Below are 102500 nucleotides of genomic sequence, written 5' to 3' on the forward strand. Positions count from 1 at the left end.
CCCATTGTTATGTCTTGTTACAGAGCAAAGAACCACACAGCAAGGTCAAGTGTACTTCCTCCACACTCAGACAGGTGTCAGCACGTGGCACGACCCCCGGGTACCCAGGTAGGTCACATGCCCACAACTGAAAGCATTGTCTCTTTATTGTTTTGCCCTTTTTATATAATATATACTGTAAAACATATGAATAAGGAATCAGGGGGACATCTTGCATATTGACACTGACACGACTCTGACTCACATTACCCGTAGCTTGTCTCTTGGCAGTCCCTTAGCCCCGGCTGCCGTGTACTCTGTCGTAAACCTGCAGCCGATTACGAGTCTGACGTGCTGTGAGAAGAGACCCATGTCGTGGGGCCTCCGAGACAGATTCAGACGTCTGGCCCGAGCGTTGAAAGGCATTACTTCAGGACACATGGCCAGCAGGTCCCAGTCAGCCATACCACAGGCTGCTGGGCAATTCCGCAGCAACGAGACACGGTGCACTCCAGACGCTATCAATAAAACATGTCTGTTATAATGATACCTGGCCACCGCTCCCTTGCATTCTATCAGCGAGTGAGTGATAGATGATGTTTTTATGGCTTTTGATAGGAGGCTGTTGGTCACGCCACACCTCACTGAGTGCTCCTCAGACAGCTCCAGCATTAGGAGATGGCTGAGCTGCCAAGCTCTGATCCCTCGTGAGGCCCGGGTCCCTTTGGCTTGAACCATGTGAAACAGAACAGGCAGCGCCAGCAGAGTGAGCCTGCTGCTGTAATGTCTCCGTGGAGTCCAGCTGAAAGGGTTTGCAGGGCAGCAGTAAATAATTTAGATGGGAGGAAGAAGAAAAATAGAATAAAAGTGATTTCTCAGACATCTCGGACTCATGCAAGTCCGTCTGAGTCCAGTTAGTCAGTGCTTTGGTATGTTTTCTATCTTATTCTCTGTGTGTGTGTGTGTGTGTGTGTGTGTGTGTGTGTGTGTGTGTGTGTGCGTTTTGTCTCTCTTTTCCATTTCTTGCTTCTGTTGTTCTTCAGTTCCTCGCTAACGCATTCGTTGTGATCTCTTCTCTTGCACCTCAGAGATCTGAGCAATGTGAACTGTGAGGAGCTGGGTCCTTTACCTCCAGGATGGGAGATCCGCAACACGGCCACCGGGAGAGTTTACTTTGTCGACCACAATAACAGAACCACGCAGTTCACAGACCCACGCCTCTCCGCCAACCTGCACCTCGTCCTAAAGTGAGTTGTACAACATCCTCCAGGTGGAAAACAGGGAAATAATTTAGTCAGGATATAAAAACAGAGAGATTTATTTTCCTGTGTTTGTTCTGTGTCTTGTAGTCCAAGTCCTAATGGTTGTCGAGGAGGCATCGAAAGTCAGATTGTCAGGTAAGGCTCGGGCTTCGTGCCAGTATCCCGACTTCACACAGACAGGAACACACACACACAGACACACACACTCTCAGACATTCACAGACTTGCTCACGTTACCTCCCCCTCAGTCAGTTGTTTTACAGTGGGATCCTGTGCCAAGGTGTGTTCACCACCTGTAGCGGTTCAACACACACTCGCACACACAGAAATACATAAACAGCACACTCCCCCACAGTCTGTCTTTCCACACAAAAATTCAAATTCCTCAGCCCCGCAGAGGTTTTGATCATAAAGGCGTTTTAGCACACAATCCGTCACAAAGCTGGCTTTGGCCAGACATCAGATAGCAGAGTGGAAACCAAGGCTGCTGTGTCTGTAGCTGAGGAGCGTCTAACGTCCAGGAAACGGAGCATAAATTTGATGCCCAAGTCAATGAATGAACTGTGTGTGTGTGTGTCCATCTGTGTAGATTAGTGTGCGTTGCTTTGTGCTCCCGCGCTCGGTACATGCCTGTGTGCATGGATGCACGTGTTGAGTGTTTCTTCCTCTGTGCAGCTGTTCAAACACACGTACTATGCTGCGATAGCCTTAGAATTACCCAAAGGCCTTTGCAGCACAAAGGTGGAGCAGTGTACGGGTGCCTTGGTGGGGCCTCCTCCGCCTGACCTCATTCCTCCTCCGTGCAGCAGGAGACGGAATGCATCGACTGAGAGATCGGGTTTCTCTCCTTTTCCTGTTCTGATGGATCAAAGAACGTGTTTGGGATTTTGTATTCCTTTCACTTTTCTCTGAAACACCATATTAAGATGCAGCCCGGCACGACACATTTGTTTTTAATGTAGGAATTTGTCATGTGCGTGATTATGCCCAGATGTGTGAGAATCTGATTCGTGGAATTTTCTATTGTATATTTATTCTGAGAGGATAATAACTGGTAAGATAATTACTTACACATCAAAACCAGGAAATGTGTATTTATTTTGAAGTAATATCACAGCAACAAATTTATACAGAGCAAAGAAATGAATGTGTAAGTGGCTACTAGGGTTATAAGCATTTTCCTTTTATATTGCTTTTTTTAGTAGGTAAAAAGTTAGATAAAGAATATTCTACATTTATAAATACACATATAAATGCTGTACATCTGTGGGGTTTTTTACCTTGAGATTTGTGAAAAAACTTCTTCATAGCTTCTTTATAAATTGTGTGTGACTGATGTTTAACCTCGATACATGACAAGTGGACTAGAGGATCTACTGCCTCTGGTTCAGTTACCGCTCTAACCCAAGTTGCTCTGCTGCTGCGAGTAGAGCAGTGGGGAAGTTTCGAGCGACTTTTCTCGCTCGTGACAAAACTCTGGAAAAGATATCAGTCGTCATGGATTTCCATCGAGACATCTGCCTTTTATCAAGTCAGGGATCTTTACAAAAAAAAAGTTCATCCCTCATGTGCCGTCATTCAACAAGAATGTTAATACACAGACATGCATTTATATATTAACGTTTTTATACGCGTATAAATAATGCTCTCTTAAAAGTCGCCTGAGCAACAACTGTGATCTCAACGATATCTGTTGCTTCTCGCACAGACGGAAACTGTTGAGCTGTTCCTGAGTCTTTCGGTAACGTGCCCCAGAGTCGTGCTCATCAGGCGACGGCTGTCAGGAGAAGAAAGAACCGAGGATCATGTTTACCTGCAGCCGCGAGAGAAAGAGGCCGAGAGGACATGTTTGATTTATGGGTGAAACTGCAGGAGGAGATGCTAGGTACCTCCTCCCTCCCTGCCTGCCTCCCTCTGAGCTGTCTACAGTGTTTGGGTGCTGTCGGGAGAGTGCCCTTCCTTCCTTCCTTCCTCCTCCCCCTCTCTCTGAGTCTAGTCTGCAGGAAATAAAGGGATTCGTGGGGAGGACTCGAGTGTCCTGTGGGGCCCTGTGGCTTTCTGGGATAGCAGGAAGTGATAGAGTCTGGTTCCTGGTGTCTGCCCCAGCAGAATGCAGCTTGGCCTCTCAGGGTCTTGTTAAGGAGACGTTGTCATTGTGGTGGAGGAAAATGCAAGCTGTTGGGCGGGAACCTCAGTGGAGGCGTCTGGAGCTACATGTCCGACATGAAGCGATCTGACTGATTCCTCCTTAATCTGTTTGCGCTGCTGGTTTGAAGAGAGTCGGATGTGAAGATGTGTATTTGAACCTTCATCCCCTCCAGTGGTGCATCCTTCTCTATAAAGCTCTACCACATGAACACAGACTGACATGCGTATGCCCCCCCCGCCGCCCGCTGTGGTCGGCCCGGGAGTCTGGTGTTTATGACCCTGCTGCCCGCCCCCCCCCACTGAAGTGCAAAAGGCCATTGTGCAAATAATCATTTTAGTGCTGGTCCCATAAAGGCTGTTCTGCCCCCCCTCCCGACTCAGAGGCCGCCTCCCTAAACAGCCGACAGTTCAAAAGTTGTACTCGCTATCCAGTTGCCTCCAAAGGATGATTGTCACATCCGCACTATTATATCACTGTTTGTGTTTTGTGTGGAGAGACGTTGGACATCGCGTGATGAAGGAAACAAATGACTTTGTTGAGCGTCCAACCAGCAGCGACTTGTCATCTGTCTTCTGAGTGGACGGCTCGGGGGAGACGGGAGTCTCAGCTCGGATATCCTCCGTCTACACAGGAAGCCCCGAGATATTTATACTCAGTTATCGTCACAGAATAGCCGAGGGGCTCCAAAGATTGTTATGCTTTAAATGTGAAAAAGTGGATTATTGTATTATAATTTATAGCTAATCATTCACATAAGTTTGTTTAGTGTGTCTGTGGCCGTTTCCCCAGCCAGCTGTCACTTCTCCTGTCGAGTCGTCTGTCTCTGACAACTTGTACAATAAATTATACATTTATATTACATTATTTTTATATAATAACAGATAATAAATCATGTCTTATCAGTTTTCACTTGGCTTTCTGGGTCAGAACATGTTATCTCAGTGTCTGCGATCTTCTCTCTCTCTCGCTCTCTCTCTCTCTCTCTCTCTCTTTAGACAAACTTTAAGACTTGTCAAAATAAACCCGTGTGCCCGAGCGAGTTGGCCTCAGTGACCCAACTTCTCCTCAAGTCTGCAGGATGAATCAAGAGCAACAGAGATTTGCTAAACTTTCTTTCCCTCTGTCACATTCTGCTTCTCCCCTGTTAAAATGTTAAGTCCAGTCATCTCTCTGCCAGGCGGGGAGGGGGGGGAGGTGTGTGTGGGGTGGGGGGTACGTGGGTGAGATGTCTTACCTCCAGTAATCCCAGCTCCACCTCTGTCTGTGTCTGCGAGGGGCCGAGGCAGCTGTTTGCCTTGATGTGCTTCCCAGATGACCTCAGTGTCTTTCCTCCTCGTTCTGTGCAGTCAGCAAAAGGATGGAGAAAAAAACTCTCGCTCTCAGAAAGCTGTATTTTCAGTTCCTTCTCCTTCTCCTCTTGTTGGTTTTGTACAAATGCTTGTTTACAGTAACCGTGTTTGCATTATGCATGGACACATCCCAGACCTAACCATGTTGACCCTCCTCTCTCCTCTCCTCTCCCCTCCAGTCGTCAGAACCAGTTGAAGGAGCAGGCCCAGCAGGCTCTGGTGTCCCCCGCTCAACTCCCAGAGGAGGCCGAGTGCCTCACGGTGCCCAAGTACAAGAGGGACCTTGTTCAGAAGCTCAAGATCCTCCGTCAGGAACTGTCCCAGCAGCAGCCTCAGGCGGGCCACTGCCGCATCGAGGTGTCCCGTGAGGAGATCTTTGAGGTGAGGATAAACAAAAACAACCCGGTCAAGTCATCGTTATCACCTGAAGCTCACGAGGGGGGTTCCAGTTATTAAAGATGCTCACTCACAGTCAGAGGATGCATGGAAGGAATTCAAAAGCAAAACAAACACGACAGTAATGTAATATTTTCTCCATTGAACAACCGCCATTTCCCCAAAACTCCTGCCAACAAAATTTACATTTGGCTCCGCGAGGAAACATTATGCACTCCCCTGTTTCAGTTATTTATAGACTCACCTAAGTTATGTTAAACTTCCTCTGAAGGGTTTTTTCTTCTGGTCTCTCCCCATTAAGATCATCGCCTGTTGCATTCAGCTGTGGGAAGGATTTCACACACACAGTTATCTCTGGTGTGTGAAGGCAGTGTGTTCAAAATCGAAAGCAGACGTCTTGTTCGAGATGTGGATATCTTAAGCACATTTTCTCATTGGGGTGGGGCTGGGGGTGGTGGGGGGGTTCTCCCCTGCATCCAGGAGGTGCTAGGCCTCCATCAGAACAACACCACCTGCAACAGACTGCATGACCCTCATAAAATATGTCCTGGAATGTGCTGGAACAGCCGCGTCAGTTAATCTGGACGAAGACATTTTTTTTGGCTGATCTCAATGTGAGAGGGAGGGTGGGGGGGAGAGAGAGAGAGAAAGGCAGAGGACGTCTTGAGGTTGAGCGAGACAGAACTGCCCAGCTTCTCCAGATCAGCTGAAGCATTCGATTGTGTGTCTGCACCGGCCGATGTTCACAGGCTGAGCTGTCAGAGACGTCTTTGTGAACTTTCCTGTGGAGATAAGATGTTCTCCTACAGCAGCTCCCAGTTCTCTGCTGAATCCAGAGGGCACCGGGGGGAACCTTGCTCCTGGAGAGGACGTATTATCGTAGTCTAATGCCTGTGTTTATTCTAACTGCACCTAATCCACTTTAAATGACCCCCCCCCCCCCCCCCCCCCGTCTGCACAGGGGATGAGCGTTCTCAGCCTCGCCACAGAGAACCTGACACTGCTTCCTTCCTGTTGTTGTGTTGGACGCTCCCAGATACTTCCTCCTTGTGTCGCTCTACATTTGGGATTTGTCTCAACTATTGGCTAAATAGTTCAAAGTGTTTGACAGGTGTCATCATGAAGGGGATGGCGTCTGAATGACAGGATCAAATCCACGTCTCATGAATATTTAAAAACTGATGGATGGTTTTCACTTATTCTGCTTCTCTATTATAAGAGACATGCAGGAGGCAGGACATGATGTAAAACTTCTGCTGCAGAGATTTCCAGTACATTGACACCGGTGTTCAGTGAATCTCCAATATTTCTTTAATCTCGCTGTCTTCCCAAGTTCAGCTCCTCTTTTTCATCCTGAGATATTTATATTCTTGTTATTTTTTTCAGTTTTGGGTCCATCACGTGTTAGAAACCTCATCAAAGTGTCCTATCCTTCACAGAATCCCCTACTGTTTTCTCTCATGGGCTCATTTGGACATTATTATCTTTACTAGGGCCGCGTTGCTGTCTTTAACAAAGTGTGTGCATTTGTGTGTGTGTGTTGCAGGAATCGTATCGACAGGTGATGAAGATGCGGCCCAAGGACTTGTGGAAGAGGCTAATGGTGAAGTTCAGAGGAGAAGAAGGTCTCGACTATGGAGGAGTGGCCCGGTAAGAGAGGAGCCTGGTGGACGGGACACATCCAATTAGGGTTTTTGTAAATCCTGCATGACGTTTCACACAGATGTCTGCCTCCTAGTGGCCGAATGTGAAACCACACCACTTACTCACGGATCTAATTGGTTGTGTTTCCACGTCGGTCTTCTCCTCCCTGTGTGCCGGACAGGGAGTGGCTCTACCTGCTGTCACACGAGATGCTGAACCCGTACTACGGCCTGTTCCAGTACTCCCGTGATGACATCTACACACTGCAGATAAACCCAGACTCCGCTGTCAACCCCGTGAGTCACTGACACTACCCACACCACAGACACTGCCAGCCTGACAACACAGACTCTCGTCACCTTAAGACGTCTCAACCCAGGGTTTCAGGTCACAGTCAAGCAAAGTGTCCAGCCAGGCAGAGACTCAGTTCAGACTCTAATTTGTTGTTGTCACACAGCTTCATCTCTGTTTGTTTGGGTTGGCAGCGATCCATGAAACTGTTGCTCTCCAGTCTTTAGACAGGATCTCATGAGACAGGGGTTCTGCTTGTTTCTCTGTGGCAAGCTCTGATTCAATCCTTCACTTGGGTTTCGTTCTGTCTCTACAATCAGAAACTAAAAGAAGTTCTGTCTCGCTGCAGGAACATCTGTCCTACTTCCACTTCGTGGGCCGTATCATGGGAATGGCCGTGTTCCATGGCCACTACATAGACGGAGGCTTCACTCTGCCCTTCTACAAGCAGCTGCTGGGGAAACCCATCACCCTGGATGACATGGAGTCTGTTGACCCCGACCTGCACAACAGCCTCGTCTGGATCCTGTACGTACAAGACTCACTTTGATAGAACGATACTGACTCCACAGTTTCTGTGCAAATACTTTTTCTAAACTAAGAATTAAACCAAAACATGATATTCAATATTTCTATGCATGTCTTACATGTGCACAAGTAATAGATATATTTTGATCTATTATTAAAATCTCTTCCATACTTTAACGACAGCGCCCTCCAGGGTTGCTGAACATTTCTTACACCCGGGGTCCTCACGCAATTGTTTTCAGACCATAACTATGTAGATATCGTTATTAATTATTACCCTTGATTCTCATGTTCCTCTCTCTTCAGGGACAATGACATCACAGGTGTGCTGGACCACACCTTCTGCGTAGAGCACAACGCTTACGGCGAGATGATCCAGCATGAGCTCAAGCCCAACGGTAAGAGTCTCCCCGTCAGCCAGGACACCAAGAAGGAGTACGTCCGGCTCTACGTCAACTGGCGTTTCCTGCGAGGCATCGAGGCGCAGTTCCTGGCTCTGCAGAAGGGCTTCAACGAGGTCATCCCGCAGCACCTGCTCAAGGCCTTCGACGAGAAGGAGCTCGAGGTATTTGAACGTCTCCATGTGATGAAATTCTTGATTCACCTGCGAGTACATTCAGTTCAACGTATTGAAAACGATCTCTCCATCTGTAGCTGATTGTCTGTGGCCTGGGCAAAATCGACATCCACGACTGGAAGTCCAACACGCGGCTCAAACACTGCACCTCGGACACCAACATCGTGAAGTGGTTCTGGAAAGCTGTGGAGACGTTCGACGAGGAGCGGCGAGCTCGGCTGCTGCAGTTTGTCACCGGCTCCTCTCGAGTTCCTCTGCAGGGCTTCAAGGCCCTTCAAGGTGAGGCCTCGGGTCAAAGGTCAACTTTACTGTCAGTTCTGTTCAGGACGTGGACGGGAGGGGAAGGTTGCTTCTCTCTGACCCCCGCAGTAAAGGGATAAGAGAGAACATATAAGTACACAACATATTAGGTAGATAGGATAAGTAGGGCAAATCGGAATACTGCAAAAATACTTCATGAGAAGTTATGCAACATCCAGGACAAATACTACTACAAATACTTTTTACAGTGTATTAAATGCAAGAACCACTCAGATTTGTCCTCTCTGATTGTGTTTCGATGTGAATCTTCTTTGTATAAATTCATTGGACCAGACTGAGGCAGCTGATTATGAAAGTCGTGTCAAGTTGTGCTCTGTCAACACACTCCGGGTTGTGTGTTTGGGATTCTTTGCCTCTGTATGTGTGTGTGTGTGTGTGTGTGTCTCTGGGTTTGTGCGACCCTGGATGAACCCTGAGTCTGTGCAGAGTGCTGTGGTTCAGCAGGTCCGTGCTGGCAGGCGATGCAGCCCAGAGACAGAGCGCCCGGGCATGAGGAGCACACGCTGATCCACAGGCAGACACACACCCTACACACACCTTTTATATAACATGGTCATCCTGTCTCGGTCAAAACATCAGCAGACGCCCAAAAAACAACTCACTCACCAACCTCTGGTGTCTGTGAGTCTGTGGAAACAAGACCACGCCTGAGGGACACTTACTGTAATTAGCACTGTTAGTTTCCGAACACTGGACAGTTTCACTTTGTCAGGTTCCCTCACATGCAGCCGCTCCAGGAACCTTCAGGCTAATGAGCAGATCTCAGATCAGCTGAAGATTGAAATCATTTCTCTTTTCTTGATTGTGGACTTGAAGCAGAACTAACATCTGTTTGGCAGGAGACTGTTTTCAACTGGTCATAAACTGTGGAAGTGTCTGAATCTACAGGTTTGTGAACATGAGTTTTGTTTCTAAGGTGCTGCTGGTCCACGGCTCTTCACCATCCACCAGATTGATGCCAGCGCCAACAACCTTCCCAAAGCCCACACCTGGTGAGTCAGACCATCATCCTCTGGTCACATGACGCCGGATAATTCATATTCCTATGTGTTGGTTTGAAATCAATTAAATTCAGATTCGCTTGGCGTCCATTGGAAACGCTGGTTCAGGTCATGACCCTCTTTGTGTTCCCGGTGCTTCACCATCATTTCACAACCGGCTCCCTTCTGTTTCCTCCAGTTTCAACCGGATCGACATTCCTCCATACGAGCACTACGACAAACTGTACGACAAGCTGCTCACTGCCATCGAGGAGACGTGCGGCTTCGCTGTGGAGTGAGTCCCCGAAGAAGACGGTGCTCTCAAAGGACATGGAGCTACACGGTTTGGCCACGATCCCCCCCCCCCCCCCCCCCCTTTCGCCTGCCCCCTTCCTCCAGCAAATCAATCCAGCTCCTTCGGGGGGGTCATCCACGGTTGCTTTCCCCCCCCAGGGACACACACACCTCCCGGGCACATGAGGCCAAGCTACTGGAGGGTGGGACGTGAGGACCAGGAAGTGTCACCTGACTGTTGGTTCGAAACCCTCCAGCTCTTCTTCTGTCTCTTTTTTATCGTGGATCTCTTCAGCTGCTAATAACTCGAGACTATTAACTAACTGTGGAACCTGCAAAGATTTGCCGGATCTTCCCTTTTTTTTATTTCTAAGTTCATTTTAGCATTTAAAAAAAATAAATATAGACTGTATCTATGTAGCCTTGCTCCATTTTTACCAAGCGGAACACAAGCTCTCCGGAACAACACTAACAAGACTGGTTTGTTTCCAGAGCGTACAGGGTTATTAATGGTTCCCACAGCCACGTGGAAACACTGCATTTGGACGTGGAGTGTGCACGACTCGGGCTGATCACGCTGGGACAACATGGACGACAAGGCAAAGAGTGGAGACTGAATTAGTTCATCTGTTTACAACCTTCTCCAAAGACAGCGGCTGGGACCTGAGCTCCCGAGACGCTGCCCGACAACAAGCGCTGCTTTCCCACAAACACGACTTCACACGTCTGGACACTAGTTCTGTTTGGAGAATGAATAAATGAATGCGTAGCTTGAATTTTGTTATTTTTATATAACAGGGAAAAAATTGAAAAAGAAAAACAATAAATTTCTATATAATATATATAATTTATTGTTGTTATATTTCAGAAACCCCCCCTTGTTAAATTATAGAAGGCAAGTTGTGAAAACAGAACTAAGCTTGACTGAAGTTCACTAAAGAACTCTTGAATCAATGTCCCCTGAGTGCCATAAACATGTTGAGTGAATGAATCTTTACAAATATTCAGCACGCCCTTTAATATTCTACTGATTTCATCCTGGAGCTACTCATGGCATCGTGTTGTTTCCCCTTTTACCCTTTTATTTAGTTTGTCACTTTTTCTATAAACGTCACGAGCATGAAATCTACCTTTTTCAAATGTGTCCAGAGTCCGTCACAGGCTAGTTTGCGTTGTCATAGATAAAAAAAACAAGAAAACAAAACTACTACCTTTGAGCCATGCGGTGCTAAAGAGCGTTTAGTCTTGTATCGGCGACTTCTACTCACTGACCCACTACTGCTTCAAGTGCACGGTTCACCACTCGTGTCTGAACCCGTTTGTGGCCACGAAGCCTCAGAGAAGTCGAGGGCTCCACCGGGCCGAGTCCTCAGGAGACGTCATCAGACTAGAAACCCAGTTCTGACCGGTTGTCTTGATTTCCTGAACGTCCCGGGGGTTCGAGGACTCGCCACCACCTGCACCGCTTGTCCACTGTTGCATGTCTCCGAATGTGCTTTGGGTTTGAAAGTAAACCTGAATGAGATGAACTCCTGCAGTGTCTTTTTTTTCTAGAGAAAGTGTGTGTGTGTGTGTGTGTATGGGTGGGGGGGGGTTGTTTTCCATGATTAAAAAGGAAAAATTCTTGAATGTTTTCAGAAGATGCTGCCTGTCTAGCCATCTCTACGACCGTGGACTGTTCTGAACGATTGCATACACTAGAAGAAGAAATCAAGAGATAAAAGAGAAAGATGAACGAACTGTTAAGTTTTCATTCTTTTTGTAGACGAGTGTATGCAAAGTGAAAAGTGTCCTCAGCTGGTGCTTTGTACAGTAATAAGATATTGTTCATAAACTGTATGTGGATCAAACAACCTGTAATTTATCTTTAACTTAAGTAGAAAAAAATGATTTTTGGTTTTTAACTGAAAAGAGGAAATTGCACACAAACCGAATGAGGTCACCAGGTGTGTGTGTGTGTTTTGAGTGGTGAGGTCTGCACCAGATATTCATTCACCTTCCTGAGTCCAGTGCACAAGCTCCGATGGTTCGATCCCACACGACACGACCCGGCATCGACCCGCCGACACCGCCTCTCGCTGAAGAACTGAACTTTTATTATTAAAAAGTCAAAAGTGCGGAGACGCAGCTCTTTGGTTTTGTTAAATAGCATGATCCACTTAGCAGGACTATATCTCTCATAGCTGACTGATGCAATTTGATGTATGTTAACACTATCATTTTGTAAGAGTATTTTATTTTTGTGTGTCATTAGTTCTAATTAAACCGGCCTTTGTCTAACAATGTTACGACCTTGTATGAAGATGTATCCTTGTTTTGACTGTCATAAACGAGAAGCTTTTTAATCTGAATTGTTGTTGGACCACTTGATAGAGTAACGTGCTCTCAAACAGCTCCTCTGGAACAGCAGTTATTTACATCAGGGGCTCGTTGATCAGAATAATGAATGTCAAGTAGGGTTCGTTTTACACTTGAATGGTCGATGGCCCCGACCTCCCACTGAGTATTCACGGCTTCCACCCTTAAGACGTCTGGTAGATGGATCCAGGGGGGGGCAGGGAAGCGGGTGGATAATGACACTGAGTGTGGAAATGATATTAAACACATTTTGTGGTTGTTTTGTTGAAGTGAAACTGCAGCGTACGACACAGAGTCTTTCTACACACTGTGACAAAGAGGACACAAGAGAAGCCGTCGTGATTATGTTGATACTGGTTTGTGTTTTTATGCCTGTATTGAAAGTGGCTTGGATTAAATTTAAGATAAGAGGAGTTTTACCTTCTGGAGAGAAACAGAATCTTCACACAGATCTAATGTAATAAAAATAAAAGTAGAACTATTACAATACATATAAGCCTGTTTTTCTAAATGTGCACTTTAAAAAATGGGGATACAGGTTGTGTAATTGCCTAATTGGTCAAATTTGTTTTGTAATACACATTCTACAACATGTCTGTGAGTTATACACTCATAGAACTGGAGTCACGTCCAGGGAACTATTTTTCTTAGACAAATCATATCTGGGTGTCAGTCAGAGAACACATCACAGCTAACAACATTCTACATATTGCATTGTATATGATTAAACTGTTATGGTGTAACTGTGCAGTCCCATCAACACAATTCATTCAGTTAGTGAGTAAAGCATTGTATAAGTTGTTTTAACTCACAATGAGGGAAGATTGTATTTCTTTCTCTACTTCTTTTCTTTTGGAATAAATTTATTTATAGATTTATTAAAGCTCAAAAATAGAATGTAATAAACTTAAGATGAAATAAAAACTGGACTTACTCCCTGGGCAAATGATGCACAATGAAGTACTAGAATACACAATAAAGTACTAAAATATAACAGAACAAAGAATGAACTTTTAAACGAGAGACTAAATACAAGAGATAATAATATATAGTCTTAATAATCAGTTATAGTGAGAATGAATCAGTTTCATCAGAGACAGACGAGAGGAGGAGAAAAGAAATAGTCCCTCACGTGTTTGGGTTGGTCCTGATGACGTCACTTACTGTAAACCACCGACAGCGCAGTGGAGAGCCGCATCACCCGGTTTCTGTCTCGTACATATGCATCCGCCGACACTTGTACGATCAAACACGGCGCGTGACAAAAGACAGACTTTGATTTTGTGTTTTTAGTATTAATGTGTTTTTTATCATATTTATAATCATTCAGATTAAACTACATGTAGCTTCTACATTTACTGCGTTTATTTAATTATTTAAAGTTATCTACCTGTTAACACTTAACTTATTATATACATTAAGTCAGGGTATATTATTGGATATATTCAGTTATTCATATTCAGTCAGGTTCTATTATTATACATAGTTAGTTATTATATATCTTCACTCACGTTGTATTACTGTCTATAGTTAGTTATTACATATATCCCCTCAGGTTATGGTATTATATAAATATATATATTTACTCAGGTTGTGTTATATAAAGATTCAGTTTTCATATATATCACGTTTGGTGTTATATACAAGAGGAACTACTTTCTCACGCAGCACCGCCTCGTGAGATGCTGGAGACTGTACGGCGGATGAACACAGCGGAAGGTGAACTTCCCCCTATCTATAAAGCCCGGGCCTCGTTTTCACATTACCGGCATTCAACTCCACTGCCGGTCGCATTTTTTTTTAGTCGTCGGCAACAAACCTCGCTGAAGCTTAATTTATCTTTATTATTTTATTGAACCCACTTTGACTGAAATGCCTGGATACTCCGACAGAGACCGCGGCCGCGACAGAGACAGAGGGTGAGTGGTTTTCCCGGTTTGCATCCGTGTGGCCGGGAGAAAGAAAAAAAGATGGCGGCCGGGCTTTTAAACCGGAGGGGAAAAAACGAATCAAACAAAACAATGTTTAATTGTGGGATGGTGTTCGGGTCATTAGTGGAACGGGTGGTTGTGTTAGAGGGAGACACGTGTGAATCTGAACCGGCCGAACCGGGGCCTCCGGGGGAGCCGGGCCCGTTATCTCCTGGCTCGGGGCCTTTTCTCTGGCGTTGGCCTCGTGCCCTGGCTCAACGGCTGTTCGTTAGCTTCCTGTTAGCATTAGCCTTCCGCTAGCTCGAGCACGACGCCACGTTTCAAGGCCTCAACGGAATCAAATACACTCAAAATAAAGTGTTTGTCGAGATCGGGTTATTTCCCTCCGTGATGACCGACGCGTGGTGTCGGTTGTGAACTGGACGAGGTACCGACGCCACAGCGGCAGCCAGTCGGCTTTCCACCATGTGGCGGCCTTGAATGCGGATACAAAATGCCGGCCTCCCTTTTGTTCCTCTGCCGGTTGGAAAGTATATGGCAGCTATAGGGTGTCGTATAGTGACGCAGTTAAATGGCAGTTACCAATTTTAACTGTTTTAAGCGACTTGTTTCGAGTCCCAGTCTGACTGAGTGGTTTTGATTCACAGCTATGGCGGTGGCGGAGGACCTCCTCGCTTTGGCGGCGGCGGTGGAGGCCGTGGTGGAGGCGGCGGTGGAGGAGGAAAGTTCGGGAACCCCGGTGAACGTCTCCGTAAGAAACACTGGAACATGGACGAGCTCCCCAAGTTCGAGAAGAACTTCTACCAGCAGCACCCAGACGTCGAGCGCAGGCCACCGGTATGTAGCCGGCGAGCTCCCGCACGTGTTATGCAACCCGACCGATGCACGTGTGTTATGCAACAGGCTCTGACACGTTTTGTTCATGCACGATTCCCTTGCAGCAAGAAGTGGAACTGTACAGAAGGACCAAAATCATCACCGTGAAGGGGAGAGACTGCCCAGACCCGATCGCCAAGTTCCACGAGGCCAGCTTTCCCAGTAAGTCTAAAAATAAACCAGCAAGAATAACGGGTCACTCTGGTCTGTTGAGCAGAATGTAACTTGTTTTTTAATCCCACAGCTTATGTTATGGATGTGATCGCTAAAATGAACTGGACCGACCCGACACCCATCCAGGCCCAGGGGTGGCCTCTGGCTCTTAGTGGCAAGGACATGGTCGGCATTGCTCAGACTGGCTCTGGCAAAACTCTCTCTGTGAGTTCTTAACGACTGGCACCAGTTGCACTTTTATCACATTGCAGGGCCGTTGTGTTAAATTAAATTTGACTGTTTGCGTTTTTTGCAGTATCTGTTGCCTGCCATCGTGCACATCAACCACCAGCCGTTCCTGGAGCGTGGCGATGGGCCCATTGTAAGTAAAATTATATATGACTTAATGAAACACGAACCCCCAGTTTGAATCCTAAACCCTAACCTATGACCCCCCCCTCTCCTCCCAACAGTGCCTGGTGCTGGCCCCCACTCGTGAGTTGGCTCAGCAGGTGCAACAAGTGGCTGCAGAATACGGCAAAGCTTCTCGCCTGAAGACCACCTGTATCTATGGTGGAGCACCGAAAGGGCCACAGATTCGTGACCTGGAGAGAGGTACGTCATCACTTGAAATACTTAAATCTTACCCACCTTTTGACTCGATGGCATAGGTCTCATCTTAACTCTGCTGTTACAGGTGTGGAGATTTGCATCGCCACCCCCGGCCGACTCATTGACTTCCTCGAGGCTGGAAAGACAAATCTCCGTCGCTGCACATATCTGGTGCTGGATGAGGCCGACAGAATGCTGGACATGGGCTTCGAGCCACAGATCCGAAAAATCGTTGACCAGATCAGGGTAAGTTTCTTAATATTTTATTGACATATTTTACTGTCACAAGTGGAACACGTCACAGATGTCTGATTACTTTGAGTAACGTGTTGTGGTGTTTTGCAGCCTGACCGTCAGACTCTGATGTGGAGTGCTACTTGGCCCAAAGAGGTTCGTCAGCTTGCAGAAGACTTCCTGAAGGAATATGTCCAGATCAATGTCGGGGCTCTGCAGCTCAGTGCCAACCACAACATCCTGCAGATAGTCGACGTCTGCAATGACGGGGAGAAGGAGAACAAGTGAGTGACTGGTCCATGATTACAAGTGAAGCCATTTTTTATATGTAAGAGATAATTGTTTACTAACGAGGTTTCCTCTTTAGACTGATCCGTCTGCTTGAGGAGATCATGAGCGAGAAGGAGAACAAAACCATCATCTTTGTTGAGACGAAGAGGCGATGTGATGACCTCACCAGGAGGATGAGACGCGATGGGTAAGCATTGAGATTAATATAAAAAATGTATCTGTGGTCCTGGCCATGTTGTAATGTTACATGAAATAACATTTATACCTTCCTCTCCACTAGGTGGCCAGCTATGGGAATCCATGGAGATAAAAGCCAACAGGAAAGAGACTGGGTTCTCAATGGTGAGTGTGAATAACCAATCAATTAAGTTAATAATCATAATGGGTGAACCCTTAAGCTGTATAGATGCAATGTTCTGTGATTTTAATTCATGTTTTATGTTTTTTTCAGAGTTCAAATACGGAAAGGCTCCAATTCTTATTGCTACAGATGTTGCTTCCAGAGGTCTAGGTCAGTATCCTCCCTGAACTCGTGTGCATTGACATGTTTTTCAAAAAAAGAAAGTGTTTTTGCTTTCTTTAACTTTTCTGCTTCTCTCTGAGTTTCTCCCCTGACCTAAGGAGCAGTCTATATGGCAGGGCCTTGGCATGACAAGCCCAGGTCTCCAGAGGGGGAAGGAGCATTCTTGGAGGTGTCCTGACTGGCGAGGCACGGGTCTCCCAGTCGTGCAGATAAACAGAGGTGACAGGCCCAAGTGCAGCACAACGTGCGGGCCTGCCTAAAAAGGGGGGGAGAGTTGAGGGCTGGCCACAGTTCCTCCCCCCTACGCTCGTCTGTTCTCTGGCAATGGTTTGGACTGCTTCACACACCCAGGCTCCGTAACTGTCCCAGCTCAAAGCCCAGCTTCACTGTCTCATTGTCTTGCATATTGGATTGGGCACGGCATTGCAAGCCATTGGAGTCATTTGGAAGGTGCTTTTTGTTGCATAGACTCGTTGTTGAGCATGGGTGGCGTCACTGTTGCAGTCTCCTAAACTTGTGTCGGGAGAGCAGTCTGTCAGATCGATCATACCATCACCTCTGTAGAGACATGGCTACTGGCGCTTTAGGTGACAGTGGGACATGCTAGTTGGACACGCTCACACTCCTCCCTCGCCTGCGTTTCAAAGTCATGTCGAGACCTGCCAACGAGAGACATTTTGAACACTGGGTCTGGAAAAATCTTGCCATGCCGAGAGTGGGATGCTTTGTTTGTAGGCATCCTGCAAATTGGTTCAGAACTACTTTTTTTTTTTTTTTTTTTTTCTGGGCAAGAGACTCTTCAGTGAGGATTGTAGCGAGCAGCTCATGAGACACTGGTTCAATGCTAGCTTGAGAACTCCAGGAAGCAGTAGGGAGGGTCACTTGACAATATGTGGGAATGAACTAGTGAATGCATACTCCAAAAAATGGTAAGATTTCTGATCCATTCTTTCTGAAGGTGGTTTGGTAGTTTGAGTTTTTTATTCTCAAAGAATTGAAAGCTGATGGAGTGTGCATCTTTTCTACTAGTCTCCCCAAAGTGAATCTCTGTAGCTTTACCTAACTCGTATTTTTTTACAGTTTGTGATTTTACTGGCCACACCCACCTCATGACTGCACTAACTTGGACTCTTTGTTTTTGATCTGGTTGTGGTGGCTCTGGCGCACGTCCTTTGTGCGCTGTCCTCTTCCTTTATGCCACATCGCAACACAATCTTACAGATGTGGAAGACGTCAAATTTGTCATCAACTTTGACTACCCGAACAACTCAGAGGACTATATCCATCGCATTGGCAGAACAGCCCGTAGTCAAAAGACAGGAACCGCTTATACCTTCTTCACTCCCAACAACATGAGGCAGGCCAGCGACCTCATCGCTGTGCTCCGCGAGGCCAACCAGGCGATCAACCCCAAGCTCCTCCAGATGGCAGAAGACAGAGGAGGTAAATCCAATTGGTGAGATACAGAAACTGTGCTGTTAAGTGCAGCCACTCTTTCCCTGCTCCTCTCCCTTTAGTCTTTCTCAGTTCATTGGCTCCCAAGCCAGTTTCTGGTTTAGCAAATTTCCTTTTTTTTAAATACAAGACTAGGGTTTTTTTCTCTTCTAAAAAAACACATCTTCTCTTCCAGGTCGTTCAAGGGGAGGCCGAGGTGGTGATTTCCGGGACCGGGATAGGTATTCCTCTGGAAGGCGTGATTTTGGCAGTTTTAGGGATAGGGATAATGGTAGAGGGTTTGACAACGGACCAAATAAATTTGGCACAAACACACAAACTGGAGGCTATGGGAACAGTACTGGCAACGGCAGTGGCAATGGCTACGGTGGAGGCAGCTTCACTGGTAACGGACAGTCCAACTTTACTAGCAACCCAACCGGGGCCTTCGGAGCCCAGAACAGCTTCCAGGCTCCGCAGTTTGCCCCCGTTAAGGCCGTCGCCCCGAACGGCGCAGGCCACCCCCCGTTCCCCTTCCCCCAGGCACAGGCTCCACCACAGCATCATCCTCCTCCACTGGTGCCGTACGCCATGCCTCCTCAGTTCACTCAGTAAACGCACCACACACTTGAAAAGTAATTTATTGCTTTTTTGTCCTGTTAAATTCTATAGATCCAGATTTTTTTTGTATTTACAGAACAAGGTTAGAAACAACTTGGACCTCTGTCAAGCCTTTTATGATCCGCAGTGCAGCAATAGCGACGCTGCACATTTCTTTTCCTCTTACTATTTAATTTGTTACATTCCTTTAGTAATATGTTATGTTTTGTACTAGGTAATTACGATTGTACCGGTTTTTCACGTGTTTCTTTGAAAGTGATGTTAAGCTCCTACCCTGGAAGTGCACTGCATGATCTTTCAAATAAACATAAAAATAAAAGTGGTCTGGTTATTTCTCAACTGATCTCTTATCATTGTCCTGGTTGGAACCGGAGCAGTACTTGCTCTGTCCAGCAGGTGTCATGTTTATTAAACATACCAACACATTGTTTATATGAAACTGTTAACCTGAGGCCTCGACGTGTCAAGAACAAATAGATCAGATCTGCTCATCCTGTCAGTCTCGTGCCTCCACATGCTGGAGAGGATGAGTTGTCAAGTAGTCATCGTCCCACACAGAAACCTTTAATGACTCAGTACAGCTTTAAGAATCGTCTTGTCTCAGTTACAATAAATCCATAGTCAGCTTCCTGTAAAGTGGAATTGTCTCCACCTTGTGGTAGGAGATCAAACTTTCCATCTTGAAACGTGCTGATGGTTTGAGGTATTCCAGGGCTCTGGTTTGAAGTATCACTAAAAAATAATGGGGATTAAATCTTTATAATCTAAAGTCTTTCTTTTACATTTTTTTTGGGTCTACCTCTCGCTAAATATACAAAGACTTTGATTAGAGAAAGCAAATGTATATTGTGATAGATTCACAATAAAAGTAAACTAATTTCATAAGCCCGACTGGGCCCTGAGATGTAAGGGACTCACCTCCAGGTCTGAGCAGCCTGTGGTGGTCCTGCTTTAGAAGATCTAGTCTTAATATAAAAGCCAAAATAATGTTTCATACTAAGGTACACAATTTATGATATATCTGAAGATTATTCGTGGTTGCTTACACCTGCTAATAATCCCTGACAGTGACAAAAAATATATAAACACTAACTTAGAAGCAACACTGTACAAAGGCTCTGTTCTGGGCCCCTGAACCTCCAGGCTCCTGTAGCCCTCGTGTGTTTGATACCAGTCTTTAGTCATTAGGTTGAATAGAGGAGGTTCCCAGGCTCTACACCTGCTCCACCTCCACCTTGTGTACGATGACAGATGGGTCGGTGGCTCCTGCTCTGATCTGATTACAGATCAGAGCTGCAGGGGAACAGTTAGCGTGGGCGCGGTCGATTCAAACTGCTTTCTACATATTTACAGAGCAGCGGCGTGGAAGTATGCGTGGAACGCTCTGAGTAAATACTCCAGAGCGATCAACATTTCAGGCTTTAGAAGAATTGCTTGTTTCTGCCCTGCCTGACACCCGAGCCACACCCTGCTGCTGATGGCACCATTCTGACAGGTACAGTAGGAAGTGTGTGATAACGTGGACAGTGGATGATCGCACATGTTAATCTTCATTCCTTGTTATAATTCACAACTCTACCTGCACTCAAACATTCTGGTTCAGTATGATTCAACTAGTTCCTGTGTTCCTTTGTGAAACTGCAGAACCACAACATGTTATCAGACGTGCACCTGCCGGGCTTATCTCACACTTATTGCACAACATGGAGTTTAAACAGGGGCAGGACACAACAACACAAACACGTCGAGTTTAACTGCAACACGTCCACGAGCAGCTGAGAGGAGCTGTGGACCCTCAGCCGGTGGATCAGAGCGACACTTCACATCACAGCAGCTCTCAGCGCCGCTGGGAGTCAAAGGTCAAGGCCGAGTGAGAGGTTCATGCCTCCCTCACTTATCACCGCTGTCACTCACTCTGTCAACCCTCCCTCCGCCTGCAGGTATGCGGGTGTGTGGGTTTGAGGCGTATCGGCTGTGGGTGTGTGTCGGGCACACACCCACAGCAAGCATGAGACGGAGCAGCATGCTCGGCCTCTTTCTGCCCATTGAGTGTTAAAAGATGCAGCCCCCCCACCACCACCCACCACCACCACCCACCCACTTCAGTAAGAATAGAGCACATGAGGGTTTTGTCCTAACACAAACCTTCACAACCTCTCATGGAACACTGAACCAGCACTGCACAGTCGATCACTATCTTTTGAGCGACAGCAGGTGAGTTTGCATTCCTCTCGCAGACCTTCACTCCTGGTTACAGCACAGGGTGTGTGTCTGATAGCAACTGGGATTAATCATCTGTCTCCCACTGGCTGCACCAGTTCTTGAGGTTTCAGCTTGATCATAATATTCTAATTAGTGAGACACTGATGGTGTCACTGGCTTTAATCCTATCCCAACCCTCTTAATAAACAATAACATTTACATTCCTCCTCCCTGGTCTGTTTTTGTTTTTGTCTTTGATTTCAGGTGTTTTATACAAACACATACGTGACACACGACACATGAAGTCCTTGACAGACATTGGGTGTCATGTTGAAATGAGCAGGTGATGATCTCTGTCTTGATTTCCAGCCACGAGACAAGTTCTGCTGCATTCCTACACTCAGAAAGCTCTGAGGGCTTTCATGTGGTTCTGTGCGGCATGCGACTGATAACAGAGTTTCACATGTTATTCAAATACAGACAGAAATTAAAGAACACAGATGAGAAAATGCAGCCAAACACATCAAAAGGTCACATCGGGCTCTTTTCTTTCAGGGGTCACGACCTGTACCCGGATCAAAACCCCACATTAAAGAGCTGGAGCTGATCCAGGGAGGACGATCCACAGGAATATCGAGTCAGAGCGAGAGGACGTGAGTGGAACAGGTCCGCCCGGTCTGCTCCTCCAACGACACACCTGCTGGTTCTGGGAGGAGCTGAGGCAGGTGGACGCTCCTTAACTTGACTGGGAGGGGAGACACCGCCAGCGACTGGGAGCAGTGAGAGGAGGAGAGAGTGAGAGAGTGAGTGAGCGAGCGAGTGGGAACATATACAACTCGGATCACAGGGACGGGCCTGGACGCTCAGGATGTCGAAGCCTAAGGAAACCACTCAAGTGAAGATCAGCAAGTGAGTTCGGGACAGCTACCTGTGTGTGTGTTTGTGTGTTTGTGTCTGTGTGTGTGTCTGTGTGTGTGTGTGTGTGTGTGTGTGTGTGTGTGTGTGTGTGTGTGTCAGGTTTCCTCGTCTTAAATTACTCTCTCTTGTCTCCTGCTGTCTCACACTTCGTTGTTTTCAAGCTCCAGGGCTGAATCTACTTCATGCGGGTACTTATCTCCCGAGTCATGTTTGCACAGGACCGGCTGGTTCACCCCCCACCCCCCACCCCCCCTCACAGAAACAATGCACCTCGGGTGTCACATGAAAGCAACACTGCTCCTCCAGTGAGAGAGATTCTGTATTAAACACAGATTTCTGACTCTCACTGGTTCTTTGGAGAGGTGGAGGAGCTGGAGAATGAATGAACCTCCCTCCGGTCTCCTCCTGTTGACTCACTGCTGCCACCTCACCGGCCGACCTGCCTTAACCACATTGCATTCATTTGTATCTTTGTCCAAGGGGTGTTTTCACGGAATTGCACCGACACCCATTTGGCCACTGATGTGACTCATTTAGCCGACAGGTCAACAGTGTGCCTTTATATCTGTGATGCAATGTAACACACAGTGGGTTGTGTGTGCGTGTGTGTGTGTTTGTGTGTGTGTGTTGTCATTGATCTTGTTTTATGAAGTGTCACAGGGTAATAAATGTGTCCTGTCCTGAGATGTTGTACAACCTAAGCCCTCCTTCCTCCTCCTCTTCTTCCTCCTCTTCCTCCTCTTCCTCCACTCGGTATGACTAAGTAGGTGCATGCTGTGGAACATCAGTTCTCTTCCTCCTCCTCTTCCTCCTCTTCCTCCTCTCGGTATGACTAAGTAGGTGCATGCTACGGAACATCAGTTCTCTTCCTCCTCCTCTTCCTCCTCTTCCTCCTCTCGGTATGACTAAGTGGGTGCATGCTATGGAACACCAGTTCTCTTCCTCCTCCTCTTCCTCCTCTTCCTCCTCTCGGTATGACTAAGTGGGTGCATGCTGTGGAACATCAGGTCTCCTTCTCCGTGGGCGCGTCATGAAACCAGAGGCTTGAGATTGTGACTGAGTGACAGAGGCAGGAAGGAGGGAGTGGCAGGGCAGGGTCCTCAAGCTTTGTGTGTTTGTCTTCATCGGTGCTGTGACTCTTGAGCTGGAATAGAAATGTGTGTGTGTGGGGGGGGGGGGGGGGGGGCAACAGAGATAAGGAAGTACTCAGATCCTTTAATTAAGTAGAAGTACTACTTCCCAACATAACTATACTATACCATTACAAGTAAAAGCTCACAGTTAAATGATGCTGAAGTACAAAAGTACAACCAGGGAAAAGTATTTTCCTCAAAGCAGAAACATTTTATCATTAGATTATTACACTTTCATTAATGTGCATGCAGTATTTGAGTGTGAGAGATTTTTAACTATTTTATATATATATACAATTTTAAATGATAAATTAAAGAATATGATGAATGAGGAGACAGTGAGACACAAGATTCTCTGATGAGACTGAACTGTTTGTCCTCAAGTTCAGGACCTCACACCAGGCCAGTGGTTCACTTCCCTACACAATAAGAACTCTGAGTGGTTCCAGCCAGACCCGGGACTTGAACCCAGTGGAACATCTCTGTGGAGACAGTGTGTGCTACCTGGAGCAGCAGAAAATCAAAATGTGTAAAGCTTGTAGAGCCACACTGAAGGAGACTAGAGGCTGAAACCTCTGAGTGAAGGATCTGAACACTGATGTTAATGTGATGTGTCAGATTTGAATCTCTCACTTTGACGTTTTGCATTAACTTTGAGATTGTGTGGCAGATTGATGGAGGAAAAATATATTTATTTCACCATAAGGCTGCAACAAGGTTAAAAAGGAAAGAACCCAAAGTAAAAGTACCTCAGATGTGTTTCAAAACTCAAGTTAATATACTGATGCAATAAAGAAGTCAGTGCAGGAAGAGACCCGCCCCTCCACCCACTATCAGCTGTAATGGCTGATTGCATCTTGATAAGAGCTGGATTCCTCTCAGCAGGAATGTCTGTGTCACATTCTTGGCGGCAGCAGGGAGGCGACACTCCCCCGTCGACTATGTGTCCCTCGGGTCTGGACCAGGGTGTGCCAGGATGAATAGTTGGCTCTCAGATCACATCGCCGGGTTTGACAGAACAAACAGTCATAGAACACAAACAGGTCGGCAGAGAGAGACGAGGAAACCGAGTGTGTGTCTGAGGGTTTAGTGTTCACGACTGACACTCTGACTTTACTGTGCTGTCGTCCCTCCTGTGTCCAAATGTCTCAGGTTGAGTGACACAAATTCTGTGTTTTAATACAAATATCATCACAAACCCAGTGAAAGTAACTCAAGTACTGTAACTTCAAGGTTTTTGTACTTAACATGAAAAAATACATGTGATGCTACTTGATGCTTCTGTCCGACAACAACACAGAGACAAAGACTGTCCTGTTTTATCCAGGACATTTATTTGACTTGTTTTCTACTTGTTGCTTTGAATATTAAGATAGTTCATAGCTTCTAAAATAAGACTAAACTACCTGATAGGATATGTACTAGTTAGAATTCAAATTCTACACATTAATTTCTGCATAAGTATCCTTCCATTCTTGGGCTTGGAAAGTAATTAAGAGCCAGAACACATTAGAAACAGATTTGCACAACATTTCCAAGTGTTCATTTAGGAATTAGTTTTGTGAATCACTCCAGTTTCTGTGCAGAGGTAAATGTTTGACCCTCGTCTGTCTCTCAGGACTCAGGCCAACGACCTGGCTGTGCTGATCTCTCGCATGCAGCAGAATGCCGACCAGGTGGAGAAGAACATCCTGAAATCAGAGGAGCACCTGGCGTTGGTAAGAGTCACAATCAGAAGAAGTTTACGTAAACATCTAATTGGTGTTTGTGCACGGAGCTGATCCGAGGTGAAAGGGTTTCATCAGTGTCATCTTGCTCCTGCTGCTCCTCAGGACGCGGAGCGCGACCGGAAGCACCAGCAGCTCCTCCACCAGAAGGAGAACGCAGAGGACCTGACGCAGGCCGAGCGGCTGCTGAAGGAGCTCTTCATGGACGTGGACAGAGCCAAGAAGCTGCAGCACCCACAGGTCAACGAGATCGAGAGAGAGTGAGTTTCATCGAGCCGGGACTCTGACCCCCACTTTATTCTCCACACGTCCTCTAAGAACCTACTGAACCTCCTGATCCTCCTGTTTTCAGTGTGAAGAATCTGCACGAGCGCTGGGCCAAGGACTGCACCGCCTACCGGGAGCTGTATGACGAGAAGCAGGACCTGGACCTGGCACAGAAGATCAGCTGGGGTCCTGTGCTGGACGAAAAGTTGGTCAGTGGACTCAACATCAGACACGAGAAGATCTGGACCTGATCTTCTGTGTCAGGGACTGAAGAGTTTTCTGCTGTGTCATGTTTTACAGAAACAGCTGAAGTCAGGCCCATATGGCCCCAAACTGTCTGATGTGGAGAAGCAGATTGCTGAACACAACATCCTGAACCAGGAGATCGAAGCCTACGGCGCCCAGCTGCAGCCCGGCACCACCAACTCAAAGGTAACACAACAACATGCGTGTGCGTGCACTCTGCAGAACAACCAGCAGGGTCAGTCACGGTTCTTCTTCTCCTCTGGTTTCAGGAGCAGTACGCCGCCCTCAAAGAGCAATATGCCAAAGTTCTCGTGAGTTCTTTTCTTCCCTTGTTGACTCCAAGGCTTAATGTGTCTGCAGGAGATCATTTGAGTTCATGCCCGTGTGTGCACATACAGGTGTGTGTAGCTGACGTGCATCTTGTGTGTGTTTTACAGGAGAAATCCCAGCAGAGGCGCAGCCACCTGACCTCTCTGTACGACTACATGCAGAGCTGCAGCAAGGAGCTGGTCTACCTGTCGGGGCAGCAGGAGAGGATCCTCCAGAGGGACTGGAGCGACCGCATGGTCGACCCCCGGGGGGTCCGCACCGAGTACGAGGTGAGGGGCCCGAGTGCTGCACCTCTGAAGGGAGAGATTTACACCAGAGGAACATTAAAACTCTGTTTGTACAGTGAGTCTTCAGGCAGAATCCTCCTGGTCCCAGCAGCGCCAGCAAGGGATCAAACTGGTGAAACCAGTAGAGCACAGAGCAACTGCTCAGCTACTTTGAAAAATGTATTTGAATATTTTAAACACCATGTCATGTTTCCTTTGTCCCTCTTTATTCCTTTGCATAGAAATTCAAAAACAATGGTCTGCTCGCTCATGAGAGTGAGATCAACGAGCTGCACGACGTAGGAGATCGTCTGGTTGAGAAGAATCATCCTGGAACCTCAACGATCAAGGTGCGCAGCTCACACAGGAGCATCATCACCACAGAGCAACACGAGCACCTGCACAGGAGCATCATCACCACAGAGCAACACGAGCACCTGCACAGGAGCATCATCACCACAGAGCAACACCAGCACCTGTTAAACTGAACTGAAGTCGTTTGTTTTCTTCAGGCTCACAAAGAAGCTGTGCAGAGCGAGTGGCAATCCTTCCTCAACCTGTGCCTGGCGCAGGAAACCCACCTGGACAACATCGAAGACTACAAGAAGGTAGAGGACCTGCAACAACCCCCCCCCCCGCCTCCGTCTCCCACAACCTTCTTCTGCTAAACCCTTCACATCCTGTCTGTTGTTGCAGTTCCAGCTGGATGCAGAGACGCTCGCCGAGTCCATGGAAAGACTCAACTCCAACATGGACCCTAAGGCTCTGACCAAGAAGAGCAACCATGAAATCCTGCTCGCACTGGAGGTACAAGAGGGATTCACCATGCAGGGTTTCTATGGGGGGGGGCGAGTCTCCAAGGGGTCGGCACACCATGTTTTTAACAGAGGAGGTGGTGGTGGTGGTGGTGGTGGCCTCAAAACAAGTATAGATAATGGATGGATGGTGAAGGTCAGGGGTCAGATGTACATTGTGAAGATTCAGGTTTTCTTCAGACGTTCCACAGTGAATAGAACTCCATGATAAGTCCCACTAAGGAGAACTGAGCAAACCTTTGTGTGAAAAGTGACTTGTTCAGTTCAACTCGTTTTTATAACAACAACCAGGCTCCTCCCCCTTGTGTTGACACACACTGTTTGTTCAGTTTCAGCCGTTTTTATGGGCGACTTGTCTGAAAAGCAGGTTTTCGTCATTTTAACTTTTTCAGGCTGAGTTTGTATGAAAAGTTTAGATGTTGAGATGGTTTGTGGATTAAACCTCAAGTTGAATTTATAAACAAAAGTTAAAGATTCTTCAGTGTAGACATAGTGATTATAAAAGAGAGAGAGAGAGAGAGAGAGAGTACCTGAAATACACACATCTGTGAAACTACACAACCATTAAACACACACCTGTATGTCGGCCCAGGGTCTACGCCACCTCTCACCCAGTAGCACATGGGATCGGCTCCAGCAAGGTGGTAAAGATAAGAGATGGATAAACAAACAGGTCCTCGGGTCACGACCCTGAAGAGCCAGGGACGCTCCTTGTGTGTGTCATGAACTCTTAAACAAATGAAGGATCTGGATTTGTAAGGGCTTTGTGTGTGGTGGGTGGGTGGGGGGGGGGGCACAGTTCAGACCTGGTATCTGGACTTTATGCAAGATCAGCAGAAACACTTCAACCTGCTCAGATAACAATATCTGCTGGTGTTGCTCTAAATGGTAAATATACTGTATTAAAGTACTTTTACTCTTCCTGCACAACCATCAGTGGTGATTTAGTTTTCAGTATCTTGACTAGAGTAGCCTGGGGATTGAACCGCCGACCTGCTGGTTAGTGGCGGGCCCTCTCATTGTAATTCACTGGTACCTTCAGGGAGACGAGCCGGCGGTGAAGAGGAACGAGCAGCGCCTGGCGTCCCTCAGGGAGTCCAGCGGCAAAGTGTGGCCCCTGAAGCTACGACGCACCGCGCCCACCAAACCCATGGCGGTGGTGTCGCTGTGTGACTGGGCCGACGAGGAGGTACGAGAGGATCAACCACACCCGGCCACTTGGGCCCTTCACACATTTCCCCTCTCATCATCTCCTCGTTGTGTGTCTTCTCTGTTGTGTGTCAGGACACCGTGCGTCGTGGGGACCAACTCATCCTGAAGTCCAACTCTGACAACAAGGACTGGAAGCTGCAGACGAGCAGCGGACGCACCAAGACGCTTCCCGGGGCTCTGTTCATGATCCCACCGCCCGACCCAGAGTCCCTGGAGAAATTCAACAGGTAAGAAATGTGGAAACTCAACTTAACTTCACAAATTAATAATCCTGTGACTGACAAGTGTGTGTGTGTGTTTGTGTGCTCAGTCTGGAAAGAGCACTGACGGACCTGAAGAAGCGTAGATCTGGATTAATGAGCTCACTGAGGACTCAACCTGTGGAGGGGATTCGCCCTCAGAAGGCTGGTGAGAGGAAACACACTCACACAGACACACAACCTTAACATATCCTCAAAACCTGTCCTCCCCGTAAAATGTATTGATGTGTGTTATGAGTATTTGCTTTTGTCCCCCCAACATGAGTAATACCTGCAGCACACTCGTCCTTTTCGAACTCTCGGCTGTAGAATTGTTTTGTGCTCGTCCTCAGCCGCCGTGCAAAGTGCTCCAGAAAGTCCCAAAGCTGCGCAGCTCGCCGGAGACTTAGACCGGATCAACAAAGACCTGGACAAGCTCAAGAAGGAAATCCTGAGCCGCCTGAGGGCCCCGCTCGACAACCGCAACCCCACACAAGACCTGGCAAACAGGCTGCAAGAGCATGAGGTGAACAGCGACAACACTACGCTCTTATGACATCGCCTAGGTTTTCAGACCCAGGCGTGTTCAGACGTGTCAGTGACGTCTTCTCTCTTTGCCTTTCAGAAATCCTCTCTGAGCCTCAGGAAGCTGGAGTCGGAGAAGTCGAGGGTCCAGAGAGAGATGGAGCCGGTGCTGGCCACGAAACCCTTGGGACCCGTCTCCTCCACCCTGCCCATTAAATTCACGGCTGTCAATAATAAGATCAACGACATCAACACCCTGATGGGTCTTTATGAGAAGAAGTAAGAGCAGTGTAGAACTAGAACTCAGTAGTACCTCCCATTTGAATTCAATCAATTCACTGATATCGCACACTTAGAAATGAGTTCCTTTATTCTTTCATCAAGATCCAGGAATTATTACTGTTCCCTGATCTACACCAGTGTATAATGGGTTCTTCCCAGACCTAGAACACATCCTTGAAATGTGTCCTTCACTTTGAAATCCTTTTGATTTTATTGTCTCTCTGCTTTCCCCAGAGCTTCAGCCTCCATGTTCCTGGAAAAACAACTACAGAAGGGGGAGGTCACTGTTTCCGGGTTCGAGGACCAGCTGGCTAAAGATGGCGTCCTCATGGATCAACCTAACGTCCTCCCGAGCCGCCAGCAGCAGCTGCAGGTACCAGCGGAGAAACATCTCAGTCACAGGCTCAGAACATTTAATGTCCCATGTGTGTTTTTTTAACTCTATATCTCTGGCTTCTCCTTTGTGTCGTCAAACAGGTTATACGTAAGGATGTGGCCTCGAAGAAACCTGAGTTGGATAAATTAGGAAAAGACTTGGACCTGACGGAGCAGGCGTGCAACTCCCTGCAGAAGAGCTTCAACGAATACTGTCCCGACATCCACCGGCAGGAGAACGAGGTGAAGCGCCTGAAGAACCGTTACACCAACGTCAGTAACCAGCTCCAAGACAGGTGAGGGGGGGAACAGATTCGTTGTCTGTATGGTTTTTTAATTCTTTATTTATCTTTCCTGACGAGTGTTTGTTCTCTGTTTGTTCTTCAGGTCGGCTCTCCTACAGGAGGCAAACAACAAAAACCAAAATTTCCAGAACACCTGTCAGTCGCTGGATTTCTTCCTGGTTAATTTGCCAAATAACGCGATCAAACCCACGGACGACGTGAAGCAGATAACAGCCAAGCAGAACTCTCAGAAGGTGAGTGGGCGTATTTAAATCAACACTTCTTTAAATCAACTCAAACAGACTGTTCAACTGTGACGGATCAAACTGCTTTGTCTCATTAAACTGTGTCCCATGTTCAGAAAGTGATGGAGGACATCAAGAAGAAATCTGGAGATTTGGACCGAGTCAGGGATCTTTCCTTCGATCTGCAGAACGTCTTAAATGTGAGTGTGACCTGTTGCGACCATTACTTCAGAGGTGGACAGCTTCCACGAGTTTTAATGCACCTTTGGTTTTTGTTGAAGTGTGTTTACAGTTACATTTCTGAATGAGTTGCGTTGTGGTACTCAAGGATTTGATGTTATCTCTTTGAAAAACAGTTTGTCAACAAACAAAAAAAATGAATTCTAGGAAAGGTGGGGCCGGGAAGGCATTAACTTCTGCAACCAATGACTCTAAAGACAGAATCTCAAGCTTATCTTTATTCACAAATCCTTCACCATCATATGGTATAAATGACGTCATTATAAATGGGATCATTAACATATAAAACGTTATCGTTGCCTGATTAGAGTGTAAACGGCACACACACACACACAGTGTCCATTACGCCTCTGATGCTTCCATTCACCATTTGCAGCCACATGATTTGAAACATGTTTCCTTTCAGGAGTACGAGATGAGGTCAAACTCTTACCGAAGCACTCTCACTGATGACGATGATGATGACGAGGAGAATGATGATGATGATGAACCGATTGCTAAGAAACGTCCCACCTCCACTATGGCTCAGGCTGTGCAGAGGAAGGTGAGGTGGTGGACACGTCCCCACAGATGAAGCTTAGGTCATCAATTAATGTCTCAACTAATTTTTTCTTGTGCTTCCTCTAAAGGAAAAAGATCTCCTGAACCTTTTCTCTGAGGTGTCGGCAGAGAACAACGAGCGACTCAACCAGCTGGGGATGGCGAAGAGCATAAAAGCCAGGGTATGATGAAGCTGGAGTAAATCTATCAACAAGAGTCATGTCACAGTACAATCATACGATGATCCACCCAAACACTTCCTAGTCAGTGACCTTCTCTTTCCCTTGTTCTTTCAGAATGAAGAGAAGGTCAGTCAGGTCATCAGCAGTCAGCAGATGCAGCTACAGAGCGACAGGCAGGACCTGAAGGAAAGCGATATTCTGAAAAAGGAGCTCAATGAGGAGGTGGCTCGTCGCTTACATGCGGAAAGAGACCTGGAAACATATCGCCTGAGGTTTGTGTCCCTGAGGAACAGGAGAGGAGTGGAGAGGCTGGAGGAGACGGAGGTGGTGCAGTACTATCGTGAGCCCAAACTGGAGATGGAACTTGAATCCCTGAAGAAGCGCATCCAGGAGGAAACTTCTAAGAGATCAAGTACCTACAAAGAGATTGAATTCATGAACGAGAGGGTTATCAGTCTGGAAAGACAGCTGATGAAGATCGAACCTAGACTAGTGACCAGGGTAGTGACTGAGTACGAGAGAGACCCGCAGCTTGATAAAGAGGAAGCCAAGATCAAAGAGGAGATGCAGAGGATAAAGATGGAGGTCCAAACAAGAGATACCGAAAGAGTTCAGGTGAAAACCGAGCTCACACTTCTCTCTCAGCAGCAACAGAAAATCAAGGAGACGATCGTCAAGAAGGAGGTCGTGAGGCTTGAAAAGGATCCGGAGATGCTGAGATCCGTTTACATAATCCAGGGGGATATTGCGGAGGTGGAATCTCGGTGCAAGGCGCTAAACGATGACATTTTTAGCACGAGGAGCCAGATCAACACACTGGAGAGGGTCATTCCCACCATCCAGCCAAAGATAGTCACGAAGGTGGTGAAGCAAATCCAGCAAGACCCCAAACTGCTGGAGGAGTCGAAGAAACTACGAACGGCCTTAGAAGAGGAGAAAGATGAGAATGCGATCTTGATCAAGGACTTGAAAACCCTTCAGCTGCGCTACGGGGAATTGGACAGGCTCAAGCAAAAGGTTGAGGTCAAAGAGATCATCAATGAGATCTACAGAGTCGATCCTGAGACTGAAGTAGAGCTGCTGCGTCTCAGGAAAGAGCTGCAGGACTCTAGCAGAAATCGCACCAATACAGAAATAGAAACCACCACAGTGACGACCGCTCTAACTGCTCAGCGTGCTCAGAAACCCAAAGTGGAGTACAAGGAGGTGACCCAAGAGGTGATCAAGGAAGAGAAAAGCCCAGAGGTCGTGAGGGAATTGCAAAGGCTTGGCAAGCAAGTCTCCCGTCTGCAACTCAACTGCACCACCACCCTGGAGCTGCTAGCCCGCCTACGCAAAGAGAGAGATGAGCTGAAAGCGGAAAAATCCAAAGTGGAGACGAAACTGGTGACTAAAGAGGTCATCAAATACGAGGATGATCCTCTTTTGGAGAAAGAGGCTGACAGACTTCGGAGGAATGTTAGAGAAGAGATTCAGCAGCGTCGCAGTGTGGAGGAGTGTCTCTTTGAACTGCAGAACCAATATATTACTCTGGAAAGGCAGAAGCCAGAGGAGAAGATCCTAATGCAGGAGGTGGTGCGTCTTCAGAAGGACCCCAAGCAGATCCTGGACCACGAAAGGTTGAACAAGAACCTGGATGATGAGTTGAAAGCTCGTAGGAAGCTTGAGTTAGAGGTCAGACAGCTCAGATCCCTGATTCAGGACAAGGAGAATTCTCTGGCTCAGATGGATGATCGCCAGAGGAAGATTCAAGTGGAGTCGGAGCTCAGGCAGATCAGATCTCGCATTCTTGAGCTGGAAAACACTCCCGCGCCCATCGAGGAAAAGATCGTCATCGAGGAGGTGCTGAAAGTGGAGAGGGATCCAAAGCTGGAGAAGCTCACCGATGGTATTCGTGTTGACATGGAGACAGAGGGCAACAACATCAGCCGCCTGGAGAGAGAAATACGCAACCTGAGGGTCAAACTGGAACTCCTGCAAAAGGAAAAGTCATTGGAGAAGGTTGTTTACCGAGAAGTTGTACGTGTAGAGAAAGACCCAGTGCTGGAGGCCGAGAGGGATCATCTCAGAGAGCTGGTAACCCAGGAGAGGAATCTCAGACGGAACCTGGAAGATAATGTTCAGAACATCAACATCAAATTTGTTCATATACAGACGTCAACTTCTGTGACCTCCCAGGAGGAGAAGTCTCTCATCGCCAACAGAGATGCTCTCCAGAGGGAGAAAGAGGATCTTCTCAGGCAGCTCAAAATGCTGGAGTCTCAGAAACAGACCATCAGCATGACCTTCCAGCAGCAAACCAAACTGATGAGTGAGAAAACCCAGTACGCACGGCAAAGGAGCATCAAGTCGTCCTCTGAGGTACAACGGCTGGAGAGAGAGATCCTCAACGAGAAGGACTTGATACACGAGAGGGAGCAGATCATCCTCGAGCTGCTGAGTAGAGCCAAGAACGAGGATCAGAGTGAAACTCACACCCGAGAAACAAACCTCTCCACGAAGATCACCATCCTGGATCCAGAAACCGGCAAAGACATGTCTCCCTATGACGCCTACGTGCAGGGACTGATTGACCGCAAGCAGTACATCCACCTGGCGGAGTTAGAGTGCGACTGGGAGGAGATCACTTCATCTGGTCCGGATGGGGACACAACAATCCTCCAGGATCGAAAGAGCGGGAAGCAGTACTCAGTCAAGGACGCTCTGCGGGACGGTCGCTTGACATCCTACGATGTAGCTCGCTTCAAGGAACGGAAAATGCCCATTTCCGAGTTTGCTCTCCTCGTCGCGGGGGAAACCAAAACGCCTGTCCTTCCTCCGATAATACCCCCCCCAAGATCACCCACTAGAGCCGCTCCACCCTCTCCCTTGAGCACCATGCCAAGCTCTCTGCGGACCTCCTACACCAGCCTCAACAGTCACCTCAGTGGCAGTTCCAACAACCTCTCTGCTTCTCTTCCCGTCGCCTCCGTAGGCGATGAATATTTTCCAATATCCGGTATTTATGACACCACCACCGAGAGCCGCATGTCGGTGAGGAGCGCCCTCACCCGCAATCTCATAGATGTGGATACAGCTCTGAAGTTGCTCGAGGCCCAGGCAGCCACCGGAGGAATTGTAGATCTCACCAAAAAGGACAAGTTGTCCATCCACAAGGCAGTTGAAACTGGTCTCGTTGACCAGGGTCACCTGTATAAGCTTCTGAATGCCCAGAAAGCCTTCACTGGAGTCGAGGATCCTGTCTCTAAAGTCCGGCTCGCGGTAGGACCGGCCGCATTGAAAGGCTACATGCCCAAAGAGAATGCTAGAAGGTACATGGAGGCCCAGTACCTGACCGGCGGACTGGTGGATCCCAGCAGAGCCGGTCGCCTCACTGTCAAAGAAGCTGTCGCCAACAAATTAATCGACAGCAAAACTGCCGGTGAGCTGGAGGACGAGGCTTCGCACACGAAAGAGCTGGTGGACCCCATCACCAAAAAGAAGCTGAGCTACAAGCAGGCGATGGATCGGTGCCGGAAGGACGTCAGCACCGGCCTCCTGCTGCTTCCTGCCGCCTCCACAGACTTCGGGAGCACTCCGTCATACTCAAGCTACAAATTCAACCGATTTTAGACGTGCAGCTTGATTGAGATGTTATAACACCGCTGTTGCCAGAGGCCGAACATCAAAACGTGTACATGTAAAGAAATGGATGAAACATTTTAAAATGGTCTCACACTTTTGAAAACAAAAAAAACATTAAATTTTTGGTGGATCTGCTATTTGTTTGGTTCTTCCTGTTTTGGATTTTCTGTAAAAATGGGGGAAATGTTTTATATGTATTGTTTTCTCAGCTTTGTCAAACTGACTCTTCAGCGAGTTCTTATTAAACTCCACAAAGTTCACACCCATGTTTCTCTCTTCTTATTTCAAATATTTACTCGCTCTCTTTCTATTTACTTATTCAGTGCAAATCCCTTATGTAAATTCTGCACAGCGGCTCAGGGTTGGTGATTCCTGACTGTTCCTCTAGCGCCACCATCAGGTTGACTTCAGTGGTTTTAAGTCAAACAGCTCAACAATTGTTTCAAGGGTACCCATTCATATCACATGCATTCTTCCGGACAAATTATAATTTATAACTTCCCATTTGTCATTATTTTAATTTGTCAACAAAATGATAGCATTCCTGTCAATGCCAGTTATTGTTGTTTATATAAACTGAACTTTTTATAAACTATAAAATGTCCAAATCACAAAATCCTCCATTAGACGGTGATTCACCTGCATGTCTCTAACACCGTACCTCATGTCAACAAAGCTGTTCGATGCGCGTAAACCCCGACGAGTCCAATGCTTGGAAATGATGGATTAAGGAAACAGATTAGATATGACTCACGCACCAGTGTGCTAAGTTTAAGAAGGTCACACTCCTGCGTCTGCATGGACGAGGCACGTGTCCAACAAACGACCACGTGGACGTTGAAAAAACCACTGTAATAACAATAAAAACATTGTTAACATTAATAATAAAGTTTTTATATTACACCTTTCAAACATATACTTTAGGCTTTCAAAACAGCCTTTGGATATAAAATAAGATAACGAACAAAATGATGTGAAAGTGAAAGAGATCATAAAACAGTTGAATAATAATTAGGAAATGTAATAACAATGGCATCAGGACCAGTTCAATCTGGCTCCTTATGTTTATGTGTTATTGTCCCTGATCGTCTTTGAATTTGAAACTTGTTTAACTTCATCGTGTCGAGGAGTCCCTGACAGAAGAGTTATCATAACTGCTGTTTAATAAAGTATAAATAAACAAGTAAAATATACTGTATTGTGAAATGAACACAGTTTAATGTGCTGAGAAAGCCAAGGTGATTGGGATCGGGTCATTGTCTGAAACATCCCACCTGACCCTCACAGCAGGGGGGGTGGGGGGGGGGGGGGGTAGTGGAGGATGTTGATGTGGGGACTTGCTGCCTCTCAGATTGAAGGATACTGACAGATTACCCGGTGACGGAGAGGACTTTGTGGGATTACTGCACATGAGCCTGTCTGGAGGCTGAAGTGGCCGAACTCTGCGTCTGGAGGAGGGAGAAGCATGAAGGATGTTCTCTGGTGTCATCTCACACAAAGGTGCGGTTGGGCTTTTAATGTGGAGGCCAAAGTGAAGGTGATGATGCTGAACAGCCTGGAGAACAACCAGTAAAACATCTGCGCTGGTCACAGAAACACAAACAGCTCCTCTGACTGGAACCGGTGATGTACGTGATAATTGGCGGCTCCTCTTTGTCTCGCCGGATTATTATTATTGTCATTATGCCGGTGGTTGAAAACCTTTTCACAATGAGCACGTGCACATCTCCTCTCTCCATGAATGAGGATGGTGAGGCCTCCTGTGCAACCTGCTCTGCAATCATGTCAACAACTGGTGGTTAAAGTGCCGGTGGTCAGTGGCCCCGCCCCCGTTTCCTCCCTCTTCAAACGACAACACCAGCACCAGGGCCCATCATTCACTGATTTAAGAGAAAAACAATGATCCAGACTTTATCGCTCTCATTAAAAATGTATATATAAATGAGGAGAAGTTGTGTTAACACCATGATAACAAACACAAGACCTATAACCCTAACCCCAACTGAAACCTTAAATCTAGCCCCAGCCCATTTTTTCTACTTATTGTTCACTTTATGGTTTTGTGTAACTTTTCAAATCAGTTTTATCGAACCTCATTTGTCTCGTCCTGTTCTTCATCAGTCCATTTGAAATGTTCTATATCACTGATTAAATCCAGAACGTGATTGAGTGGCAAACATTCATAAGAATATATTAAAACACTGATTCGTTTGTCTCTGACTTCAGCTTCGTACAAACGAAAAACCTGAAATGATATTTTCATTACACTTGATATTTTACTGATAAACTGGAGGGAAAACGATTTAGCACAATATTTCAGATTAAGAACCGGTGCTCATTACGTCCTGATCGGAGTTCTGGGTCATTTTTGAGGGTGACGCCTGATAAATGACCCGTTTGACCTTCAGAGGAGCCGGAGCTGCTCGACCTGGCTCGTTAGTGGATTAGACGCTTGAGTATGTGTCATGGATTAAAGCTCCAGTCAAGAGCGTGAGGCTTCGGCTGCTCTGTGGATACCACACCACAGAAAGGCCTCATATAACAAAGTAATCAGAAGGATGTGAAGTAGCTATGTGATTGGACAAACAGGTGGAATGTCTGAGGGAGGACAAATCAAACACATTCATTGTTTTAAAAAACCCAGTAGAAAACCTTTTATTGAAATCGTGATACTGGAACAGAAACAAACTTAGAAAAATAATTCACAAAACACAAACTGAAACATCATCTAACCAGAAACCTGGGACTGGTTTGAATACGAGGTCAAACTGACTCTGGATCCTCCTCTAAGTACAACAGCTAAAGCTCTAATAGAGCTGGAGGAGCCGGACTGGAGATAAAGCCTCCTGACGTCAGTCCATAAAGGTGCTAAGCAGGAGACGGCTTTACTAAACAAATCCACGCGTCCATCACAAACACTGGAGCTCCTGTAAGTTCAACACACAACTATCACAGAACAGAGTCTAACAAAGGTTACGTTACACATCACATCATTATCATAGTTATTACACAGAAAGAGAATTTCACAGGTGATTAACCGATGAGCCTCAGGTTAGGGGACAAAGAGTCCAACTGAAGACACCCTCACACACACATGTTTCACATCACTGGTTTCACTGGTTTGAAACCATCAGCAGCAGCTGGTCATACACCATCATGCTCATCAGTCTTTGTCAGGGGCAGAGTCAGGGGGTGATTGGGGAAGCGGATTGCTTCAGAGTTGCGGCGCATGTACGCGTGGCCGCTGATCGGGTACAGCATCTCCGTGAAGGTGAGGCTGCCCACGGTGATGGCGCAGCGGCCCAGCGCCTTGAAGCCGGACTTGCGGTAGAAGGGGACCAGGGCGTCCTCGCACATCAGCACCGCCCGGCGCACGCGGGGGAGACAGCGCAGGTACTGCAGGTAGCGCCACAGCAGGATGGGACCTTTGCCCTGCTGCCGGAAGGTGCGGTGGACGGCCAGGATGTGGATGTGGACGGTGGCGCCGCGGGGCTTGTGCAGGGTCAGCGCGTCCTGGAGCAGAGAGGTGAGAGGTCAGTGGGTGGAGTGGATGAGGGTTTTGTATTTTACTGTGGAGAGGTGGAGGACAAGCAGGGGGTCTTACTGTGGTGAGTCTGTCCTGGTCCCAGAGGGAGCCGATGATAAACGCCACCAGCCGACCCTCCTCAATCCAGCCCATGGACAGCTCCGGACACAGCGTGAGGAAGTGACGCACCTCGTCCAGGTGGAGGGGACAATCCCCGGACACTGAGATGAACGCTGAGTGAGAGAGAAAGAGAAAGAAAGAGAGAGACAGGGAGATTGGCTCGTGCTCAAAAATGGTTTGGCACAACTTTTACGCACAGCCGAGGCAGCGCAAATCCCTCAATTAACAAGTTACTGAACGCAGAATCTAAATTAAACACATTCTAACTTACAAGTTCATACAATAAACAAATCTGTAAATGATTAAATTAAGATAAATAAACAGATTTGTCATCGCTTGTCGTGGTTTTTACGCACGAGCTCCATCGCTGCGACACGTCAGATTTGCGGGTTAAGGATTCATCACTCACCTTCTCGCTCGATCTCAAACACGCTGATGGCATCTTGCGTGTTCAAGGGTCGGAACTCGCTCGCGGGGAGCGTGTGTCTCCGCTGGATCCCGGGGGACGCAGACGGTAGCGCCTGCATTGGTTTGATGAAAGGCTGCGCGCCCACAACAGACATCACAACGATCTCACGAGCTTCTCCCTCTCAGAATAAAACCCCCTGTTTGTCCTCGTGTGTGTGACTCCGCAGGGGGTCACCTCCGTCAGGCCCTGCGCGGAGAACAGGACCATGTCAGTCCGTATTTATAGGAAAACTCTCCTCCCTGTGATTCACCAGCTCATTTGCATTTGAATATTGGATGTGAGTGAATGAATGAAGGTCACAACTGCTTCCGGCAATTTCCCCAAACCTGCAATTAACTGTGTCCACTGTCTGGTTCGGTTATTTGTCTCTAGACACAGTTGACAAATGGTTTTCACCTTTTTTAGAGATGCTCAGTAACTCAGGAGCAGCACGAGTGAAGTTTAGGTTAAATAAGATTTTTCTAAATAAACTTTTTCCCCAAGACATTTGTAATTTGAAATTAACTTCATGTGGTAACAGGCAGGGAATTTCTCTCACATGTAGAAATAAGTAAAATAATTTTAAGGGAAGTTAAACAGGATAAATATGAAACACTATAAAATAAGATATAATAAGTAGAGTTATTAAAATGATGTCCACCCGGTGAGACTCACCTGAGGAAGCAGTGTCAGTGTGAAGGTTTGTGGTCGGACTGGTCGGTCGGACTGTCTCTCCTGCTTCTTTATTATTAAGTGATTATTACTATGAGTCACATGATGAAGGATTAGAGAAGTTGTTTCCACAACTCGGCGCATTACAAATTCTTTATCTCCTCAGTGACAGAGAGAACATCACTCAGAGAGAAAGTGACCGTGTGCGTTCGGCCTCATGTTCCTCAGGATCAGACTTTTGGTTCTTAACTCATCTTGGACATCTACTTCTTTGACTATAGCAGCAGCGTCCGAATGGCTGGATGACATTGGTTTCAATGAAGTGTTTAAGATTTTTATAATTCTATGTATCCATCAGTGGTGGAGGAAGTAATCAGATCCCAAAAGATGTAAAAATACAACAAGTAAACAAGCAAAACTGCACTTAAATAAGATAAAAACAAAGAAATGTGACTAGCAAACTGCAGTTTAAGCATCAAAAGTAAAAGTAAGTAATCAAAAACACCCAAGAGACGATAAAAGAAACTATAGAATCTGTAGTTATCAGAAAAATGTGTAAAAAGGTTATTGTGTCGATGCCAAATAACAAAAGAGTGAAGAAACAAAGGGGGTGAATTGGCTCCATAGACTTTAATGCATTATGTCGCTCTAACATCTCAGGAACTGTACACGTCATGACACTGAGCACAGGTTCAGTCGATCGTTGTGCAATACTGAGCATTTTGAAATATGAATGGAGTTTGCACTGTATACAATAGCAGAGATATAAATACAGCTATGGGTTTGTTTTTAAATCTTGATAACTCAACAAGTATAAAAGTTATTAATAAGAAAAGTCGTAGCACCCATCTACAAAGGATCCCCGACGGTTCCACATGTCAATCATCACTGAAACACACAGTCAAAGCTGAAGGACGCAACGAGAGAAATCAAAGAAAAATCAAAAAGGTTTCCCGCAAATATTTCGTTTCATATGCAAAATGTATGAATCTGTTATGAAAATACTTTCACGATATGACGCACGGTTCAATATATGAACGGTATACGTGGCGTTAATGAGCTTCAAGTGAGTGAAAAGGCACAGAAAGAGAAGCAGAAGCAGAAGAAGAGAGCGAGCAGCACTCGTACTGAATAATTACAAGTCAACACTGACCTGCTGTCGAACATGAGAGGAAACACACACTGGTCAGAGTAGCACTGAGGCAGCGAGGCGGCGCACAGCCACGTCTCTAAAGGCAAGCCAACAATCCTGGCAGAGGACTGAGGAAAAAACACTATTCAGCTACAGGTCCACTAACAAAACTAAATTCATACGATGCACAAACAGCGTTGGATCGATGGAAGAAGAGAGTCTGAAGGTCGTCTGCTTTCGTCCACCTCCTTTATCCTTTCAAATAATCACAATCCCGGGAAATTAACATTCGGATAATTATCATCCTGACACTGAATCAGAATCAATCACTTCTAACGTGTGCTCGAAGGGTTAAGGGCTCCTCAAAAGGGGGGGGGGGGGGGTAAGGCAAAGAAGGGAAGCGTTGGAGGTCCAACTGCTGGTGTCTGCCAAAGGTTTAGGGTTTGTAGGGTCAGGAATAGGGGGGGGGGGGGTTCTTGGTGAGATCATGCTGTGTGCGGTGTGGAGAGAGCACGTCTCTCCAGGCGGTGGCTGCAGGGGCCTCTCATTAAGTGCTGGAGCGGCTGAAGGGCGGGGTCCTCATTAAAGCCTGGGAGTTTCTGGGTATTTCTGTGGGAGCTGAGAGGTGACGGGGGGGGGGGGTGAATGGAAGAGCCACAGCGGAGGCCTCGGCTCTTCTACTCCGGCTGGGGGGCAGGAGTCTCGTTGGCGTTGTTGTCGGTCATCTTGTTCTCCAGCTCGTCGTCAGACACGAGGTCCGAGGAGGTGCCCTCCACCTGCAGCTGGCGCCGGCCCGAGCGGCTGGAGGAGAAGCTGATGGGGCCGACGCGCCTGTAGGAGCGGGAGAGAACGAGGTTGTGAACACAGAGCAGAGAGTGGAAGGGATGAATTGTGAATGTCAGCGGAGGTTTCTGGTACCTGAGGCGGTTCTTGAGTGTCTGGACCTCACGGCTCAGCCCCTCGCTGGCCTCCGTGGCGTCGTCCAGCTCCCTCTGCAGCTTCCTGCGGGAGCCGTTGGACCTCGTGGCCTCCTCCTCCGCCTCCTCCAGCTGACGCTTCAGCTGCTTCATCCGGGAGTTAGCCTTCTCCACCTGCACACACACACACAGACACACACACACAGACACACACACAAACGTAAGCGTGTAATCAGAGAATAAGATGAGGTGTAACATGCTCGTTGGAAACTGGAAGGAAAACGTCAGAGATCTGGAGATAAAACTCAAAATCCAATGATAGAATATTTCTATTAACAGTCGTGTGAGAACAGAAAGTGACCTGAGGCTAAAAAGATAAAAACAACAGAGTCGATTTCCTCTCCTTGGACCTACTTGTTCTTTGAACTGGTCGGCATGGCGGCGCTCGTCCTCCACCTGCATGCAGATCTCCTTCAGCTTCTTCTCCGTCCTCCTCACGATCTTGTTGGCGGCTGCTCGCTCCCTTCGATGGAGAGAGGCACCAGAAGAGCTCAGTGTTAAACTTACATCCGTCATTATTCTCATTTGTTCAGAGACGAGTGGACGTGTCTCACTTGGCCTCCTGCTCCAGCTGCTCCTCCAGCTGGCATATCTTGGCCTCCAGGGCGGTGATGGAGGCCTTGAACCGGTTCTTCACAGAACCCTCCAGCTCGCCCAGCTTGGCCCGGAGATCCTTGTTCTGACGCTCCAGCTGCTGGCGAGCGTTCTCGTTTTTCTGGGATGTGCTGCGCTCCGCGCTCAACTCAATGGTCAGAGTGTCCACCTGCGGGGGGGTAAAGGAGGTCAAGGATCCATGAGGCGTTCTCCAACTCTGCCAAACCGTGGTACGGTTATAAAACTTGCACCGTACCTGCATGGTTGTCTTTCTGAAGCGGTCATTGAGCAGCTCCATGTTTCCCTGCTCCTCCTCCAGCTCCTCCTCCAGCTGAGCGATTCGAGCCTCCAGCCTCCTCTTCTCGTCCATCAGAGCCGACCTGAGAGGGTCACACAGGAGGTCACAGATCAGACGAGGAGGTCAGAACACAGGAATAAACATCACTACAGATCTTTAGGTTTCAGAATGTTCCTCTTGACTCCAGCTCAGGATGCTCTTTGGGTAATATTTGCAGATTAAACTATATCTGTATAATGGATTATTCCTGGTTTTACTTCAAGCTGTTCTGACATTTAAAATGATTATTTACAGTTCTTCTGTTGCATCTTATTCACTTGTTGGTTGGTTTGTAACAGAACAGCACAGATTTCTATTTTCTATGGTCATTTTCCCATGAAATAATAAATAGAACTTGATGAAATTCTGTCTGTGTGTAAAATGTGGTGCAGCTTGCAGGTCAAAGGAATTCCTGTTGACAGATTCCATGTCGTGTTCCTGTGGGTGACTTACTTTCCGGAGGTGCTGTTTGAAATCTCATCCTGCAGCTCGTCTCGTTCCTGCTCCGCGTGGCGTCGGCCGCGCTCAGACGCCGCCAGATCCTGCACAGAGAGGTCAGAGGTGAACGACGACAGGGACCTTTCAGAACTTTGAGTTATGAGAATATAGGGTAGCTATATCAGCCGTAAATCAACACAACCCATGTCATGCATATCGAATGTCCCAGTCTGGATCCCAGACTGGTCTTTGAAGAGCAGGACCATCCTGTACCTCGTGCAGCTGCACAATCTCAGCCTCCAGACTTTTGAGTTTCTTCTCGTTTTCCTTGGATAAAGCAAAGATATCGTCTCTGGAAGCTCGGGCGTCTTCCAGCTCCCTCTGGTAGTCCTTCATCTGGGCCTGAGGGAGGGGGGGGGGGAGTGGATGAAGACGAATGAATGGAGAATATGTACGAAGCCACACGGATTCAAACAGACGTGTCCAATCTGTACCTGTAGCTTGCGCAGCTGCTTGATGGCCTCGTCTCGAGCCTTGTTGGCTCCTTCGATGTGACCCTCGATATCCTTCAGATCCATCTCCAGCTTCTTCTTGGCAGCGACAGCCAGAGCTCTCTGCTTCCTCTCATCCTCCAGCTCCGCCTCCATCTCCCGCACCTGGAAGGAGGAGCCAGTAGAAGTCTTTAGTGGGATGGGACTACATTCGTTAACATGTGGTTCATCAGGGTCAAGTGCTGCTCTGCACCTGCTTGACCAGCGCCCTCTTCTTCTCATCGTTCTGGTCGTCCCGGCCCTGGAGGTCCCTCTCGTACTGGGCCTTCATGGCCTGCATGTTGACCTCCAGACGCAGCTTGGCGTCCTCCGTGGCCTGCAGCTCGTCCTCCAGCTCCTCCAGCTGAGTCTTCATCTCCTCCAGCTGCTGCTCCAGAGTGCGCTTGGACTTCTCCAGCTCGTGGACCTGATGGGCAGGAGATGAACAATGGGAAGACTGGTGAAACTACGACTCTATTGTCATGAAAGTATGGATTTTATTGATCCTCTAACACTCACATTCTTTCCCACATCGTCCTTGGAGCTCATCAGATCCTCCATCTCAGCACGGAGCTGCTTGTTGACCCTCTCCAGCTCCTCCTTGGCCTCCAGGGCCTCGTCCAAAGCTCTGGTCATGGACAACGCTTTGGTCTCCTTCTCTCGGGCCTCGGCTTCAGCACGGTCACGTTCTTCAGCGAAGCGAGCTGAGATGCTCTTCTCCTCAGCCAGCAACTGCAGAGGACGATTACAAATTCAGATCAGATCACAAATTGGACGAAAACTTCAAATCTAGAGAAAGAAAAGTTAAAAAAAAGTTAAAATCCTTTCTCACCTGGTCAAACTTCTTCTGTTTCTTCTCCAAGCTGGAGACGATCTGTCTCTGGTGATCCAGGTCGACAGTGAGGTCATCCAGCTCCTGCTGCAGACGCGTCTTTGTCTTCTCCATCTTTTCGAAGGCGATGGTCTTTTCCTCCAGGCGCTGACTGGACAGCTCCAGGTCCTTCTGCAGCTTCTTCTTAGATTCCTCCAGGCCTTCTATTGTTCCCACGTCGTCCTCCAGCTTCTTCTTAGTCTCTGAAAGCTACGCACAGAAGAAACAACAATCAGGATCCAGGATTAAAAACCAGCAGAAAAAAGTTCTTTAAACATTGTCTGCTTGAACCGCATGTCCCACCTGAGCCTGTAGCAGCAACGTCTGCTTCTCCAGATTCTTGCGAGCCTCCTCATCCTCCTCCTGCTGCTCCTGCAAAGCGTTCTTCTCCTCCTCCAGCTGACGTATACGGGTGCTGAGGTTCAGTTTCTGACGGGTCTCCTCCTGGAGCAGCTCCTACAAGATAAACAACATTCGTCCGGTGAGTTGAACCGAGAGAATGAATTCAATCTGGCTGAGGTTTAATGTCCAGAGTCGATCACCTGTGTGTCCTGCAGCTGACTCTCCAGTCCAGAGACTTCTTTGGTCATCTTGATCCCCTTCCTCTCTGCGTCCTCCAGCATGGACGACACGTTGTCTAACTCCGTCTGGATCCAGAGGTTCAAGCCAAGTTATCAGGTTGAGTTGAATATATATACAGAAATATAAAATAACATAATATAAGTGCAAATTAAGGAAGATTGAATCTCACCTGCAGCTTGTGTGAGCGCTCAGCCAACTCTCCCTTGGCTCTCTCACCCTCGGTGGCTCTGGCCATGAACTCCTGCAGCTGAGCCTCCAGCTTCTTCCTCTTGTGTTCGGACTCGGTCTTCGCCTGCTGCAGGACCTTGACCTCGCTGACCAGCTCCTTGTTGGCGCTCTCCTGGCTCTGCTTGGTCTTCTCCAGGTTGGCCTTGAACTAGAAAAATAACCAGCAGTAAACAGTGATGTCCCTTTTCTGTTTGGTGGATTTGAAGATCTGCTGGTGGAAAGGAGTCGTTACCCTCTTGGCCTGTTCCAGCTGCTCGGACAGCTCTTCCAGAGTCGAGCCGTGCCTCTGTCGCATCTCCTGGATCTGGGCCTCGTGGTTTTTGGTCTCCTCGTCAATGGCCTTCTTCAGCTCGGCCACTTCCTGTTCACGTTTGGTCCTAGAGAGACCAGAGAAATGGTTGCTTGAGGAAACACTGTCTGTGATGTAAATGTATAATCAGTGAGATTAGAAAGCAGCACAGCACAGTACCTGAGCTCCTGCTGGGCAGCTGTGGTATCGAGGGTGTCTTCTAGCTCAGTCTTCAGGGCCTCAAGCTCCTCACTCAAGTCCCTCTTGAGTTTCTCCGCCTTGCTCCTCGCCAGTTTCTCCGACTCGAGGTCCTCCTGCAGCTCGGCCAGCTGGGCCTGCTGCTCCCTCAGCTGCTTCAGGGCGTTGTTCTTGTGGCTGACCTCGTCCTCAGTCCTGATAAACACGGAGAACAATGAAGATGCGATAATTTTATTTTTTTAATCCGTGAGAATTAATGAATCACATAAAATTCAAGTGAACCCTTCGGATGTGTGAAGTTTCCACTAGGTGGCGGCAGAGACATCGATACAGGAGCTGAAGCTTCCAGTCATTGACAAACATCTCACTACACATTCCACTGCAGTGACAATCAATGAATAAATACAGCATCATGTCACAAAGGGAAACAACAGCTATTTTTACAAGATGATCAAATCCCTGCTGTGTATTTGTGTCACTGTCAAATAGCGTGGAGGTTTCCTTGTTGTGATGATTATTCTGTTCTGTTATGTCGCACTCACCTCAGAGTGATTCACATCACGACGCAGCATCTCAGTGAGTCAAAATGAAAACCCATATTTAGTCAGTTATGTTGGAGAACTAAACTTTCACTTGTTACTTTGGAAGAGGTGATGTTGTCTGTGTTTGTTTGTTTGTTATTTACCAAGATTACAGAAAAACTACTGGACGGATTCCCATGAAACCTAGTGGAAGAATAGAACCCATTCAAATTTGATGTGGATCCCGATCAGGGGTCGGATCCAGGAATTTATGTAGATCAAGTAAATTGAATATGGGGACTAATGGGCCTTGGTGGAGGTATGATATCTCCCTCTAGTACTGAATAGGTTGTTTCCATTCTCCCCTGTGTGGTGGTCCCTGTATCTCCTACCTCGACTGCATCGACTGCTGCTCGTCCTCCTTCTTGCCCAGTAGTGCCTTCAGCTCCTCGGTCTGAGCCTGAAGCTCGGCTATCTGGTCCTGGAAGTCGGACGTCTCCCCATCCAGCTTCCTCTTCGCCTTCTCCAGCTCCTGACGGGTCTTCTCCTCCTTCTTCAGCCTCTCTGATTTAACGTGGATAAGACAAAGAGTTACTGGTTTAATGAAACTCAAAGAAAGATCTTCAATCATAGATTAATTATTAATATTCTACAAGTTAATTATTGCACTTTATTAATCTAAGCGCTCTGTATTTGACGTTAATCTTTTACCCTCTAGATCGACCATCATCATCTCCTGCTTGTTCTTGATCTTGCCCAGGTTCTTGGCCTTCTCCTCCTCTTCAGCTAGCAGTGAGGTCATCTCATTGATTCGATCCTCCGTCAACTTCTTCTCCTACACCGAGGAGATAATGACACAGAGGAAAGTTGAAAAGCTCCTGAGGGCCTGTGAGATCCTCCATCTCCTTTTTAAAACCACCATTCACAATTTTTCTTCCCGTTCCAAACCCTGAGCCGTCTCCCTTCCGAGTCCTCTCTCCTCTCTCTCACCTTCTGAAACTTGGAGTTCTGGTCCTCCAGAAGCAAAATGCTTTCTTCGTATTTCTTCATCTTGGCCTCAGCCGTCACTTTCTCCAGCTGCAGCTTCTGTCTGGAGCCCTCCTCCTCATCCAACTGTTCTTCCAGGTCCTGAGCAAACACAAAAGCAAACAGATTAGAGTAATTTCAAATAGGAATATTTTTAAATATCCAACGGTATAAAAACATCTTAGTAACCAGTGCTTAGATGTTGCTTGAGTAGTTCCACACCTGAATGTGGGACTGCATCTTCTTCTTCTCGCTCTGCATGCTCTGGGTCCTCTCCTCCTCTTCCTCCAGCCTGGACTCCAGGTCATGGAGGATCTCCTCCAGCTCTTGCTTTTTGGACGCCAGACGAGCTCTCATCTCCTCTGCCTCTGCAAACAGCTCCGTCTCCGCCTGCAGCTGCTCCGCCAGGATGTTCTTCTCCTCTATGGTCTGCACATAAATAACGTAAGTGCCTTCAGCTAATCCTCACAGAGAAAGAATAAGGGTTCTATAACCAACCTGCTGGTGTTTCCTCTCCATCTCCACCAGCTCTCCCTCCACCTTGGTCTGCTTCTCCTTCACTTTGACCAGCTCCTCGTCCTTAGCCTGCATCTCCTCCTCCTGCCTGGTCACCTGCAGCAGAGGCTTCACCTGCATGTGCACATGATCAGAGACGCTTCAGAGGATGACACACATCGTGGCAGGTGACATGGGCAACAACATGTACACACACACACACACACACCTTGGTGAAGAGCCTCCACCACTGCCAGTGACGCAGCTTTAAATAGGCGGCGCAGTTTCTCTGGAGAACTTTCAAACAGCTGAGCTGCTGCTGCTTTTTAGCAAAAGCCCTGAGACGAGAAAGGAAGTCACCAAAGTAAAATACATATAATTGATTTGCAGAATTTACTCGGGGGGGGGGGGGCTCTCAAACAGAGACAGGAGAGGCAGAGCGGCACTTACTTTCGTGCCAGATATCCTCGGCAGACCGCCTGGAAGTAAATGATGATGTCGGTGATCTTCAGGTCCCTCTCCTCCTCCAGATGAGCCAGGACTCCGGCCCGGAAGAAGATTTTACTCTGACCGATACGGAACAAGTTGCTGTCCAACTCCAGAGCTCGGATCTACCAAAGACAGAGAAAGATAGAGATAGAGGGAGAATAGATTTATTATTTAAAGTTATAAATTGTCTTCTCTGCTATAAACTCAGGCTGCACAACACTTATGTCCCATCTATCAACAATTGAATTGAGGTGCGGGTCTGGATAATTATTTTGAAGCATTAGGTATTAAGATGAAGTTGAAGTTGTTATTAAACCGAAGAGTTTAATAACAAAGTGAAACCTTGTTCCTTATTCAGACTCTATATCCCAATGATAAACATATTGATACTCTCATCTAACTTCCTTCTTTATAAAACAAAGATAAGTGAGTAAGTGAGATCCTTACCATTCTCTCGCAGGCCTGCTTTCCATCCATGAAGCCTTTGGGAATGGCGTTAGGAGTGAGGATCTCATACCTGGACAAATACAAAGACAGAAACAGTCACCATACTAATCTATGTATCTCCACAACTGTAAAAACTAACAGTGAAGATCTCTAACAAAAGGGGATAGATAAGGGAATATCTTGAAATATAAAGAGGGACTTTAGAGAAAGAATTTCACAAAGAGGGAAGAACATCAGAAAGCAGCAGATCAGTCTTTTTTAATCTGAGCTTTTGTTTATTTGTGTTTTTGGACGTGTGTTCTGTGTTTAATCGTCAGTTCCTGTTTCCTGTTCTGTGCTCCTAGTTTCACCTTTGCTCATCTTCGTTACTCTACTTCCGCCTTTTGGAGTTTTGGATCTTGAACTTTCCTTCCTGCCGTTCAGAGCCTGTCTGCATTTTTAATCAAACATTTTTTCTTTGCTGCACTTCCTGCTAAATCCATAATCTGCATTTTGAGTCCTGCAAACGTTAAACCCTAAACAGAAAGTGTCCTGCTGGGCTCCTGAGAGCCATTCTGCAAAACCAGGTGTGTATGACAAAGCAATGAAATACTGCTATTTGATCAGATATACTGCATTGTGGTGTTTTATAAAGAAGGAGTGACGTTATATGCTTCAAGTTTAAGCTGGAACTTTACCTCTGTCTAAACTCCTGGAAGACGATGCGGTTGGGGAAGCCCTGTCTGCAGATACGGATTCCCTCCAGCACACCGTTACACCTCAGCTGGTCCAGAACCAGGTGAGGGTCCAGTTTACCAGCCTGTGGGAGGAGGAGGAGCAGGAGGAGGAGGAAGGGGTCACTACATACAAGTACAAATAAAAGCATTGCACCAATATCCAAACAACTCTTTACTCTACATAACATGCGATGATAGTAAATGTTATTGTGAGAATCTGGAGACTTACTCTCTTCTCGTGGTTGGGGATGATGCAGCGGACAAAGTTGGGGTTGGTGTTCCTCAGCGTGGCCATGAGCTTGGACAGCTGCTCCTTGTACAGCTGGCCCACCGTGCGGAACATGCCCTTCTTGGTTTTGTACGCGGCACCGAACGCCGTCTCGTTCATCCCGGCGACCTGGTCCAGACCCACGATCCGGTCAACTGGGGCAGAGGAAAGAAACCAAGGGGAAGAGGGAGCTATATTAATGGAGGGGTCGACAGTACGAGGATCCTCATGTGACTTTAGTCATGCTGGTTTTTACTGAAAGACAATTAAATAAAGGTTTTTAACTGAGCAGGTTTTGGTCTTTTCTGTGTTTGTGATAAAGCATGAAGACAGACGATGGTGTCCCACCAGCTGTGACATGAACGAGAGACCTAAAGATTTAAAAATACAGAAACAAGGAGGAACAATTCATCTGCAAAGCTACTTGAAACAACAAACATTTGATCTTGAACTTGAATATGAAGTCTATATCTTTAAGTCTTTATAACTTTTTATTTTCCTAGGACATTTAATTGCTGTTTACTTCAGTAACATAACAATTGCTTAAATCCAGGAAACAACCCTGAGGATATTTTTCTGTGCCTTTGAATACCAGAAGTTTAAAAACCCAGAGTTGGATTGTATTCTGTTATTCAGGTTTCTATTCTCCACATGAAGATGCCAGAACTATGTGATGATCCACTGATCCTCCCTCATATCTCATTCTTTCCACTCGCTGTCAGCTCCGGCCTGCTCTGGTTAAGCCTGTTGTAGAGTCACTGGGATATCTTTAACTTCAGCTGCATCAGTGGAGTCACCGGACTGATCACTGCATCATTCACAGTTTCTAGGTGTGGTGACACATCCTCTGAGCCTCGGGCATCACCAAATCAGGCCGATGCAAGATCACCCACATCACCGATTTCCTTATTCTTTACAATTTTCTGTGTATGTCTATCCTACCTCTAACTTACAGCACCAGCAGGTCACCTCTGCCCAGAGCTCACTGGTTGTCCCTCAAGACTTGCATTATATCTATTTTTGGCATTATTATGCAAAGAAAGGTTTTACCTGGGTGATTATTTAGGCAATGAGCCACAAGCATTAATGACAAGGTCTTTAAAATACAGCAGCGGTGCAGCCATGCAAAGCCTGGGGGACATTTTACGGGGGTGCACAGGGCAGCCGTGACAAGACGGGGGGAACCACCGCGGGCTCCAGAGGAGCCGATGGAGAGAAGCCAGTCGCCACATGAAGGTTTAAGTGTCACTATGGTTCACCTGGAGCTTCATGGAGCCCAGACACATTGTCATAGAAAGACGCTCTCTGAGACGTCTGAATGTCTACAGCAACACAGACACAGGAAGAAGACAGGAGAGTGAGAGAGGAAGAGAACACACACACACACACACACAAACACACACACACCCACACACACACTGTACAGCCATCACTCATACATACACAGATTTGATTAGCTGTTAAAAGAAAAGAGGACTGAAGAGTAAAAGTCAGATTATCCACTGCAACACTTCAGAACATGCAGATTATTAAAACCTTATCATTTAAAGCTAGTGTCAGGAAAGTTTTAAATCTACACATTCCATTATTTATTATGGAAACATTGACATTATTAAAGTCACGGTTCTCCTCTGAATTCAATATTAACAGTGCTTATTCAGAATAAGTAATGAATCCGTCACTGAGCTCAGAGAGGAGAGAGAGTCCAGCTCTGTGGTGAACCTCCCATTACATGGATGTTTTCACTGGTTAATCCCACAGATGAGAAAACAGTAAATCACATTACAGTGGAAGAGGAGAGACGGATTTCTCCTTTTCACTGAATCAGAGGTTTGTAAGTACAAACCCCAAAAAACACAAAGAAAATGTTGCTTTTCTTTTCTTTATCTGTCATTTGTTCAATCCCCAACAGCTTTAATGTTTAAAAACCTTAAATGCAGTTCTATTAAAATGTCCCGAGCAGAGAGCAGATTGCAAAGAGACTCACCGTCTTTCCAGAGCTCGGCCACAAACTTGTCGGTGGACTGGTGCAGCAGCGTGGCCACGTTGTCGTTGAGAGGATCCATGTTCTTCATGAGCCACTCATCCGCCTTGTAGTCCACCTGAGGGAAACAGCAAGTCCTCAGTGTTATAGACAGATTACTTTATTCATCCCCGAAGGGAAATTAAGTCATCATAGCAGCCGGTACATTTGAATACAATAAAATACAATAGAATAAAATATAAAATATAAAATATAAAATATAAAATATAAAATATAAAATATAAAATATAAAATATAAAATATAAAATATAAAATATAAAATATAAAATATTGCGGTAGAAAGAATAACAACAGAAACACAAGGTGAATAGGTAGATAAGGTGCAGTGGCAGATGATGGTAATAGTACTGATGATATGATGGTAATGTTATGTTAGACAGTATATAAGAAATAGTACAGTATATATAGTATATAATATATTTATATATGATAGTAATTATACCAATATAATAGCATTATATAGTCATAATAGCAGCAACAGTATATATAATAATAATAATAATAGTAAAATATTATAATAATAACATGTACACATGTATAAATAAAATATGTGTATATAGACTTATATATACAAAGAATATAAAAAGAGTATGATATAATATATGATATATAGTACGGGTATAAATATAAGTATTTGGCGATACAATAGATAATATAATATACTGTGAGTGTTAGAATATGTAGACTGAGTGTGCAAAAGACAATATTATTGTATAAAATGATGAATTGAGACAGGTATAGGTTATCTATCAAATTGTGTCACAACAAATGTAAATTATTAAAATATGGAAGAAGCCACTGTTTGTCACAGACGCATGAAGAACCAAACAACTCAGACTTTATTAATGGAACCGATTTCCATCCTTTACTCTTAAAACCCAGTGGCATCATTGTAAAAAGTAAAACTGCACTTCTGGGGGATGAGCTCTCAGTCGCTGGTCTGTTGCTCCACCTGTCTGTAACCGTCTGTGTCACATGTCCTCACCGACAGTCTCGTGTTTCCAAATCCCACTCGGCCGTTGTTCTAGCACCAGATGTTCTGTACGAGCTGTGGGACTCGACAGTGGAACCACCACACACACAGATCCTGAACCCGTTGGTTTCTTTTGTGCGTTAAACCCGACTGGCAGCCTTGTCGGTCTCTCCGGACCACAGTGCGTTGATGGGATTAGTGTGTGTAGCGCGATGATAGTTTTGACGTGTGTGTGTGTTTTTTCAAACGTCCAAACGCACGATGAAGAGCGTCGGATTAGAGCGGAACATAACAAGTCATTGACACGGTCGGCAACCTGAGCTGAGGAATGTGAGATCTCCATATGGATTTCATCAAACTCCCCGTGTTTGTACTTATTCTCCTCTTCTCTGTCGTGCAGGATTTATTTGATGAGGTTCAAATTGAATCTTGGCTGCAGGAGTGAATACTGGATCCTTAATATTTGGCTGAATCTGTGGTTTTCACCTGTTTGTCACGACCGGGCTCAGGTCCAGGACTGATATTTATCCGCGGCCGACTGATTCTCATGTGCGCCAGAGGAAATCGAGACACGTAAATCTAAATAAACTCTCCCTCAAAGAGGCCGGATCAGATCTCCAGGTACGATTGACGAGCGTCTTCCCTGGAATGTGGTAAAGTATCATATCCACAGAGAAGGTGAGAGTTGAAAACCTCCGTTATGTAACCACCAGACACCAAACTCCATCTCACCCACCGATGTGAACCAGATGTGTTTCCTGCAGAAGCCGAACGACAACTGCTCTATTGTTTTCAGGCAATGACCTGGTTAACTGGGCTTTAGGGAGGAGATATAAGTCTGTGTCTCCGAGAGAGAGTCCACAAAACATCCCAGGAGCAGAGTGGTTCCACAGAAAATCAATAAACCTGAGGCTATAAAGGAGATATTATTTTAAGAGCTCTGAGGAATACATACCTTCCCTGCATAGTGCAGGATGCAGAAGTCCGCTTTGTCCTTGAGCTGCCGCGGCCTCTGGAACTTGGTGTGTGTTCCCTGCTCCTGCAGCACCTTGTCAATGAAGGTCTTGTCCGTGGCCTTGGGGAACCAGCACTCCTCATCCAGCAGCGCCAGAATACCAGGGGGGTTGTTCTGAGGACACACATTCAGTTCAGTACAAGCATTCGTAAGCTGACACACACAGACACACACACACAGATAGAGGCAGAGAAACACTGACCGGCCTCTCGATGAGGTCGATGCAGGGCTGCAGGTCGAGGCCGAAGTCGATGAAGCTCCACTCGATGCCCTCCCTCTGGTACTCCTCCTGCTCCAGGATGAACATGGTGTGGTTGAAGAGCTGCTGCAGCTTCTCGTTGGTGTAGTTGATGCAGAGCTGCTCGAACGAGTTCAGCTGGAGCAGAAGGGAAGATATTTAGTCACGGTGACATGTCTGTAATCCAGGACGACTGGTGGTTTGTGGAAATTAAATTGTTTTGTTGAAGCACCACAGGCCGCACCTCAAAGATCTCAAAGCCAGCGATGTCCAGGATGCCAATGAAGGACGCCCCCTGGCGCTTGGTCCTGTCCAGGGCCTTGTTGATGCGGTGAACCAACCATTTGAACAGCCGCTCGTACGTGGCCTTGGCCAGCGCCTCAATCGCAAAGTCCGCCTGAAGACAACAACACAGATGAACATGACCAACATGAAATGACGATGGTTCCGTGGTTCGTGGAGATCGGCGGTGCCTCACCTGCTCCTTGGTCTGAGCCTTCTGCACATAGTCCCGTCCCACTTTGATCCTCGGGGTGAGGATCGCTCTGGTGAACTCCATGATGTTCATTCCAAGCAGGTGGCAGAGCTTCTGTGCGGCTGGAGGAGTGAGGGAGCAGGAGGCAAGTTCATGACTGTATTATAAATAGATATTCACGTACATAGGATATAGGAGCATACAGGAGCATTATCATACATTTAATCTTATGTTCTTAATAATCTCAACGGTATGTGTCGACAGTAAAGTCCAGACTGCAGGAACATGATCCAGACATCGCACACATTCCATCACCAGGAGACACACAATCTCACTTCAGGGGTGTGTGTGTGTATGTGTTGCATTTGGACCGGGCTTCGGATGTGTACCTGTGTTCTCGGGCATCGAGGCCTGATCGGTGTTTCTCTCCTTTTTAAAGATAATGTTTCCAAACTGCAGCACCGCAGAGACCACCTTCAACATACCTGCCAGGGAGAAGATCACAGGTTATTCATCACGGGGGGGGGGGGGGGGGGGGTAATGGCAGGATAATGGAGGAAAGGAATCCACGGAGAGTGACGGGTGAATGTACATCTGGAACTGCTACTCACAGACAATCTCCTCATGGTTGAAGCTCATGATGTGCATGGCGTCCATGGTCTCCTGGAAGTTGTCCTTGTCCTGCTGACCGGGGATGGGAATGTTACCGTTCGACAGGAAACGGTAATCGTTGAAGCCCTCGAGGAGCAGGTCCGCTGGGGGGGGGGAGAAAACCGAGATGCATTATCAATACTGTTATCTATGCAAAGGAGGGAATGTTCTCCTCTGCCTTTGTTGGTCTGTCTGTTTGCAGGATTACTGCAAATACCACTGAAAGGAATACCACAACATTTGGTGGGAAGAAGACGAAGTGAACATTTTGGTGCAGCTCTAGATCAGGAGGCAGATCCAGGAATCTTTATAAATAAAAATCTGGATATATTCTATTGTAAAATTGTAATTTGTATCTCTATCCTCTTTTCCTCTAGTTCTTTGATTTACGCTTTTCTAGTGGATATCCTGTGCTGCCTCAAAAGTACATAATTAAGTATTTTGCATACATATTCACAAAAGAAAATTCAGAGTGAGCCGAGAAAGAAGCTGAGGGATCACGTGACCCGTTAAGTCCACTACTTCATCGGAGAAACATTCCGTCTAATCACCATCTGCATCGTCGTGAAACTACGTAACGAGCTCAATTAAAAGTTAACGAGAGACACAGACTGGTTTCACCGGTGATAATTCAAACCAGATTTAGTTCTGTTCCGAGCCCGAGGCTGAACATGAGCCCTGGCTGTCCTCGCTCTCATTGTTCTGTTCTTGTTTCTGTCGGACACTCACTGCGGAGATGCTCGCCAGCTCCTGCCAGGAGGCGGTAGAAGATGTGAAAGGTCCTCTCATCCTTGGCCTGTCTGATGGCTCTCGACTTCTCCAGAAGGTCTGAGAGCTAAAGGTTAAGGGTCCTCACCGAGAAGCCACGACATGAAAGTCAAGCAACAAGAATGTCACGGCTGTGTGTTTGTTGTATTTCTGCTGTGTTAGCCGAAATCGAGCCAAATCCCATAAAGCACACAACGCACGAGTCACAGTGAGGAGGATACAAGTTTCAATATTGGCCCCGACAATGTAGCCGGTGACGTCGAAGTTGACTCTGATGAACTTCCCCTGCAAAGGAAAACAACAGAAATCAGCTGTTGAGCTTATTGACTAAACCCACATGTTCAGTATGAAGCCTCTGATGTGTGTGGTTGACAGATGACAGAAAGAACAACATGTCTATATTAGGAAAAAGCCAGGTTGCCGGGGTCAGGGAGAATGTCAGGCACGTCGGTGGTTTCCTGACACTCAGACGTGTGTGTGTGTTTGTGTTTGTGTGTGTGTGTGTGTTTGTGTGTGTGTGTGTGAATGTGTCTTCACAGCTTCTCATGTGCGCCAGCCGATGATTCATGAGGATGGAGCACCGCGGCCACTGTGGTTATTCTTGGCCGCATTATTTACTTAGTCACAGCATAAACATTTTTTCGCGATTACACTCAGAATTGCTGTGATTTCTGTGACTTGTCAGGACCGCATCGGTCTGCTTTGAATTAAAAGTTCCACAAATATTAAATAAAAGCTTTTTTAGAAAAACATGTTTATCAGCTTTCTGGAGACACATTTCACTTTCATATTTGTGGCGTGATATTAAATGCTGGATTCGCTCTGAGCATGGAGGACGAGGATGATTCTTTAAACAGGAGCCGTAAAAAAAACTCACGAAGCGAGACGAGTTGTCGTTCTTCACCGTCTTGGCGTTGCCGAAGGACTCGAGGATGGGGTTGGCTTGGAGGAGCTGGCGTTCCAACTCGCCCTGTGAGGAGAGACAGACGGGTCAGAATCCAACAAGCTGTCCAACACATCAAATACCTCTCCCCCCCCCTTCACTATCTATCACTATTTTCCTGTGTCAGCGAAACAAAAATCCTGTCGTTGCAACAGAGCAGGACAACGTGGCCAGGTCAACATGCAAAACCAATATTTCAGACTCTGAGCAAATTATCACGGCTCCGTTTGCTTCACTTTAGTCGCCGGCAGCACGATGTGAGATTTGCCGAGGGAGCTCGACAAGTTTCAGGGGCAGAGACACTCACACAGTGTGTCGTCGTATTGTGTGAGTCTGTTCCAACACATGCCCACTAGCGAGTGGTCAGCTTGGGTGGATGAGGGAGAGCATTCTTCCGGAACTGTACATTCCTATCGCGTGATGATAGACGCTGCCGAGTCAAAGACCTCACCACCATGATGGTTACTCAGATGATGGCTTCCTCCCAGATCTCCAAAAACCTGGCTTAATAGGCAGCTGGGACATTCCCCCCATGGGCCCTGAAACCACTAACTCCCCCTTCACGTGGCGAACTCGTCCCTCCGGAGCACGGCCGGGACAGAAATAGGCCCCTGACTCGTAGAGTGACACCACAGCCAGACGGAGCCGAGTCCAAGATGTTCATCTGGAGCGTCCAGGGGGAGCAGAGTGAGTTTCACCTGAGCTCCGACTCGCTGCCAGGAAATACCTGAAGCCTGACTTACATGTGACTGGTATACAGAAGAGGAACTGAGAGGAAAAGAGATGATGCTTGATGTTTGTCCTGTTTGAGATAAACAACTCCCAGTAAGGTCCCAGTAAGAGTTCTCTGACAACGGACACTCAACTCTGCTGGAGCTCTGAAATAAAACCTCTGGCCAGATGTGGAACTGAGAACCTTTGTCTTTGACGTCTGCTCTATGTTTAATGACCAAAATGAAGCTCCAGTAAAAAACCATGTGTTTCCCCCCCCCCCAAATCTCTCTCCAATCTTCTGACTGACATGGACCAACACGGGAGCCAGTGCACACATACCTGCATAACTACATGATTAAAAAGCCGTTCTATCTTTCTTCCTGACAGGAATATGAAAGTCTGGTCTGCTTTTCCTCCTCGTCAACTACTTCACCCCCCCCCCTCCTTGAACCCCCTTTCCCAATCTTCCCGGGGTTTTACATTCCTCTGGCCTGGGCCCAGAGGCGGTGGTTAATGCAACACAGAGGGAGTGCAGCATTAAGGAGGTCACAGGCGCTCTCCGGCCTCTAACTCACGGCTACTGAAACACATCATATGAGACGGGCATTAACCCAGATTGGGTGAGCGCTCAAAGTTACAGGACTCCCTCTGATTCCATAGTTATTGGATTTCACAGAGGACATAGAAACATCAGGTATTGCTTTAGGGGAGAAAGTAAAAAAAAAAAAGCGGCCAACAGATAAATCAAGTTGAAAAGACATGAGCCAGAAAATGTCAGGTTTCTCTGGGGGACGAGTTTGGAGAACATTCAGTCGTTTGTCAGCAGAGTTTCATTCCTGTTACTTCTGCGTCTCAAACATCTCGGATTGAAATCTGACGTTCGGCTTTAACATCTGCACAGAAATCCTCTGCGTCGGATTATCGTCTCGGCTACAAAAGCCACGTATGAATCAAAAGCACATTTGGTTACTGGGGTAATAATTCCACAGCCGAAGCTATAGAATGAGCCGAAGCTTCACATGAATTATTAAATTATTACTCTACATGCTTAAAACTACACACATGGAGAACATGCATGATTATGGGAAACATTTGATCAAGTTCTACCATCTTTCATTAACTTTGACCTTTGCAGTATTTCACTTCACTTAAAGGTAAAGATGAAGCTGGAGGAGAAATGTTTGGTTTGGCTGTGGTCTGACTCGTTTCAAGTTGCATTATCATCAGGCAATCTCCCCAAACAATCCCCTGAACAAATACCTCAAAAAGAAAGAAGCTCAGATCGGACATCAAAATCATTACGGAAGAACCACACAATCTTTTTGTTTTTGTTGTGAAAAAAGTGGGAGATGCACTTGCCTGTAGCTTGAATGCTTTGGGAGACTCGGGCTGCTTGTTATGGATAAACAAATGCAAGTGTTAAAATCCTGAGGGCGCTCGTGTCAGACACAAGCCACAGGAAACAGAAACACCAGCACAGTTACAGATTGAAGAGTTAACATCGATCAGCTGTAGTTTAACACATGACACAATCATTAAAGGGATAGTTTGACATTTCTGGGGCAAAACACTTGGTTTTACTTTCTTGGCGAAAGTTAGATGAGAAGATCGATGACTAGCTAATTATTAAACACTTCATATTGTGTTTGTTTAAAAGGAGCACAACCTAGTTTATAAATAATCTCCATAAAGGATCAACTGTCATCAACCTTGAGTAGATTCTCTTACTGAGAGATCGTTTCCTTTCTTTGCGGAGACGTATGGATCTATCACATTTAATATTCTGATGAGAGTGTGCAACCAGCTCTCTGCCAGAATACACTATTCATTTATATCAGAATAATTATGATGTACAAGAGGAGAGGAGAGGAGAGGAGAGGAGAGAGGAGGAGAGTAGAGGAGAGGAGAGAGGAGAGGGAGGCCCAGGCTTGGCCAAAAGTAGGGAAGGACAAATATGGTCTCTCACAGGAATGTTGTGGTCTTTGCGTCCTTTGTGCGAGGAGGCCACGTGGGCCAGGTACTGGATAACCTTCTTCGTGTTCTCCGTCTTGCCAGCACCTGATTCACCTCTGAGAACCAAAGAGATAAAGAGCATGGATTAACACAAACACAGACAGATAGAGTGAGAGTGAGTGAAGGAGGAGTGAGAGAAAAGAAACACATCATCATAACGAGCACAGTGATTACAACAGTTTTTTTTTTTGCAATCTTGAATTACCAACTTTTACTTGTGTGTGCATATTTCAAATGTGTATTATCGATTTATTATGGAGCTCTGTCAAGGAAACAGTTTTGCAAGAGACCATAAAGTAAATATTATTATTATAACTCATTGTGAAGTCTGTGAAAGTTGTCCGCAATTTAGGAAACCAGACAAATCACAGTCAAAGCTCAACCTAAAAATCTTTTATTTATAATTTTGGTGGTCAGGAGAGATTGGATAAACCATAACAAAAGAATAAACAGTGAGAGAAAGGGAAAAGCAAAGAGAGCAGACACTCATCAGGCGACGTGCTGTTGCTGCTGCTGCTTTCTAAATCCATCCAGTCCTCTGTCACTTGGTGTTTTACTGGAGAACCCTGTGGTCAGCTGGGCCCGTCTCCAGAAGTTTCCAGTCTCTTGCGTCGTGGGGCCCCGACTCTAATGATAGCTGTGATCAGGCAGGGCCGTCCACAGCTCCCACAGCCAGGCCCCCGGAGCCCAGAGAACCGGGGCCAACGACAAACTGAGGCCCCGCAAACACTGCATCCAGCTGCATGCCGGTGGCTTTAGTCAAGCCGGCAATTAGCTCAGTGGCAGTTTTAGCCAGAATGCGATGGGCGAGTCCTCAGACGCAGGATGCAGGCAGCGCGATAAAGGTCAAGTCCGCTACACATCCCAGTTTGGCTCATTTTGAAAGAACTCTCCCTGAACATAAAACCACTCAATGTTGTTTTTTCACATCTTATTCTTTACTATCAGAGACAAGCTGGGGATCATGTGGGTTAGAGCGGTCACATGCAGAACCCTCACTGTTATATGAAGTGTAGGATTGTTCTTTTAAGGTAATGATGAAGGGATTAGAGCCTATGAGAGAATAGCCTCTCGTCCTTCACCCTGAAATCCTTCTGCTAAACCACACGACTGCTAATGATCCTCAAAGTGCTGTTACGCAATTAGAGGCATGTGTCAACTAAATTGGATTCAAAGTGGTTGTTGTAAAGTTCGTGCATTTTATTCCATGACCGGACAGACCTGGATAAACACACTCTTCCCGAACCCCACCACTTTAATTAACAGTGGGGGGTGTCACAATTTAAATTGCTCCACCACCACCACCACCACCAACAGGAGGCGTAGTTTTCAGATTATGCAACAGCTCCTCTGTGCTCCTTGGCAGCGTCGACCAAAGCCGCACTGAGAGAGTGTGGCACTCACTTACCCGATGCATAGTGGGCGAGGGCACGGCACCAAACCACACTCTTAACTCCCCCGGTGTTGGTTTGAGCCGCCGCACAACCCAGCATCCGCAAAGAGCTATTTGAAACCGGCCTTTAAATAAAACACAGCAGGGACGACTGGAGCCGAGAGGAGAGGAAGATGACGGGAGACGGAAAGTGACCAGGAAGTCAAATAACCCGGGAGCAATGATCCTTAAAGGGTTAACCCTAACCCTAACTTTACTTATTTGAGCTCGAAAGGAGGTGAGACATGAGACAGTCCTACTAAGGTAAAGATATATCATTTTCATCTTGCGACAGTTTCATTTTCTAGCCCACCGAGCTGCTTCATCAGCAGAACCACCTCAAAGAACAGAACAAACCCTGTGTCCTATCAGAGACATGACCTCAGGAGACAAGGAGGAGGAGGAGGAGGAGGAGGAGGAGGAGGAAGAGGAGGAGGAGAGAGTTGAAATACTCACGTGCAAAGGATGGATTGGTCCTCACGATCTGTCATGAGAGAAAACAGGAAAACACAGTCAGCATCTTTCCGTCCTCTCATTGGCTTTAACAATTACTCCAACTCCAGTAATTAGAAAGACGGCCTCATGTGGTCAAATCGTTGAACCCAAACCACTTAACCAGTTCTTTTTGCTTCGACACACAAATACTGGAGCTCTGCTGGATGAGCTCACGCTGTTGGATCATTATCTCAACCAGGGAAGTTGTGTTTCACTGCTTTCTATTTGTGTATTCGTTGGTCGGTTTGTAAACAAGATAACAACAACAATAACTGGACGGATTAAAACAAAACCCGGTGAAGGGATGTGGACTGGGACCGGAAAGGACCCATTCAATTCTGATGCTGATCTGGGTCTGGGGGGGGGGGGGGGGGGGGGATCCAGTGTGTAGGTGTGCTGCTGAGTAATGTCCCCCAACTGACACCAGGACTAGTAACTGAAGCTCTATCACTTTTCAACACAATGGAATCCAGACCAAGGTCCAGACGACAGGACTCGTTACGCCCACTGAAGTGTGTGACCTCTGACCTCTCTGACCCACAGAGACCAGGACCCAGGGGGAGCCAACCTGTTTATTAGCAGAAGCTCCATAGACTCCTTCACATGCTGTTACAATCAAAGAAGAATATACCCACTGATACACAACTTGCAAGTCACATGTCTGAGATCAGTTAATACGTGAGGGTTTACCTCCAAAAAAGAATTATATTTACCATATTAATCATATATCTGGATACTTTGGTTTGAGTTTGGCTTAAAGTTTGTTTTTTTGCATCTATAACTTTCTTCATGATATTCTTCTTTGCTAATTACTTCAAATAGTAATTGTTATTTATATTTGATTAACTATTTCAACTGCTGAGCCATTTTTAACACATGTCAAAAGTCCATCCATTCCTTTAAACTCAACTATTTCAGTAATTGAGTTAGTTGTTAATTTAATTAATTAGTTGAGTAGGAATTGAAATGTCAACACAAACATTAATTATTTACAGGATTGTCCTTTAGGATTAAGCACAAATTAGTGATCTGATATTTGTTGAAACCCGATTGAAGGTTCGGGATAAGGACCCAGAAAGAACCCATTAACTTCAGCAGAGTATTAACATTGTGGGAGAGAGTGTTAGCCTTGGCAGAGGAACTCACCCTCAGGGTACCCTTCCTATATGTTATCCTTTCAAATGATTAAAAATGATCCGATCTAGTTTCCTGTGAGCTCCACTTCCATTGTATTTGTGTAACAGGGGCAAGAAAAGGCCACGAGAAGGTCTAATGAAAACTGGAGGGCTGCTCAGAGAGTGGAGCCTCCACCAAGGCACCAAAGACAACTCCTGGATCCTCCAGTTGATCTACTCCAAAACATAACGTGTTCCTTCCCGGGTCATTTAACTGACAAACAAACCCAGTTGGTGGAGGTTAATGTTTTACTGGTGTCTCAGGATCCATTCACTCTGTTGAGCTGTGACCCACATCACACCTTGTTGATGTGGGTCAGTTTTCACAGGCAGCTCAGAACATCTTCAAGGTGTTACAGCGTGAACTTTCCCTGTAGGACGAAAGCTGGTGACCAGTTGGTTTGGTCGTGTGTGTGTGTGTGTGTGTGTGTGTGTGTGTGTGTGTGTGTGTGTGTGTGTGTGTGTGTGTGCATCTGGAGACCTTGAATCAGTCTCTTTCAAGTTTAAGCATTTTTCCTGTCAAAAATCCCAAAGTTTTTAAAATATGCACCGACAAGCTGAAATAAAAAAGTTCAACGCCCCCTTGAGAGGTAGAGTAACGGTGCAGATGATGAACGAGCTCCTCACTTTAACCAGAACCATCTCCCCTGATGACGAGGCAGCCCTTTGAAACACGGCTCAGAGTTTGATTGCTCTTCCTGTCCCACATCTCTATGAACCTGATGCTTATCAGATGCACCTCTAACGTGAAGTCTGGGCCACGGCACGCAACGCTGCGTAGCCGAGCACGAGTCTGAAAAACCAAACACACGCTCAGAGAACATCATCTCAGCTTCACACGATTCCAGCGAGAAGCCGATTGCGTGTGTGACCTCATGCGTCTGAAATCAGCACCTGATTACAATCTATGACAGATGAGGAAAAAGGTTTGTGACTGTGTTTTTTGTATCACACATTTAGACCCACAACACGTCACACAACTGCAGTGAGTCCGAATTCCAATGTTGTGACCCCAAGTGGTGCTTCGGTGGCTTTTAAAAAATACTGTGTGACAAGTTAAACTGGTCCTGAAAACAATCCTCTGGTGCGGAGGAATTCAAAGGATGTTTTGTAGCTCGGGCTCTGCACACAACAACCGAGCGCACAAAGGAAATGCTGAGCATGTGTCACAGTGGGGACGTAGAACATCATCTATTCTTAGATATTAGCACTCTATAAATGTCCACACAAATAAAGATACACTTGGATCTGACCCCTTCATCGAATCGGCTCAAAAAGATAAAGGGTTCAATAAAATCAGGAAAGTAGTTTTGCGTAATAACAACAAACGCCACAATCACCATATTGTATACCACTGTATTGAGATCAGATAAATCCAGATCACTATACGGATCCACACCAAAATTCACCTGTTCATAGATATGGAGAAGTGAAAAACAATGGCTTTAATTGGATTTAGACCTGGATGCCAGATTTTAATGGGGTTCTTCCTCAGCCTTACACCACTTTTTGTTGTTTTTGCACCACCCTGCTATCGGACTTTTCCTCCCAGTGTCCTTCAATCTGGAGAAAAAGCTCATCATCACACTATTTACACAGCTTCCTCCTCTGACGCCCTCTCACAGCTTCTCATTTAACCTTCTAGTCCTCTGTAGAAAACCCATCACCTCTGCTTCTGATCCTCTGAGCTCTCTCCCCCTTGAGAGGCAATCATTCCTTTAATATAGCCTCCCGCTTATGATTTCGTTCCATGATAAAGGTCGGACAAAACAGAAGAGATATGACCTACGGCCGCAAAACCAAAGGGGAGTAGAGTGTCCTCTTCCATCAAGCCCATAATGGTTCTGATCCATAACGTGCTGTCGGAATAATCACACTCAAAACATTCCCTTGGTTCACACAGAATATATTTCTTTGCATGTTATTTGGCAAAACAGCAAATATCTCTGTTATTGGACTAGTTAAGAATTATCTTGTCTAGATTACACATCTTATCTTTTGTCTCCTATTCAGCTTTTGTGGTTTTTATTGTTCAACATGAAAAATTAAATTATCCCCCACGAGGATTAAACAAACCCTCATTCTTCACATTCCAGAGCACCCCCCCCCCTCTCTCCCTCCCTCCAAAAGCCCCAAACGTTACTCTACCTCCCTCTGATTGACCTCATTTCACCTTGTACAGCCTCAGTACCCCTCTCCGATACATGCAACCCATCCAGAACGGCATGTTCCACAATCGACAGTACTATGGAATATTCGGGGGGGGGGTCCTAGAATTGTGCACGGTAGGTATGAGCTTAAACATTTAAATGGAAGTCCTTGGAATTCTTGGCAGTCACCACTCGATTAGCAGCAATTTGGATCATGATTCCTCATTTGCTCTCCAAACTGAGAAGGTTCGAGGCCTCGGAACCACAACCCCCCCCCCCCCGGCTGAAGCCAGACGTCAGTGTTCAAAACCATTCCCCCGTGCAAGCATCATAATTACATCCATTTATTGTCAATGGTCCTCAGCAGAATGTCTCCGGTTCACAGCAGCTCGACCCAGCGTCTGACCCACAGAGTGATTTACCAGGAACTCCACGGCTGCATGTGGATCAGCCAGCTGTTACACTTCACTCTCACAGACTCACACTTGTGATCAAATGGATGAAAAGTTGAAACGAGCCCCTCCGAGGACCTCTTAACACTTTTCTACTTACGTGTAGGTTTGCTGCCAATTATAGGAACAAAAAAACTTTCCGATTGGGAAACACGCAATCGGAACATTCGGCTAGAAAAATGGAATTTGGCTTTAAAACCGTGATTTAAAGCCTGTTGGGGTCTTAACAACTGGATGTAACACATTTTTTCCACACTGCAGCTCGAGCTCTGACAACTTGCCTCATAAAAGACGTCGTAAAGAGCAACAGTGAAAATTCTAGTGCAATGACGACAACTTTGAGAAATCCCGAAAGAAACTACCTTTTTGAAATTATGGTTGAACTAATGCAAGGTGATTTAAAAAAGGGCGTCTCCTCATAAAGGACTACAACTGAGTCCAGAGCCACTTGAAGCCGGAGGAGCAAAGCTCCAAGTGTGTGTGTGTCTGTGTGTGTGAGTGAGTGTGTGTTTGACACAATCGAGACAGAGCTCATTCACATTCCCAGACAGTGGAAGTCACAAACATTTAGCGCGATCTGGGAAGTGCTGTGGTCTGCGGGGGGGTCTGCAGTGTGTCACTGTCACTTTGAAGCTTCCGAACAATTATGATAAGACCCACATTAATCCCACTTGAGTCGAGGGCTGAAGACGAGTGATTCGCTACTTCCTCCGCTGAGAAGCTGTAAATCCTCCGATGGCGAAATAACACTAAACACCACCTCACTTAATTTACTGCGCTGCTGGAGAGGAAGAATCTGGATCTCCACAGGATATGTTTCATTTGCAGATCCACAAGTTCAAATCAAATAAATACCTGTCTGATGGTTTAACAGCATCTTCCAGGAGGCCTTAGAAATCTGTGTCTGATATTGAAGAAAAGCAATTCTGAACTTAAGAGAATAAAGTCACTTTTAAACTCCTCTGAACTGCAATAATTCCACCAAACCAGCACCGTGACATATTTGCATATTTGCACATCATTTTACTTTTGTTGTTTATTTATTTTTTTCCTCTTCAGCTGTTTATATATATATTTAGATATATATACTTTATTTTCTATTTTAAATTTTGATATTCTACTTTATTCTATTTTATACTATTTCTATTTTATTTAGGTTGTAATTACTTGAGCATTGCTAGAAGAGAGCCTGTGATTCAAGCATTTCACTGCCAGCGACTGCTTAATGTTATTGTTGTGCATTTGATAATAAAAATCTTAAACTCTTTTCATAGTTTTCTGACGCAGAGTAACTTCCTGCTTACTGCAGTTCTAGTCTGAGCTGGTAAAGAGTAAAACTGCAACTTTAAGTGGATTTCATTTTAAAGTCTCATTCAAGTCTTTTATAAACTGCTGCTACACTATATCCCGTAAATTGATAATTTTTAGGTCAGAACCAGATATTAGAAGAAATCATGTTGGTCATTTTGAACTGAGCTGAATGAGACGGTTTCAAAAGTACGACTGGAAGATAAAATAAAAACACATGTTATTACAGCGGTCACAACCCTGCAGGCCTCGAAACAATCACACAAACTGAAACCACATTTTCACCAAACTGTTGAGTGTCAGCAGCGGAAGGACCATTTAAAATATCATCTATAGATATTAGATCACAGATATTTTGGGCTCAAGCTCCCTGAGTTTCTACAAGACCTGATTCTGTACGAATGTCTTCTCCAGCCGCTGAATGACCAAACAGCTCGGCTGCATTACTCACTGTAACGCTGCTGCACCAGCTGCCAGTCAGGCATTTATTGGGAATTCATGAGCCCGAGGAACAGAAGGGGGGGGGGGTACAGCCCCACAGAGCAGCCTGGCGTGTGTGGGCGCAGGAATTCAGATGCCCCTGGTTCCCCTCCCTGCCCGCCCCGGGGCCTCTTGGGCGTGGAGCAGGCCTTGTTGTCAGCGGGCTGGTGAGGTGACACCGAGGGGAAACGAGGGGAAGGTGTGGTGGGGTCACTGTGTGGAGGATGTGCATGTTTTTAACGGTTAATAGCGTACATGTGTTTCATCATCAACCGCGAATAGTACGGGACCCCCCTCGGTGCCGTCAGTGGCAACTAATGTAGGACATCTCACACCGAACTAACTGAAGGTTGGGGACCGGTCTGAACTCCCACAGACAGTCACAGGATGTTCCCCCGGTGCATATGTCACGCCTGAATACTTCCCAGGAGAGGGGACAGGCCGGACGTGGAGAGAAGGGGGGTGGAGGGAAGGGCCCAGATAGGAGAGGAAGAAGAGAGGAGCATGGAGATAGTGGAGGAGAGAGGGAGATCAAAGTGGCTCGATGGAAAGAAGCTCTCCAGATAGAAATAACATCACGTCACCTGCTGATGTACTTGTACAGTGAACTCCTGAGGGCGTTTCAGTGCTTCTGCTGCAGCTCGGGGACGGTGACGACAGATGGCAGCTGAGCTCACGGACAGGAATAGACCATCGCCATCACATGTGGAGGCTGGAGGCTCCTCTGAATTAAATCCAGTCTGTGAGCTCTGTGTCCTGTGGGCCTGCGCTCGGCTTGGAGGGCCCATGTTAGACTGTCTGAGCTGCACTCAGCACCGAGAGCTCAGACAGAAGTTTGGTGTCTTTCCCTTCCCCAAGTCCCACAATGCACATTTTTCAAATGCTTTCTGTCAGGGGGGAGATGAGAAAACTCTCTGGTGGTGGTGTAGGGGGGGGGGGGGCGCAAAAGAGGAGAGGGGAAAAGTAAAACCAGGTCCCACATGTTTCTCATGGAGAGGTGCTGGACCGGTGTGGTAAACATCCAGGGTCTCATTAGGAGAGTCTTTGTAATCTAATCTGTTTTATTCCCCTGGATTAACTCTATCTGAAGATCCATGCCAGCCCGAGAGACACAACATGTGAGTGGGGACGATGGAATGGAAATCCACAGCTCAGCTTCCCAGTCGGGGGGGGGGGGGCAGTGAGTAGAACATCTGGAGTGGGGGGGCGTTAAACGGTTCAATGCACCGTGAATAGTTCCACTACCTGTAGCTTGTGCGTGTTGTTGAGGAAGAGAAGAGCAAATGTAAATAAGTGACAGAGAGAAAGAGGTAGACAACAAACTACATAAAACCCCACATGTAAACTGGGACATACTCTTGCTCCCATTAAGAGCGATGGGACTCTGCTTTCACTCTTTCACCATTCAGACCATTGTTCAAACGTCTGGTTAAACCAAAACAAATCACCCGTTTGTCATTAACGTCTAAATAAATGTAATTATCTCGTTTCAGACTTGCTATGAAACCAAATATGAAATTCAGGATTATGTCCAAACGCCACAGGTCCTGGAATAATTCACCACAGGAACATAAAACACATTATCATCGATCTGAGGTCCCGGAAAGCTTTTAACACACATCTCTCTCCCCACAGGTCATCCCCCTTGAGCAAGGCAGTGACCTCCTGTTGACGCTACCAGAGTGTGAAAGCTGTGTCTAGAGAGGGGTTAGAATTCACCACTGTGCTGTTGGGGGAGCGAAAGCAGTCGCAGGGGATAGGGCAGAAAGTATTTGGCAGAGTAATGGATTGCAGATGGCGGCAGCCCGGTGGCTTGTTGGCTCCACAGCGGCTCTTTGAGATGGCCGGGCGACACCGTGATCCCGGCAGTTTCTTGGGTGTATGTGTGTTTGTGTGTTTGTGTGTTTGTGTGTTTGTGTGTTTGTGCTGGTTCCTCTGATCTCACAGTGCTGAGCTCTGCAGGAATCCAGACACACAAGGGGGAGCAGAGGATCCGAGAACAGATGGGAAACTGTGTCAGGGTGAAACCGGCAGTTTATGGCTGCGTCTGACGGAATATAATAAATCAAAGATAAAATGTCAAATAAATATAGATGCTTTGAGCCAATATTTGTCTTGGTACAAACGTGATTCACTAATCGAGTATCAACGTCACTGATCCAGGTCTAGATCTAGAGTCCATGCTCTGATGTTTTCATGAATTGTAAACTAATGAGTTTATTATATTTTGTACATTAATCAGTAAATAACCAGTTCCACAAAGATGTCAAGCAGGGGCTGCAGCGTTTTGTATAAATTATAATCTTATCGTTTGCTGAAACATATTGGTTCACTGTGATAACAAAGTCTGAACAAGATAAAAGAATGGATGATCATTTATAAGTTTGTATAACAAAAATAACAATGAAGAAAAGCTGTGATAATGGAATCTGCAGAAATCTCTAGAAAATATTGAACCATATCTTTAAGAGTATACAAAGTGTTTTACTTCCTATGACTGTAACAAGTATAAATACATAACCACTAAAGTGTTACTCATTAATAAATAATACTTTTTGCACTCTTGTAGTTTTGCAGTCTTAGATAATCGCCCGTTTGTGTCTGTGTGGTCACAGATTCATAAACACATGTGTGTCATCACTGTCTCATTAAACAGAGCTCGCTGCGTTGCCCCCCCCCCCCCCCCCCGCTCTGCAGTGGGTTGTGAGGTTGTGAGCGACTGGTCCCACTCACAGCATCAGACTGGGAACCTGATCTGCCGCCGATGCTTCTGGTATCACCGCCGCGTGTCTCTCATGACAGCACTGACCAAGAACGAGGGCAGTACATCACAGGGGCTGCACCTTAAATCATCTCCACACAACCTCTCTCAGTTCTACAGCTGACTCACACTGACGCACACACACAGGCACACACACACCTACGACTGTGCGTCAGGACCCGGTAGTAAACACACACACAGGGACAAACAGATCAGGTGTCATATATGTGGACTGACCTATGGGCCTGAACTGGAGACTCTGAATCAACACTTGTGTATTTAAAAAATGCAACAAACAACTAAGGCCCATTCATAAAGCCTGATTATTATTGTATTTATCAAGTTGCCTGATATATTCTCTGTGGAATAGAGGGAAAGTTTGACAAACCACCGATATCATCCTGTTGAATAATCCCATATCAAGATTTACCCCCCAAACTTGAATGGACTCTTCCTTCTCCCACACCACATCCATCCAGGATTAAACCACCAGGCAGTTGTTTGGGGCGTACTCTTTCTCACTAACAATCGAGAACACAACCTTGGAGAGAGAGCGAGTTAACGGTTGAAATACTGTGCCGTTACTCTTCAGACTCAAAGTTACAGATTGTTAGTTCAGCCGATGAAATCCATCTGACACATGAGGATACAAACTGGATCCACTGAGGATAAGAAGCTTCTTCTTTCTCTTTCCAGGTAACAGTCGTATACGTCCGCACGACAACTGATGCACAGCAGCTTTCCCAGTTATGACCCAGTCCAGGCATAACCATAAATCAGACCTGATGTACGACCCCTAAACAGAAAAATGATTTTATCCTGTATGAACTTTACAGCTGTCTCCGATTGAGGACGCATCTCAGTGTGTCTGCAGTGGACTCATGCAGTTCAAACCCCCCCCCCACCCCCCCAGAGCACAGACAGTCCTTATGAAAGGATAAAAAAATAAAAAGCGTCCCTGGCGCTCTACACCTGTCCTGTCACTCAGAGCCTGGGTGTGTGCCCTCCACCAGCCCTGCTCTGTGGCCCTCACTGCCCCAACAAGGGGCCCCATTTCCCAGGGAAGAGCTGTGTGTGGCGCTAGGCCTTCTTGCCTGCCTGTCTGTCTGCACACACACACACACACACACACACACACACACACACACTGGTCCCAGCCCCCTTCAGCCCCTCACAAAGCCCCCATTGTGAGGCACAATGCTGACCACCCCCTCTGCCTCTCCCCTGTACCGTCTGCTCTGTTTCCCCCATAACCCGGTTCCCCTTCTTCCCCCTCGTTTGCCTGACTCCCTCTTTCTCTTCATTTCCATCTTTCCTATTGACCCTCTCCTCTTCATGCTTTAGTGCCCACTAGCAACCCTGTTTATCGTGTCTGTCTTTGTATGAACCCCTTTACCTCAATGTTAAGGCCTCCACCATCCCCTCTTCTCTCCACCCTCCCTCCGTGTTCCAAGACATTTTCCACGTGTCTCCATGTTGTGTTACCTCCTCTACCCTCTGCTCTGCTCTGCTGGATGAGAGACATTTCATATTTAGTAGATATCTGCAGCTCAGGCCAAGTGGGGCATGTGATTGTTACACAGAATGTAACTCTCTCTGTCTCTCTGTCTCTCTGTCTCTCTCTCTCTCTCTCTCTCTCTCTCTCTCTCTCTCTCTCTCTCTCTCTCTCTCTCTCTCTCTCTCTCTCTCTCTCTCTCTCTCTCTCTCTGCAGTAGCTTGTGGGATATTTAGGGATCTGAACCAATAAGCACAACTTTTGCTGTGGGATCACCAAATCTCCCCCTATGCAACAATTCAATGAAATTGCTCCACTGGTCATTAGCACAATAGTTCATTATAAAGTATAAACACTAACCTCTCAGGTCATAAACCAACCAACAGACTCCAGCTTCAGTTGGATTCAGAATGTGATGTCAGCTTCTCTTTCTTCTTTCACGCACCATTTTTCACCTGGTCTTAATATTATGGTCTGCATATGGATGCCTCTCATTCATCACAGTCAGATCGGATCCACTTGAATTTAAACTTGAATTTATTTGCACGCACTGGGATCGGACATCAATAATTAATACGCCAGATGGGGCGAGCGGACTTGGGAGGAAACACGTGTCGGCTCCTACCTGCAGTTTGTTCTGTGCATTTTTCACAAGCATGTGGTCAAGCTGCAGAGAGGCACTGAGGCCTGTTTGATCAGATCCCAGTGAAAAAGAGAGAGAGCAGCTCCAGATGTGGTCTGACTGATCCCTTGAAAACCTCCAGATGCATGTGTGTTCATGAACAAGTGGGTGAGAATACACAACGCCTCCTGTTTATTCTGTGTGGAAATGACTCCCTGCACCACATCCATTCATCGTTCATCCTTCTCCCGTTCACCACGTCTCCCTGAGTCAGAGCTCCAGAGCTGCAGTGAAAGTGCTGTACAGTGCGTTTGCCACCTGCGTGTAACAGACAAAGCAAACCAGGACGTCTGCCAAGAACCTAGCTTTGGCTTTCATCCCTAGTTGAGATGTGAAATAGGAAAAAAACGGGGTAACACAACATTGTGAGACGAGCAGAAGCACAGCCATGGTAACTGTGGGTGTATCTCGAGGAGGAGGACTGGGAGTTGGACATTCCACACACTCGTCCTCCTGTGTGTCCCCGGATGAAAGCACGAGAAGGAAAAAGGAACAAAGCAAACAGAGCCACCGCAAAGCTTCCAGAGGTTTTGTATTTTTTAATGTCAAGCGGAAGGCGAACGAAAGGCCTTGAAGGATGTGGGGGAAGTTTCCTCTTTCGACGTCTTCCAAGCCAGAATGTTCTGGTGGAAAGACGTCAGCAAACTGGTGCGTGAAGCAGAGAACTGGGAGGGAAACGAAAGAGGTCAGCTGCTCCAGTCTCAGAGAGAAGGAGGAAAGCAATTAAGAAACAGGAGGAGTTCCTAAATAGTTTGCTGTGGGTTTGAAGCCTTTTAAAGAAACCTGAACCAGAAGATATCTAAAGAAATTCAGTCGACAACAAACACACACACACACACAACTGCCACTCAACAAGTGACACCTCTATTTGAGATCCCAGGGGAAGGTTATTTTGGTCGCACACACAGATACATACACAAGTATCCATGGTGACTCGACCCTGCTCAGGAGCCCAGCGGGGGGGTTGGGGGGGGGGGGTGGCGACACTGACAACTTGACGATGACTCAGCTGGTAGAATTTAGCCCAGTATAGAAAGCTGGGACAGAGGTGACCTCATTCCACTGGCGGCGTGGTCCCGCCCCCTGTGAGGGACAGAGAGACTGAACGCCAGCGACAGAGAAAAGAGGGTCAGGGAAAAGAATGGTGGCACAAGAGAGGTGTCCCATATCCAGAGAGACATCCCACATAGTGAGCATGTGTGTGTGTCTGTGTGTGTGTGTTTGTGGTTCTGAGTAAAGCTATATTTAAAGTGGGAACATACGTTTAATAAACCAAAGGGATACGAGCAGGGGGAAATGAAAAACAACATATACTCTTGTGTAACACAACTACAGGCTCACACGCAACACCTTCGAGTTTCCTCTTTCAAATCTGATGGTCCATGTTATTTGCCCGGCACAGACCAGGGCTGAGTCGAGAGCCCAGAGCCCGAGGGCACGTAATGACAGGGAGCCTCGGGCACATCAGCCAGACACTCGAACCCCAGGAGCTTTACTGCTGCAGCTGCAGAGGTCAACCAGACGATCACTGACAGCGTCACATCAAGGCCGACATGTGTCAGGACAAATAAAAACCAAATAACAGGGGAACCATCGGCAAACGTGCCATTTAAAAACACATTTCTTCTTATGCAGGGTTTCTGCAGGTTTAAGAACGTAAGGGATGAAATTCAAGAGCTAAGTCACGGACGACAGATATAATAATTTAAGACTTTTCAAGGCCTTAAAATTCATTTAATGAGATTTGTTTGACCTTTTATGACCCTGCAGAAACCCTGTGATGTGTGAAACAACATTCAAGAGACTAAAGAGAGGAATTAATGCTGTTGTTCTGCGGCTTGGCAGTGAGGGCACACAGCGCAGCAGATAGGCCGTCTAAATATTGATTGACTCTGATAAAAGGTTCTGCTTATACCAGCGATTATTCTGCATCAGAGACTCCAGAGTGATTCCAAAGTAAGTCACAGGCCTGTGTTTCTTGTGGTTCTTAAGTTTGCAAATGAGCTCATATGAAATAAATGTTGATAAGGCACATGTGGGAATGTGCAGAGATGTGATACAAGTCCATCAAAACAGGTCGCACAACTCTCCTCCAGTGCAATATGCTCTATTGACGTTGTCTTGCCTCTGGAAGCGGAGGAATTGAGCCCACCTGCTCCACATACTAAGATAGATGAATGCGTGTGTGTGTGTGTGTGTGTGTGTGTGTGTGTGTGTGCAGGATGGAGATAAGAACAGGTCCAGTTAATGACAACCTGAAGACTGATGTTACTTGAACCTGTTCCCTGTCTTTGTCTCCACGTGCAGCTCCTTACATGAAACACACACAGATGCTGTTCTCTATCTCTGTGGCCGCTATAGGCTGATATGAAGAAAACTATGATCTAAAGCAATAAAATATACTAAAGACATAAAGGAAAATCTACCATTTTGTGGTTCTAAACCCAATCGGCTCATAGTTTGGTGAAATAAAGACGTACAGAGCCGGGAAGTTACATAAGCACAGAACACCACTGGCCAATAATATTGAGAGGCAGCTTTGTATGAAGAATGTGACTTAACATTTCAGTCCTAAATCCTCTACCCACTGCTTCACAGTCTATTATTACGATGCAATTAACAATTAACCAGATGACGGTGGTGATGCACCTGGAAAAACCTGCAGGAGAGTTGATCTCTATTAGAAACCCTCCATGACAGTGGACCTCTCAGACAGGATCCCTGGTGTCACATCCCCTTTGACCTTGTGACCTTTCACACTCTTTGCACACTTTGTTCACACACTAATCTCCTGGACTATGCAGCCAAACCCAGTACCGCCTGCAGGTGAGCTAAACTCTGAGAGAAATGCAATTACAAATGTGTACAAAACAGTTTCCAGCATATCTGGGCATGATAATAACAAAATCCACAGTTCTGTTAACCAATCAAAAGTCCAACAATCCTAATCAACCAATCCAGAGCAACGTTCTTTTCCTCAAAAGTGTTTTGTATTCTACTGGAGATGACAACAACGTAAACTAACCACACACTGAATTATTTATTGTGTTATTCTTTTCTGTAGCACTGTGAAACACTGAAGGTCGGATCCTGCACCCGGCGCAGAGCTGTGCACGACACAAGCTTCTTCGCCGGGTTCAGACCGACACAGTTGTCATTCTCCTGTCTAGTGTTCACATTGTTTGAATAGCTAAATGCCCTTGTGCCCCTCTGGCCGCCCAGTGACCTTGTAGGTCCTAAATGAGATGTTGGTGCACTGCTATCTTGAGACTGATTGACTCCGGGAAATGTCTGGACCCAATTTCCCAGATATTTCTCTTTTTTTTTCTAGTTCATGTCTAAAAACACACCCAACTAATGACAAGAAGAAATAAAATCCCCTTTTCAAACATGCATGTGGCACAGCAGCCTTTCTTTCCACTGCTACACTAACAGACACATCCTTGTGCCATTCCCTCATCAGTACTGACCTGTTAAACTGTCACAGAAAGCCAATGATTGCTGTGAAAGCTAAGACTGAAAGGTCATTTTAAAGAAAACAAGTGTGGGGTCGTATACCTTGAAGCATGCAGCGGTATGCTGCCTCAGAGATGGCGTAGATGTGTGGAGGCATCTCGTGCCTCTTCTTCCCTCTGTACATCTCGATGATGTTCTCTGAGTAGATGGGCAGGTTCTTGTACGGGTTGATGACCACGCAGAAGAGGCCAGAGTACGTCTGTGATCAAAGAGAGAAACAGACAAACGTGAGAAATGAAGTTGGGAGCACAGCTCCTGAATAACCATTATATTTTATACTGGAGTTTGAAGTGTAAATCAACCGTGTTTTTACATTAAACAGGGGCATGAAAGTTTCTAGCTTTTCTAATCATCTGGCCTGCCTTGTATCAGAGCAGTGAGATTTGCCATTACTCATGTTTAAGGAGCTTACATCATGGGAGTGGGCACGAACCACAGTGATGGACACTGGGCAGACTGGGCCATAGTGACTCAAACGAAAACACTCAACAGACTTGTGCCTCTTGTGGAAAAGCAAACAGCCTCGAGAGACCTGATGAAAAACCTTTAAAATATAAAACAACACTTATGTGAACAAAGAGTGTTTGAATATTGTCGCCACAGCGAGTTGCGTCTGCTGGAAGCACTTTGCCTATATTTTCTGACTTGTAGCCACTTGGCCGTGCAATTAGCCTGAAGACCTGTCCCCAGAGAGGCTGTGTGGTATGAACACTTCTCAGCTATGCTGTGGGCTGAATTCACCAGGCAGCCAGGAATGAGTGAGAGGCCCTGGTGGGGCAGTGGCTCGCTTTCATTCTGCAGATGCTATAGGGGCTCTGCATTCCCCCCTATAGAGGACACAGAGAACGAGCTGCCTACCAGTAGTAGGACTTTCATCACTGGCATGCTGGGCTTTAGTCTAGAGGCCTTGTACAAAAAAGATGCCCAACCCAGCTACCTCGCCAGCACACAGGCACAAACAGTACCTGTTGACCATAGAGCTGAGCTGCAGTAACATGCATAGGTAGCTTCTGGACCTCACAGCTTCGTTAAGTGCAAGAGAATAATCAGAACACTGAGGTCACGTTGGAGGTCAGTTTGTCAATTAGTAAAACATGGACTCACACATATCAGATAAAGACACATGTTCAGTGTGTGTTGTTTTTGTTGTCTTCTTCTGGGACCACACATCTGTACAGTTACACATTTTCTTCTACAAAAAGCACTTGCTTGAAAACCAGAAGAATCGAATAGAGTAAAATTAGAACCATGATCTGTGAAGTTCTTCTCAGGAGTGGGTTCACCTCTTTGCAGGCCAGCGCGGCCCCTTGAAGTATCATAGAAAAACACATGCTCTCCACAGACTGTAATAAATGACAGAGTTCTGTTTTAAAAAAGATTAAGTGCCCCATCTGTTGCATACCATAATACAGTGTAGACAATAATCGAAAATGACATATTTAGAGTAACTGTCCTGAAACGACCTTTTCCGGCAAAGCATCAAGACATGTGCTTCATAATTAAAACTACATTTCAGGCTGATTGGGACACCATGTCGTGAGTGCTGCAGCGGCCCCTAGGTTGGCGAAGGGGCCCCAGAGAAGCTGTAGCATAACAGCTCGGTGAAGGGCCCTCGTTTAACACCGAGCAACTGATGCTCTGTAATGAGGAAGGGGGAGAAATATTGGTGGGAAAGGAGAGAGAGGTAGACGGGTATGAAGGCTCCCTGTGGTGCCGTCCAGTCGAGGAGCATCGGTTTAACAAACCCTGCATCAAGTTCTCAGACTCCCAACCCGAGGAGGAGGACAGCTCAAAGAGAGAGAGAGAGAGAGAAGGAGGTGGGGAGGACCTCAGCTGAAATTCCAACTCCCCACTCTCCTTTTCAAAGCCTATGAAAAATTAATTCCCACCTTATCTGAAAGCTGGAGCTGCTATAAATAGGGAGAGGGGTCTCTTGTCAGATGCAGCACTGAGGTTATGAATAAACGGGAGATACCTGAACTGTTAATGTGACGTGGATGGTTGCAGGCATCTTAAGAGTTCCAGAGGGGATTGTAATCTGCTGCTCCGTGTCTCCACCATTCAAAATGCATGAGTACTTAATGAAGAAGCCTCCTCTTGAACTAATGGAGCAACAGTTTCAGGTTTTATCTGTTTATGAAACATGATATCAACTCTAAGATTACAACAGTGGTTGAATTTGATTGAGGCTTTTATTAAGGGAAAAGGTAAGGGATCCCATATTAGTCCTAAACTCTGTGACAAATTACACAAAGTTCCGCTTATTCAAACCAAAAAAAACTAGGACTACGTTCAGCATTCTTGTGGCTGCGATGACGCTGCTGCTTCATATTGAAAAAATCCTGCAGGATCACTGCTTTATAAAGAACATGTGGCGAGTGACAGAGCGCACGGCCGACTCCAACACCACCTGCCAAACCGCCATGCCCACGCCTGTCCAGGAAAGAGAAGGTGATATTTCCACTGTGAAACCAGATCCAGGGGAAGAGATGCCGTGGCCTAGTAACAGCTGAGCAACACACGGGCAACAGCAGACACAACAGCCGACCCCATCTGCTGTGAGCCTGCGTCTGCATGCTGCTCTCCACTGCAGAGGCAGGAGCAGGGTGCAGAGGAAGCCACTGTTCATCTGGTCTGTGAGGAGGACGTGAGACCTTGAGCGTTCCCTTCACAGAGCGCCACTGTAGAGGTTTCATAACAGAGCCAACTTCAAACCAGGCTCGGGAAATACGATCAAAACACAGAGGTGCGTGGTGTCAAACCACATGGAGGGAAGCAGGACACTTTCTGCTTCTCTCATGCTTCTCTCATGAATATTAAAGATACAGTGAACAATCAAGAGAGGCTATAAGCTGTTAATATCGTGCAAAAAGAGAGACTGCATGTGACTTTCAATCCAACGTGTAAATCCTCTCTCTACAGGGATATGAGAGTGAGCGTGACTGTGCAGTTTTCAGCTGCTGCTCTAACCACGGCCCTGCAGCAGATCCACCATAAGAGAGAACAAGCTTTAACTGTTTGGCTTGCATATATCTGAAGAATTAAGGTAATAAATATGCAAGAAATAACACGAAGATGCCAGAAGGAAATACATTAAAAATCAATGTCAGTATTGTTCAGGACCAGTGGCCCAGTGGGAGGAGGGAGTGTGGGAAACGGAGCAGAGTCGGTGAAGACAGGACGGACACTCAGCGGCAGCCGAGCTGAAGTGGGCGGCAGGAGACAGACGGACAGACAATCTTTTTTACCACGGAAGAATGCTGAGGCCTTCTGACAGCTGAGGCTTATCTAACGACACAAAGGCCGGCTTGTGGCCCCGCTCGTATGGCAAAGCCTGGTGTGGTCAGCCCGTGACTCACCGATTCACAGAGAGCAGGCTGACACAATAAGTGAGTTGGACCGAGAGTCTGACTGACGGCACACAGATGGAACCGTCCGGTGGGCTAAGGGCAGTGGTGGTCTTAAGGTTTCAGATCCTGGCAAGTTCAAGTGTCTGAATCAACAGACAGGCAGCCCGAGACCAGGGTCACACGTTTGCCAGAATCACTGACAAGATGCTGAGTGTTTGTGTGGACGGGGGGGGGGGGGGCTGTATTCATTAGCACCTCTGACTCATCTCATTTAGCTGGTGCTGAGTCAACAGCTGAAAATGCAACGTGAAGGCCTTGCTCCTCAACATTCAATTATGCTTTCAGCTTTCAAAAAGCAAATCACAAAACACGGCCAGAGACAGATTTCAGCAGCTACAGTATTTTCCATGTTGGTATTTATGAAGCAGTTCATAAATACCGCGAGGCACAGAGCACGAGAGTCCCTGAAGTAATAAAGTAAGTTATGGACTGTTAAATGCACTCACAATTAAAACAAACTCTCTAACTCTCTGTGCTGCTTTCCCAACCACCTCCACTAAGAACACAGCCGGAGGGAGACATTATACTGTGTCTGCAGTAGATGTGTCTGAGCAGTGGGGGGGGGGTTAGTAAAACACATTGGAAGAAGTCTGGAATCTTGGGTAATTTCTTCTTCCAGGAGCGAGCTGAACGGGACAGATCTCCTCCCGATAGAAAACGAACACAGTCGCACACATGTTTTCAATTTCTCTCAGGCAAAGGGCAAATTAACAAGCTCCAACGCCAGATCTGAACCACGAAGAAAAGTAGAAAACGTGACTTTATGGTAGGAGAGAGAAGAGGAGGAGGAACCGAGGAGAGCTGCTGGACGGAGACACCAATTAGAAGTGTTTCTTGAAAGGGACAAATATCAATTTCCCGTTCACAGAAGCATTCAGCACTTTTATAGAACTAATCTGAAACACGCAATATCAAAGGTGATGCACACGCTGCACACTTAACAGAGCTGAGTTTTTATGATGTCTGGTAAAGTGGATAAATCCGTGCAATAATTCTGCAGCCCCCCCGAACCAGAGTCTCTCCGGTAATACTCAACCCACTTTCTATTTCTGGAAAACATGTCATTAAATGGGTCAAGATCGCAGCTCGAGCATCAAAGAGCGGCTCCATCTGAAGTGAAATAAGATTATAGGGACAATAACATCACATCACTGACTATAATGACTCAGGTGAATCTAATCAGGTGCTGCAAATTGTTGAATGATCTTTTAAAACACTGATTACATTTTCTAGTGATTTGGGTCTTTTCAAATGTGAAAAGCATCTTTAAATTGATCTGATTTGGTTCGTGGCATCTTGGGGCAGATGTGTTTAGTTGGACAATGTGCCACATAACAGAGAGGGGGTCAACTATCTGTGATTAAACAAGGCCACCGGTTGGAGCAGGACAAACAAACCGAGAGCAGCAGTGTTTATGGAAGAGGGCTGGCTTCATGTGAGGTGGGACAGAAGACGTGGGGGAAGGTAACCACCCGTAACACAGAGGCACTTGTGAGAGTCGACCCCCAGGAGGGAAACGTCTGGCAATGGTTAAAGGAACTGGTGACATCTGTCACTCATATTGTGTGAACACATGTATGTGAGGTCAGGATTCACACCGAGGAGCCGAAGGTTCAGAGTTCTCATTGATAAACATCAGAACTCCCTCTTACTCTTGAGTGCAGAAGGAAAGACGGCTGAAGGTTTGGAGCAACGTGCACACAAGCAGAAAATCCGCCCAATTATTTTGCACTTATATCAGCCCGGGGTGAAATTCAATACACAGCCGTGAGACCCGGGAGAGCTGTGAGGTTTAGGGTTAATCATTCCACATGTGTGGAAACTGCTACACCGTCTAAATCACTCACGTAGATGAGTCCGGAGTAGTAGCGGTCCTTCAGGTTGTGCAGCACCGACGCCTCGTTCAGACAGGTGAGCTCCGCCATGTCCTCCACCTTGCTGAACTTGGGAGGGTTCATCTTCTGGATGTCGTCCTTGTTGATCACCACCTTCTTGCCGTTCTCAGCCAGCTCCACCAGCACCTCCTCGCCGCGCTCCTCTCGGATGCCGGCCGCCTCGAAGCCATGGCGCTCCGAGGGGACCCACACCAGCTTCTTGGCCGTCCAGTCGGCCTGCGTGGCCGGGTTATAGACCACAGCCCGGTCCACGAACAGGTAGCGCTCCGGGTCCTCTTGCCCGCTCCGATGAGACATCTTTCCTGGGGTTTACCAGAGCAACGTGGCACCTGGAACAGACAGGGACACGTTAGTGACCACTAGAAGTTAAAAATCAATCCTAAAGCAGAGAGATCCAGGGTTGGACCCCTGAGGCACACCATGTTTAATGTGGGAGGATGATATCTATCTTTCTTTCTATCTGTCTATCCATCCATCTCTCTCTATATCTATCTATCTATCTATCTATCTATCTATCTATCTATCTATCTATATCTCTCTCTCGCTATATGTTTTTTTATCTCTCTCTCTCTATTTATCTATCTATCTTTCTCTCTCTCTCTCTCTCTCTCTCTACCATCTACCCATCCATCCAGCCCCCCTCTCTCTATCTACTGTCTCTATCTGTCCATCTATCATCTAGCCATATAGCTGTCAATCTCTATCTCTCTCTCTCTCTCTCTCTCTCTCTCTACCATCTACCCATCCATCCAGCCCCCTCTCTCTATCTACTGTATCTATCTGTCCATCTATAATCTAGCCATATATCTGTCAATCTCTCTCTCTCTCTTTTTCTCTCTCTCTCTCTTTCTCTCTAGCTCTCCATCCATCTCGTCCAGAACACAACAGAATCATTAAAAGTTGCAGCACATGTTAAAGCAGGTTTCATCCTCTGCACTATAACAATGCGCATACTGCGTAGGAGAACCCACGGAGCGACGTCGTGAACACCTCACCTCAACCCTTCGTTTCTCTTCTGGTGAAGCAACAACACAACACACAGTCCACACACAACACGGAGCTCACACACAACACGGAGTCCACACACAACACACACACGACCACTGAGCATCAGCGAGTCCCCAGGAAACTTAGCGCTAAAGTCCCGGTGACTGATATCAAGCTAATTCTGTATCTGCTATAATAACCCTGCGTGGCCCGTTATCCAGAATAACACAAAATAACACTGTGAGAGATGTGGAAGTCAATTAACACATTATAAATGAACAATAGGATAAAAAGCAATGTGTTACATAGATGTTAGTGTGTGTCTGTTTAGTGTAACCCTTACACTTAGAGCTAGCTTACCGCAAAGGAACCGCTAACCCTTATTAAAATGAAGTTAAGATGAATGAAGCCTGACTCAAGTTTGCGCAGCGACCTCCATCCACCCTGCATCCCTCCTCTCCTATCCCCCGCGCACGGCCCCCTCAGGCCGGGCAGTGTGGATGAACTCACCCGGTGCAGAGAGCGAAGCAGCGGCAGCAGCAGCAGCGGTCAGGTCCTGGTCCTCCGGCCGTGAGATCCACCCCCGATGTGAACCTGAATGCAACTGGGACCTGGGGCATGTGCCGGGGCTGGTTCTCTGGTTGGTATGCTCCACCACAGCAGAGGCAGCAGCAGCACGGAGCTCAGAGCCTCCTCCTCCTCCTCCTCCTCCTCCTCCTCCTGCAGAGCACCGGGCTCACACAGAAAGTCAGTGACCACACACCTGGATGATCCACCTCCAGGTTCCTCTCCTCTGGTCCTGAGCGAACACAATATTTATGTCAGGGCGAATCTATCCTTCACATATCTATGCATTGCACCCCCCCTCCCCCTCCTCTTCCTCCTCCTCCTCCTGCTCCTCCTGGCTGCAGGATTGGTCCCTCGCTTTGCAGTCCCCCTCTGTCATTGGCTGGAACAAACCAACCCCCCGGTTTTCTGCAACTGTTGCTCGCATGCATAACAAATAACTAGCATAATAATAAGTTGCATTATCACCGCTGAACATTTTCATATCTATAGTCTTGCATTTTAAGTTTTACTTTTCTGAACCATAAGTTTACAGACTATGTTAGGCTAATGCACAACTGTGTATAGCCTCAGTTATTTATCTTTAAAATCTGTATTTATATTTAACTCTAATACTCAATCACCTTCTACTTAAAATATTTGTATTGTCAACATGTCCATTAGCAGATACTTCTTTACCGAAAAGCTCAAAAGAGAATGTATTGACATAAATGAGGGAGGCCGCATGTCAATAACAACAGAGATCTTACCAGGAATACTATTAAACTATATGTGAGTAGACATATTGGGACATCTAAATAATCAAGTTGTGATAATAATCCATAATGTAGCTGCAGCCGTATTCCTGGATCTGCAGTCGTAAAGCCAGAGAAGAAGTCGAATCACTCACTCCTCATTGAGTCAATTAGTCGAGTCTCTGATTGACTCAAGTCAAGTGTTTGAATTCCACTCTTTAGTGTGGTGAGCATGTACAGTGACTGCCCTCTACTGGTTGAAACCCGGCTACTGCAGTTGCATCTTGCTTGTTGGTGGATGTGGATGATGCAGGTGACGTCATCAAAACCACCTCCTCCCAGTATATAAACCAACTTGTGACTGTGCAGATTGTGGGAGAGGAGAACTATTGAATAAAGTCAAACTGGGAAATGGTGTTGATAGAGAATTCGGATTTAATCTTCTAGCATACGTTGTTCATGTGTCCGGAGAAAAGTCAGGACTCAATAACCAACACACACATACACACACACACACACACATACACACAGACACACCCATTAGGACAGAAAGGACATTAGTGGTGGCAGAGCGTGGCTTTTGATCCGTTGGAGCTACAAAGATATAATATAAGGATTTGCTACCATTAGCCATCTCATTAATATGACGCTACCACTCAGAGGCGCCTCCACCCACTCTACACCGTCAGCTACTAGAAACTAGAACCAACAGCTCAGTGGTTTGGAGAAGAAGGGAACCACATGAAAGGAAATGTCTCTATTTGTTTTGTTTTTGTAAGAAAACTCATTTGAGGCCTCCTCATTTCCATTAACCTGCTGTGAACTGAAACACTGACCTCTTGTGTCTGAAAGCAACAACAGCAGCTTTTAATGCTCAACACAAAACACACACAACCACAAGCTTTTGGTATAACAGTTGCATTTTATTACAAATGGTGAAAAGAAGGGGGAAGGAAGGAAAGACTTGTTCTTCTGGAATTAAATAGTCCATTACTCATTCCTCATCATCAATAACAGGGCAGATATTCACGTTGTGGTTATGTACAGTCTGTTAATGTGAGAGGCTTCAGCGTCCTCCTCTCCAGGCCCCTACACCCCGGTTCTTCCCTCCTCGTTCTCTTGCTCCTCCACCTCTTCCTCCTCCTCCTCCTCCTCCACCTCCCATTCCTCCACTTGCTCCTGCTCCACCTCTCACTTTCTTCCTCACTCCACTCGCTTGTTCTGTGTCATCTTCGTCTCCGTCTCCTCGTTTGGGCCTTTTCCTTTTCTCGCCTTGCTCCTTCATTTCCTGAGGAGGGAAAAGATTATGTTTTACCTCTCAGACAGAAGTTTATTGGGCTGAAAGTTTCAATATAGTTTCAGAGTAACTCAAGAACCCTTTATCAAACACATTCATCCATCCTTACCAGCCTCGCGAATCTCTGGGCTTCGCTCACTCGCTCCACCAACATCATCACTTCGTCTTCCTGGGTCGGGAAAGCAGGAAGTTTCTTCCCGATCAGGGTTTCGATTCGCTGGAACAGCTCCACATCATACCTACGGTTAGAGGATGTGTTAGTTTCATGCACTCAAACTCATTTTAATCAGGCTATGCGTAGTAAAAAGGGGGAGAGAAGAGAATTGAAAATGACGCCAGGTCTTACTGGGTGACGAAGGTGATGGATTTCCCAGACCGGCCGGCTCTGGCTGTCCGACCAACTCTGTGGATGTAGTCCTGCGAAGACAAGACAGATCCATTCAAATCAAACCAGTACAAAACAAAAATAATTCAACCAATAAACCAACAGCGTGATTGTCAGCTGCTCGGTACCTTGGAGTGAGTGGGGATGTCGTAGTTAATGACGCAGTCCACGTGGGGGATGTCCAGACCTCTGGACGCCACGTCGGTCGCCAGCAGCACCGACCGAGACTTCGACTTGAACTTGTTCAGGGCTCCCAGTCGTTTGTTCTGGAAGATTCACAGAGAGAGAGAGAGAGAGAGAGAGAGAGAGAGAGAGAGGACGTGTCATCACTTACAGAATCAAATTACATTATAATGAGCTATAATGTGCAGTTCTGGAAGATTTAATAAAGCAGAAGATAGTCACACGATGCTGGCTGCAAAAGGTTAAATGAGTAAAATGCTCATGTTTCACTGAAGCAACATTAAAAACCCTTTGTGTATCACGACAGAGAATGAGAATTGTACTCTTCATTTTTCGCTCTTATTGATTTCACTAAACACTGCAGGCATCACAGCGGACCGCTCAGCTAACTGCACAGTAACGACCTGGTCTTATAATTAACGATGCTGTCGGTGGAGAGGTCTGAGCATCAGCAGCATTTTCACAAATGAGCTTCATCAGAAACACATAAACTGAGAGAACTACTGCGAGTGGAAAGATGTTGTGCAGCACTCTTCTGAAGTGTGTGAGTGTGTGTGTGGTTGTATGTCTCTAGCTCTACCTGACTCATTTGGCCATGAAGAGGGATGGCAGTGATTCCAAGGTTCCTTAACAACAGCGCCACCCGCTGGGCGTTGTTACAGGTGCTGCAGAAGATCATGAAGGAGTTACCGGCCAGCTCGTTCACGATGGACACCAGGTAACAATCCTGCCAAAAAACAAACACACACACACACAAACAGTTGAAGGTTAGTCACAGTATTGTGGCCGACAGGGGACGATCACAGCTGTTACAACATGAAACAGGAAAGTACGTCTCTGTGTGTACCACCTTGTACTTGGACGGGATGAAGATGTAGTACTGCTGCAGTTTTTCCACCGTGGAGTATTTGGTGGACACTGAGCACTTCACAGGATCCTTCAGAGCGGCTCTCTGGAGTTTCTGGACCTGAAAAACAAACAAATAAAAGAAAGTGAGTGCCGGGGGAAATCAAGGGAAGATACACAAGTGGTGTTGTGTATCTGCAGCGCCAACAACCAGTAACACAGAACAAAGCTGCTCTCTGTGTTAATCCGGTGTCTCTCTACCTTTTTCGTCATGGTGGCGGAGAACAAGAAGGTGCGTCTGTCTCTGGGAATCACCTTCAAGATTTTATCCACCTGAAAAAAGGTTCCAAAGTGTCAGGTTAGACATTATAATCATTCTTGATTTTCTTTGGTTGACTCCAGCTCTAAATACAAGTTGTGTTGTTGTTGTTTCCGTGTGACGACCCACCTCAGTCTCAAAGTCCATGTTGAGGATTCTGTCGGCTTCGTCCATGACCAGGAACCTCAGGGCTCGGAGGGAGAAGCCCTTGGTGTTCTCCATGTGGTCGATCAGCCGACCGGGTGTGGCTGTGAACACACGTCATGACTTAGCGTTACGAGGATGCTACACCTATCAGCTGATTGAAATGGGGAATATAGAAAGTTAAAGAAATGGTTTGTGTCATCATGTGGACTCACCGATGACAATGTGTGGTTTCTTGGCCAGCACCATCGACTGGGACATCATATCAATCCCACCGACGATGACAGCTGCAACACAAACGAGACAAGGGAATCAGAACAGACCCACACAACGTCCTGTGCATCACCAGCCCACCTCCAATCAACACAACACAACACAACACATACCGCACTTCACACCGATGCTGGAGCCCAGGGCTTCGAACTGCTCAGCGATCTGGAACGCCAGCTCCCTGGTGGGCGTGAGCACCAGGGTGTGGAGCCTCTGGGGCGAGTTCAGCAGCGACTGGAGGATGGGCAGAGCGAAGGCGCCCGTCTTCCCTGAGCCGGTCTCTGCCAGGCCGATCACGTCCTTCCCTGAGGATTGAGACACGGACAGAGTGCGTCCTGAATTCTGAGCAGAAACTTTGAGACTCACGACGAGAGCTGAACTCCAGGAGAGGTCACCCAGAGGTTAGGAAGTCAGACTGGGCCTCGGTCTAACACTCGGTTGACTGAGGTTGTTATTGTTTATTAAATAAAAGAGAGTTAGACACAGAGTCACGGACAATCTTCATATCTTCATCATATATGAACACTGTTTCTTAAAGCTGCACCTTCCACCTTGATTTGTTGATTTATGATTTAGGTCATGTAAGTGCATCCTGTTTTGTTATTGCTTCTTTTAGATGTGGTGTCTCGGTGTGTTTTTGGACCATATTGTCAATAAATACACACACCAGTGTACAAGTACACAAATATCAAAATTATACTTGTGTCTTTAAGTGATATAGATGAGAGCTTCTCGAAGGACTTTGAACTGTCTCGTTAGTTCAGTCAGTCAGACTAACAGACAGACAGTCAGTCAGACTAACAGACAGTCAGTCAGACTAACAGACAATCAGACAAACTAACAGTCAGACAGTCAGACTAACAGACACACAACAGAGAGTCAGACTTACAGACAGTCAACCTAACAGTCAGTCAGATTAACAGACAATCAGACAAACTAACAGTCAGACAGTCAGACTAACAGACAGTCAGACTAACAGACAGTCAGTCAGTCAGACCTACAGACAGTCAGACTAACATACAGTCAGATTAACAGACAATCAGAAAAACTAACAGTCAGACAGTCAGACTAACAGACAGTCAAACTAACAGTCAGATTTACAGACAGACAAACAGTCAGTCAGACAAACTAACAGTCAGTCAGTCGGACTTACAGACAGACAGACAGACAAACTAACAAACAGTCAGTCAGACTTACAGACAGTCAGTCAGACAGACAGACAATCAGATTTACAGACAGACAGACAGTCAGTCAGACAAACTAACAGCCAGTCAAACTAACAGTCAGTCAGTCAGACAGACAAACTAACAAACAGTCAGTCAGACTTACAGACAGTCAGTCAGACTTACAGACAGACAGACAAACTAACAAACAGACAGTCAGTCAGTCAGTCCTACAGCCAGTCAAACTAACAGTCAGACTAACAGACAATCAGACAGACAGTTGTCTCACCCTCCAGAGCCACTGGTATCGACTCCACCTGGATCGGAGTGGGAGTCTTCCATCCCAGCTGCTCGCAGGCCTCACACAGCACCTCGGTGACCCCCTGTCAGAGGCACAGAACCCGGGTGAACACCTGAGCGAGAGGCCCCTCAGGTCTCCACACACACGTTTCACAACACACTGTTTACATGCGAGGTTAGCACACTGTGGCTAGCTCGGGATGCTAACCGCTAACAGCGACTCCTCCCGTGCTGAACTCACCAGCTCCTTGAAGCTCTTCACCGGGGCTTCGATCGCGATGGGTTGAACTTCACCCTCATCTTCATCACTGCTCGAGCCGTCGTGTGTTTCCTCTGTGATCGTCTTCACGTTCTCCTCCAGGGTGTCGTCCGCCATGATGCTTGCAGACCCACGTGTCGTCAGCTGCAAGGCGCGTGCGCACATAGGGAAACTGGGCACAACGCGCGCAATGCCTGATGGGATTTGGTGTTTTAAAGAGGAACTCCAATTTATATTATTTTTATATGAGCAAAAAATCTGCTGTTTTATTACTTACATAATCCTGTAATATATTTTACGTAAAGTTAGTGTTTCCGCTTCGTATCTTAAATTCGTGTTAGTACGGTGGCCTAGAGAGTTCAACACACAAATTTAATTTCCGTGGTTTTCACAATTTGAAAATTAACTCAGAAAAGAGCATTTATGCCAAAATCAGTTTTTATTCAAAATGAAAGAAATAATCTCGTCGATTTAAAGACTGGTCTCATCAAAACAAAGTATTGTTAATTAAACTAGTTGATTTTATGTGATATACACCTACAATATGAAAACCAAGCTATAAATTATTTAGTCAACGTGTCTCTTAAACAATATCACAATGACACATGAAGTAAAAACAGTTTCTGAAGAATTTATTTAGCTGCAGGTCAAACGGTTTCAAACATTCCATGCCTCTGTTTTAATGTTCAACATGTCAAAGAGATCACTGATAAAAAAAAGTCGACAGTAAAACAATCATACAAAACGTATTTTTCTAGTTATGCCAAATGACCCAATTTGCTGGAGAAAAAAAACAACATAGCACTTGGTAGTCTGGTATTTAGTCAGTGCAGGGCAAAGTGTGTTTTATAGGTTTTCTAATGGAAGAGCAACAAATTCGAAATGTTTCCAGCTATTGAAATCAAATTCACATTCTCTCTAGATACGACAAATAATAGACCAGATCCAATGAAGGTGAGCCTGCTGGGACCAGTGGAACTGATCTCGTGGAATTCCTTGAGGACAGCGACCTCTATTACTCTGCACAGAAAATACATAAAACTAACACACTCCTGTTGTTCAAACAGCCCCACACAATGTATGACCCCCCCCTCAAGTCTCAGAGGAGTCCCTCCATCTCCCTCATGAAGGCTTCATACACCTGGTCCTTTGTCTTCATGTTGGGGTGGGACACAGCACCCATCTGGGACGGGTGGACGTAGCCCATTGCAGCAGCTGTTGCCTGCTGTTTCTCCCCCCGGCTGTCATCTCCCCTCCGTCCTCCTGCACCACCCCCTCCTCTCTCCATAGGCCCGGGTGCGGCTCCTTGCATCGCTCCACCCTTGTCTCTACGCACCCTCAGCGCCGTGGGCACAAAGCGGGTGACCTCCGTTTTCGGATTGATAATCTGGGGTTTGGCAGAGATGGTGGCCCCACCGGAGCCGGCGCCCGCTGCCATGCTGCCTCCCGCGGCTGCCACAGAGGTAATGCTGGCTCGTTTTTCGATGGTGGCTGTGTGATGGTGGCCTGGGGGGTTGTTGCCTGGGTTGCCGCCTGGAGCAGCGGTCCCCGGGGGAGGGGGCATCTGCATGCCACCCGGCCGCATGGGCATGGACGGGGGTGGCATGTTTCCCTGTGAACCGTCCGGGCCGGGTCCTGAGCCTTTTTGCCGTGGAACAATGTTGGGAGGAGCACTGAGCACATTGGAGTTGAGAAGTGGAGGGTACAGGGAGAGTGGGGGGGCGAGAGGACGTGGTGGCCCTCCTGCTCTTGGGGGAGGAGGTGGGATGCCTGTAAGGGGAAGGGAGACATATTTTATTAAGACTTTACTTTTCATAAACCCATAAAGTCTGAACATTTTCCATAAGGTAATACATATAGAACACTTCCATATATTTATTGACATATAGAAGTAACACGTGTTACTCAAATAAATATATGATCTTTCCGGCCATTTAGCATGACAATGTTGTAATGTTTCCACAGTTCATTCATGCATTTACATTAATATATACGTCTTCACACACTGTATGTACAACATATGCCTACCTGGTGGTGCTGGGGGTGGTAGTCTGGGAGGGGGTCCACGAGGTGGGGGGCCTGGAGGCAGGCCAGGAGGGGGGCCGGGGGGAGGTCCAGGAGGTCGACCTGGTGGAGGTCCAGGAGGTAGAAGACGAGGCATTGGACCCCTCATGCTTCCAGGCATCCCAGGAGGCCTCAAGAAGGGAGGCGCACCTTAAGATAACAGAAAGCATTAAATAAATAATGAATATGGATCATGACTATAACCAGCACATCGTTAAAATAGGTTCAGCAGTTTACTACAGAATCCAGTTCAGTATTAATATTGAGTCTAACCTGGTGGTGGGCCGGGAGGCGGGCCGGAGGGAGGACCAGGAGGCCTCATCGGAGGAGCTGGTGGGGGACCCAGTGGGGGCGGCCCAGTCATTGGTGGACCTTGCAAGTGTGGGGGCCCTTGCTGTCCCACTGGCCCAGCAGGGGGGGGCATACGCTGATTAGGCATGAGGTGGGACTGGTTGTCCCCTGGCGGTCCCCTGTCCTCAATGTCTGAGCTGTCGGATTCGTCTGTGTATTCCTCCTCTACCTCCTCTTCTTCCCCCTCATCAGGTACTGCCTGACCTGAAGAAATATAAATAACACAGCACCACATTATCAGAAATAGAAAGCAGATTTATTATCTTAGCAAGTACCCAGTAGTGTCATTATTCAACTGTTATACCTGCCATCCTTAACATCATGGCCTGCAGGGGGGTGATGGCTTTGGTCTTCTTCACCAGACGCTTCTTCTTCTTCTTTCCGTCACGGGCCACTTCTGGGGCCACCTCTGCGAAACGCACACTGCGACCTAAAGTAATTTGGACATAGAAGAACATATTAGTTTAAGAAGATAACTTCTAATCAGAATAACATTTCAGGATATGAAAGCAGGTCATGAATTGTACAAACAAAGTGAGTTTCACAGTTTCAAGTTGACAACTTCCAAACATATGCAGCAGAACGTCTGAGACACTCACTGGGATGCCTTTCATTTCTGTCTCGATCCTCGTCCCTCTCTCTCTCATCGTCCTGCCGGTCCACACTCATCCTCATGTCCCCGTCACCGGCTTCGGTTCTCTCGTCTTCACTGTCCTCTTCAGAGTCACTGTCATCGTCGTCCCCATCCTCCCGATCTCTGTCGCTGTCACTGCCACTATCCCGATCTCTTCCCAAGTCCATCAGTTCCTTTTCTAAACCAGGAATAGAAGGTTCTGTTTTGGGAGCGGGGGAAAGAGCAAAAGTTAGTCATGATCAATGTGCAGAAATATGAGCAGTTATTTATTATCATTATTGTTATTTGCAGTTTGCGTGTTACCCGCGTCTGTGCCGTACGGTCGTCGAGATGGGATTCCGTACAGTGCCAGGACCTGCGGGGGTGGAGGCCCAGGTGGGGGGCCAGGGGGCTTCTTTCCTGGAGGTAAACGTGGGACACCAGGCACTGTGGACAGCACGGGTCCCGTCGAGAGAGGACCTTTACTGAGAGAGAGAGGCAGGGAAAGAATTACCTCAGTGGCCCAGTTAATACACAGCTGCTTACCTGCAGCAAGCGTTTACATAGACAGCCCATGACCTACCCAAAAGTGGAGCCCTTCTTCAGGATGGAAGGAGGCTGAGCCCCTGGTAGTGGGATGTCCCCGATGTGGATATTGGAGGGGGCATGAGGCATATCTGGTAAAGGGATGCTGTCGACCTCCACTGACTCTGCATTCTGAAAAACAGATGATACACACAGGTTAGAAAATAAAGTCGGCACAAAACCAAAGCAGTGTAAAGGTTCTACAATATTGTAAAACTCAATATACTAAGTTGGACACACACTGTATAGGGCACATTTTCATGTTTTTATATCTTAGCCCAATTAGCTGTTATGGAAGTAGAGTAATAACATCCTCTCACATAAATCCATAGAGATCCCTGACAGGCACAGTGACTGAAAAAAGATCCAAATAATTCCACACAAACAAACCTTGACTGAATCGAAGTAGAGAGCCAGCTGCCCTCGTTTGGTCTCATAGTCCAACTCCAGCTTGCGCAGCTCGTCGTAGGTTTCAGGATTCTCTCGGTCGTACAGACGGACGATGCGCTCGAACGTCTCACGGAGCTTCTTCCTCTTGTCCCTCAAAACCTTCTCATTGAGCAGCGGCTGCTGCTGAACCGGGTTGAATTCTGTTGAAAGCGTTACAGGAAATCTTTATAACGTGTCAGATATAACTGCAAGTTACCTGTCAATTCTAGGTACTAGTTTATTACTATGACTTGTATTTATACACTTTATACATATTTAAAATTGTTTCCCCTATGCATAATTGCCAAGAGAACAGCAACATAGTGAATCTGCCCTCTCACCCATCTCATCCAGCTTCTCCATATCCTTGATGATCTGTCTGGGGTCCTTCATCTTCAGCACCGCAGCCCTCACCATCATTCTCTGCTTCTTGTTCTAACAGGAGCATTAAGAAATAAAGCAGCAAGTTAACAACACTGTAACGTGAAGGTTTTAGTTTAATTACATTTGAGGAGAATAGTATGTTTGTACCTTTTTCAACTCCCGTTTCCTGGCCTCCTTTCCTGCGAGGGAGGTAGAGGACAAGTGCACAATAATTAATGTTCTGACGTCTTATAGAAATAGATGAACAGTCATTATTACCACCTTCCCAAAGGACTAACATGTTTCATATGTGTCGTTTGTTTGTTGGTCTGTTAGTTAGCAGGATTCTGCAAAAACTAAAGTAAAAAACCCAATTGATTAAAGTGTGGATTCAGACCAGGGGGCAGATCCTTGAGTTTTGTTCCAGTCTCCTTTTACATATTTGTTTATTAATCAATCCCTGGATTTTTATGAAAAACAATCTGTTATGTTTGTGGGGCTGATATTTATGAGTTTGTGCAATGTGGTGCTGATCCAAGCTCTTCATGTGTAGGTAGGTACCAGGAGAACCAGCTCTAGGTTCTGATCAGTACTTACTGGCCTGGTCGGTGGGATTCATAAACTTCCCACTCTTGGTGGAGGAGGTTGAACGTCGCCCCATTTTGCCGGTGCTTCTCCTTCACCCTGCAGAAAATAAAAATACACAACAGTTCAACTTCATATCTGCATTTGACAAACAATTCAAAGACACAAGGGGAGATAGTGTGAAAGCTCAGGAAGTATATTTGTTCCAGAGCACATTTCATTCCCTCTACCACAGATAATATTACTGCACATACTTGTAGGGTCGATCCTGGTAGATATAAAACCAATTTAGCCTAATTAAGATCCCTGCACAACTCTGTAGTGCCACAGCTAGCTACCCCCGGCTACCTAGCTAACATAGAGTTGATAATAAAACACCAGATAAAGTTGAATTAGTTATTTAACGTTACTAACACACGTTAAGAAGCCGCTGAGGTGAGAGAGCATGTCACAGATCAGTAGATGAGCAGCTCGTGCACTGAGTTAGCTTGAGGGGCAGCGCTAGCATGCACTTGTAGCTAGGCCCGCGTTAGCATCCATAGCTACACAGAAGAGCCAAACTGGACTTTACCTTTTATTCACAGAAAACCCAGAAGAGCCCGCGGCCCCGCACAACACCCCCCCGAGCAGCGAGGGTCGACAGCGGCTGGTTCTTTGAGCCCGGGCAGAGAAAACCAAAGCTTTCAGGACTGAATGATCACAGAGGCTCCGCTAGCCGATCGCCATGTTTACTGCCGCGAGCCAGAGCGGAAGTGACGCGATCATCCTCATAAAAACAAAATCATCATTTTAGTTTTACAATTACAAGCAGTTATTTGGGTTTTTGGATGTTTGTTGATTTCATATTTATTCGCAAGCTATTTATTATATTTAAAAAAGTTACAAATAAAATTAGGGTGTAAATTGTGCCACTGGTGGTCACAGTGAGTAACTACAGCCACTCTGCATAATTCAGACAGGCGCCATACAGGTGAGAAGAGAGGATGAGAGCTGCCAGAAGTCAAGATAAAGGAAATATAATAATGTGTCGCACTATTATTTGTGTGAGGACTTCAGGTTGTCTGTTGTGGTGTCAGTTGCAGTGTGACGAGGAGGGGATGAGATGGAGACCAACACAACTGACACACCAAGTTTACAAGATCCAGTGGAAAAAGTATTAATATCACGAGTTATGTTGTCTACAAATATGGTCTTTGTATATTCTGTGTATTATTTCTCTCATACAAAACAAAAGTGACTTTTCTTTTATTCGGGCTCATTATGTCCTTCTCATTAAATCCTTCAGATTCATATTATGTGCAACTTCATTTCTTGATCAACAGATGTCGCCATTTGTAAAGTCAGCTTTAATATTGTGTGAGTTTTCACACTGTGAAGTTGTCTCTGTGGTTTCATGTCTAAAAACAAGTCTCCCCCGAATTTGCCTAGAACAGGAGCCCAGTGTGGATTTGATATACAAACTAACTGAGATATAAAAAAGAAAAAGTGATTGAAATGAATTGAAAAGTACAAGATGAGCTATGACTTAAAGTTCCTGTTTGTACCCTTTTGGACACAGTGATACTGCAGTTAAAAATATTATTGAAAGAAAATAGCTCTCATTTCCTTGTTCCTCATTACCAGAAAGCCAACAGGTAGGACTCTGTATACGGTAAATTGCGCAACAATTACTCCGACTGCTTATACAGCGGCCACACCCAGGATTCAAATGATACTGACGCTGCTTCAGTTATTATTAGTTTCTCATGAAACCAGTTAAGCCACAAGTCAGAGAAAGTTTGCACGTGAGAACTTTTCCCCTCCGCTCTTTGCAAAGAGTCAAAAAAAGAAGCAGCATCAGCGAGTTGTCGTTTCTTTCTTGTATTTTATTGTCTTTTTAAAAAAGCACACACTGAGGAAAGACCTTGATCTGTTGCAGTGACTTAAACAATGAGAAAGAGAGAAATATCTGTCAAGATAAAAAACTATATTTCCTGTCCCCCACCACCACCGCTCTCCACCTCACAACCAAACAGGCAAAGTGTCGGTATCACAGATCAATGCATGATTGTTGTACGTGCACAAGTTGAGGAAATCACTGAAACAAGAACCTGCAGTAGCTTCATGTCAGAGTAATGCAAACCAGTTGTCTGTGTTTCAGAGGAGACACTCTATCTTTTGTTCTGGAGGGATGTACTGTACAAGGATTTCATGTGTTTGTATTAATTAAGTCCATAGTCCATTCAAAACTCTTTGTTATGAATCAAGTCCCGGTTGAATATGATGCTCAGTGAAGCTGCAGCAGTCTGGTGTATTCACATGTAGCCTGGGGGGAGCAGCAGTGCCTTGTGGGGCGTGTAGTTGCAGATATCTCCCCACCTTCCACTGTGGGAGTCGAGCCAGCAGCTGGGGACGTTGCTCGGCATAGTCTCAAACTCGTTCTCTTCACCACTGGATGAAGCCACATCGTCCTCCTCTGTGCTGCTCTTTCGTGGGTGGGATGTCTCTTCTTCTGTGCTGCTCTTGTAGCAAAGCCTGCAGACCCTCAGCTTCTTCTTGGGGTGGATGTGGCTGATCACCACTCGCCTGCTGGAGCACGAGTTGCAGACCACGAAGCCGCACTGTCTGCAGTGGTGTCGACGGTTCGTTGGTGTGAATTTGGTGAAGCAGCGCATGCATTTGTAAGCGGCGTTGTCCGGGATCCAGGAGACAGCGAAGGTGGAGCCAGGCTGGCAGCTGCCGCCCTGCAGCATTTTGGCACGGCACTCTTCAATGTGGTCGATCCAGGCCCGCTTCTCCTTGAATGAACTGGCCGACAGAAAGAAGGACTTGGATGGTGTACGGATCAACCACTGGTTGGTCAAGCGCTCACTGTCCTCCATGTCCTCCAGCTGGAGGTCCTCTGAAACCACAATGAAGACAGCATAATGATAAGACTTCAAAAAGGAGTTTGTAAACTGTGGCAACCCCTTGAGTTTGTGCCAATAAAACAAATCTGCATCAAGACTGCTGCAGCCTCTTGTTGCACGTGTGCCCCCTCATTATGAAACACATCATGAATGCACTCGTTTCTTAAACTCACCTAAGGGGATGATTTTCTGTTTTTTGTGCCAGCGGCCGTTCAGGATCATGCCGCCGTACACCAGGATGTCATTGAAGAGGAAGAAGGCCTTCATCTCAGTCCTCCGCTGGCCCTGCTTCATCAGGTGGCCCTCCCCCACCAGGACCCTGTCCGGTTGATACAGGGGCCTCCCCGCCGGACCGAACGAACTCTCCACGGCTTGGATCCGCTCGCGGTTCTCCCTCTTGAATGTTACCTTGTCCATCATTGTGTCGGAATGAATGAAGTGCACAGAGCAGCGGGAGGGAGATTTATAGATCAGGTTGCTGGTGACGCAACGGGAAATTCCGAGGGTTCCGGCTAAAAGACAAACATGTCAAACCAGAAATAAAAGAGAAATGCGGGAACTAAATTTAGATCTTTATTTTTAAACGTAGACAGAAAAAATCCGGAAATTAAAAAACAACACAACAGCAGGCATAGAACATAACTGAAGTAGATTTACAGATTTTAAGAACTATATCTTCAAACCTGTGTTTATATAATTTTACGGTTAAACTCTTGTTGATTCCAATCAGTTTATTTGATGAATGATCGAACTTAAAACCAAGTTACAAATAAAGATTTAATAAAATTAGCTACTGCTTGATCAATATCAGCTGTAGAATTCTGCTTTTACTATTGTAATGGATTACTTTCATATTTAATGTTGCGTGCAAATAAATAATAATAATAATATGATGATGAAATGTTTTTATCATTGCATGGCATTTTCAAAATGCAATAAAAATGTAAAATTATATAAAATACGCCTTTGGAAATTGAACTCACTTTTATTTTGCTCCGTTGCTTTTTAGCACAAAAGTTCAAATGTTTATTTTCATCAACGTTCTTTTGTAAGTTTGCATCTGAGCAGTTGTCAACAATTTGATATTTGCAGGTGATATAAGCATGAAAATGATATAATAATGTAAAAACATGTTTTCTAACTCAATACAAAACAGAAGTAGTGATGACTACTCAGGAGGAGATGTTTTAATGTGAATCATTAGCTCAGTCCACTCGTTCATCAATAAATCAATCACTGCAGAGACAAATTACAGTAATGCATGAACGAGAGCTAACTCCCTTTGATTTACTCACGCACACTTCCTGTTAGCGTTCAGAAAACAGTTCCAGGAAAAAAAGAGGGTTTGGTCTGCTCCTATCTTTCTGATGAGGAAATAAAGTTAGTCGATAAAAAGGGGAAACTTACAGAGAGAGCTCCGGACTTTCCAAACAATGTTTTTTCTAAACAGTCTAATTTCACCTCAGTGACAAAACGGTCAGTGAGACAATGAACGAATTAAGATAAATAATACTGAGCCTAAAGTTGCCCTCTTTCAAAATAGCTAATTTAGCCCAAATATGCAAAAACAAATGTTGGCCTTTCATGGCAAACATGCTGTGTAATCTGGTCATGAACCTTCAGTGGCCTGTGTGGTAAATGGTGATAAGGTCGGGAAAGCCACCTTCAGCACCTGTTGGAGGAAGACATGCAGCAAAGGGTCGGTTGGAATCGAACCTGCGGACACTGCAGCGGGCTCCACCCTTGTGCCCACTGGCTCACCTGGCACAGGGCTGCAGCATAAAGGGCTCATTGTAATGAAAACAGAATCCGGTGCCTATATACAAATCAAATACTACTATGAACATTATATATGTTTTCTATTGATCCCCTTGAATCCGACAAACTGGCCCTTTAATGAAACTGTCATAGTGGATGAAGACAAATGTAATAGAGTTTGAGTTGGAGACTTGTCAGACCAGTTTCTTCAGTTCTTCATGAAAACATCACCACGATGGCACAGAGCCACGATCCACTACAACAACACAAAGGTATCATCTGCCGCGGCTGCACAGTGGACACAGGACGACTTTCTGTGACTTTGTTTTTTCACAGTCTCCAGGTGTTTTCCCTCGCGTGTGGAATTCAACCTGTCAAAGTTGCCTCATCGTGGAAAAAACCTTCAGATTGATTACATGTAACTTTGCTGTGGGACCAAATATAAAAGCTTACCAGTGGCTTTCAAACTTTTGTAACCGACACAAACCTCAAACCCACATCTGACAAGATTTGATGTTTTTAGATGTTTCATGAAATAATTAAATAGCTGCATATATGTGTGTGTATGGAGATGATCTGTACATGTCTAGTTTGTAGGCATGTTTGTTTTTTGTTGTATGTTATTTAGATTATTATTCATATGCTTGTTAGATCAACTGAATATATTTGTCCATTTCAGAAGCAAAAGGTTTATGAATCATAAACACATATTTCCTTTGTGAATTGTAATAATTTACCACATATTTATTCGTTTGATTTGTTGTTTTCAGGTCAGAAAAAAATGGGGAAATTAAGTTTCATATTGATATTCAGGAGACAAACCTCAAATTTGTGTTTTAACTTCTTTAACCTCCTTGCTGTGACCTGCTCATGTCCAACAGGGATATCTAGTGGTGGCTGCTGGTAAATGTCCAGCTCTCTCATTCAGTATCTCAGCTTTGGGTCTAATGAAAGAACTCACACAGCTTTTATTTATCTTTATTCAACAACATCACAATACTCCACAGTCTGAACTGACGGAGACACTGAGGGGCGATGCAGGGGGGGAAATAAACTCACATGCCGACTCCATCTTTTATATTTTGATATTTTACTTTGGGACCTTTTTTAAAAACCGCAAAGACAAAGTTAAGCTCAAGGGTGAGAATGCAAAGAGAAGAAGGGACGTTGGGATGGTTCTAATAGGGGATTGGTCCGTAGTAGGCGGTGTAGGCGGCGATGATTCCATCGGTGTCCATCATTTCGTCACAGGCCAGGTTGGTCTCGCACACTTCACTCAGGCTGAAGAGACACAATCGATTAGGACTCGATGAGTTAGATTATAAACAACCTGGTGAGTGTTGTTAGACTCAGAGTGTGATACCTCTCCAGCTGGGTGAGTGTTAACTCTGCTGCAGCTCTCTTCTGTCTCACCACGGTGGACGCCTGCTCCTTCTCCGCAAACAAGCCTGCACACCAGGAAGAAGAAAGAAAGAAAGAAAGAAAGAAAGAAAGAAAGAAAGAACGAAAGAAAGAAAGAAAGAAAGAAAGAACGAAATAATACCAGCACAGAGGGATCACTCCATCAGTTCAGGAAACTAAAATCCATCTGGAAGATACCAACTCAGCAGAAATCAAGGACATGTCTGTGGAGTCAGATAAATGTGTTAATATGAAAGATGCTCTCTTCGACAGAGCAAAATGTGTTTGACTGTATTTAACAAATTAAAAAGACTCATTTAAAACTGATATTAAATAAAATATCAAACAAAAAAACGATCAAGGTTTCTACATTTGATGTAAGTAGCACTGAAAAGTTATGAAAATGTTTTCCAGGTTAACTGTGGAATTTAAAACATTAAAATTAAAAATCATTTTGAACTTTAAAAACTGTTTAAAGAGTACTTTGACAGGCAACGCAGGCAGAAGGTACTCACACTAATAAATAAAAGAAAACATCACAGGAAAGCAGTGACTGTCTTACACAAGAAATGATTTCATAAATTGTAGTAGAATAAATATAGAAAGATGGTTGAACTGGGATCTTACCGTCCTCAGCAGGGTGGTCACCAGCAGGCTTTGCCACTTCTGTTTAAAACATGAATATTGAAAAAATATTGTTGATTTAATTATTAAAAACTGAACTGTGTCACTTCTTTAAATGTTTCCTTCACTACAGATGACTTTAGTAACGTCAATCATGATTTATAAACCTTGCAGAGATCTTAAAGTTGAAATAATCTAATGGGTCTTTAGTGTGTTAAAGAACATGTGACCCTAACCCTGTGCAGTGTGCGGGTCTTACCGTCGGTCAGACAGGGGACAGCCAGAGCCAGGGAGCAGAGAACGAGGACAAGCAGAGTCTTCATCTTTCACCTCCTCTTCGTCGCTGAATCAAACAGTAAACTAAGACCAGAGAACTTCTTCCTCTCTCTCCTTCTTCTTCAGACACATATATACATAGATTCACTCGGGGTTGATAGATGCGGCCCTCACGTTGACATGGACACATGATTGGTCAGGGAATCAAGTGTCACACACCCACACAGACACAGAAATACACAACTCCACAAAAACATCATATTTTATATACGTGTCTGATCCTAACCCTTACCTTAATCTTAAACTGATTTTAACCCTAAACTTAACCTGATTTTAACCCTTATCTTAACCTGATTTTAAATCTAATCTTAACCTGACTTTAACCGTAAACTTAACCTGATTTTAACTCTAATCTTAACCTGATTTTAACCCTAAACTTAACCTGGTTTTAACCCTAATCTTAACCTGAGTTTAACCAAATCTTAACCTGATTTTAACCCTAATCTTAACCTGACTTTAACCCTAAACTTAACCTGGTTTTAACTCTAATCTTAACCTGACTTTAACCCTAAACTTAACCTGATTTTAACCCTAATCTTAACCTGACTTTAACCCTAAACTTAACCTGACCTTAACCCTAAACTTAACCTGATTTTAACTCTAATCTTAACCTGACTTTAACCCTAAACTTAACCTGATTTTAACTCTAATCTTAACCTGACTTCAACCCTAAACTTAACCTGATTTTAACTCTAATCTTAACCTGACTTTAACCCTTATCTTAACCTGATTTTAACCCTTATCTTAACCTGACTTTAACCCTCAATTTAACCTGATTTTAACCCTTATCTTGACCTGATTTTAACTCTAATCTTAAACTGACTTTAACCCTAATCTTAACCTGACTTTAACCCTAAACTTAACCTGGTTTTAACCCTAATCTTAACCTGACTTTAACCCTAAACTTAACCTGGTTTTAACCCTATTCTTAACCTGAGTTTAACCAAATCTTAACTAACCATAATGTAACTTTAAAACATGTCTATACCTTGAAATGTTATTATTTAAGTTATGGGGACAGACTTAGGTCCTGACAACATGAGTAATACCTGGACAGACACACACACACACACACACACACCCACACACAGACACACACCAGCTCAAAGATGATAATTATAAAGGGTTTGATGAATGCACCACCGGCTGGCAGCCTGGGGTGGTCTCAGTTTTCCTGAACCACACTCTCTCACGTGTGCGTCCTCAAGTCTACACCACGTCATGTGACCTGATCTCAATCCGACTGTTTTCTCTTTTATTACGAGCCGCAGAGTTTCCTGCGTGAAGGAGACACATTCAGGAACAGACCCAGGGCGTTTGAAGATCTGCAGGATGGTAATTGGGAAAGTGGGGAGATATTTTTACCATAACAAGTGGCTGGTTTGCCAATGAAGCCTCAAACAGTGAGTGAAACGTTCAATCTGGATTAAGACACAAAGTTCCACATGAAAAGTGTCTGAGTGTTTTTTAAACATGTAATTATTCAGTATTTTATTGACACAATCATCATTAATGTTGTGCTATAATGAGTTAGAGACCATATTCAACACATTACTTCAGCTACCAGTTCTTTGAAGTCACATTATTTATGATGAATATGTCTTCTGTTGATTTTTCTCGGTCTTTCTCGTCCTTTTTAGATTCCGGGCTGTTTTTACACGAGCTGTAATTTCCCCGTCTGGGTCGATCTCGGTGCTTTGTCTCGTCCCAGTGAGAAACTTCAAGAATTCGACCTCGGGACGACTTTAATTACACACATCCGAGGCCAAAAGAACCAACATGAGATATGACTTCCTCGGTCTGAGCCTTGCTGACATCTGCAGCGACTTGTCTTTGTTTCTGACTGCAGACACCGGATCTGGACGAGTCGTAGAAAATGCTTGTTGTGCTTCCAGCAGTTTGTGTCCTTGTTTCAACCCCACAACATAACACAGGCTGCAAGTATCTGAATACACTTCCTCTAGTAATGTGCTGCTGAAAAGGTTTATACTGTAAATCAAAACTTTCTATATTATGCTCCCTAATACACACCCCACTACATTTAAGAGCATAATATTTGAACTTTATTCTCCACTAAACTAGCGTGGTTTCTTCCAAAAAACTGTTAAAACTGTAACTACATTAATTAAAAATTATTATCATCCTCAAATATATGCATCAGAACTTTATTATTTAGATTATTTTTCATTCTTCTGACATGAATCATCTCCTGCTCCTCAGACTCATCTTAAAACCTTCTGTAAAAAAGGTTGTAAAAAAGAGTTAAAATTAGCTTTAATTTACATTTACATCAGAATTAACGATCTCATAAAAAATCATATTTGATATATCACTCAGGTGACATTTTACTGCACAGCAAGCACTTCAAAGCAGGACCTTGATCTCTTTCTTCCACCATCGCCTCAACTTTCCACCAGCTACAACTACACAACATGCTGCTTGTGCATTGATGCATTAGTGTTTTTCCAAAAAGTTTTGCCAAACCAATTTACTACAAATCTATTTTCGGTTAAGTCCAATCTTAAGTAATGTTCCAGGCCGCTCTCACATACCATTCTGTTAAATTCCTTTTGGAAAACAAGTAGGAAAAACACTTTTGTGTAAT

At 45.9% G+C, this 102500-nt stretch overlaps 9 protein-coding genes and 1 long non-coding RNA gene across 12 annotated transcripts in view; 4 read left to right on the forward strand and 6 right to left on the reverse strand.

Moving 5' to 3' along the window:
• Positions 1-12617, forward strand: part of smurf2 (SMAD specific E3 ubiquitin protein ligase 2) — a gene marked incomplete in the record, with an annotated part of 35398 nt that extends 22781 nt beyond the window's left edge. The window contains 11 exon segments of the mRNA XM_062407725.1: positions 24-108; positions 1068-1226; positions 1329-1376; positions 4919-5120; positions 6682-6785; positions 6961-7075; positions 7420-7598; positions 7905-8163; positions 8253-8454; positions 9413-9488; positions 9676-12617. Of these exon segments, the coding sequence (XP_062263709.1) occupies positions 24-108; positions 1068-1226; positions 1329-1376; positions 4919-5120; positions 6682-6785; positions 6961-7075; positions 7420-7598; positions 7905-8163; positions 8253-8454; positions 9413-9488; positions 9676-9775 (1529 nt within the window).
• A 1268-nt stretch (positions 12618-13885) lies between these two features.
• Positions 13886-19122, forward strand: ddx5 (DEAD (Asp-Glu-Ala-Asp) box helicase 5). 2 transcript variants are annotated; one of them, XM_062407739.1, is made up of 13 exons: positions 13886-14047; positions 14707-14896; positions 15001-15097; positions 15180-15313; positions 15405-15470; positions 15562-15703; positions 15786-15946; positions 16046-16218; positions 16302-16412; positions 16506-16567; positions 16677-16736; positions 17970-18191; positions 18379-19122. In XM_062407739.1, exons 1-13 carry the CDS (start codon positions 14001-14003, stop codon positions 18795-18797), a joined length of 1884 nt encoding a protein of 627 aa, XP_062263723.1. In that variant the 5' UTR covers positions 13886-14000; the 3' UTR covers positions 18798-19122. The 2 variants fall into 2 exon arrangements, with proteins under 2 accessions (XP_062263723.1, XP_062263724.1); XM_062407740.1 differs by having other exon boundaries at positions 17970-18204; positions 18379-18544.
• Positions 19123-21795: 2673 nt separating this feature from the next.
• On the forward strand, positions 21796-34717 carry evplb (envoplakin b). The gene is made up of 22 exons (XM_062407668.1): positions 21796-21914; positions 24675-24774; positions 24889-25043; positions 25136-25259; positions 25351-25482; positions 25566-25607; positions 25734-25895; positions 26135-26242; positions 26405-26500; positions 26589-26699; positions 27750-27896; positions 27992-28146; positions 28230-28327; positions 28512-28684; positions 28784-28962; positions 29200-29338; positions 29443-29636; positions 29728-29878; positions 29986-30069; positions 30516-30653; positions 30739-30831; positions 30946-34717. Exons 1-22 carry the CDS (start codon positions 21874-21876, stop codon positions 34441-34443), a joined length of 6120 nt encoding a protein of 2039 aa, XP_062263652.1. The 5' UTR covers positions 21796-21873; the 3' UTR covers positions 34444-34717.
• A 2370-nt stretch (positions 34718-37087) lies between these two features.
• Positions 37088-40616, reverse strand: LOC133970778 (serotonin N-acetyltransferase-like). Of its 2 annotated transcripts, none has more exons than XM_062407831.1 (4): positions 40375-40616; positions 38511-38756; positions 38060-38214; positions 37088-37968 (listed from the first exon to the last, which is right to left on the reverse strand). In XM_062407831.1, the coding sequence occupies exons 2-4, from the start codon at positions 38662-38664 to the stop codon at positions 37600-37602; spliced, it is 678 nt and encodes a 225-aa protein (XP_062263815.1). In that variant the 5' UTR covers positions 38665-38756; positions 40375-40616; the 3' UTR covers positions 37088-37599. The 2 variants fall into 2 exon arrangements, with proteins under 2 accessions (XP_062263815.1, XP_062263814.1); XM_062407830.1 differs by lacking the exon at positions 40375-40616 and adding an exon at positions 39225-39382.
• LOC133970808 (myosin-10) lies at positions 39833-82210 on the reverse strand. Its single transcript, XM_062407866.1, has 41 exons — positions 81942-82210; positions 80397-80773; positions 75182-75338; positions 61082-61109; positions 59147-59249; positions 56401-56493; positions 55745-55808; positions 55485-55583; positions 54716-54859; positions 54494-54589; positions 54108-54226; positions 53874-54026; positions 53594-53767; positions 53332-53505; positions 51347-51461; positions 49321-49514; positions 49053-49174; positions 48376-48445; positions 47890-48050; positions 47669-47777; positions 47443-47574; positions 47167-47373; positions 46909-47046; positions 46630-46753; positions 46311-46482; positions 45380-45592; positions 45143-45287; positions 44852-45058; positions 44643-44747; positions 44404-44556; positions 44062-44310; positions 43749-43961; positions 43444-43656; positions 43194-43355; positions 42973-43101; positions 42715-42803; positions 42181-42304; positions 41885-42093; positions 41685-41793; positions 41272-41444; positions 39833-41184 (listed from the first exon to the last, which is right to left on the reverse strand). Exons 2-41 carry the CDS (start codon positions 80739-80741, stop codon positions 41031-41033), a joined length of 5940 nt encoding a protein of 1979 aa, XP_062263850.1. The 5' UTR covers positions 80742-80773; positions 81942-82210; the 3' UTR covers positions 39833-41030.
• Positions 48664-49484, forward strand: LOC133970812 (uncharacterized). Its single transcript, XR_009924333.1, has 3 exons — positions 48664-48941; positions 49074-49153; positions 49349-49484. It is a non-coding gene; the product is annotated as an uncharacterized LOC133970812 (long non-coding RNA).
• Positions 82211-83634: 1424 nt separating the features above from the next.
• Positions 83635-88053, reverse strand: ddx47 (DEAD (Asp-Glu-Ala-Asp) box polypeptide 47). The gene is made up of 12 exons (XM_062407762.1): positions 87881-88053; positions 87629-87722; positions 86293-86481; positions 86122-86193; positions 85892-86010; positions 85705-85776; positions 85448-85564; positions 85178-85324; positions 84543-84680; positions 84376-84446; positions 84139-84268; positions 83635-84020 (listed from the first exon to the last, which is right to left on the reverse strand). Exons 1-12 carry the CDS (start codon positions 88013-88015, stop codon positions 83799-83801), a joined length of 1506 nt encoding a protein of 501 aa, XP_062263746.1. The 5' UTR covers positions 88016-88053; the 3' UTR covers positions 83635-83798.
• Positions 88054-88509: 456 nt separating this feature from the next.
• LOC133970704 (WW domain-binding protein 11) lies at positions 88510-93621 on the reverse strand. The gene is made up of 12 exons (XM_062407728.1): positions 93460-93621; positions 92901-92987; positions 92472-92503; positions 92282-92375; positions 91902-92101; positions 91510-91643; positions 91251-91411; positions 90913-91146; positions 90618-90743; positions 90236-90517; positions 89927-90112; positions 88510-89668 (listed from the first exon to the last, which is right to left on the reverse strand). The coding sequence occupies exons 2-12, from the start codon at positions 92962-92964 to the stop codon at positions 88998-89000; spliced, it is 2184 nt and encodes a 727-aa protein (XP_062263712.1). The 5' UTR covers positions 92965-92987; positions 93460-93621; the 3' UTR covers positions 88510-88997.
• A 770-nt stretch (positions 93622-94391) lies between these two features.
• Positions 94392-96444, reverse strand: LOC133970768 (pleckstrin homology domain-containing family F member 2-like). The gene is made up of 2 exons (XM_062407819.1): positions 95950-96444; positions 94392-95769 (listed from the first exon to the last, which is right to left on the reverse strand). The coding sequence occupies exons 1-2, from the start codon at positions 96194-96196 to the stop codon at positions 95183-95185; spliced, it is 834 nt and encodes a 277-aa protein (XP_062263803.1). The 5' UTR covers positions 96197-96444; the 3' UTR covers positions 94392-95182.
• Positions 96445-98545: 2101 nt separating this feature from the next.
• On the reverse strand, positions 98546-99937 carry bglap (bone gamma-carboxyglutamate (gla) protein). The gene is made up of 4 exons (XM_062407860.1): positions 99819-99937; positions 99563-99601; positions 98898-98982; positions 98546-98815 (listed from the first exon to the last, which is right to left on the reverse strand). The coding sequence occupies exons 1-4, from the start codon at positions 99880-99882 to the stop codon at positions 98713-98715; spliced, it is 291 nt and encodes a 96-aa protein (XP_062263844.1). The 5' UTR covers positions 99883-99937; the 3' UTR covers positions 98546-98712.
• Between the last annotated feature and the right edge of the window lie 2563 nt (positions 99938-102500).

Source organism: Platichthys flesus, chromosome 16 (genome assembly GCF_949316205.1).
Source record: "Platichthys flesus chromosome 16, fPlaFle2.1, whole genome shotgun sequence".
Taxonomy (NCBI): Eukaryota; Metazoa; Chordata; class Actinopteri; order Pleuronectiformes; family Pleuronectidae; genus Platichthys; species Platichthys flesus.

Coding starts and splice junctions, on each gene's coding strand:
- LOC133970778 (XM_062407831.1), bottom strand. CDS start 38,664: ATGTCTGTTGTGGGCGCGCAGCCTTTCATCAAACCAATGCAGGCGCTA. Junction 38,215..38,510: donor GTTTGAGATCGAGCGAGAAG/GTGAGTGATGAA, acceptor TCTCTCACTCAG/CGTTCATCTCAGTGTCCGGG. Junction 37,969..38,059: donor ACCAGGACAGACTCACCACA/GTAAGACCCCCT, acceptor TCTCTGCTCCAG/GACGCGCTGACCCTGCACAA.
- LOC133970768 (XM_062407819.1), bottom strand. CDS start 96,196: ATGATGGACAAGGTAACATTCAAGAGGGAGAACCGCGAGCGGATCCAA. Junction 95,770..95,949: donor ACAGAAAATCATCCCCTTAG/GTGAGTTTAAGA, acceptor TTGTGGTTTCAG/AGGACCTCCAGCTGGAGGAC.
- LOC133970704 (XM_062407728.1), bottom strand. CDS start 92,964: ATGGGGCGACGTTCAACCTCCTCCACCAAGAGTGGGAAGTTTATGAAT. Junction 92,504..92,900: donor GAATCCCACCGACCAGGCCA/GTAAGTACTGAT, acceptor CCTCCCTCGCAG/GAAAGGAGGCCAGGAAACGG. Junction 91,644..91,901: donor TCTACTTCGATTCAGTCAAG/GTTTGTTTGTGT, acceptor TCTGTTTTTCAG/AATGCAGAGTCAGTGGAGGT.
- bglap (XM_062407860.1), bottom strand. CDS start 99,882: ATGAAGACTCTGCTTGTCCTCGTTCTCTGCTCCCTGGCTCTGGCTGTC. Junction 99,602..99,818: donor TGTCCCCTGTCTGACCGACG/GTAAGACCCGCA, acceptor TGTTTTAAACAG/AAGTGGCAAAGCCTGCTGGT. Junction 98,816..98,897: donor ACACTCACCCAGCTGGAGAG/GTATCACACTCT, acceptor GTGTCTCTTCAG/CCTGAGTGAAGTGTGCGAGA.
- ddx47 (XM_062407762.1), bottom strand. CDS start 88,015: ATGGCGGACGACACCCTGGAGGAGAACGTGAAGACGATCACAGAGGAA. Junction 85,325..85,447: donor TCATCCCGTCCAAGTACAAG/GTGGTACACACA, acceptor GTTTTTTGGCAG/GATTGTTACCTGGTGTCCAT. Junction 84,681..85,177: donor TTCATGGCCAAATGAGTCAG/GTAGAGCTAGAG, acceptor TGAATCTTCCAG/AACAAACGACTGGGAGCCCT.
- LOC133970808 (XM_062407866.1), bottom strand. CDS start 80,741: ATGTCTCATCGGAGCGGGCAAGAGGACCCGGAGCGCTACCTGTTCGTG. Junction 54,860..55,484: donor AGCTGGCGAGCATCTCCGCA/GTGAGTGTCCGA, acceptor CCCCCCCCCCAG/CGGACCTGCTCCTCGAGGGC. Junction 45,593..46,310: donor CAGCAGTCGATGCAGTCGAG/GTAGGAGATACA, acceptor CGTGTTTATCAG/GACTGAGGACGAGGTCAGCC.
- evplb (XM_062407668.1), top strand. CDS start 21,874: ATGTCGAAGCCTAAGGAAACCACTCAAGTGAAGATCAGCAA. Junction 25,260..25,350: donor CTGTGCTGGACGAAAAGTTG/GTCAGTGGACTC, acceptor CATGTTTTACAG/AAACAGCTGAAGTCAGGCCC. Junction 26,501..26,588: donor ACATCGAAGACTACAAGAAG/GTAGAGGACCTG, acceptor CTGTTGTTGCAG/TTCCAGCTGGATGCAGAGAC.
- ddx5 (XM_062407739.1), top strand. CDS start 14,001: ATGCCTGGATACTCCGACAGAGACCGCGGCCGCGACAGAGACAGAGG. Junction 15,471..15,561: donor AGCGTGGCGATGGGCCCATT/GTAAGTAAAATT, acceptor TCCTCCCAACAG/TGCCTGGTGCTGGCCCCCAC. Junction 16,568..16,676: donor AAGAGACTGGGTTCTCAATG/GTGAGTGTGAAT, acceptor TGTTTTTTTCAG/AGTTCAAATACGGAAAGGCT.